Here is a 106,105-nt window from a genome sequence, read left to right as displayed (position 1 = left end):
CACGAAAATACAGTGTTTGAATAAAGCTGGTTTTGTATAAATGCATGAAAATACAGATCTCGAATTGGGTTGTATTTATACAAATCAATGTGAATGCATTCCATGTATTAAGCTGCTCAAGTATGAATCCAGGAAGATAAGTCCCTGTATTAATCTGTATCTATACACTAAATTAATACATGAATAATAGACTTCCTGTATCAACATTTATTCACAGGAAATACAACACTGATGCAGGTAAATACAGGAATGCATTTACTGTGAATGCAGGTCAATAAAGGTAAATACACGTGAAGACAGCCTGTATTCACACTGTATTTACATGAATAAAATGTTACATTTCCCTGTATTCTCATTGAATTTCTGATAATACAGGCTAATCTACTGATGAATACAATCTTTATTTTCGCAATTTCACGTAGTGTCAATGAAACATGCCTTCTGTCTGTTTTAGGAGGAGCGGAAAGATTGGCTGTTCGATGTTTGGCTACTGATGTATTTTATACACAATTTTAATATTTAAAGATATTTGTGCTTATCAATAGCGAAATTGACAGTTCAATAGATTTATCATATAGGGTTAGTCAGATAAATTTTAAATCAAATACATCATATTGTTGTTTCTCAACAAGTATGCTCCTACAATGTGTACCCCGTTCGATTTGTTTAAATTTAAATAGTCGACTAAACCAAGTTTCATTATAATGTGATGATTAATTCTTAAGAAGTGACTAGACGGTCAAAATAGCTCCTCCGTTTCAGCAGAGCCCTGAGTGCTCCCCTAATACACTATTTTAATAGAGGACGTGGTCAATCAAAGGTACACGTATACCAAGTTTCAAATCAATTGGAGTAATGAAAGTAGTGAGATTTTCAAGAAGAAGTCAGCAGAAGTCATTTCTTGATTAAAAATTACAAAAATATTTGCTAATAAGCAGCTTCTCGGCTGAGATAGCTCCGCTGTTAGCGATGCACATTTCAATTAGAGAATGTTCGCCAAAAATACATAATTGAAGATATCGTCACGAAAAGAACAAATCTAACAGAGGTCCACCCAAGGTATCTCCATAGAAATTATCAAAGCAATTGAAATGGTAGCTTTCCAGAAAAAGTCGAAAAAGAAAAATTTGCATTGGAAACACATGCACCAGTCAGTCAAAAAAATCTTTGTGCATATGTATGTCATTACAAAATGTTTTGGCGTGTGTGAGAAAAAACGATCAATGGACGAAACTCAAAACATTCACATCTCCAACAGCAATTTATTCCATGCTAAGTACAATGTTTTGAGAAAGGAACAAGAATGTTGCATTTGTACATTTCATCACAACCGGCTTTATGTTGCTGTTGGCATGCTATTGGCATGACAGTATTCAATGAAGCCAATGTGGCACAACATAATGATTGATTAAGCAAATAATTCTATAGCCCAGTAGGTACGCGCATTTGTCACTACACGTACAGAAAGTACCTATTATGTGACCTCGAAGTCGCACTTGGACAATGCTGGACGAGTATCTGTATGATGAATGAACAGGTGCCGCGGGCAAATTAGCGATTGACACAATCAGCTGTGTGACGGAATGGTATATAAAGACTGACACATAGAAGATATATTGTCTCAGGCTTTTAAGCATTTACCTGATGTACTGTTATTTGTTGTTTTGATAGGTTGTTGTTTTGTCAATTGGTGTCTTGGCTGTTGATCTCTGATTTGTTGATCTTTGTGAGGCTGACCCGCTGGCTATTAATGTTGTTTTTTTTTGTGTTTTTTTAGCAACAAACTGAGATTTTTCTATTTCAACTTGTTTTCAATCGTGGATGCTCATGTTCTCGCTTTTCAAGATATGTTGGCCAAACAGAAAGGTCTAATTTAGACATTATTAGACGAGAATAAAGAGTTGCCCAGACAAAAATGTCTAACTTAGTAGGCGATAATATCTAAGAAAACTACTACCATAATTGTTGCCCAAACGCTCAATATCTAACATAGACAGTATTCAAAGATATCGATAGTTGTCAAGACAAGAATGTCTAACTTAGACATTATTAGACGATAATAACAAAGAAAAACGAACTTCCCAAATAGTTGCCCAAACAGAAATGTCTAACTTAGTATTAGACAATAATATTTATAGTATCGATGATACCGGAGAAAACAAACTGCGCTAATAGTCGTCCTGAAAAAATGTTTAACTTAGACAGTATTAGACAATAATATCAAAGAAAAACGAACTTCCCAAATAGTTGCCCAAACAGAAATGTCTAACTTAGTATTAGACAATAATATCTATAGTATCGATGATACTGGAGAAAACAAACTGCGCTAATAGTCGTCCTGAAAAAAATGTTTACCTTAGACAGTATTAGACGATAATATCAAAGAAAAACGAACTTCCCAAATAGTTGCCCAAACAGAAATGTCTAACTTAGTATTAGACAATAATATCTATAGTATCGATGATACCGGAGAAAACAAACGGCGCTAATAGTCGTCCTGGAAAAAAATGTTTACCTTAGACAGTATTAGACGATAATATCCAAGAAAAACGAACTTCCCAAATAGTTGCCCAAACAGAAATGTCTAACCTAGTATTAGACAATAATATCTATAGTATCGATGATACCGGAGAAAACAAACTGCGCTAATAGTCGTCCTGAAATAAATGTTTACCTTAGACAGTATTAGACAATAATATCAAAGAAAAACGAACTTCCCAAATAGTTGCCCAAACAGAAATGTCTAACTTAGTATTAGACAATAATATCTATAGTATCGATGATACCGGAGAAAACAAACTGCGCTAATAGTCGTCCTGAAATAAATGTTTACCTTAGACAGTATTAGACAATAATATCAAAGAAAAACGAACTTCCCAAATAGTTGCCCAAACAGAAATGTCTAACTTAGTATTAGACAATAATATCTATAGTATCGATGATACCGGAGAAAACAAACTGCGCTAATAGTCGTCCTGAAAAAAATGTTTACCTTAGACAGTATTAGACAATAATATCAAAGAAAAACGAACTTCCCAAATAGTTGCCCAAACAGAAATGTCTAACTTAGTATTAGACAATAATATCTATAGTATCGATGATACCGGAGAAAACAAACTGCGCTAATAGTCACCCTGAAAGAAATGTTTACCTTAGACAGTATTAGACGATAATATAGGAGAAAAACAAAATTTCCAGAGATGTCTCACTTATAGCTAGGCAGTAAAAAAGGAATAGTTGCCCAGACAAGGATGTCTAACTATAAACAATTCACTCATTTCAGAGTCACACTTTTATACTGATTTTGTATTTAGTTTTATGAACTTTTGAAAGAACTTCTATAATAACAATAACGTTGTTGACTGCTAGTTCGAATTAACTTTTTCACCACTAAACTTTCTCGCTCGAATTATTCTGCACTTTTTTATATTCTTCAATATTTCTTGAAATGAACTTTATTTTAATTTGGAGCCAATTGACAAAATTTGAGTCAATTTTCAGTTTTTACTCACACAATTTGGCAATTTTTGTCCCAATCTTCTGTAAGTGCAGACTACAAATGGAACTATTTTGTGAATTTATAACAAAACCAGGGAACAGGTGTGAAACGATTAAGAACTTGGATGGAATGAAGAATTACATCTCTGAAGGTTGAGATTTATTAATCATTTCTATTGTTAAACCCAGTATGCTTATATATTGCTTAAGAAGGCAACACTTGCCTGCCGCCATTATATCGTTCAAACCCATAATACGCCTTAGGTGTGTTTTAATGTTGATAATTTCTAAATATTACAGACTTTATTGATGTGTTTGATTTGTTCCAATTCAATAAGTAAGTTGTGTGTTTATAGATCTTATTAATTATTCCGCCCCAGTTTGTACAGAAATCGATCAAAACATTTTATCCTTCTTTTCTAGCTGATATTCCATGATTAGTTTAGTACGCAGTCACTGCTTGGTTAACCTCCGTCTGCTTGGATGGCGTAATAATATTCTATTCCACTTTTTTTAACTTTAACAATAGTTTTTGTTCTGCTGTAGTCCGCACTCAACTCTGTGGGTTCATTTTCTTCTATTTGAGCAACGTTTGTGTTTCCATGACATTCTACGTGTCTCTGTAATTACCAGAAATTTACACTTGTAATTATGTTCAAAATGTTTCAGCAAGAGTTTATGCTGGAATAAGTGATTCATGAGTTTTTAATTTAATAGTTGTTCCATTGAAGTCCTATCTTGTGTTAGAATGTAGCCGACCGAGCTCAACTACAAGTATATATATATATATATAACACAAGTATTTCATTCTAAGAAGCTGATCATTAAAATTCTATTGCATTTATTTCCTGTTTTTCAACTCTTGTTTCACCATACAATATTAATAAAAAAAATACAATGGAATTGATATAAAATATATCAGATTCTCGTCTGTAATTAATTGCAGATAGATTGACTAATTAATTTTATTAACATTAAAACTTGTATTGACTTAATTATTCACACTATACACATACTTTGCACCAGTTATTGTAATCAGTAAACTTAATGCACACACCTGGAATGCCGCATTTCAACAAACATTAACACATAGAATAAGAGCACTAAGCACAGAGGTATCATGGGACAATAGCACTAAGCACATAGGTACCATGGGACAATATTGCTAAGCACAGGTGTACCATGACTTTCTTAGTATTTCATCATTTTCCTATTGTGTCTCAGCATATATACTAATGTCACCCAAAAGACTTCTAGCACCCCGTATTTCTTGTATCTTGTGTGTCTCATATTGCTTTCTGAAATAGTTCAGCAGCAGAGTTTATTTCGAGTCTCTTGTATCTGTATAAACCCATGTGTATGGCAAGTGTGCCTATATGCCTTGATTCTTTGTTCCGCTCAAGCCGAAGGTAACTTTTATTTACATCAGTATTTCACAACATTGTAACATTAATTTAGATGAACGATCAGATCTTCTATTGTTGTCATGAGATGTCTATCTCTTCCTATTGCTTCATTGACAGCTTTCATGTTAACACATACTCTGATGCCAGTCTAGTAATATTGGGTACTATTACTATGAGAGATCTGCCTTCTCTATTATGTCTAACTACTCTAATTGTTCACTGAGACTCACTGATGCTGATGAAATTTATTTTAAAAGCTCAGCACAATATGTTGCCAATGATTCCTTGATTGGAACACAATGAAAAATATATTAGAAACAATGAAAATAAAATATGTTAAGAGGTTAATTAATATAAAAGAATAAAGATGGCCATAAATAGTATTTATTTATATAAATACTCGGAGCCACAAGACCGAGCAAACATTGGAATTATGGAAATAGAAGAAAGACATAGATAATATATCAACAAATGTAAAATTAGACAAAAACAGTTATATCACTCCTAATAAAATTAAACTTTCTGAAACATGATGAGAAGCAAAATGGAGGGAAAATGTGAAAGACAAGTTTAGCTTAGTCAACTATAATAAGCTCTAGAAAAATATAAAGAACTGCCAACCAGATATAGAATTGTTAAGGGGTTTGGAATATGAAAAAGGGAAATGGGAAAATAATACTTCCGAGGACTGCACTTGCCCATGTTGTAAGGAAGAAGATGAAACCCTGGAACAATTTGTACCTAATTGCAAATGTGTTGCAGTGCAGATAGATAAGTTAAGAAGGATATTTTACTGAATAGGGGAAAACAATCTTTAGTATGCCTATTGCTAGAAGACACTACACTACCCTATAATGACATTTCAAAATGCCTTTATGTCTATCGGATTCGGTTGTAAGAGAATGTGCGGAAGGTCTAAATTTAGTATAAGCTATTCTAATCTTCTTGTCTAATAAATGCGAATATTTAATTTAAGTTTTTTCGCACCTCACTGACATCATCGTCAAATCACTCTTTATGTTTAGGTTTAATTCGGGATTATTAACTTTAAGAGAACTCTTTGCTACATTAATAATAATTGAATTGAAGTCTGATTTAACAACATGTAACAAATTAGAATTTTGATAATATTGAATTGTTGTCCCTATAGTCTTACTAGAAATTGCGTTAATATAATTATTGCGGCTGTAAAAGGGAAAGTAGGCTATGATCATCTACAATATTATGTTTAAGACATGCAGATAGAGACACAGATGTGGGACAATGATCAGATAAGTGATACAATGGCCAAACTTTGAAATATTGAACAGCACAACAAAGTTTCGAACTAATAATACTAATAATCTACCAAAACTGCTACCCCATATTGATGACTCGTAAATTTGCCCAAGGAGTCACCCGGAACTCTACCATTCAAAATCCTACAGTTACTGGCACAACAAAGTTTAACCAAGGCTTCACCATATTTGTTGATAAATGAATCAATATTAATATTGTTTCTGTAATAATGGTTATCAATATTAAAATCATTTGGTAATGGTAAATGGTCAATGTCATCATTAATATTGACAGTTTAGCGCTTCTAGCATTCATGTCACCCATTATCTCCCAAATCATTAAATTTGGCAATATCATTTTCTAAATGATGAAAAGTATCCAAACCTTAGTGAAAACTTGTATAAATCTTTTTTTCAAACCAAAAATTTCCTTGCTCATTTGAATCCATAAAAGATCTTTATGATTACCATGGATTTTACTGCCTCTAAGTTTACGTTTAACTCTAAACCAATCTACACTCGCTATCCAAACAAGATTCTTACAAATCCTACACAATCATAGTATTTAATAAAATTTAAAAATTAACTGGTCATTATAATGCTGCTGATTATAATGCATTTGTTGATATTTCAACTATCAGGGGTACCAATGAAAGTGTAGCTTTTTAAAGAAAATCACAGCTTTGACACCGTGCAGCATAGCTTGGTCAGGAAAAGCTAAGCTGCAGGAATGAAATCCGCTAGTTTTGACATCGAGAACTCAAGCTTTGAACATATTTTGATGTTGAGGGCGTGAACAACATGGCTGCCTCCAAAAGCAGTATTAGCGACGATGAGTATTTTACCCGTTTTTTCACCAAAATCACCAAGTTATGCTGTGTAATATGCCGCGATCAGTGAGGTTCAGGTTCAATTTCATTCCTAGAAAGTTTCAACCACCATTTTACGAAACTTGCAGAGAAATCAATTTTCGAAGCGAACAGGCTAGCAGGACGTCCCATTCTTATGGGTCATTCCAGTTTTTATCCACACCCCCCTACGGATGGATATTAAGGTTATGACACCCTATGGATTCAAATCCACCATTCAGGTGTCGGATTTTTGTTAACTCACACACCCCCTGGAAACTACTGATTTGACGTATACGGATTGGTATGTGGAAAAATTATACCCCTCGGATACACACAAAAACAGAACCCCTCGGGAAAAAAAGCAGTGTGACTTGCAACTGGCCTACTTGGGTCTTCTAATTATAAAAAAGAAATTGGTAAATTGGGATGGTATGTTGCGAAGAGCAGTGCAGTTAGGAGTCAATTATTTTTTTTTGGAGGGGGGTCTGCACAACTAGAGTGATGTCATAATATGTGCATAATAATGTGCACCTGATTTGCAAATCGGTCTGAAAATTGGTGTTGATTTTTTTTTATTGTGATATGTCTCTATTAATTGCAATGTAGAAGTACGTCCAACTGAATGGTCAGGTAATTTGCAGATTGATTCACAAATCATATGTATGAAGCAATATGGCGCTCAGTGTAAATGCAAAAATATACATCTAGAGTGCATATATACATGTAGTGTTATATAATAACATTTTTTTATTGCTCACAATTTGCTTTATACATAAAAGCAAGCAAGGTCTAATGACTATTGGTAAAACTTTAATACACGGGTTTACTGCTTTGGATTTAAAATCCAGGACAACATCTATGGGTTTTGCCTGAAAAATGGCCAAGTTATTTAAGTTAGGAAAACAACTTAAATCCCATGATGCAACAGTGAGTAACTTACCAACATTGGCCTGTGGAGTCTGGCTGCACATTAAAAGCGTAAACTAATGAAAAGAAATGTTATAACACAGCGAAACTTAGCGAAAAAATATTGTGATAACAGTAGAACCTGCCAGCAGTACAAAAGTTCATACTGTAAAGGGGGTAATTATTCACTGGGTTTTAATTTGGCTTATTTCGCTGACTGGAAAAATGCGCTAAATTAAAACACAGTGAATATGTAAAATTTAGCATAAAACACATTATCTAAATGATGAAACCGTGAATTTAAAACCCACTGAATATGCCTGAAATAGTAAATCAGTGAAATTTAAACCCAGTGAAAATTAGTCATTTTACAGTACTAGTAGTTTATTTACAATGTTGAATTGAGACTCCCTAAGTTGTTGAAAACTCAAACCAACTGGTTTCAGGCCTTATAATGTATGCTGTATAGTAAAACATATTTCTGAAAAGAGGAAATGATCAATTTTCAACAAAAGTTAAAACATAATACAACTTTAAAACCTAAATGTTCATATGATATGTCAAAAGTTTGATAATTATAATTGTGAACAGTCCTCAATACTTTTGCCCTGAAATATTGAACCATTTTGGTGTGACAAAAGACACAAGTTAACCAAATAATACATAATGTATGTATTTATGTATTGTCAACTTCAGCTAAGGGTAGGCGTGGGTAGACACACTATGGACGCATGTGTAGATGACAACTCTCTCGCTTCAAATGTCAGTGCATGAACTCTGGAGGTCATTGCCCATCGTCGCATGTAATTCAAACATGTGGTTATCAGTTGAAATGTACATGAATAATGTAATCGAAGTGCGCTGCCCAGAGTTTATTATATTATAGTAAAATTTAAACATTGCGCATGATATGGTATGTTTTTGTATGGTTTAAATTGCATATTCACTTCATTTTGAATAAAATAATTCACAATAGGAACATCCATGAAGTATTTAAAATATTTTCCCGACATTTGGTAGACACCTGACTACTATCTTTTTCAATGATTCAAATGCGCACATGTGTAAGTTTGCGAAATTATTACGAATGCAACATTATAGAGTCTGTAATATTGAGATACTCACAGACCCAATACCCTGGGTCAGTACCCTAACAATAGTAAAAATAACTTGAGTTTGTACAATTATTATGAAAGCAATTACAATGTTGAGCTGGTACAATATTGTAAACAAAATTGCGTAATTAGAAAAGCCAGTACAGAGTTGTGTACAAGTTGGGGATATCATAACAATTTGACTAGAACGACACACGAGGCAAGAACAAAAGGGGTTGCTAAAGTAACGTGCCAAACTTCGGTCAACATACACTTGATGTCAGCATCGCAGCACAGCAAGTTTTGCAAATAAGTACTTGAATTCAATTGCGCCCCAAAATGATGTCGCTGATCACTCAGTTGTCACGGCGTATGTTGTACCAAATTTTGACCTCGGCTTTTTTTTCTAAGTGCATGCGACCTCTCACCAATGTATTAAAATACTTTGAATTTATACTTTGCGTGATTATATTTGGTCTACGCGGAACATTAAACTAAACATTATCTGAGACCATGCATGATGTATATTCACAAAATCATATTTTATATTATATATGTACGTCTTTCATTCCAAGGCTCAGGCAAATAAAACAAATGTTCTTCTGCCAACTATTATAGACTAGTTTCCAAGCTTTTGACTAAGGCAAATTTATTTAATTTTCCATTGGAAATTTTTGTGATCCTTGTAATTTTCCAGTCATTCATGGTCTTGACAATAAATGTGAATTGCCGTACGAGCCTACCATACACGGCCGTGTATGTAAGGGTGCCTCTACAGGGTAGTTGCACATGCAAAAGGTAAGACGCAGTTTTGTATATATGCCACTTGCGCGTACGCCCAAATCAGACTTGTGCATGGCATTCTAATGATAACCTGCGTGCAAACCAGACTTACGCATGTGAATAAAATTGAATTAGAATAAAGGGAATGAACGCGAAGCTTTCTAATTATGCCAGCCAGTAAAATACAGAGATTTCAAATATTATAAATCAAAGAAAGCTTAGAAAGAACTCCCATGTGCTGAGAGTATTGGAGACACATTAAATATAATTCGAAATTACTTAGCTGAAAACTAATTATGCAAATCAGAAAATTAATATGACCAGATTTGAGTGTAAAACTAATGAGGTCTGCGCAATGTAACGGAAAATCTATGTCTCCAAGTTTAATTGAAATGTGATTAGAACCAAAAAATTATGAATTATTATGCTTATTAGGGAATTAATATGAACAGATTTTTACCCCAAACTAATTAGGTTTGTACATTGTCCTAGAGCATCTTTATACTAAGTTTCATTGAAATGGAATAATTAGTACCGTGAAAACTCCAAAATTTCGACCCCTCTAAAAATTCGATCGCCTATTTATTTGCCGGGTTTCGGTGTTTTATTTACCTCCAAATTTTCGATTCCACTAAAAATTGCCGACTCATTCTTATTCGAAAATTGCGACCAGTTTTAGTTTTCCCACAAACGAAAAAAAAAACGATGTGAGCGTTCAAACGGGACCTTCCTCGAAGGCATGAATCCGGGTTTCTGATAGACTGAGAGATTTTTATTTTATTGGTAACGAAAATATATTCTAAATAAACGAAGTTTGAAATAAAAACGAACACAAAAATCTCGGCATGCTGCGTTTCTGAATTGTTGATTATTACTGTACTCAGTAGTGATTATAATAATGTACACAAAATAAATTTGTTGAATGGTTATGAAATACAAATAAAAGTCAACTTAGTTTCATCGTAAGCGAATGATTCCGGTCTCGTATAAACGTTTGATGCTGTAGGATATCCGCCATGTTCTCTTAGGTCAAATAGGTCAAATCGCTAATTAACCAATCAAAAAGCTGGATGATGCCAACGTGTTCAAATTACCATAGCTTATTTAAATATGTTAATGTTATTGAACGCAATGCGGAAGAGATTGGTGTTGTAGTACGATGTTTTGGCTTGGATTTTGATGCGAAAACGGCATGATTTTTTTTAAATAAAAAAATTTGTTGTTTTTAAAAAATAAACTGGTCATCTGAAGAATAATTTAACATTGTTCACAGTGATAACAGCTCATTCTCGAAAGGAAGCTTACCCGCTCACGCTAGTCACGATAAAAATCATACACGTGTACTCTTGAATAGACAAACGTCAATGACTACGGTAAAACTTAGACTCTATTTTAGCCGGCAGGATTGATTGAAATGTCCGAAAAATGACGCCAAAATACACCTTAAAAGTCCCATTTTATTTTCTTAAATCCCATTTTATTTTTTAATCCAAGGGCGAATTTACGGCAGAATTTGGTCCCTCAAATAAGGGACACGTGAGCTTTGATTCTAACCGGATACATTGCACTGGGTCGGGGAGATAGTTTGCTAAACTTCCATGCATCTTTTGTCCAATGGGTACCTGTACTTCGAACATTCGCAAGTTTTTCTAGGTAGTGCGAGACAGCTTTGTCTTTTGACCTATTAGTTTTGTGCTGACCTCTTCTCCGCGTCTTGATGTTTTGTTTTGCTTGTCATAATACTCACCGATTGATGACTTTGTTTAGATTTTGAGTTACAACTCGGCCACGACCTTTGCTTTTACCGTGAAACATGAGGAAGTTTACGTCAATTGACGGACATTGCATTTTTTAAAAACTAATGAAGCACACTGTCTATCATCCCCATTTTTTCATTTGCTGATTTCTATTCTGAAAAATTCGACCGTCCGAAAATGCACCTTAATTTTGACTCTAAAAACACGTCACATATCTAACACCAATTATTTAAAACCGGTCGAAATTTTGGAGTTTTTACGGTACTTTAGATATCAGTGTGAAAGCTTAAAATTGGTTAATTATGCAAATTAGGTAATTAATATGTACAGATTTTAACCCACAATTATTCAGGTCTGTCTATTGTCCTACAGCATCCATGTACATTCATTGATATGTGATGTATAGTACCTGAGATATCAGTGTGAAAGTTGGTTAATTATGCAAATTAGGTGATTAATATGCACAAATATTTACCGGAAACTAATTGGGTCTGCATAATTCTAGATTCATTGAAATGTGATGATTAGTACTTTAGATATCAGTAGAAAAGCTGAAAATTAATTATGCAAATTAGGTAATTAATATGCACAATTATTTACCCTAAAACTAATCAGGTCTCTGCATAGTCCTAAAGGATCTATGTACCAAGTTTCATTGAAATGCGATGATTAGTACTTGAGATACCCGTGGAAAAGCTGAAAATTAACTAATTATGCAAATTAGGTGATTAATATGCACAAATATTTATCGAAAACAATCAATCTCTGCATAGTTCTTGAGTATGTAAGTACCAAGTTTCATTGAAATGTAATGCTAACTACTTATATCAAATGCTGAAAATTAATTAATTATGCAAATTAGGTAATTAATATGTACTGATATTACCATAAAAACTATCAGGTCTGTGCAGTGTCGTATGACATCTATGTACCAAGTTTCATTGAAATGTGATGATTAGTACTTGAGATATCAGTGGAAAAACCGAAAATTGACTAATCATTATGCAAATTAGGTAATTAGTGTCCACGGATTATTACCAAAAACTAATCAAAACCTAGCATTAGTTCAGAGCATCTATGTACCAAGTTTCATCAAAATCCAATGAGTGGTTGTTTAGATATCAGTGGAACAGTCATGGAACCACTAAAAAATAGCTAATTATCATGCAAATTAGGTAATTAATATGCACGGATTTTTACCAAAAATTAATCAAATCTGCGCATATGTTCAGAGCATCTATGTACCAAGTTTCATCAAAATCCAATGAGTGGTTCTTTAGATATCAGTGGAACAGTCATAGAACAGCTAAAAATTAGCTAATTATCATGCAAATTAGGTAATTAACGAGCATGGATTTTTACCAAAACCTAATCAAATCTGCGCATTGGCCCAGAGCATCTATGCACCAAGTTTCATCAAAAACCGATGTATGGTTCTTGAGATAGCAGTGGAACAGTCGGACACACATACACACACACACACATACACACATACACACATACACACATACACACATACACACACACATACAGACACACTAACTGCAAAGACTCCCATTTTGTGCTTCGCACATGGGAGTCAATAAAATGTATACAAGTGTTGTAATGTCCGATGTAATAGCCACATGTTGAGTTGAGTTTATTTTAATTTATAATGTGAACTATTCCAGTTCATGGATGCCAATGAAATTTGAGAACAACTGAAATGTACAAGTAAGTCAGACTCTTTTAAATGAATGTATCAAGTATACACATGAATTATTTGCCCCAACACATTGGTTTATTCTTTATTCTAAGTTGCGACTGATATGTTTGTGTGGACTTGATCGGCACAGTCGTAGAATAATAGATTTTCTTGGATTAAAACAGTTTGCGAGCAGGGGTACAGCCACGTATGACTGCATGCATTTTAAAAGGGCGTACACCTTCCCCCCAGGTCTCTTGGCTGACAGTTTTTTTTTTACAAACCTACCCCTTGGAAGCTTAAAAATTACGACCGCATGGATTCACATCATCTGTGGGGAGTGTGGATGATATGAAAAAAAAAAAATATCAAAAATATGACCCCCCCCCCCCCCCCTTGGAATTAAATCATCTGTAGGGGTGTGGATATAGAAAAAAAAATAGTCAAAAAATGACACCTCTCGGAATTGGACCATCCATACTTTTTGTAGAAATATGACCCCTCGGATTTAAACCATCCGTAGGGGGGGATTAAATCCGAGGGGTCATATTTCTACAAAAAGTATGGATGGTCCAATTCCGAGAGGTGTCATTTTTTGACTATTTTTTTTTCTATATCCACACCCCTACAGATGATTTAATTCCAAGGGGGGGGGGTCATATTTTTGATATTACAAACTACAGCTGATACACAAAACAAAACTACTGAAACACTTGCCAAAAGTTACAGCTAATAAACTTTAAAAATCAGCTGACCAAACGTAAAAAAAAATATTCTTTGAAATAGTTTATTTTCAATGGGATTAATTTTTGCTGAAAACAGAAATTATGGATATCACTTGGATTTAATTTTCACTTTTGTTGCTGTACATGCATGTGTAAAGAATAGGAAATAAGAATTTTCACTTGGATTTAGCGAAGGAAATTCAGGTGCCCTGTGATCTGTTACTTGCAGAAGTGTTTCCTTATGCTCCAATTCAATGGCAATTTTACAGTGTTTTACTTCTGCTTTGGTATTCAGCTCTGAAACATTTTTGGTTGTCCATTAAAAATTAGGAAACAAAGGCTTTCAGAACAACAATACCTGTATTTTGTTTGGTCCAAGGAGCAATGAAATGTTTTCTTTTAATCCATGATTGTTTTAGATGCATTTTTAATTGTGTTTTGCTTAGTAAAAAAGGAAATCACACCACATTGCAGTTTTTATTTATATATATATGCACACCAGTATTAAATGCTGTTATATACTTTTAGTAGATGGTAAAAAAAAGCTGGAATATGCTTGTTTTACTTTATTGTTGTTGCACACTTTTGTAATTGTTTTTTTAGTGCATCCTTTTTTGTAGCTTTAAACAAGGACAAGCTTTCAGAGTACTAGTCCCAGCAGGTCAATAATATGACAATGCATTACTTTACACAGACATGAAGAAGAAGACGACGACGACGGACAATCACTCATATGATAAGCTCCGCTCGACAAAGTCGACAGCGGAGCTAATAAAAAGCCGCAAATGAGAAACAAACTTCTTTATTTTCTTGGTGTGAGATATTGCAAGTTACCATCAATATCACTTGTGCTTGAAAAATTTACCTACTTTTATCAGGTTAAGTAGTCCTATAAAGTTCATTGTTATTTACAGTTTATGAACATCATGTGTATTTTAATTTTTTCCTGTTAAAATAATTCAGCATTTTAATTGCATTATTTTTCTGTACAGACATGCTGACATCAACAGTTGACTGAGAATTTGCACTTCACAAATTTGTTTTTGTACTCTTTCCCAGTCTCACAAGTCCACTGAGCCTTTCTTCATTGACTTTATGGAATCCTCTGACTCCAGTAACCCCCTTGCCTGGTTCATGTGACTCCCTGTAATATGTGTCAGGCCGTGCGTTGTCTATCTGGCTTGTCGAATGGGTGATCCTAGAAAATAAACATCAGAAAAAAAAAAAAAATTTATATGACTCAATTATTTGAATGTAGCTGTATACTTTAAAACATCCTTTCCACAAAGTATTGAAGCACATTTTGTACAAACTTTGAAATTCTAGTAGCTATCACAGTCAATCATGTAAGTAACATCATGGAGGTAAGATCTCTTTTTACCTCCATGGTAACATGAAACACACCCCTGTCCCTTTTCATAGTTTTAACACTGGAATAGAGGTCTTTCACGTGACGTCATTAACCCGGAAGTCGGCCATTTTGGAGGTCCTACAATTGTGTCGTCTGCGTCGTCTGTGTCGTCTGCGATCATAACAATAGTACGCGTAAATAGATTGATTATTTGCTAGTGTATCTGTTCATTTCCTTCAGTCATTTCCATTTCCTTCTTTCATTGCAAACATGTCTGGCTCTAAATTGAAACCTAAAAATGCTCTCTGTCTGTATCGTGAAACACTTTCTGGTGCAGAACAGCTACGTTATGAAGCAAAACTGTCTACTATTGGGGGCTGTGACCCTTACGTGGTTGATGCTACTAAATGGTCTGCAGACGTCGCCTTGTTACCGTCCGTGACATATCCAGATATTGTGAATTACCTGGTTTTCAATCCTAGCCCTTACACACTGGATGACTTAAAGTGTTACAAAGGTCTTGAAGCCTACAACCAATTTGTTTCCGGTTGGGTGAGAGAAATGAAAACATTTGTGTGCAATGAAAACATTGTAGTATCTGCTAAGGTGAGCACTAATATATGGCATTGTCAGTATTTTTAATAGTCCACTGTTTTCTCAGTCGTGGATGTCCTTTTGTTAAGAGATATATGTCTGTTGAAAATCTCGGTCTCAGTCTGGTGTGTTTTCTATTAACTATAAGGATACATTACAATTGTTGTACATCTTGTGCTTTGGGGCTTCAATTACCTCATATTTATTTTTTTACACAGGTCATGCATTCTCAGAGAATGAGTGAGAAGCCTCTACAGCCCTGGATGATAGCGAAACAAAATGGTAGTGTTCTGTGTGCTCATTGTAACTGCATGGCTGGTCTTGGGGAAACCTGCACCCATGTGGCTGCTGTTCTGTTTGCAGTGGAGGCTACTGTTAGGATTCGAGACTCCAAAACAGTGACTGATGAAAAGGCATATTGGCTTCTACCATCATCTTTGAAATCTGTGACATACAAGAAAATGAATGATATAGACTTTACATCAGCCAAAACAAAAAAGAAACAGTTGGACTTGGCATTACAGACGCAAACTCCCCTGGCTCCAAAAACACCACTGGCTACACTTAACAACATACCACAACCAACAGCTCAAGAACTACAGTCACTTTTCAATGAGTTTCATCTAACTGGGTCAAAGCCTTCACTGCTCTCGTTGGTTCAGCCATTTGCTGCTGGGTTTGTGCCACATTCCAATGATTCCATCACTGCAGATGAAAGTTACCCACCAGCTTTAACAACATTATATGATGTCAACTATAGCAACTTAAATTATAAAGAGTTACTGGAGAAGTGTTCAACAGTTCAAATAACAGTGACGGAACAACAAATAAAAAATGTTGAGTCACATACTAGAGAACAGGCTAAATCAAATAGATGGTTCCAGTTTAGAGCAGGCAGAGTAACTTCATCAACGTCCAAAATAGTATGCAGAACCAACCAAGACAGCCCTTCGATAAGCCTAATATCATCCATCTGCTATCCCATGCTTTCCAAGTTTTCAACTGAGGCCACTAGATGGGGATGTGAGCATGAAGACACTGCCTTGCGTGAATTTTTCGAAGTGATGTCTCAACACCATGAAAATGGGCATATAGAAAGAAGGGGACTTGTAATTTACCAAGACCAGCCATTTATTGCAGCTTCCCCAGATGGTGTTTTCATTTGTGACTGTTGCAGTACATCTTGTATAGAAATCAAATGCCCCTTCAATCTACGAAATGAAAATCTTGATGGCTGTGATTACCTGAAGAAGGAGAATGGCGTAGCAACACTTGTGAAAGATCACAGTTACTATTACCAAGTCCAGACTCAGTTGGGTGTATGTAATTTACAGCAGGGGTATTTTGTAGTTTGGACTAAGAATGACATGCACATTGAAAGCATAATGTTTGATGAAGAGCTTTGGGTAACAATCTGTGAACGTTCAAAACATATATTTTACACCGCAATAATGCCAGAACTTCTGGGAAAATTTTACACCAGCAATCACAAAGAAGTCAGCAATGATGGTGCAGCCTCTACGTCCAATAGCAATGATGATAATCTGTATTGTTATTGTAACCAAGAAGAACAAGGCAACATGGTTGCCTGTGACAACACAGAATGTGCTCTTGTCTGGTTTCATTTCAAATGTGTTGGAATTAGAAATATACCAAAGGGAAAATGGTTTTGTTCTGACTGTAGGAAACTACCAGAATACAGGAGGAAGAAAAGATTGTGTGATGCAGCCATATTGACATTATGAAACAGTACATCTCTCAATGTTATGTAGTCAATATTTATTTGCATTTTTTCACCCAGTATCATTCTTTTATATATCCAATATTTATTTACATTTCATTACAAAATATGATGCAGTCAATATTTAATTGCATTTTTTCACCCAGTATCATACTTTTATATATCCAATATTTATTTACATTTTATTACTAAATATGATGCAGTCAATATTTATTTACATTTTAGTGAGTGTGCCTCCAATGTTAAGCAATATTTCCAGTACAAGGCAGCCAATGTTTATTTTTATCCATTTTTTTTAATGTGTACAGTAGTTTCAATTCTGACATTTAGAAAAGAAATTATGACACTGATAATGCTACATGATATCAAGACAAAATATTTTATTTCATATTTACAAAAGCATGCTATTAAGTGGGTGTACATAAAAAGTGTAAGTACCTGTGAAATATGCCTGAATATTGTTCAATTAAAATCTACAACAGACTCAGAGAGGTTTGCTAATGAACAACATACGTGTGCTATTTTGTCTACCATTGTTGTACCCTGGTCATCTTTAGAAATAAATAAATTGATTGGAAGAGTACTACCCAGTATTGTATATTTCTGTCGCACCATTCCAATGACCCTTTCCACATGAATTCTTACATTAGCTATTTTTCTGGTTGTTTCAACATCAACTGCAGACAATTGGCTTTTTCCCCGGGTAAATGCAGGAATCTTGAGTTCTGCACAAACAGAACCAACACTCTCCTGGATATTAAAACCACGATCAGCCAGTATCAAATCTCCTGGTAATAAATTGTCAAGAATGCCACTATTTTCTGTAATGTGTTTGTCACTCACTCTACCACCCCAAGCTCTAGACAAAAATGACACAGTACCCTGTGGTGTAATGCCCAGCAAAAATTTGGCTGTATTGTGGTGTTTATAGGAAGACCATGTTTCAGCACGTGCTTTCAGATTTGATGGTCTTTCTATAAACACCTCAAAACAGTCAATAATTACTGCACATCTAGAACCACAATGCTGTTTAAACTGCATTGGCATAGTCATCTTCAAAGTCTCCCTATCTGGCCAAAAAACGAATGGTTTTGTGCGAATGTACATAACATTAATAACTGAAGTTATAATTCTTGACACTGAAGCAGGTGAAATGGAAAACTCATAGGCTAAAAATTGTACTGACAAATTCAATCGAAGTCTCATTAATGTTAACATAAACATTCTAAATTTGTCTAAAGACGTACGAGGAGGTAAGTGTTGTTCTATGAAATTGTACAATGAAATTAAAATGGCAAATGAAGAGATGCCAGTAAAAAATTTTACTTTTTCATTGTCTCCCTCTAAGTCTACCTGTGACATTTTATTTGTATATTTAGAAAGTTGTTCTTTCAATGATTGGTTTTCTGTTCTTAGAGCTTGGAGTTCATTCCCCATTGATTTTAACATAGAGGTAGTTAGGTCTGTTTGAGTGCCAAACTCAGTTGTACTTGTAGCGTTTTCCTTGTTTTCCAACGCCAACCCCTCTTCCACAATGACGATCTTTTCCTCTGCTTTTCTTTTCTGTCTATTGTGGAGCCTATTGTACCTGTTTACTGCCATTGTTTGCTTCAGAACATTCTCCCTGTGCCCGACATTGACTGTTGGCACCCAGTTTGGGTTACCTTTGTCATAGAGCCGGGCCTTTTCACCTGCGGGAGACACAATAAAATACACTTGATTATCATATTATCGATTTTCTCTACCACCTATTCCACTGGGTTTTATCAAATTTCAATGCCTGGTGATAAATAAAATTGAAATTGTAAACAGCGAGAAACCTACCACCAATAAAATGTGCCGAGCATATTCTGATGTTACCCATGTTTCGGTTTTCAAATTTCTGTCCGAGGCTAGCCAGCCATTCTCGTCGCCTTTCACTACTCAGATTTTCGCAATCTTCGCCTTGATTTACCACTACTGCTGGTAATCGATAAAATTGCAAATGTTTGTCCCGATCTTTTCGATTTGTACATCCAAAAACTACACATTTCAAAACCATTTTTGAGAAGACGATCGACCTTGTGTTACGCAATAACAACAATACGAATGAAGGCCTCCAAGATGGCGGCGCGTCTCATTGTCAAGGGAACAATGACGTCGGTGAAAGACCTCTATAGTAAAAAATAGTACAAATGTACTGAAATACATGCAAAGTTGGCATGGAATAAAAAAAAATCAGAGCATTAAGTAAACACAGAGCTTGACAGAATTTATCCACCAATCAACTTTAATCCGAACGAACTGTATATCAGATACATGAACAACGGCCATGTACAACATTACATGTACAAGAATGGGACGTCCTGCTAGCCTGTTCGCTTCGAAAATTGGAATTGAGATTTCTCTGCAAGTTTTGTAAAATGGTGGCTGAAACTTTCTAGAAATGAAATTGAACCTGAACCTCACTGATTGCGGCACATTACACAGCATAACTTGGTGATTTTGTTGAGAAAACGGGTAAAATACTTACCGTTGCTAACACTGCTTTTGGAGGCAGCCATGTTGTTTACGCCCTCAACATCAAAATATGTTCAAAGCTTGAGTTCTCGATGTCAAAACTATCGGATTTCATTCCTGCAGCTAAGCTTTTCCTGGCCAAGCTATGTTGCACGGTGTCAAAGCTGTGATTTTCATTAAAAAGCTACACTTTCATTGGTACCCCTGACATGGATAAACTAGAAAACTTTCGAAATTTCAAAATGTCTTGAACCCGAACGATATTTATTTTCCGTGTCTGTCCCCGCTCACAAGTATGTGTTGTCGCGTTTTCGTTGCTCATTGTCTCAGAATAGAACTAACAGGAAAAATGATACTAAAAGAAGTGACCGAGTCTGCCCTTTATGCAATAATTCTGAAATTGAAGATGAATACCATTCACTAATACTGAATTTGTCCATTTTTTGAGGTCATCAGGGAAAAATACATTCCGGGATACTATTTTACATTGCCTTCATAAAATAAGTTTGTGGAATTGATGAAGACGTGTAACAGTAAGATACTAAAATCCATGACAGCTTGTTTGTATCATTCTTTAAAACTAAGATATGACTTTACAGCATATTTTATTCATCTATTTATGCAATCTGTATTTTTGGGCCACAGGCCTTGAACTACAATAAAAATCATCGTAATTACACAATGCATATGTTGTGGTTGGGTCTGCTGCCTGTAGTTTGCATCATTCCAGCACCTTTTGTTGTAATTGTTACCTTGCAACATTCCTTGGCTTGGTGCATATTGATAGTCACTAAGAATGGTGTTATTTCTGTATTTTCCGTAAACCCATTGAATATGACGCCTAACTATTTCCAAGTATTTTTTATAATTTTAGGCTATTTCACACATCAGCACAACTATGAATGAACCACAGTTGTGGGTGAAATAATAATATATTCTTTATATAACCACCAATACGAATCATGAAACTGGTATCGAATTTAGACATTCTTTTAGAGTGAGCCCCAAGAGTCTTTGGAGTGTCGTTTGCAAGGGCTATATTGGGATTAAAATTCTTGATACAAACCACAGACAAAATGTAATGCAAACGGCTGTTTACTACTAGAGGATGGTAGTAATATGTCGATACTGGGCAGACATTGTTTACAATGGCCGTGTTATTTTAAATCTCCGAAACTCCCGACGGGTAATGACAGATATTGGCAACAGTATCGTCTAGTACCAGTGCATTTTACCAATGTCAGGGTGGTTTTCCAAATATTTCTATAAAACTTGTTTCTAAGAGTGATGAATCTTCGTATAAGACGATAGTATAAAATCGATATTCTGATAGATGCGATAAAAAAATGCGAATGCGGTCAAAAATCACAAGCATTATGACATCAGTGTTTGACGATGAGCCTTGCCAGAAATTCAATTACACATCGGTTTAAAATGCCTCCCATTCCAAGCGCACCAAGTCACTCTATTAAATAGTCAGAATAATGTCAAGCCTCTTTGGTCGTCAATTTTATCTAGATCTAAAACGTGAATGAGAATGTAAAACACCAACTAATACACAGTTCCGTTAATTATTCTTTATCATACTCCTCGTATTGCCCGGCCTCGTAACGCTATAGAAAGTGCGCCCTCATACCAGGGCAAAACTTTCCCGTACCACTCCCTGCACCGCGCGCCCAGCTTTCATAATACAAAGGGATTTCAGCTTAATTTTGGAGGGGCGACGCACCCCCAACATTATTTCCGGGGGGCGGCGAACGACCCCTCCCCTCATTGCCGCCGCCATTGTCAAATATGCTAAGTTCAACTTGCACTTTTGAAATCGGAATAAACTGAATGGTGATATACATTATCATTTATCAATGTTTTAAATATAACTGCTTGTATTTTAAATTTAAATTCTCGTATTTTAAATTTGAATGATCATATTTTAAATTTAACTGCTCATATTTTAACATCCGTTTCTTTTATTTTGAATTTAAACACTCATATTTTAAATGTAATTTATTTATTTATTCAAATATTGAGCCCTTCAAAAAGTAAATTGACACAATCACTAAAAACTGAACGGGTATATTCAATTTCTATTTTCACGATTAAAATAAGATCCTGGTTGGCTTATTTTTTTTAATTTAATTTTAATATATTTAATTTTTATTATTATTATTATTAATTTTATTTATAATTATTTATTTTAATATTTGTTTTCACAATAAATTTGCTGCACCGGTGGCTTTCACAAACAAAACAATTATTGCAGCAAAATAATTGTAACGTCAACAAATAATTAAATTAAATAATAATTCGGGGGTGATTTATTTTTACGTGATCATATTGCAAATACAAATATGGCAACGTTTGGAAGAGATTATTGGCGTGGCCGAAAATTACATATTCTAGTAACTCCCATTTGATTTACTGTTGGCTTTTGATATGCTAATTAGGTATCTGACCTGGACGTACTCTAAATCGACCGGAACAGATTACGCATTGTAAATATTTCCCAAGTAATATGATTTGCATCCTGCGTTGAAGGGTCATCGTAATATACCACTGATATACATGTACAAAGTTTCATCGCCACGTTCCCGATCGGCGCAAATCAACACACGTGGTGCGACGTGTGCACTTCCCTGTTTTGACAAAAACAACAACAACGTTGGACCTTATTTTAAAAGTCGTGACGCCCATTTAGAACCAGCCTGTACGAGACGTCGGTAAAGCTATGGAAAGTGACACTCTTGTTTTCTTCGTCAACGGAACGAAGGTACTGATTTTCATAAGTTCGTAAAACTATGCCTTCTAATAAACCAACTCGCAGTCGTGTTTGTGGGAATGATATGTCATTAGTAGCTTTAGTAGTGTAGCTTTTGCAAAACTAGGTCGCCATTGACCTAAACTAGGTCGCCATTGACCTAAACCAGGCCGCCATGGAGCGAAACCTGACCATGCTACCATCCCATAAAAAATAACAAAGAGTATTATCGAGCTACAGAAATGTAGCTACATATGTAGGCGTGTTCTATATGAACCTTCTATTCTATTATAAACTATGTTGTATATTCCCAGCTACATGATCAACACGATAGTTGGGTTTGCAAACCACTGACAGAGATAAAATTTACAAATCCAAAGGTCAGATTGGCTGGTGGGCTGTAAACAACAGTCTGCCAGAAACTACTCCTGTTGCATTAACTATGCATGTCCAATTACTCTCAAGTCTGCATGTTAATATGGCTGAGCAATTTCCACCAATCAGATAGCAAGATTTACTATGTAATAATAATAATAAACTTTATTGATATCGTATCCTTTATAGGATCTTGAGTTAAATTACAATAAAGTGTGGATGAAAAAAAAACCAAGAAAGACAATAAGATAAAATATCATAAAAATGATAACAGAAAAAAAAAAAAAAAAACCTTGCAGATATGCCTTGATATTAATATTGTTGTTTATTTGGATGAGAATGAAGGCTTTTTCATGTTATTTTCTCTAATTTTGAAACATTCGTAAATGTATTTAGCTAGTTTTATAATTGTTTTATTTTCATTGTTGTTCATCATAGCTATAATTTTTTCTTCATCTGTCGTGTTTGGAAGTGACATTTTTGACTTAGTGTTTAGTTGGTTTCTTTCATTTTCATATAATTTGCAGTTAAGCAGAAAATGTTTTTCATCTTCAATTTCGTCTAGGTCACACACAGGGCATTTCCTTTTGCATGCATCTATTTTATTGTAGCGACCCATTTCTATTTGTAGAACATGAGCACTAATTCTTAGTTTTGTTAGTGCTGATCTATGTTTAGAGTCTTTTATTACTGAAAGATACTCCTCATATGAGCAGTCATTTTTTAACATTCTGTATGTGCGCAATTTGTTTTTTTGGTTTTTTCCTTTGTTGTCATCCTGCATTTTTTCTTGACTGTTAATTTTGAATATTTTTCGGAGATTGTCCATAACCTTTTTTGTTATAGAGGCAGCATTATGCAGATGTTGGTTCTCCCACACATTGTTTTCATTTACATATTTTAGTATGCTTTTCACACCAGTTACCCAGTTAGATGTATTGTTTTTGTCAAGCTCCATTCCAAGTTGATATGCTTCATGAACTAGAGTATTTTCATTTTTATTTTTAATTTTTTGCCAATAATTTATTAAGTGCTTTATGCTCGTTAGAAGTAGGGGATACCTACCAAGTTCTAATAGACATGCTAAATTACTAGCTTTACAGTTAACTTGTAACACATATTTACAGAATTTGATGTGTAGCTTCTCCATAGGAAGCATATTATTATGAAGATCTTTGGATTGTAGTATGCAATCACTAGCCCATACTTCACTGCAATAGAGTAGGACTGGTTTGATTATGCTGTCAAATAGTTTCAGGTGTGTTTTTATTGGGATGTTATTTTCTGAGTATAATAGTTGTTTCATTTTGAATAGTGCTTTTGTTGCTCTGTGTTCAAGATCTTCCTGTGCTTTGCTGAGTTTACCTGAAGAATTTATTTTTAATCCTAAATAGGTATATGATGTTACGTTTTCCAATTCTTGTCCATTTATTTTAAATTTGTTTTTTGATAGCATTTTCCCAGATTTGTTGAAAATTATTATTTTTGATTTTGATGCATTGACATCCAGCTTCCACTGTTTGCAATATATTCCTACAGAATCAATGGCATTTTGGAGACCATGTTTTGATTCTGAAAGTAGTAATAAGTCATCTGCATACAGTAAACAAGATAGTTGGTTAGTTAAAAGAGTTGGTGGGTTATTTTGTGATGATTCAATGTGGTATTTGATGTCATTAACATATAGATTGAATAAAAGTTGGCTCAGGTTATCTCCCTGTCTAATCCCTCTGTTTACTGGGAAAGAGGGTGTAAGCCCTGTTTTTGTTTTGACACAACCAAGAGAGTTTTGATAGATTGATTCTATGATATTGTAGAATTTACCAGAGATGTTGTTTTTACGTAGTTTGTAAAGTAAGCCTTGGTGCCAGATTGAATCAAAAGCCTTTTTAAAGTCAATGAAACAAGCAAAGATTCGCTTTTTACTTTTTAAATATTTACTCAGTAACTGTTTAAGTACAAAGATATGATCAGCTGTTCTGAATTTTGGCATGAAGCCAATCTGTTCTTTCATTATAATGTTATTTTCATTGATATGTTTAGTAAGTCTATCTTTTAGTACAGAGGTGAAGAGTTTACTCAGACTATTTACAAGAGTAATTTCTCGATAATTTCCTGGGTCAGCTCGCTCCCCCTTTTTAAAGATTGGCGTGATAATACCCATATTCCAGGCACTAGGAAAGTGACCACTGTTGAGGATATGGTTAAACAGTTTTTGTAGAGGCTTTATCAGGACATTTCTACCAGTTTTAATCATTTCATTTGTTATGCTATCTTCACCGCGAGATTTTCTATTCTTTAAAGCACTGATTGCAGTTTGAATTTCTAATTGAGAGATATTTTGGTCCAGAATGGTAATAGGTGTAATTTTTAGGCTGTTAGCACAGTCACTCTACTAGGAGAGTGACTGTGCTGTCAGTTTCTATTTTTAGGTTGTAATCAAATGGGGTTTCATCTGTATTGAGTATCTTGAAATGTTCATACCACTTTTCAGCATTAATGTTATCACATAACTTATTTTCTTGTCCTCCCTTTAGTTCATTTATTAAATTCCAATATTCTACAGGACGCGAGTTACTCATTGTGTCTAGTTTAGTTAGTATATTATTCTTGTATTCTCGCCTCTTCTTTTTTACAAGCTGTTTATATTTTCGCTTCATATTATAGCATTCAGATCTGAGCTGTTTGTTGTACGGATTAGATGATAATTTAATTGACATTTTATGAACTTCTTTCTTGAGCTTAGTCAATTCACAAGTGTACCACTTAGGGTTATTTTTCTTATTCTTATGTTTTGGGTTTTTTGTCTTTACCTTATGTTTTGTTAAACTTTTACGGGCTGCAGCATGGTAAATATTCGAGAGAAGATCTGTGGCTTTATCGACTGCCTGTTGAGAGTTATCAAAATCAGTTAAATTAAAGTTATTGATTAAGTTACACATATCTTTGCAATGTAGTGCTTCACTAAAAAGAAATTTTCATTTCTCCTTCCAAATATATGTGCATGTTTGCTGTTTTAAAGTTTTTGGGGCACCTGTGTGCAACATATCAGTGGTAGAGATTTTTAGCAAGGCATTTGTTTGAATGTGGTAAGATATCTGGCAGTGATCTGACAAGGTTAAATTCAAAGGATGTACATAAAATAAAGAAATATTTTTAAATAAATTTCTACTAACTATTGTATAATCTACAATGCTACTACCCTGACTCTGGTAACATGTATATTTACCAGTAAGATCCTCTATGACAGTGTCTGTGGCATAGATCTAAAAGTTTATTACCATATTGGTTCTTAACGTGGATGTCTTGAGAGGCTCGTTTTTTGAAGGAATTGTCTGTATTTGTAGAAACGAATATTGAATTGTCAAAAATTGCCACATCTTTTTCACTTTTGGTACGTGCATTGAAGTCCCCCGTTAGAACTACTGAGCCAAATTTTGAATATTTACTAATATCTTTTTCCAACAGTTGAAAAAGGTCTGATTCTTTCCAATCAAAGATGCTGGAGTGTTGTGGACTTAAGTAAAGTGAGCAAAGGAAAATGCTTTCGTCAAGGTTGAAGAAATCTTTGTCTAAACGAGCCCAGATAAAATCTTCACTACTACTTGGTAATTGTTTTATGCCATTTGAATAGATTTTTTTGTAATAAAAGACAATTCCTCCAGAATTGGAGCGGGCCTTTTTATGTTTTTTACTCCTGAAAGAGTGGAAATATGAGTATTTGGGGATTGTTAAATTTGAGTCTCTATCTGTTTTAGTTTCTACTAGGCTGAAAAAATCTGAAGTACTAATTCTAGCTATAAAGCATGGGTCATTAATTTTTTTAACTAAACTACCATAAATGTTCCAAGTTGAAAATGTAAGACAAGTTTTCTTTGCCGAAGAAAAAGTCATGTTAAATAGCTAGATAGGGGAAGGGGGAAAAAAAGAAAAAAATTTGATATAAGTAATAAAGGAATAAAATTCAGTGCGTACTAATATACCTGGTTCTAGGTCAATGCTTTAGTTGATTGCTATGTTCATTGCTACCGGTATTAATTGTCAATAATGTTCATGATGCAGGTAAGCAGGGTCTCAATGTGTTTGTTCTTTGAGGTATTTCGTCTACTGTCTTTGGGTGCACGTGGTCAGTCTTGTAGCTTGTTGTGGTGTTGAGTTTTTGGTGTTTTCATTTGATTCTCTGAAGTGGTGATGATAGTGTGATTTCTTTGATTTTGTACAACTGCTATATATATATAGCGCTTCATGTTGCTAACAATAAAGCGAATGCCAGTGCTGTTTGGGTGAACGTTGTCTTCAAACATGAACGATTTGATTTTGTTTTTTTTCGTCTACAAAGATATACTCTCAGGACAACAGAGCTATTCTCTTCATCTTTATAAATTCTTATAAATTTCAGAATAAACGTTCTATTGGCCGATTAAAAAACAATGGAACGTTTCCAAATGACATTGTTGTGTACTATGCTTGTTGATTGGCTGGTTTCATTCAACTGCCAGTGAAATTTACATTAAGATTTAATGCTTTCCTAAAATTTATTAGACGCAACACTGTCTCCTGGGAGATCGGCAGTGAGGTCACTAAAATTACATAACAGGAACAAAATAAGGATAACAAAATGCGAACAAAAAGGTTCATGTCTGGATTCATAAAATCACAGATGAATAATTATTATTATTAAGTGGAATTTATCTTCCATTTCCCCTTTAACACATAATTCTCCAATCCAGTTTCCAGTTCGAGTTTTTGATTTTGCATGTTAATTGTTCCAATTTTTAGGGGGGGGGGCTGATTATTTGTAGTTCAAATCTGATTATTTGTAGTTCAAAATTTTGGTAACTTCTATTTTAATGTCAAATTCAACATTTCTGTAGATTCTTAATTTATTCATGCTGTATGAATTGTTTGGTGTTTTTATTGCAATTATTTCTTTTTTCAAGTACTACAGTGAATTTCATGAAGGCATGAATATTTTTATATAAAAATATTTAGGAAAGTTGTATAAATTTTGAAAGAGGATTGAAAACAACTTCGACAATCACAGAAAAGAGAGGGGCAAGAGGGGTAGCTGGTACAGTTTTACGGGAAATCAAAAGGGCTTTTTACAATTTACAAGCAAAAAAAAGACGTTTTTACAGTTTACAGTGAAAATTGAATTTTGTAGTGAATTGTGTCATCTAGTCGTTTTACAGTTTCGAAAATATAATTTCCCTGGATTATTCATTATGACTTATTTTATTTGAATGTAAATTCTTGTACGTACCGGGAAAAAGGACACATTCTTACAGTGTACGAAAAAAATATTTGATTGATTACGTTGTACGTCTAGCCTGTGATTACAGAATTACGGAATTTATTTTTTCAATTTACGTTGTACGAACAAAAAAATATTACAATTACGTTGAACGAAAATATTCCTTGCCCCCTCAAATAAGGTTTTGTCAATAAATTATAATATGCAGTTATAATATTCTTTTAGTTGGCTTTCAACCATCATATCAAATGAAAACATGTCTTGCTCCCCATAGACACCCATTATACACGTAGGTGTATTTTTGAACACTCTTTATAGAAAGAACTGACAATATACCCCATATATAAATATACTCTCATAGCTATGTACTCGATAGACTTTAAAAATACTGTATTTTTAAGGTTTATATGGTACTCTCATGCCCCAAAAGACACTCTCATGACCCTATAGACACTCTTATGCCCCTATACTTTCATGACCTCATAGACACTCTCTCATGACCCTATAAGTACTTTCATGACCCCATAGATAATTCCAGAGCACAGGTTTTGTTCTCTATGCAACATTTCATGTTTTACTCACATGTAAAAATAGTTTAAGCTTGTACTAAACTTAAAGTTAGCAATTGATGATGACAACATTTGCAAGGTATCAACTCTTGAGAAATTTAGGCACTAAAGATAGCTTCATGCATTGACAGTGCTTGGTGAAAGTCATTTATTTTATTTCTATTTATAGTTTAGTCTATTTTTTCGACCATTGATTCATCATATGTTTTTTTTTTCATTCATACTAAATTTTGTGTCACATAAAATATCTATCTATTCATCTACTCACATGCTGCCTATGGGTGTTGTCATAGACACTCATGACATCATAGACACTCATGACATCATAGACACTCATGACATCATAGACACATCAGCACTGTCATGTCTGATAGAAACTCTCATGACCTCCATTGTGTGTTCTCACAACCCCATGACCCCAAGAGATACAATCATGACCCCATAGATGGTATCATGACCCCATGGGCAATCGTGACCCCAAGAGATACAATCATGACCCCATAGATGGTATCATGACTCCATGGGCACTCATGACCCCCAAGAGGTACATTCATGACACTATAGATGGTATCATGACCCCCATGACTTTTGTGATACAAATAAGGTGAACAATGGCTTGTTAGCAACTTGCTACCCCAAAATTTCTTCCAGGAGTGCTTAAAAAATAATTTTTTTTTTAAATTTTACACAAAATTATTTCTCAGAACATTGAAACCCCTCCCATAATTTGCCACAGTGCTATTAGGAGAGTTATTTGCCATTGTTAAAAGGCAAGGCCTGATCTGTCAGTCTGTAGTCAAACATGCAAACCACAGGTCAGTCATTCAGGTTATCAATAAGTGCCAATATCCAAATTGAAATAAGATGCTATAAACATCTAGATGTGTGTGACAGAAAGTTTGTGGTAATCAATTATTCAGAGACAAATATAACATTAATAAATGCTTAAGATGAACAAATCATGATAGCAATGTTGAATAATTTGAAACTACAGCAACTTTATTTTTGTGGTTTTTAAAACGAGGCTCTTTAGCTTCTCATTTGCATACAGAAATACAGTTGATGACGTGTGTAGAGGAATATTCTGGGCAGCTTGCATTGCTGATGTATACAAGGCACATTTCTTGTTCGATTTTCTCGTCTTTGGCTAAATTGCCACTCATGCACTTGTTCGTCGAGGAAGAAGAATAGACCATAATGAACACATAATGTTTATTGCATAGGGTTGAGTTAAGATGCGGAATATGTCCTAGATAATAGATAAAAAAAGCCGACTGAAAAATGTATATCGTTAAAAGTAGGTTGAATGGCGCAGTGTTATAAAAGTATGTCTCAAGAGTATATTTTGGCATTTGGTTGTGCACTATAACTTCGGGTTAGAAATCCGGAAACAGTCGGCCGTTTCAGGATAGGTTTATGAAGCTACAGCATGAGTAATATCTCAAATTTACTTGGATACAAGTAATCATTTTAAACAACAAAATCAATAACTGTCCATATATCAGTGAAACAAAAATCTAAAATGGGAAACATGTGGGTGCATGGGCATTTCACAGGCACTTGCTTGTTTTATTGAGTTGAGTTATGCATGTATATATTATTAGTCTTTTACCTGTTCCATGACTGTTCCACTGATATCTAAAGAACCACTCATTAGATTTTGGGTAAAAATCTGTGCATATTAATTACCTAATTTGCATAATAGTCAATTTTTGTTTTTTCCACTGATATCTCAAGTACTGATCGTTACATTTCAATGAAACTTGGTACACAGATGCTCTAGGACGATGCACATACCTAATTAGCTTGGGGTAAAAATCTGTCATACTAATAATCTAATTTGCATAATTAGTAAATTATATCTCAAGTACTAATCACATTTCAATGAACCTTGGTACATGGATGGTCTAGCACAATGCACAGACCTTAGTAGTTATCCATTAAAATATGTGCATATTAATCTACTGATTTGCATAATTATTAGCAAAATTTATGCATTTTCACTTTTTTTTGTGTGTGAGTATTATTAAATAGATTTTAATGAAACATGGTACAATGATCAGTTTTTGGTCAATGTGGTATGACTGTAATATCTTAAGTACTGTTGCAAATAAGAAATAAGAACTTGCAATTAGTGCTATAATTTTATTTTCTGGCAAGATATATGACCAAAATATATAGTTTTATAAATTTTGATTTTTGGTGATACTATACCGGTAGTCTATTATTCAATTACTAACCATACACTATCAATTCATTCAGAAACAACTTACCTGATCACTCGACCAGTGATTTGCATAAATTATGCATGTAGCAATACATTGTGCATAACAATTCAATTTGTGACTAGATGAAAGATGACAGACTTGCAGCCATTTTGCTTTTTTGCCATATTACTTTATCTTAGGCATGAACATTTCCCCTAATGGAGACTGTGTCATTAACAATGACTTATATTCTATAGTAGAATTCTATTATTAACATTAAATGAGAAATAATTATACTAATTTCTGGACATTTGATTTAACAAATAATTGACTTATTTGTATTTAATTCTGTCTAATTATTTATTTGCAGGTCGTTGACAAGAATGTCGATCCTGAAATGACTTTGTTGACATATTTGAGAACTAAATGTATCCTTTGCTATTTTGTCACAAGTACCATGCAAAAACCCATTACATTACATGTACCATGTTTCCACCAGGCATTGTCCATTACAGACTGGTCGGGAAAACACATCACATTACATGTACCATGTTCCCACCAGGCATTGACCATTGCAGACTGGTCGGGAAAACACATCACATTACATGTACCATGTTCCCACCAGGCATTGACCATTGCAGACTGGTTGGTGAAAACCCTCCACATTACATGTACCATGTTCCCACCAGGCATTGTCCATTGCAGACTGGTTGGTAAAAACCCTCCACATTACATGTATCGTGTTCCCACCAGGCATTGTCCATTGCAGACTGGTTGGTAAAAACCCATCACATTACATGTACCATGTTCCCACCAGGCATTGTCCATTGCAGACTTGTTGCTAAAAACCCATCACACTACATGTACCATGTTCATACCAGGCATTGTACATTGCAGACTGGTTTGTAAAAAAAACTCCACATTACATGTACCATGTTCCCATCTGGCATTGTCTATTACAGACTGGTTGGTAATAACACATCAAATTACATGTACCATGTTCTCAACAGGCATTGTTCATTGCAGACTGGTTGGTAAAAAAACTCCACATTACATTACCGTGTTCCCATCAGGCATTGTCCATTGCAGACTGGTTGGTAAAAACACTCCACATTACATTACCGTGTTCCCATCAGGCATTGTCCATTGCAGACTGGTTGGTAAAACATTCCACATTACATGTACCATGTTCCCACCAGGCATTGTCCATTGCAGACTGGTTGGTAAAAAAACTTCCACATTACATGTACCATGTTCCCACCAGGCATTGCCCATTGCAGACTGGTTGGTAAAAAAACTTCCACATTACATGTACCATGTTCCCACCAGGCATTGCCCATTGCAGACTGGTTGGTAAAAAAACTTCCACATTACATGTACCATGTTCCCACCAGGCATTGCCCATTGCAGACTGGTTGGTAAAAAAACTTCCACATTACATGTACCATGTTCCCACCAGGCATTGCCCATTGCAGACTGGTTGGTAAAAAAAACTCCACATTACATGTACCATGTTCCCACTAGGCATTGCCCATTGCAGACTGGTTGGTAAAAACCCATCACATTACATGTACCATGTTCCCACCAGGCATGGCCCATTGCAGACTGGTTGGTAAAAAAAACTCCACATTACATGTACCATGTTCCCACCAGGCATTGCCCATTGCAGACTGGTTGGTAAAAAAAACTCCACATTACATGTACCATGTTCCCACCAGGCATTGACCATTGCAGACTGGTTGGTGAAAACCCTCCACATTACATGTACCGTGTTCCCACCAGGCATTGCCCATTGCAGACTGGTTGGTAAAAAAAAACTCCACATTACATGTACCATGTTCCCACCAGGCATTGTCCATTGCAGACTGGTTGGTAAAAACCCTCCACATTACATGTACCATGTTCCCACCAGGCATTGACCATTGCAGACTGGTTGGTGAAAACCCTCCACATTACATGTACCGTGTTCCCACCAAGCTTTGTCCATTGCAGACTGGTTGGTAAAAAAAAACTCCACATTACATTTGTTCTCACCAGGCATTGCCCATTGCAGACTGGTTGGTAAAAAACACTCCACATTACATTACCATGTTCTCACCAGGCATTGCCCATTGCAGACTGGTTGGTAAAAGAACTTCCACATTACATGTACCATGTTCCCACCAGCCATTGTGGATGGCTGTTTTTATGTGAACTTGTAACTCAAGTTTCATAAACACGTATTGTGTAGGAACTATGTTCAAACAGTGATTGACATTTTTGAAAATTGTGTACCAGACACCAGGCCACTAATTTCTAAATTTCTCCAACCCTGTCATAATGTTACAATTCCTGCATTAAAAATATGTGTTTCCATTCCAAGTACGCACCACAAAAACTCAACATTTTGCAGAAACACACAATGAATAATTTCCAATTTTAAATGGTTACGTTCAGAGGAAAACTTTACCCCAAAATATTATAACAAATTTAAAGAATACCATTAGAAATTTGTACAAGGCATGTAAGTTTTACTTTGCACAAGCCCAACTGAAAAATTACTTATCTCCGGCATACAGGCCGGCAATAATTTCAAACGCTAAATTAATAACATTTTATTATAGGTACATTGTTGTTGTTGTTTTCCTGATCAATGTACTTTCAGTGAACTTTACTGGAACAAAACTTGGATGTGCCGAAGGAGGATGTGGAGCTTGCACTGTTATGATATCTAAATACTCGCCTTCAGAGAACCAAATAAGGTGGGTAATTGTATAGGAGGTGTACGTGATGAACAAAGAATTGTTCTGGTTATCATAATTTCGAGGGCCAGGCTGCATCTGACACTTCTCTTTGTAGCATCATTGAAATATGGGCTACCACGTACATGCTTAAAAGCTCATATGACTATTGCCACCATATTGGATATCTGCATAAAATTTTCTTTGGAACAATTCACCTAATTTTTACCAAGTGCATTAACATTTGACAATCTGATTATGAATGGTCACATATTTGGGTTGGAAAAAACATTTTTTTTCAGTCTTTGCAAGCAACTGAAAAGTATCTATAGATATAGCGCGCTAACATTGGATAAGCTGATATTTGGTAAAATTTAAACTAAAAGTGGTTCATTAGTAAATTTGATTACAGCAACAAAAATGTACCATCTTTAGAACCCATGACTATATACTCATCTCAAACTATTCAATTGTGTACATGCAGTTTGCAATATGGCCTTTCCTTGGATCCCTGTGATGCTGAAACTAACAAATCATATTCTTTGTCACCAGCCATTATTCTGTGAATGCATGTTTATCACCAGTTTGTGCTGTGCATGGATTGGCTGTCACCACCGTTGAAGGCATTGGCAGTACGAAAACCAGACTGCATCCTGTGCAGGTATACCTTACCTACAACTTGTCACCAACTTGTCTTATAAACTGTACAGCAATATATATATACAGTATATTTAGGTACAATGCAGTGATAACATGTGGTATTTCAAAACATAGTATTAATATTTTTTTTGCAAGTAATAGCATTCATTATTACCTGTAGATTTTGCAGTCATTTCAATTTCATAAACGTTGTGTAGACAGAACTACTTTTTAAGACAATTTTAGACATACTGATTTTATTGCACCAAATTAATGAGGAGATTCAAGTGTCTTGTTTTTGTGAATAGGAACGAATAGCTAAAGCCCATGGATCTCAGTGTGGGTTCTGTACTCCTGGTATAGTAATGTCCATGTATACACTGTTAAGAAATAATCCCCAACCTTCCTATGATGAGATGATGGCTGCATTTGAAGGAAACTTGTGTCGTTGTACAGGATATCGACCTATTATACAAGGATACAAAACTTTTACTAAGGTAAATATTTATTGTCAGGACTATACATGTAGATTGCCATACCGGTCTCTGTTGGCAGTAAACTTCTCATTGAAATTATATTCCATTACACTTTTGAATGAGTTGACTTGACATTTTTTTTAATGTGTTTTTTTGTGTGTAAAACATCATACGACAAATACCCGGTAGTGACTAATAAACATATCACAAGAAATAATCTGAGAGCTATCAATGCTGCAATTTGCGATTTCAACATTTTTAATTATTACTACAAATAAAGACTGCCACACAAATGTTAATATAAAAAATTGTGAAAGATGAACTATTATTACTATTAACTATTGTGAAAATAGAGTTTGAATATGTGAATGAACTGTGAAATGAATGGGAATTTAATTTTGGAAGAAAGGATTAAAAGACCACATAATGGGATTTTATTTAGACTAAACTATTTTTCATTGATCTATACTGTAAAACTAGCATCAGTGAACTTTGCCAGCTGAAAACATTGCGATGCAATTGACAATCACCACTCCTTTTGCAATCATAGATACCTGACATTTCAGTGCATAAACATAGAATCCTTACTTTATTAAGAACAAATTAAACTAAAAAAATAATCCTTGAAATTACATGAATAATGGCAACGAGATGTTGCTTTCAATCATCAAGGAAAAAATCATGTACTCTGTGCTGGTGTATTTATGATTCCTTTTGTCAGCCAGCATACATTGGATACAATGTCACAAAGTCTGTTATATGGCCATGGTTGGTGGTCTCCAGTACTAAGGCCTTCTATGAATGCTGTATTTCAGGAGGTCAGGTTTTATCTCATTTTTTATCGAGCCTCTCGTCTACAGTTGAATAACCTGCCTTGATTTATATTACTAATAGCACAGTCCCTCTATCTCAAGTCTAGAAACGCTTGGCAGTCTATTGTCCCAGGGCTGGTTGTGGGTAAATAAACCGTTCACACCTTGGACAATTAGTTAGAAAGCTGAGCGCACACTATACTTGAGCACTGCAATCATAAACTGCAAACAGAACAAATTACTGTGATTTATCAAAATACGGACATCTGAGAGAAAAACTAACCACATCACCAAAAAGTAAATGTACATAAAATTATCTAATAATAATAGAAAGACTTGCCGGCTAAATAATTGTGTTGAGCTTCTAAGTCTATATAAAGTATCAAAATATATGGGCTTTTTCGGTTGTAAAAACTAGAATATGCAGGGAACAATGAATTGATCATTTCAATAGAATGCTCTGCTATCAAGTGACTATGCTTCTCGGAAAGCCATACGGGTAATTCACACCTAAGACAATAGCTGTTTCCAGACCTGGAATAGAGGGACTGTGCTAAATAGGCAAACCTCTTCAGTTCAGAGATATCACACCCCTGAAAGACCTGGTAACTTCTTGAAGACATCCAATTTTCCACTGTCTATAATATTGCTGATTTAGGTGGATTACCATTTGATCAATGCATTTTATTTTTTTAGCTCTATTGTCGATTTTGTCGAGCAGAGCTTTAATATCATATGAGTGATTGTCGGTCAGTGTTCATCGTAGTCTGTGTCAATGTTTTACTTTTTTACTTCTTCTTGAAAACTACAAGCCTGAATGCTTTGATACTTGATGTATATGTACCTTGCGTAGGCCTCTCTTAGATTTGTTCATTTCATGATGATATCTTCAATTCTCTAATTTTGATGAATATTTTTGTCATTTTTGGTAAAAAGTGATATATTCGACTTCTTGTTAAAAACCGCAAGTCTGATTGCTTTGATAATACATATATAGGTACTAGATGTGGACCTCTCTCAGATTTGTTCATTTCGTGATGATGTCTTTAATTCTCTAATTTTAGTGAATATTTTTGTTATTTTGGGTAAAAAAAATTAATTTTTCGACTTCTGGTTAAAAAGTTAAAACCGCAAGTCTGATTGCTTTGATATTACATATATAAGTACTACATGTGGACCTCTCTCAGATTTGTTCATTTTGTGATGATATCTTTAATTCTTTTATTTTGGTGAATATTTTTGTCATTTTTGGTAAAAAGTGATATTTTCAACTTCTTGTTGAAAACCGCAAGTCTGGTAGATTTGATATTACAAATATAGATACTACATGTGGACCTCTCTCAGATTTTTTCATTTCGTGATGATATCTTCAATTATCTAATTTTGATGAATATTTTTGGTGAAAAGTGATATTTTACGAATTCTTGTTGAAAACAGCATAATGTTCATTTTCTAATGATATCTTCAGTTCTTTAATTGTAATGTGCATTGGTAACAGCGGAGCTATCTCTGATGACAGGCTGGTGTTTTTCATTTGTGTCAAATGAGTCTTGCAAACAAGGCTGTTGTATCATCTCGGATCAAGTTTAAAACATCATGGGCTTGTTGTAATTTTTCTGATTTTATGTAAGGATTGTGTATGAGTTTTTTGTTTTGCATCGATCTTATCATCTATGATACTCCTTGTGAAGCTCATTAATATTCATGAATATTTAACAAGATGTTTAAGTGGAATTCTATGCAAAAATAAAATAAGTCTTAATAAGTATTTTACAGTAACTGTTTTTAGCAATAATAAAAGTTGCTGGTTGGTAGAATATCAGTGATAAAAATTGTGAAAATACAGTGGTGATACTGGTATGTAGGAGTATAATTTGATTGTAGACTCCAATTTGTTTTTCAATTTCCATAATTTTTTGTTGTTATTTTTGGCTCAATCCTGAGTTTCTGCAGTTTTGCATACTAATTACCCATTTTCAATGTAACTTAAATTGATATATAGCTTCTCTGGGGTAAGCTATATACATGATTTGTGTAGGGTTGAATTTAGTGCGTACTGATTACTCAATTCAATTAGCCAATTTATAGGTGTTCCACAGATATCTTCAGTAACACTCATCAAATTTACGTGGTCTTGGATAATCCACAACTGATTAGTTTAATGGATGAATATTATTTAATTAACTTAATTTGCATAAATTTTCTGTAATTAATTTTTATCATTTCATCCAGGGCTAATTTTAAAATGTGTTTATCTGGCAGACTATATAATCTCTGCTAGTATTTAATTTGAGCAAAAATAATTTTATTGGTAATCTACCAAGTTCTGCTTAAAACCACAAATTGGCATCATTTCATTGGCCCAAATTTCAGCACCATACATGAGTATAGGTGAAATTAACTGGTCAAAAAATGTAATACTCGATAGAAATGACACACAAGACGGGATTGTCATTTGAAGTGGAGAAAGTGAGTGTAACACAAGGTATTGCCATGTGTCACGACATAGTGACACCAAAAACCACTGAGTGTCATTATGAGGTGGTGACATCATTATGAGGTGGTGACATCATTATGAGGTGGTGACATCATTATGAGGTGGTGACATCATTATGAGGTGGTGACATCATTATGAGGTGGTGACATCATTATGAGGTGGTGACATCATTATGAGGTGGTGACATCATTATGAGGTGGTGACATCATTATGAGGTGGTGACATCAATATGAGGTGGTGACATCATTATGAGGTGGTGACATCATTATGAGGTGGTGACATCATTATGAGGTGGTGACATCATTATGAGGTGGTGACATCATTATGAGGTGGTGACATCATTATGAGGTGGTGACATCATTATGAGGTGGTGACATCATTTGACAGAAGACTAAAGATGTATTTGACTTTGGTCATTTTAAAGGGCGACACCAATTTCAAAATGCAGGGGGTGGTTTTGTGAACTGCAGAAGTTACATACAGCGAGGCATTCAGATAGTATGCTAAGATGTAGCAAATGGTTGAGCAAATGAATCTTTACCCTAATCTTCATCTCTGTGACTTCATCGAATTGAGGACAAAGACATTTACAATGACTTGTTGTCTTTCAGGAATATTGCTGTGGTGATGCTGGAGTTAATGGATGTTGTCAAAATCAAAATGCAACAACACAACAGGAGGAGGAGGAAATGGTATGTAAAAGTCATCAATATTTTATAACGCAAAATAATAAGTGTCATATTCTATTGAGTTTTCTCGCAACAAGCCCTTACTGACTGAGAACTGAGCCGTCTAGACTGAGCCTTGGGTCCTTATTAAATTAAAATAGTCCATATTTATCTATTTATTTATTTTCTATCAAACATGTGTTTGGTCATTTCATAGCTCATTTAATTTGTAGAAAAAAATGATACCGGTAATACACTTTTCAGATGTCATGACAAAGTTATTGGATATACTGAACAAAATTCCTTGTATTGAATGGGGTTGAGTTAATAATTTAATGCAGCTGGTCTGTTTCTTCTTTTTTATATGATAATTCCCATGTTATATTTAATTTTAATTTTAATAGTTTATTTATATATTTATTATATGTGTTTTTATATATGATAGGAATAGTCTTACTAAAATTAGAATCATTTCTCCATCTACTAAGTACAAATGATGGTTTCATTGTCAACAATCTGGGCAAATTTATTAGTTTTTATTTGGATGCAGTTCAAAAACAATGACTTTTGGATTGATCTTTGTATTTTCATCAGTGCGTTAGTCTTTACATTCGTCTGGACCTGTATCATTTCATGACATGAGTTATTAGCTTAATTTTAAATAACAATAAACTATATTTTTTAGTCCCCATTGAGACACAGTCCGAAAACGAGGACTTATGGATTGACCTCTGTGCGTGTGTATATCTTAGACATGCCTTGACGATCTGATTCAAGATGGCCGAATGGCAGCCATTTTTGTGGTGAAAAATCATCAAAATCAAGCATTTATGGATGGATTTTGTTTAAACTTGTTACATACATTAGACATTATGGGTTCCTGATGCATGTCATTTTATTTTTTAGATCGGATTAAAAATGGCTGACGCACTGTCATTTTATTTTAATGAATGGGCTCCTAGAGCCATATCTCTGACATGCTTTGACTGATTATATTCATTCTATACACATCATATTATAGAATATATAAATGTATTCAAAATGGCCGACCGTGGCCATTTTGTTTTAATTAATGCTGTTCCAAAGCAATATCTCTCAGTATGGACAAGTACTCATTTGACAATCAGATACAACATGTCAATCATGTTAATGTTAAAAAATCATAATCAAGCATCAGCTTCTGGATTCATATCTCTGACATGTTTATGTTCCAAGTATAAACAAAACTATCCTAAATTTGATAACTGATGGGGAATGTGCCATGCATGGCTTGTTTTGTTATTTATTTTATATGTTGCACATTTTAATGTTGTGCTTGTGTTGTGTTTTTAGTTGAACATAAATATCATATTCACTACATGATTTCATATCTAATAAAAATATGTTATATACTGTTAATTTATTGTTCAGTTGTCTTCCACTAAGCTGTATAATGCAAATGAGTTTGTACCATTTGATCCTACACAAGAGCCAATATTTCCACCAGAATTGAAGGTAAGTCAATATACTCTGTGACTTGTATGTTAGAGGATACTCTGCTTGAGTTTATGAATTTTAAAACTTGTTTTTAGTATATTTATTAGTTCATTCTGAGCTATTACTACTGCAAAAAATATTCAGTTGAAAATAATTAGTATTTTATTGTGAATACTATTGTGCTTATTGATATGTGTGTAAACCACATAATAGAACCACCCAACAGATTTAAATGTAATTTAATTTGGTGCATACAGAATGAGAAATAATTTTAGATATTTCCTATTTCTGTTTAATGTTTCCAATATTCTTACTTACAGATTGCATAAATTATAATTTTTCTTATAGTATAATCATAATTTTATTATTTATGTTATAATACTAAGAATCATGCAGATCAATATAGTAAGACCGTGCAGTTCTGTAGCGATAGATTGAAATGGATCAGACCAGTGTCAATTGATGAAATACTGGACTTAAAAGCTCAGTATCCAGACGCAAAGCTAATTAATGGTAACACAGAAGTAGGTAGGTAGTAGTTTACAAGATGTATGATGAGTTTCAATTCTTAATTTCTGTAAAACTCATTGATTTCACTGCTTGGAATGTTTGCCATTTGATAATTCTAAGACAAAATTTCACAAAGTTACTGACACACTATGTCATAGGATCCAAAGAAAATGTTCATTGCTACAAAATTTATCACTAATTCTTGAAAGTCAAGGTCATCTCAAGATCACATGTCACTTTGTCATATTGTCTAACTTTGTAATTTTCAATTCAATCACATGTCACGTACAGTAACCAAATAATGCAAAAATATATTGGCAAGGTCACTTAATTGTAATATAATTTTTAACATTGCTCTTGTTAATTTAGGTGTTGAAGTGAAATTTAAGAACCAACACTATCCAGTATTATTGACTCCATCACATATACCAGAACTGAAGAGAGTTGAAATAACTGATACTGGTGTGGTTTTTGGAGCATCTGTTTCACTCTCAGTGATAGATAAAGTACTCAAGAACCAAATAGAATCACTTCCAGGTTAGACTTTGATTAAATCATTTCTGTGTCCACTTATGATTGAATTACATTCAGATCAGGTCAGGTCAGTTATGATTAAATCACTTCCAGATGTATGTTATGATTGAATTACTTCCAGGTCAGGTCAGGTAAGGTAAGGTAAGGTCAGTTATGGATTGAATTGAATTGCTTCCAGGTCAGGTCAGTTGTGGATTGAATTACTTTCAGGTCAGTTATGGATTGAATTACTTCCAGGTCAGATCAGGTCAGGTCAGTTATGGATTGAATTACTTCAAGGTCAGGTCAGTTAAGATTGAACCACTTTTACCTCAGGTAAGGTCATTTCAGTTATGGATTCAATTACTTCCAGGTAAGGTCAGGTCAGGTCAGCTCAGGTCAAGTCAAGTCAGTTATGGAATGAATTACTTCCAGATCAGGTCAGTTATGATTGAATCACTTCTACATCAGGTCAGGTCAGGTCAGGTCAGGTCAGGTCAAATTACTTCTAGGTCAGGTCAGGTCAGTTGAAAATCAGTATTGTTTGATTCATCACATTTCTTCGGCCACCACTAAACTGTGATTTATTAATAAGTTTTCAAAGCTTAGCATTGTATAAAGGGGTAAGGTAACCTGTACCATAACTTACCCACTTTCTTTAACCCGGCTACGTAAAATCATTTTAACCCAAGTTAAAAATTGTTAAACCTAATTAAAACTTTATATATAGTTTAATTAAATTGCATTTTCACATAGGATTGCAATTTAGTTATCACATTGCAATGTTATATATCATTGCAGTTTAATTCAAAATCACAAATCAAGGTTTAGTGCTGTAGTGGTCACCTATTTCTTTGACATTTATAATTTATATTTTCAGTACCATGAGTTGAAAAATCATATTTTGTTACTTGTTATGAATTAAAAAATCTGTTGAATACTATTATTTTTTTTGGAAAAGTTCCAAAAACCAATATTTAGTAAAAAGGAAACCAAAATTAATGTTCTATGAATTAGTAATTGTGCAATGCTTTTGAAACTTTGAGTGGTATAGTGGTATGTTTTTGTGTCCAATTTACTAAGTCAAATGTCCACAAACAGCATTAATTTGTTATGTATACTACAGTCTGCCACGGAATTAAGTATCAGTACTAATTGTAGTCTATTATCATTAAATATGCTGTACTCTATTATCATTCTTGTTTCTATTTCAGAATATAAGACTGGTGTATTTTCTGCTATTGTGGAAATGTTACGTTGGTTTGCTGGTCCACAAGTTAGGAATGTGTCGGTAAGATCATCTTTGATTCATGTACTCATATACTATACAGAATATTAGGGTGATTATGCAGAGCTTATCATGATGGATCTCTGCATTTTGAACTTTTTCTCTATGGACTAAGATTAAATCTAATTATTTATAGTGATCGATTCTGCCCTGACATGCTCAATCATGTTGGAGGGGGCAGAGTAGCATCGCTATTTCACATCACATTGCTTCTGCTAAACTCCTCAATGGTTAAAACTAACATTACATTATGCAGTTAGTGATAATAACTTAAATTTTAATTTAATTATTGTGAATACATTTGATTTCTTCTAAAAATATTTGAGCCAGAATTCTTTCATTCCTACCCTGTCCATTTCATGGAATGAGTGACAGCAGTCAAAAATGTATATATGCCTACCATTTGCATTAATTATTACAAAATAAAATATATCATTCAAATTGGTTTTCACCAAAAAATACTTTTTAAGATAACTAATGTTAGATAGATGTTTGATAGTAAAATGGATCACTATTCATTATATGATAATTAGTGACGCATGTCATTATTCATTAGATGATAATTAGTGACACTGGTCGCTATTCATTAGATGATAATTAGTGACACAGGTCACTTCATTAGATGATATTTAGTGACACAGGTCACTATTCATTAGACGATAATTAGTGACACAGGTCACTATTCATTAGATGATAATTAGTGACACAGGTCACTATTCATTAGATGATAATTAGTGACACAGGTCACTATTCATTAGATGATAATTAGTGACACAGGTCACTATTCATTAGATGATAATTAGTGACACATGTCACTATTCATTAGATGATATTTAGTGACACAGGTCACTATTCATTAGATGATAATTAGTGACACAGGTCACTATTCATTAGATGATATTTAGTGACACAGGTCACTATTCATTAGATGATAATTAGTGACACATGTCACTATTCATTAGATGATATTTAGTGACACAGGTCACTATTCATTAGATGATATTTAGTGACACAGGTCACTATTCATTAGATGATAATTAGTGACACAGGTCACTATTCATTAGATGATAATTAGTGACACAGGTCACTATTCATTAGATGATAATTAGTGACACAGGTCATCATAATTTATAGTAGTGACACAAGTTAAAATTCATTAGATTATCTAATTATTACCGGTAACTTGCGTTATAATTGTAATAGTCTTTTCTTCTGATTTCAGGCAATCGGTGGTAACATAATTACAGCTAGTCCAATATCTGACTTGAACCCCTTATTAATGGCTGCCGGATGTAAACTGACTTTAATATCTAGAAGTAAGTGTTTTAATCGCAGATGTTAAGTGGTATTCAATACATTGATTAATTAAAATATTATTACAATTAATATTTCGTCATAATTTTCTTTCTGTCATAATGATATGTTTAGGTGGTACCAGAAATGTTGTTATGAATGACACATTTTTCACTGGGTACAGAAAAACTTTACTAGAAAAAGAAGAGATTTTACTGTTTGTTCACATTCCACATACAAGACAGGTAAGTGTTTGAAAGGTGAAGAATTCCTTGTAGTTGACGAGGGGAACTGTGATACTGTATTTTCAAATCAAAATTCAATTTTGCTGATCAAGACAAATTTTTAATGAATTTGGAAAGTGTTAAAAACGTAGATCTGCATGTTGATTGTACTTTGGATATATACACCTACACAATGGAAAGTCTGGATGAATGTGAATATAATGATAAACTATCATTTCAAATATGATGTTGTAGTTTATGCTGCTCAACTTGATATCTCTGTTGTGTTTTCCATGTGAATATGTGTTACAATTAAATCATAGAAGGCCAAGTAGAATGAAGTAAGTAATGATCTTTGTATGCTAAACTTTTACCTAAGGTAATCAAAACAATAAGCTGTTTGTTATCAATTATTTTTTTTCTATAGGATGAATATTTTTATGGTTACAAACAGTCGCCAAGACGTGAAGATGACATCGCCATAGTCAATGCCGGTATGAGGGTCATTTTTGAACCAGGCACACATATAGTTAGAGAGATTGCACTAAGTTTTGGCGGAATGGCTCCTACTACTGTCTTGGCAACTAAAACAATGAAAGCCTTGGTTGGCAGGTGAGAATCAGTTATTGTATGTGTTGTTAGAATGACTCAGTCCTGCAGTAACTGGAAACTCAGAAAATTCTAACAGCGCTGACTTTTGTTTTCGTGCTACAAACTTTCTCAACAAGTTCTAAAAAAGTCACGTACAATTGTCTATTTCTTTTCAATTTCCAGAAAATGGGAAGAAAATATGCTGGATGATATATGTGAATTGTTAAAGAAGGATTTACAGTTGTCGCCATCAGCCCCTGGTGGAATGATAGAATACCGAAAAACTCTCACCGCTAGTTTCTTCTTCAAATTTTACCTTACCGTGATGAATAAACTCCATGCAAAAGAGGTAATAACAGGGTACCCCCAGCAAAGAAAGGACTAATTTTCAATTACAGTATTTATACCAATATTGATCATGTGACCTATTGTTCTGATCATGTGACCTATTGTTCTAGCCATGTGTTTATTTCTGTTATGCCACACTTGAGTTGTATTCTCACTAGATGAAATAAGGCAATGTCACAACGCCTTTTATTTGAGAACGTTGTTAAAATGTGTGTGTGAACAGAATACGCCATTGTGGCGCCGGCACCATCGTAAAAGGGGTGGACCAGATCCTAAACGCTGTTGTCACACCGGCTCTTGCACAATGGAATGTACTGTGTGAACACAATACGACGGCCAAAAGCCCTCTATCGCCCACTTATTTATGCTTGACATTACACAAGAAGTCAAATTTTCTAGCCAATCTCTGTTATCCAACGTTCGTAACACTATTTCTTCTTACCAGTTATTTCTGCGTTGTTGCCTTCTTCTCGAGTGTAAAAACACATGGAAAAACAGAAACAAAGCAAATGCATTTACAGGAGGGGACGCCATTTTGTCGATTCATCTTTCTTTTGTTATTGACCTTTCTGTGATATGATTCGTTGATGGCGCAAAACACTGGTGTTTTTGCTAAGTGACAACGCGAGCAGACAATTCAACAGATTAGCTAATATTTGCACAACCAAAAAACACCTTCGTTTTTTAGACATGTGAGAACATGTGAGCTTTGATCTTTTGTAGATTTTTAATCAGCCACAGTTTTCATCATATACAGATTAGTAATCACCACGATTTGTTTCATTTGCATTTTAGTAATAACCATGATTTTTTCATTTGCATATTAGTAATAATCACATGTAGATTGGTAGTTTGCACATTTGTTAGTGTACGATCTTCAAACTTCCCCATGTTTCAAGGTTTGGAATGAATGCGAGTTGTTTCTCAACTAAGCTTGAACCTTGACTCTTATACTGGTACTGATACATTAGTCACAAATCATGTCTTGTATTCATGCTGTTTCAAGTGTAACAGTCTCACTTGCAGTCAGTTTTTCATTCAATTTAACTCCTTCTGACAGGTTATTGAAGCCTCAGTTCCCTCATCTTACAAGACTACCATATCACCTTTACAAAGAGATAACATCAAAAGTTCTCAGTTGTATCAGGTGAGTTTTTACAACACAATGTGTTAACGACAATTAATATACAATAATAGGGCTTTGGGAGAAGCAAGACCTTTCTTAAACAGTTTATGGAAGAATTTTGGTACATTAATATGTGTTCTAATTGGTAATAATTTGCTAGTGTTTGAATTATGTTAATGATAAGTGCTAAATTAGTTAAACTAATCAAATAAGACAATATCAAATTTTTGTTTGTGTATAGATAGATAGATAGGTCTCTCCAGCTTTCACATTCCTATGTATATCTTGTCATTCTCTCATCATCATTCATAATCCTGTTATTCCTCCTGTTCTCTTCTATTTCTTCTTCCATTATTCTGCCATCCATCTCTTGTCATCCCCCTTTCATGATTCTCCCGTACTCCTTTCAGATTTCTCGCATCCTTCTCACATACTCCTTCCAAACTTCTCCTGTGTGTCTTTCCTATCATTACCTTCCCTATTTTAGATTGATTTATTCAGAATTCATTTTAATTTGATTGTTGCTTTTGGAGTCGTCACCTGCGCATGCGTCAGATGGCCATAGCGTGTCATTGTTTACAAACAAGCCTCTACCCACCCTTTGCGTTTTTAGCGTGTGTTGTTATCGTCATTTGGCACTCAATTCCTGCGCAGGTGACGACACTCCTGCTTTAATACTGTACCAACACTAATTATGGGTTTACATGTTTACTGCTTATTGTTTACCATTATAGGAAGTTGCTGATGGTCAGCCTGCAGATGATGCAGTAGGTCGACCCTTAGTTCATCTTTCAGCTTTTAAACAAACAACTGGAGAAGCAATTTACTGTGATGACATCCCTCCCATAAATGGTATTTATTTTAACTCGTGTTCAATATCGTGATTTGTTAAAACACATAATTACCTTATTGTCGATCCAAATTCAGCTTTAAATGACCCTCAGACAATTTATTGACCTATGCTGAGCCTCAGTTAACTCTAACTATTAAAGTTAAAAATAAAATAATTAAAAGTTTATTATTATATGTTGCACGTATTGTAAACATATGCTACATTTGTTGTGGGTAGCAGACAATTTATCAAACATTTCCTAAAAAGTAATTTATTTGAATTTTACAGATATGTTTCCTAGTCTTGTCTTGTTATGCATACTAGTGTATTAAATAGACATTGAATATAGACAGTCAAAAGAAAAAATTATTTTATCAGCAATCATTAGAATTGTTGTGAATGCAAATTAAATTGCTGTTACATTAGTCATCTTTCTTCACATTAATGAACCCGGTATGCTGAATACAATTATTTTTTTTGACTCACGTGTGCGAAGCACAAAAGGGAGTCTTTGCAGTTACCCTGTCTGTATGTATGTATGTATGTATGTATGCATGTACATTTTGTATGTATGTATGTCACTTTTTTTGTTCCACCGTTATCTCAAGAACCACTAATCAAATTTTGGTGAAACTTGGTACATAGATGCTCCGGGATAATGCGCAGAGCTGATTAGGTTTTGGTAAAAATCTATGAATATTAATTACCTAATTTGCATGATAATTAGCTGATTTTTAGCTGTTCCAAGACTGTTCCACAGATATCTGAAGAACCACTCATTGGATTTTAATGAAACTTGGCACATGGATGCTCTGAACTAGTGCGCAGATTTGATTAGTTTTGGGTAAAAATCTATGAATATTAATTACCTAATTTGAATGATAATTAACTGATTTCAAGCTGTTCCATGACTGGTCCACTGATATTTGAAGAACCACTCATTGGATTTTGATGAAACTTGGCACATGGATGCTCTGAACTAATGCGCAGATTTGATTAGTTTTGGGTAAAAATCTGTTAATATTATTAATTACCTAATTTACATAATGATTAATCAATTTTTGGCTTTTCCACTGATATCTCAAGTACTAATCATAACATTTCAATAAAACTTGGTACATAGATGTCATATGACACTGCACAGACCTGATAGTTTTTAGGGTAATATCAGTACATATTAATTACCTAATTTGCATAATTAATTAAATTTCAGGTTTTGATATTTCGAGTAATAATGATCACGTTTCAATGAAACTTGGTACATAGTTACTTGAGGACTGTGCAGAGACCTAATTAGTTTTGGGAAAATATTTGTGCATATTAATCACCTTATTAGCATAATTAGTTAATTTTCAGCTTTTCACCTGATATTTCAAGTACTAATCATCACATTTCAATGAGACTTGCGACATAGATATTCTAGGACTATGCAGAGACCTGATTAATTTTGGGATAAATAATTGTGCCTATTAATTACCTAATTTGCATAATTAGTTAATTTTTTGCTGTTCTATGGCTGTTGCACTGATGTCTAAAAACCACTCATTGAATTTCAACGAAACTTTTCAAGAGTACCTGTCACATTTCAATGAACCTAGGACTATACACCATATTAGTTTTTGGTAAATATTTGTGCTTCTTAATCACCTAATTAACATAATTAATTAATACTGTATATCTCAAGTATTGATCATCACATTTGAATAAAACTTGGTACATAAATGGTCTAGGACAATAGACAGCCTGATTAATTTTGGGTTAAAATCTGTTCATATTAATTCTCTAATTAGCATAATAATTAATATTTTTTTGGTTCTAATCACATTTCAATGAAACTTGGTACATTGTGCAGACCTTATTAGTTTTACACTTAAATCTGTTCGTTACCTTATTTGCATAATTAATTTTCTGCATTTCCATCAACATCTCAAGTACAAGTAATTTTGAATTAATTTTTAATGTGTCTCCAATACTCTCAGCACACGGGAGTTCTTTCTAAGCTTTCTTTGATTTCTATATTTTATTAGTAACGTAAGTGTATTCTGAAAGATGATTGCGGTAGTGATTTGGTCATGCTGCATTTCACAATTGTTACTTAGTAGTGATTATAATAACGTACAAAAAATTAATTTGTTGAATTGTTATGAAATGCAAATAAATTCAACTTAGTTTCATTGTATGCGAATGATTCCGGTTGCATAATAAACGCTCAATGATGTATAATATCTGCCATGTTTTGACCTGGGACGGTGTTCTTCTACCTGATAGGCTGCTAATTAAGCAATCAAAACGATGAGTGATGCGAACGTGTTCAAATTACCATCAGCTCATTTAAATATGTTAATGTTATTGAACGCAACTTGGAAGAGACTTGCCGATGTTGTGGTCTGATCTTTTGGCTTGGCTTGGATTTTGATGGGAAAACGAAAGTTTGGTGTTTTCAAAAGATAAACCACAGTCTCTCTGTGGATAAACTGAGCATTTGAAGAATAATTTAACATTGTTTACAGTGATAACAGCTCAGTGTTGAAACAACACTTACCCATTCAAACGGATACTTATGTTTTGACCTTTGTGTGTCAATGTGTGCGCGCTTCCGGACCTGTATCCTAGACATGCCAATCACAATCAAACTTCACACATACATCATACATAATATTATACATATGCACATCAATTTGTTTCATGACCTAATTCAAGGTGGTCGAATGGTTGCCATTTTTGTGCTAAAAAATCATCAAAATCAAGGATTTCTGGCATTCCAGAACTGGATCTTGGGATTTATGGATGGATTTTGTTCAAACTAGGTACATACATTAGAGATTATGGGTTCCTGATGCACATCATTTTATTTTTCAGATCGGATGCAAAATGGCTGACTGGCAATTATTTTGTTTAAATGAATGCGCTGCTAGACAAGTACAAGACAAGTACTCGTTTGACGATCAGATATAAGATGTCAATCATTTTAATGTTAACAAATCATCATAATCAAGCATCATCTTCTTGATCCATACTTCTAACATGTTTATCTTCCAACTATATTACTATAAACAAAACTATACATGTATATCTTAAATTTGATAACTAATGGTAACTGTGCCATGCATGGCTTAATTAGTCCCCGTTCGGACGCAGTCCAAAAACGGGGACTTATGTTTTGACCTCCGTGCGTCTGTGCGTGCATCCGGACCTGTATCTTAGAAATGCCTGGACCAATCACAATCAAACTTCACACATACATCATACATGATATTATACATATGCACATCAATTTGTTTCACGATCTGATTCAAGATGGCCAAATGGCGGCCAATTTTGTTCTAAAAATCATCAAAATCAAGCATTTCGGCTGTTTACAGATAGATTTTGTTCAAACTTGGTATATACATGTACGTTGGACATTATAGGACCTTGATGCACATCAATTTGTTTTCAGATAAGATTCAAAATGGCTGACTGGCAGCCATTTTCTTTTAATAAATGTGGTTCTAGTGCCATATCTCTGACTTGCTGTGACTGATTATGTTCAAATTTCAAATATTTATTATACATCATGTCATAGATATACAGATGTATTGGTTTGATGATCCTATTAAAAACGGCCGAATGGTAGACATTTTTGTGCTAAAAATCATCAAAATCAAGCATTTCTTTGCTGTTTATGGATGGATTTTGTTCAAACTTGGTATATACATTTGACATTATAGAACCTTGATGCACATCATTTTGTTTTTCAGATAAGATTCAAAATGGCCGACTGGTGGCCATTTTGTTTTAATGAATGTGATTCTAGTGCCATATCTCTGACTTGCTATGACTGACTTTTTTAAAATTTCAAATATTCATATACATCATGTCATAGATATACAGATATATTGGTTTGACAATCCTATTAAAAATGGCCAAATGGTGGCCATTTTTGTGCTAAAAAAATCATCAAATGTCAAACATTTCTGGCATTTATGGATGGATTTTGTTCAAACTTGGTACATTTTGTATTAATGAATGGGCTTCTAGAGCCATATCTCTGACATGTTTTGACTGACTATGTTTAATTTTTAAATATTTATTTTACATGTATTCAAAATGGCTGATTTTGTTTTAAAAATGCTGTTCCAGAGCAATATCTCTCCATACTCGTTTGACGATCAGATACAAATGTCAATCATTTAAATGTTAAACAATTATCATAATCATATTCCTGACATGTTTATATTCCAGCTATATTACTATAAACAAAACTATATATCTTTAATTCAATAACAAACGGGAACTGTTCTATGCATGGCTTGTTGTTTTGTTATTTTTTATATCAAAAAATAATATTTTTTTACTGTTTAAAAGTGACAAATTTTAAAAGGCAGGTAATTGTAAATAGATTTATACATTTTTACTGGTTGTTATTTTTATTGATAATAGGTATTTATATAATTATATTTATTTTTATGCTGGTTATTATTTCTCTTTATACTATAGGTGAACTGTATTTAGCATTTGTGACAAGTACCAAAGCCCATGCTAAAATTAGGTATGAATTGTTAATAACTGATTTGCTGGGGGGAGGGGGGGGGGGGTTAAGGAGATTCAAAATTCTTTTTGTTTGGTCTTGCAGTGACATCACCATCTGTTTATCATCAACTACAGACATCCAACATACATGTTCCTACATGTTTTCATGTTCACACCTGTGTTCAGTATTTTTCACCATTGTTTTTTCCCCAACTGGTGTTTTCTATATTCTCATAGTACGAATGGAGACCAATATTGGATTAACAATGTCCTTTTTTGCTTTCAATGGTACCAATGGTTTTGTTACTACTAATCAAAAAATGTTTCAAGTAAATCAGGCTTTCGGAATAAACAACATACAATGTCTTGAAAATCTTTTACCAAGTACAATTATTACATATGTACAAACTGAAAAATCATTACAGAGATGAACAACCACATAATATTTTATCTTTGAAATTATTGCTCTGTATTCATATAGGATTCCAGCATTTGTGGCTGACTGAAACTCTAGCAGTTGGAAGACATTGTTTCCATCACAAATCCATGAAATTGAAATGAATGAATGAATGAATGAATGAATGAACATGCCTGCAATATCCATTCCACTAAAATTAAACCTATATACTGATTATTTTATCAACATGTGAAGGAAACTTTGCAAGTACATTCAATTTGAGGTTGTTCAAGGGTATTTCAACCAATTAAATAGGGCGGAAATTGTATCATAATATTTTTTTTCAAATGGGCTGTTTAATTATATATTCAGAAATAAGCTCTAGTGATTTTTATTCTGTACAAATTATTGTTTTAGAGAAAATTGTGTGACAAAAAAGTGGGCATTTTTTGGCACAATTTACATCCATATAAAGGCATTATTTCATGGAAAATATTCATGAAAATTGGATTCCCCTTCTTATAGCAACATACTATTTTTAGTATGGGTTGACTGGACCTGTTGTTGTCCCAAACCTTGCTATTCATAACACAGCTACCTAAAATATACAAAATACTTTTAGGGAATTTTTTGTCATTTTTAGTCAAAAATGATTCTTTCAACAACTGCTTGTCAGATTGCATTGAAATTTGGCATGAATGTTCTTGACATGGACTAGATTCTGACTTACTAATTTCATGAGACCATATACAAGGTTTTTTTTTTTTTGCTCATTCTTGCATATTTTTTACTTCTTCACATTGTGTTGGGTTCTGAACTACATTGTACCTATTTTTTTTAAAATGCTGAATTTCAGGTCAAGGTCATTAATTCAATGATTATATATTTGCTGCATATTTTTCCTGGCTGGCCATGATCTCTATTTCTTTAAACTAGTAATACTACAATGACCAGTTTCTTTTATGGTGTCAAACTTTATCAACATCACTCCACCCTACGTTTCCAACTCACAGTTAACAATTACAGGGGAGCTCTTTCAGCTGTAAGCTGCTTGTTTTACTCAAAATCACTGAATAATATTTTGACATATAACAAGATCTTTTTCCCATATGAACTAATGTTAAATGGTTCAAACATCGCTGTTTTTATGGTTTTTAGCCATTTGTTACACAAAAAGTTGCTCCTTAACTGTACGTTTTTATGCAAGTTTTGTCAGAAACAACATAAAATAAAACCATATTGTAAAAGTGTTTAAATCTGAATATCCATTTTAATGCTCTCAAATGACCTCATCTATTTCCCTATTTTAATCTATTTTAAATTTCTTGTTACTATTATTGGGATTTAATGTCTTTCCAACTTATGTAATTCAGATCAATAAAGAGTGATGAAGCTACATGTTTGGATGGAGTGCATGCATTTATTACATACAAGGATGTACCAGGCAGTAATAGTACTGGTGTAGCAGTTTATGATGAAGAAGTTTTTGCATCAGAAAAAGTGAGTTATCAATGTGTGTGTGTATGTATGTATGGGTGTGTATGTGTGTAGATAATGCTCATAGTTTTTGTGTCCATATTGCCCTCTAGTGTACACATTTTGATTTGTCATCCTTCTTTTTGATCTACTGGTAAAGGCTGCCTCAGTGACGAATAACACGCTCAATTAGGTCTCTGTAGTATGTATAAATGTAAACATTGAAGTATATGGGTAATGTGTATGTCCTCATTCAAGTGTACAAAGTCCTCGTTCAAACAAAGTCCGAAAACCGGGACTTATAATTCGGTCTCCGTCCGTCCGTGCGTCTGTACATCCGTGCGTCCGTCCGGACTCATATCTCAGAATCCCTTGGACCGATTCCATTCATTCTTTGCATGTGCCTAGTACTTTATGTGGGACATATGCACATCAGTGATTATACATGTTAGGATACATGTCCACGATTGGATCAAAGATGGTTGACTGGCAGGCATCTTGTTTTGGTTTATTTATGCGGTATCTTGGACGTGCTCTGTCAGTTTTCATTCAAATTTGGCACATACATGTACTTTATACATGTTATGATGCATGTCCATGACAATTTGTTTCAAAATCTGGTCAATGATGGCCGATTGACAGCCATCTGACTTTTTGGCCTTACTACTATATTTCCACAATTTATGTACCATTTTCATTTGTATTTGGCATATACATCATACATATCAGTGTATTTCATAATCAGATCAAAGATGGCCGAATAACGGCTGTTTTTATTTTTGGCCATATTTCTACTACACGGAACACATGTTTTGATGTAAATAAACAATCTGTATATGCCACTTGGAACTCAAGTTTCAAGGACACGCTCGTGACAACCCCTCCGCTTTAATATGACAAGCACAAAGAGAACTTTCAAAACTTTAACGAAGACTGTGTCATTTTCAATGACTTGTTATTTGAAGATTTATTTCTCTTTTTCTTATTTATTATGAAATGTCAAAATGGTTTTAATTCTTTTCACAAATTACATTGAAAGGATGATAGTTAGTGAGTTCCTAATAATGTTTCTTTAATTAGAGGTTGAGTCAAGTTAACAGACCATGTTCTTGGTTCATGGTGTGGTTGTTGAAGAGCATGCACATAATTTTGTATCAGTCGGCATTGTTCAGGTTGGTCCACACTGTCAGAGATAAAATCCAGGTTCTAGATTTCATGAAGAGAATCTGTGCAGTCCCTCAGGCTTTAAAAGGGCTGTGGTTGTCACGCCATGCATGTGCGTCATTTGTGTTGATAAACATTTGTTTAAATTCCCACAATCAAGTGCAGTCTTCTAATGAAAATTATGAGTTTTGACATGGGTGGGTGCAACATGCACTAATTACCGTCGGTGACTCCTTCAACACCTTCCAATCACCAAAGAAATTACCTAGTTAAAGCTTGGTAAAGTTTTAGTTTGTACTTGTTAGTTTGTGTGTCAGTCAAAGTCACCATCTTTGTTCATACAAGTCCCATATTTCACACGTGAGTGTTGCAACGACCACCACCCTTTAAGCATAGCAGAGTTCACTATGAAGGTACAGCAGGTAATGAAGATCTCTATAGAGGGCACTGCACTAGCACTGTCAACTGAGTACACTTTCGGTGAACTTACATGAATTGAATTTTCTGGGATAGGGCGCTATGTATAATTCATAAAAACAAAAGTATCATACAGATATACAACAGTAACTTCAGTGTTGGACGTTGGTGGCAGTATAGTCATTTATAATGGCAACATCAACCTGCCTGACTGGCATCACACCATCTGCCTGACTGGCATCGCACCTCCTGCCTGACTGGCATCGCACCACCTGCCTGACTGGCATCACACCATCTGCCTGACTGTCATCACACCACCTGCCTGACTGGCATCACACCAACTGCCTGACTGGCAGCACGCCACCTGCCTGACTGGCATCACATCACCTGCCTAACTGGCATTGCATCACCTGCCTGACTGGCATCGCACCACCTGCCTAACTGGCATCGCATCACCTGCCTGACTGGCATCGCACCACCTGCCTGTCTGGCATCGCATCACCTGCCTGACTGGCATCGCATCACATCACCTGCCTGACTGGCATCGCACCACCTGCCTAACTGGCATTGCATCACCTGCCTGACTGGCATCACATCACATCACCTGCCTGACTGGCATCGCACCACCTGCCTGACTGGCATCGCACCACCTGCCTGACTGGCATCGCACCACCTGCCTGCCTGGCATCGCACCACCTGCCTGCCTGGCATCGCACCACCTGCCTGCCTGCCTGGCATCGCACCACCTGCCTAACTGGCATCGCACCACCTGCCTAACTGGCATCACATCACCTGCCTAACTGGCATCACATCACCTGCCTGACTGGCATCGCATCACCTGCTTGACTGGCATCGCATCACATCACCTGCCTGACTCGCATCGCACCACCTGCCTGACTCGCATCGCATCACACCACCTGCCTGACTGGCATCACACCACATGCCTGCCTGGAATCACACCACATGCCTGCCTGGCATCGGACTACCTGCCTGCCTGGCATTGGACTACCTGCCTAACTGGCATCGGACTACCTGCCTAACTGGCATCACATCACCTGCCTGACTGGCATTGCTACACCTGCCTGACTGGCATCGCACTAACTGGCATCGCATCACTTGCCTGACTGGCATCGCATCACATCACCTGCCTGACTGGCATTGCACTACCTGCCTAACTGGCATTGCATCACCTGCCTGACTGGCATCGCATCACATCACCTGCCTGACTGGCATCGCATCACATCACCTGCCTGACTGGCATCGCATCACATCACCTGCCTGACTGCATCGCATCACATCACCTGCCTGACTGCATCGCATCACCTGCCTAACTGGCATCGCATCACCTGCCTAACTGGCATCGCATCACCTGCCTAACTGGCATCGCATCACCTGCCTAACTGGCATCGCTTCACCTGCCTGACTGGCATTACACCACCTGCCGAACTGGCATCACACCACCTGCCTAACTGGCATCGCATCACATCACCTGCTTGACTGGCATCGCACCACCTGCCGAACTGGCATCGCATCACCTGCCTGACTGACATCACACCAACTGCCTGACTGGCATCACACCACTTGCCTGACTGGCATCACACCACCTGCCTGACTGGCATCTCACCACCTGGCTGCCTGACTGGCATCTCACCACCTGGCTGCCTGACTGTCATCTCACCACCTGGCTGCCTGACTGTCATCTCACCACCTGGCTGCCTGACTGTCATCACACCACCTGCCTGACTGGCATCTCACCACCTGGCTGCCTGACTGGCATCTCACCACCTGGCTGCCTGACTGGCATCTCACCACCTGCCTGACTGACTGTCATCACACCACCTGCCTGACTGACATCACACCAACTGCCTGACTGGCATCGCACCACCTGCCTAACTGGCATCGCATCACCTGCCTGACTGGCATTGCACCACCTGCCTAACTGGCATCGCATCACTTGCCTGACTGGCATTGCACCACCTGCCTAACTGGCATCGCATCACCTGCCTGACTGGCATAACGTCACATTACCTGCCTGACTGGCATCACGTCACATTACCTGCCTGCCTGGCATCGCACCACCTGCCTGCCTGGCATCGCACCACCTGCCTGCCTGGCATCGCACCACCTGCCTGCCTGGCATCGCACCACCTGCCTGCCTGGCATCGCACCACCTGCCTAACTGGCATTGCATCACCTGCCTGACTGGCATCGCACTAACTGGCATCGCATCACCTGCCTGACTGGCATCGCACTAACTGGCATCGCATCACCTGCCTGACTGGCATTACACCACCTGCCGAACTGGCATTGCATCACCTGCCTAACTGGCATCGCATCACCCGCCTGACTGGCATCACACCACCTGCCAAACTGGCATCGCATCACATCACCTGCCTGACTGGCATCGCACTAACTGGCATCGCATCACCTGCCTGACTGGCATCGCACTAACTGGCATCACATCACCTGCCTGACTGGCATTACACCACCTGCCGAACTGGCATTGCATCACCTGCCTAACTGGCATCGCATCACCCGCCTGACTGGCATCACACCACCTGCCAAACTGGCATCGCATCACATCACCTGCCTGACTGGCATCGCACCACATCACCTGTCTGACTGGCATCGCACCACCTGCCTAACTGGCATCGCATCACCTGCCTGACTGGCATCGCATCACACACCACCTGCCTGACTGGCATCGCATCACATCTCCTGCCTCATAACATTTATCTTTATTTGCAGTATTTCTATTCAATTTTTGTATTGTACTTCAAATGAACACCAACCACAAAAATATCATATTGTAACCAAATTTTAAACTCTTAAACTTGAATCAGTTATATGAGGATGCAATGGAAATAAGGATTAAAAATGTTATTATTATTATTATTATTATTATCAGCACCAATTCAATCAGTTCATATATCCATTTGAAATATGCAAGATGTAACTGAAATACATGTGCACTGTGGGAAACTGGACATGATGTAAATATATAATAACTATTTAAATTCTAGGTAGTATGTGTGGGTCAAATAATTGGTGCTATAGTGGCTGATGATAAGGCTATTGCTCAGAGAGCTGCTAAACAAGTTATTGTGCATTATGATGAACTTGATCCTATTATCACAATTGAGGTAAGATATTTGAAATGTGATATTAATTCCACAATACATTGTCGTAGTGCTGTGTAAATTATTTGTTAAAAGTTTATAAAAAAGTCAATTTAAAATGATTTTGCTTAATGCATTTGCTCAGTTGAATATGTCATTTTTTGTAATACTTACATATGTATACTATATGTGGTTTGTTTAGAAGATGTGTGACTATGTGTCTGTGACGAACAGGGTTGTGTGCATTGCTGAAGTGTGTGTATGACAAACAGAGTGGTGAGCATTGCTGAACTGTGTGTCTCTGAGGAACAGAGGGTCATGTGCATTGCTGAACTGTGTGTATGCGGAATATGGTGGTGTGCATTGCTGAACTGTGTGTATGAGGAACATGGTGGTGTGCATTGCTGAACTGTGTGTATGAGGAACATGGTGGTGTGCATTGCTGAACTGTGTGTCTGAGGAACAGGGTGGTGTGCATTGCTGAACTGTGTGTCTAAGGAACAGGGTGGTATGCATTGCTGAACTGTGTGTATGAGGAACATGGGGTGTTGTGCATTGCTGAACTGTGTGTCTCTGAGGAACAGAGGATGTTGTGCATTGCTGAACTGTGTGTATGAGAAACAGGATGCTGTGCATTGCTCAACTGTGTGTCTGAGGAACAGAGGGTGGCGTGCATTGCTTAACTTTGTGTCTCTGAGTAACACAGTGATGTGCATTGCTGAACTTTTTATCTGTCACAAACAGGGTGGTGTGTATTGCTGAACTGTGTCTGAGGAACAGGGTGGTGTGCATTACTGAACTGTGTGTCTGAGGAATAGAATGGCATGCATTGCTTAACTTTGTGTCTCTGAGAAACAGAGGGTGATGTGCATTGCTAAACAGTGTGTCTGAGGAACAGGGTGGTTTGCATTGCTGAACTGTGTGTATGACAAACAGGGTGGTGTGCATTGCTGAACTGTGTGTCTGACAAACAGGGTGGTGTGCATTGCTGAACTGTATGTATGAAGAACAGAGGGTGGTGTGCATTGCTGAACTGTATGTATGAAGAACAGAGGTTGGTGTGCATTGCTGAACTGTGTGTCTGACAAACAGAGGGTGGTGTGCATTGCTGAACTGTGTGTATGACGAACATGGTGGTGTGCATTGCTGAACTGTGTGTATGACGAACATGGTGGTGTGCATTGCTGAACTGTGTGTCTGAGGAACAGGGTGGTTTGCATTGCTGAACTGTGTCTGAGGAACAGGGTGATGTGCATTCCTGAACTTTTTATCTGTGACAAACAAAGTGGTGTGCATTGCTGAACTGTGTGTATGAGGAACAGAGGGTGGTGTACATTGCTGAACTATGTGTCTGACAAACAGAGGGTGGTGTGCATTGCTGAACTGTGTGTATGACGAACATGGTGGTGTGCATTGCTGAACTGTGTGTATGACGAACATGGTGGTGTGCATTGCTGAACTGTGTCTCTGAGGAACAGGATGCTGTGCATTGCTGAACTGTGTGTATGATGAACATGGTGGTGTGCATTGCTGAACTGTGTGTCTGAGGAACAGGGTGGTGTGCATTGCTGAACTGTGTGTATGATGAACATGGTGGTGTGCATTGCCGAACTGTGTCTCTGAGGAACAGAGGATGGTGTGCATTGCTCAACTGTGTGTCTGAGGAACAGAGGGTGGTGTACATTTCTGAACTGTGTGTCTGACAAACAGAGGGTGGTGTACATTGCTGAACTGTGTATGAGGAACAGAGGGTGGTGTGTATTGCTGAACTGTGTGTATGAGGAATAGGGTGGTGTGCATTGCTGAACTGTGTGTCTGAGGAATAGGGTGGTGTGCATTGCTGAACTATGTGTCTGAGGAATAGGGTGGTGTGCATTGCTGAACTGTGTGTCTGAAGAACATGGTGGTGTGCATTGCTGAACTATGTGTCTGAGGAATAGGGTGGTGTGCATTGCTGAACTGTGTGTATGAGGAACAGAAGATGGTGTGCATTGCTGAACTGTGTGTCTGAGGAACAGGGTGGTTTGCATTGCTGAACTGTGTCTGAGGAATAGGATGATGTGCATTCCTGAACTTTTTATCTGTGACAAACAAAGTGGTGTGCATTGCTGAACTGTGTGTATGAGGAACAGAGGGTGGTATACATTGCTGAACTGTGTGTATGAGGAACAAGGTGGTGTGCATTGTTGAACTGTTTGTCTGAGGAACAAGGTGGTGTGCATTGCTGAACTGTGTGTATGAGGAACAGGGTGCTGTGCATTGCTGAACTGTGTGTATGAGGAACAGAGGGTGCTGTGCATTGCTGAACTGTTTGTCTGAGGATCAAGGTGGTGTGCATTACTGAACTGTGTGTGTCTGACGAACAGGGGATGGTGTGCATTGCTGAACTGTGTGTATGAGGAACAGAGGTGGTGTGCATTGCTGAACTGTGTGTATGACGAACGGAGGGTGGTGCGCATTGCTGAACTGTGTTTGACAAACAGGGTGGTGTGCATTGCTGAACTGTGTGTCTGAGGAACAAGGTGGTGTGCATTGCTGAAATGTGTGTGTCTGACGAACAGAGGATGGTGTGCATTACTGAACTGTGTGTATGAAGAACAGAGGGTGGTGTACATTGCTGAACTGTGTGTGTCTGACGAACAGAGGGTGGTGGGCATTACTGAACTGTGTGTATATAACAACCTTTATTGATATCGTATCCCTTCTGGGATCTAGATTAGAATACAATAAGGATATAAGGAACAATAAAATACATAAGTAATAATAATAATAAAAAAGAAATAAATAGTAATACTGTGAAAATATTATTATATAAATATTTTTTGGTGTTATTTTGAGGCAGCTGGTAAATTGCTTTTCATGAAATTCTCTCTTTTAGTGAAACAGTCGCTGATAAACTTGGCAATTGCTTGGACGGTTTCAGAATTTTTGTTATTGAGAAGTGCTTTCAGATTATCGGATAAGTTTACGTTTTCAAACAAAGCATCTCTTTCAAATTTGTACAGGTTACAATTGAAGAGAAAGTGTTCTTCATCTTCAATTTCATTGGAGTCACAGACAGGGCATGTTCTATTTGAGATATCTATGTTGTGATATCGCCCAACTTCAATCTGAAGTATGTGGGCACTTATCCTCAGTTTAGTTATTGATGATCTGTGGATGGGGTTTTTAATAATTTCAAGGTATTTTTCAAGTGCAAAATCAGTTTTCAGCTGTCTGTAGGTACGAAGTTTATTTTTGTGATTAGTGCCTTTATTGTCATTATGCATTGTTTCTGTGCAGTGTTTCTCAAACATATTTTTTAGTTTTTTTTGTAGCTAATGGGATAATACAGTTTTTTTCGCAAACATCACTAATTTCTAAAAGGTTCAGTAATTTTTTTATGCCTGTGGTCCAATTACTGACGTTTTCTTTGTCCAAATTGGTGCCAAGTTTGTAGGCCTCAGAGATCAGAGTGTTTTCATCCATATGTTTTATTTTCAGTGTGTATGACGAACAGAGGGTGGTGTACATTGCTGAAGTGTGTGTGTCTGAGGAACAGAGGGTGGTGTGCATTACTGAACTGTGTGTATGACGAACAGAGGGTGGTGTGCATTGCTGAACTGTGTGTCTGACAAACAGGATGGTGTGCATTGCTGAACCGTGTGTATGAGGAACAGAGATTGGTGTGCATTGCTGAACTGTGTGTGTCTGAGGAACAGAGGGTGGTGTGCATTACTGAACTGTGTGTATGAGGAACAGAGGGTGGTGTACATTGCTGAACTGTGTGTCTGACAAACAGGGTGGTGTGCATTGCTGAACTGTGTATGAGGAACAGAGGGTGGTGTGTATTGCTGAACTGTGTGTATGAGGAACAGAGGATGGTGTGCATTACTGAACTGTGTGTGTCTGACGAACAGGGGGTGGTGTGCATTGCTGAACTGTGTGTATGAGGAACAGAGGGTGGTGTGCATTGTTGAACTATGTGTATGAGGAACAGAGGGTGGTGTGCATTGTTGAACTGTGTGTATGAGGAACAAAGGGTGGTGTGTATTGCTGAACTGTGTGTCTGAGGAACAGAGGGTGGTGTGCATTGCTGAACTGTGTGTATGAGGAACAGAAGATGTTGTGCATTGCTGAACTGTGTGTCTGAGGAACAGAGGGTGGTGTGCATTGCTGAAGTGTGTGTCTGAGGAATAGGGTGGTGTGCATTGCTGAACTGTTTGTCTGAGAATCAAGGTGGTGTGCATTACTGAACTGTGTGTGTCTGACGAACAGGGGGTGGTGTGCATTGCTGAACTGTGTGTACGAGGAACAGAGGGTGGTGTGCATTGTTGAACTGTGTGTATGAGGAACAGAGGGTGGTGTGTATTGCTGAACTGTGTGTCTGAGGAACAGAGGGTGGTGTGCATTGCTGAACTATGTGTATGAGGAACAGAGGGTGGTGTGCATTGCTGAACTGTATGTACGAGGAACAGAAGATGATGTGCATTGCTGAACTGTGTGTCTGAAGAACAGAGGGTGGTGTGCATTGCTGAAGTGTGTGTCTGAGGAACATGGTGGTGTGCATTGCTGAACTGTGTGTATGAGGAACAGAGGGTGGTGTGCATTGTTGAACTGTGTGTGTCTGACGAACAGAGGGTGGTGTGCATTGCTGAATTGTGTCTAAGGAACAAGGTGGTGTGCATTGCTGAACTGTGTGTATGAGAAACAGGGTGCTGTGCATTGCTGATCTGTGTGTATGAGGAACAGAGGGTGCTGTGCATTGCTGAACTGTGTGTGTCTGACGAACAGGGGGTGGTGTGCATTGCTGAACTGTGTGTATGAGGAACAGAGGGTGGTGTGCATTGTTGAACTGTGTGTATGAGGAACAGAGGGTGGTGTGCATTGTTGAACTGTGTGTATGAGGAACAAAGGGTGGTGTGCATTGCTGAACTGTGTGTCTGAGGAACAGAGGGTGGTGTGCATTGCTGAACTGTGTGTATGAGGAACAGAGGGTGGTGTGCATTGCTGAACTGTGTGTATGAGGAACAGAAGATGGTGTGCATTGCTGAACTGTGTGTCTGAGGAACAGAGGGTGGTGTGCATTGCTGAAGTGTGTGTCTGAGGAATGGGGTGGTGTGCATTGCTGAACTGTGTGTCTGAGGAACATGGTGGTGTGCATTGCTGAACTATGTGTCTGAGGAATAGGGTGGTGTGCATTGCTGAACTGTGTGTATGAGGAACAGAAGATGGTGTGCATTGCTGAACCGTGTGTATGAGGAACAGAGATTGGTGTGCATTGCTGAACTGTGTGTGTCTGACGAACAGAGGGTGGTGTGCATTACTGAACTGTGTGTATGAGGAACAGAGGGTGGTGTACATTGCTGAACTGTGTGTCTGACAAACAGGGTGGTGTGCATTGCTGAACTGTGTATGAGGAACAGAGGGTGGTGTGTATTGCTGAACTGTGTGTATGAGGAACAGAGGATGGTGTGCATTACTGAACTGTGTGTGTCTGACGAACAGGGGGTGGTGTGCATTGCTGAACTGTGTGTATGAGGAACAGAGGGTGGTGTGCGTTGTTGAACTATGTGTATGAGGAACAGAGGGTGGTGTGCATTGTTGAACTGTGTGTATGAGGAACAAAGGGTGGTGTGTATTGCTGAACTGTGTGTCTGAGGAACAGAGGGTGGTGTGCATTGCTGAACTGTGTGTATGAGGAACAGAAGATGGTGTGCATTGCTGAACTGTGTGTCTGAGGAACAGAGGGTGGTGTGCATTGCTGAAGTGTGTGTCTGAGGAATAGGGTGGTGTGCATTGCTGAACTGTTTGTCTGAGAATCAAGGTGGTGTGCATTACTGAACTGTGTGTGTCTGACGAACAGGGGGTGGTGTGCATTGCTGAACTGTGTGTATGAGGAACAGAGGGTGGTGTGCATTGTTGAACTGTGTGTATGAGGAACAGAGGGTGGTGTGTATTGCTGAACTGTGTGTCTGAGGAACAGAGGGTGGTGTGCATTGCTGAACTATGTGTATGAGGAACAGAGGGTGGTGTGCATTGCTGAACTGTATGTACGAGGAACAGAAGATGGTGTGCATTGCTGAACTGTGTGTCTGAAGAACAGAGGGTGGTGTGCATTGCTGAAGTGTGTGTCTGAGGAACATGGTGGTGTGCATTGCTGAACTGTGTGTATGAGGAACAGAGGGTGGTGTGCATTGTTGAACTGTGTGTGTCTGACGAACAGAGGGTGGTGTGCATTGCTGAACTGTGTCTAAGGAACAAGGTGGTGTGCATTGCTGAACTGTGTGTATGAGAAACAGGGTGCTGTGCATTGCTGATCTGTGTGTATGAGGAACAGAGGGTGCTGTGCATTGCTGAACTGTGTGTGTCTGACGAACAGGGGGTGGTGTGCATTGCTGAACTGTGTGTATGAGGAACAGAGGGTGGTGTGCATTGTTGAACTGTGTGTATGAGGAACAGAGGGTGGTGTGCATTGTTGAACTGTGTGTATGAGGAACAAAGGGTGGTGTGCATTGCTGAACTGTGTGTCTGAGGAACAGAGGGTGGTGTGCATTGCTGAAATGTGTGTATGAGGAACAGAGGGTGGTGTGCATTGCTGAACTGTGTGTATGAGGAACAGAAGATGGTGTGCATTGCTGAACTGTGTGTCTGAGGAACAGAGGGTGGTGTGCATTGCTGAAGTGTGTGTCTGAGGAATGGGGTGGTGTGCATTGCTGAACTGTGTGTCTGAGGAATAGGGTGGTGTGCATTGCTGAACTGTGTGTATGAGGAACAGAAGATGGTGTGCATTGCTGAACTGTGTGTCTGAGGAACAGAGGGTGGTGTGCATTGCTGAAGTGTGTGTCTGAGGAATAGGGTGGTGTGCATTGCTGAACTGTTTGTCTGAGAATCAAGGTGGTGTGCATTACTGAACTGTGTGTGTCTGACGAACAGGGGGTGGTGTGCATTGCTGAACTGTGTGTACGAGGAACAGAGGGTGGTGTGCATTGTTGAACTGTGTGTATGAGGAACAGAGGGTGGTGTGTATTGCTGAACTGTGTGTCTGAGGAACAGAGGGTGGTGTGCATTGCTGAACTATGTGTATGAGGAACAGAGGGTGGTGTGCATTGCTGAACTGTATGTACGAGGAACAGAAGATGATGTGCATTGCTGAACTGTGTGTCTGAAGAACAGAGGGTGGTGTGCATTGCTGAAGTGTGTGTCTGAGGAACATGGTGGTGTGCATTGCTGAACTGTGTGTATGAGGAACAGAGGGTGGTGTGCATTGTTGAACTGTGTGTGTCTGACGAACAGAGGGTGGTGTGCATTGCTGAACTGTGTCTAAGGAACAAGGTGGTGTGCATTGCTGAACTGTGTGTATGAGAAACAGGGTGCTGTGCATTGCTGATCTGTGTGTATGAGGAACAGAGGGTGCTGTGCATTGCTGAACTGTGTGTGTCTGACGAACAGGGGGTGGTGTGCATTGCTGAACTGTGTGTATGAGGAACAGAGGGTGGTGTGCATTGTTGAACTGTGTGTATGAGGAACAGAGGGTGGTGTGCATTGTTGAACTGTGTGTATGAGGAACAAAGGGTGGTGTGCATTGCTGAACTGTGTGTCTGAGGAACAGAGGGTGGTGTGCATTGCTGAACTGTGTGTATGAGGAACAGAGGGTGGTGTGCATTGCTGAACTGTGTGTATGAGGAACAGAAGATGGTGTGCATTGCTGAACTGTGTGTCTGAGGAACAGAGGGTGGTGTGCATTGCTGAAGTGTGTGTCTGAGGAATGGGGTGGTGTGCATTGCTGAACTGTGTGTCTGAGGAACATGGTGGTGTGCATTGCTGAACTATGTGTCTGAGGAATAGGGTGGTGTGCATTGCTGAACTGTGTGTATGAGGAACAGAAGATGGTGTGCATTGCTGAACCGTGTGTATGAGGAACAGAGATTGGTGTGCATTGCTGAACTGTGTGTGTCTGACGAACAGAGGGTGGTGTGCATTACTGAACTGTGTGTATGAGGAACAGAGGGTGGTGTACATTGCTGAACTGTGTGTCTGACAAACAGGGTGGTGTGCATTGCTGAACTGTGTATGAGGAACAGAGGGTGGTGTGTATTGCTGAACTGTGTGTATGAGGAACAGAGGATGGTGTGCATTACTGAACTGTGTGTGTCTGACGAACAGGGGGTGGTGTGCATTGCTGAACTGTGTGTATGAGGAACAGAGGGTGGTGTGCGTTGTTGAACTATGTGTATGAGGAACAGAGGGTGGTGTGCATTGTTGAACTGTGTGTATGAGGAACAAAGGGTGGTGTGTATTGCTGAACTGTGTGTCTGAGGAACAGAGGGTGGTGTGCATTGCTGAACTGTGTGTATGAGGAACGGAAGATGGTGTGCATTGCTGAACTGTGTGTCTGAGGAACAGAGGGTGGTGTGCATTGCTGAAGTGTGTGTCTGAGGAATAGGGTGGTGTGCATTGCTGAACTGTTTGTCTGAGAATCAAGGTGGTGTGCATTACTGAACTGTGTGTGTCTGACGAACAGGGGGTGGTGTGCATTGCTGAACTGTGTGTATGAGGAACAGAGGGTGGTGTGCATTGTTGAACTGTGTGTATGAGGAACAGAGGGTGGTGTGTATTGCTGAACTGTGTGTCTGAGGAACAGAGGGTGGTGTGCATTGCTGAACTATGTGTATGAGGAACAGAGGGTGGTGTGCATTGCTGAACTGTATGTACGAGGAACAGAAGATGGTGTGCATTGCTGAACTGTGTGTCTGAAGAACAGAGGGTGGTGTGCATTGCTGAAGTGTGTGTCTGAGGAACATGGTGGTGTGCATTGCTGAACTGTGTGTATGAGGAACAGAGGGTGGTGTGCATTGTTGAACTGTGTGTGTCTGACGAACAGAGGGTGGTGTGCATTGCTGAACTGTGTCTAAGGAACAAGGTGGTGTGCATTGCTGAACTGTGTGTATGAGAAACAGGGTGCTGTGCATTGCTGATCTGTGTGTATGAGGAACAGAGGGTGCTGTGCATTGCTGAACTGTGTGTGTCTGACGAACAGGGGGTGGTGTGCATTGCTGAACTGTGTGTATGAGGAACAGAGGGTGGTGTGCATTGTTGAACTGTGTGTATGAGGAACAGAGGGTGGTGTGCATTGTTGAACTGTGTGTATGAGGAACAAAGGGTGGTGTGCATTGCTGAACAGTGTGTCTGAGGAACAGAGGGTGGTGTGCATTGCTGAAATGTGTGTATGAGGAACAGAGGGTGGTGTGCATTGCTGAACTGTGTGTATGAGGAACAGAAGATGGTGTGCATTGCTGAACTGTGTGTCTGAGGAACAGAGGGTGGTGTGCATTGCTGAAGTGTGTGTCTGAGGAATGGGGTGGTGTGCATTGCTGAACTGTGTGTCTGAGGAATAGGGTGGTGTGCATTGCTGAACTGTGTGTATGAGGAACAGAAGATGGTGTGCATTGCTGAACTGTGAGTCTGAGGAACAGAGGGTGGTGTGCATTGATGAACTGTGTGTATGAGGAACAGGGTGGTGTGCATTGCTGAACTGTGTGTCTGAGGAACAGAGGGTGGTGTGCATTGCTGAACTGTGTGTATGAGGAACAGAGGGTGGTGTGCATTGCTGAACTGTGTGTATGAGGAACTGAAGATGGTGTGCATTGCTGAACTGTGTGTCTGAGGAACAGAGGGTGGTGTGCATTGCTGAAGTGTGTGTCTGAGGAATAGGGTGGTGTGCATTGCTGAACTGTGTGTCTGACAAACAGAGGGTGGTGTGCATTGCTGAACTGTGTGTCTGAGGAACAGAGGGTGGTGTGCATTGCTGAAGTGTGTGTCTGACAAACAGAGGGTGGTGTGCATTGATGAACTGTGTGTATGAGGAACAGGGTTGTGTGCATTGATGAACTGTGTGTCTGGAAAACTGAGGGTGGTGTGCATTGATAAACTGTGTGTATGAGGAACAGAGGGTGGTGTGCATTGCTGAACTGTGTGTATGAGGAACAAGGTGGTGTGCATTGTTGAACTGTTTGTCTGACGAACAGAGGGTGGTGTGCATTGCTGAACTGTGTGTATGAGGAACAGAGGGTGGTGTGCATTGCTGAACTGTGTGTATGAGGAACAGGGTGCTGTGCATTGCTGAACTGTGTGTCTGAGGAACAGAGGGTGGTGTGCATTGCTGAACTGTGTGTATGAGGAACAGAGGGTGGTGTGCATTGCTGAACTGTGTGTATGAGGAACAGAAGATGGTGTGCATTGCTGAACTGTGTGTGTCTGAGGAACAGAGGGTGGTGTGCATTGCTGAAGTGTGTGTCTGAGGAATAGGGTGGTGTGCATTGCTGAACTGTGTGTCTGAGGAACATGGTGGTGTGCATTGCTGAACTATGTGTCTGAGGAATAGGGTGGTGTGCATTGCTGAACTGTGTGTATGAGGAACAGAAGATGGTGTGCATTGCTGAACTGTGTGTCTGAGGAACAGAGGGTGGTGTGCATTGATGAACTGTGTGTATGAGGAACAGGGTGGTGTGCATTGCTGAACTGTGTGTCTGAGGAACAGAGGGTGGTGTGCATTGCTGAACTGTGTGTATGAGGAACAGAGGGTGGTGTGCATTGCTGAACTGTGTGTATGAGGAACAGAAGATGGTGTGCATTGCTGAACTGTGTGTCTGAGGAACATGGTGGTGTGCATTGCTGAACTGTGTGTATGAGGAACATGGTGGTGTGCATTGCTGAACTGTGTGTATGAGGAACAGAAGATGGTGTGCATTGCTGAACTGTGTGTCTGAGGAACAGAGGGTGGTGTGCATTGCTGAAGTGTGTGTCTGACAAACAGAGGGTGGTGACTGGTGTGCATTGATGAACTGTGTGTATGAGGAACAGGGTGGTGTACATTGCTGAACTGTGTGTCTGACAAACAGGGTGGTGTGCATTGATGAACTGTGTGTATGAGGAACAGGGTGGTGTGCATTGCTGAACTGTGTGTATGAGGAACAGGGTGGTATGCATTGATGAACTGTGTGTATGAGGAACAGGGTGGTGTGCATTGCTGAACTGTGTGTCTGAGGAACAGAGGGTGGTGTGCATTGCTGAACTGTGTGTCTGAGGAACAGGGTGGTATGCATTGATGAACTGTGTGTATGAGGAACAGGGTGGTGTGCATTGATGAACTGTGTGTCTGGGAAACAGGGTGGTGTGCATTGCTGAACTGTGTGTATGAGGAACAGAGGGTGGTGTGCATTGTTGAACTGTGTGTGTCTGACGAACAGAGGGTGGTGTGCATTGCTGAACTGTGTCTAAGGAACAAGGTGGTGTGCATTGCTGAACTGTGTGTATGAGAAACAGGGTGCTGTGCATTGCTGATCTGTGTGTATGAGGAACAGAGGGTGCTGTGCATTGCTGAACTGTGTGTGTCTGACGAACAGGGGGTGGTGTGCATTGCTGAACTGTGTGTATGAGGAACAGAGGGTGGTGTGCATTGTTGAACTGTGTGTATGAGGAACAGAGGGTGGTGTGCATTGTTGAACTGTGTGTATGAGGAACAAAGGGTGGTGTGCATTGCTGAACTGTGTGTCTGAGGAACAGAGGGTGGTGTGCATTGCTGAAATGTGTGTATGAGGAACAGAGGGTGGTGTGCATTGCTGAACTGTGTGTATGAGGAACAGAAGATGGTGTGCATTGCTGAACTGTGTGTCTGAGGAACAGAGGGTGGTGTGCATTGCTGAAGTGTGTGTCTGAGGAATGGGGTGGTGTGCATTGCTGAACTGTGTGTCTGAGGAATAGGGTGGTGTGCATTGCTGAACTGTGTGTATGAGGAACAGAAGATGGTGTGCATTGCTGAACTGTGAGTCTGAGGAACAGAGGGTGGTGTGCATTGATGAACTGTGTGTATGAGGAACAGGGTGGTGTGCATTGCTGAACTGTGTGTCTGAGGAACAGAGGGTGGTGTGCATTGCTGAACTGTGTGTATGAGGAACAGAGGGTGGTGTGCATTGCTGAACTGTGTGTATGAGGAACTGAAGATGGTGTGCATTGCTGAACTGTGTGTCTGAGGAACAGAGGGTGGTGTGCATTGCTGAAGTGTGTGTCTGAGGAATAGGGTGGTGTGCATTGCTGAACTGTGTGTCTGACAAACAGAGGGTGGTGTGCATTGCTGAACTGTGTGTCTGAGGAACAGAGGGTGGTGTGCATTACTGAACTGTGTGTATGAGGAACAGGGTGGTATGCATTGCTGAACTGTGTGTATGAGGAACAAGGTGGTGTGCATTGCTGAACTGTGTGTCTGAGGAATAGGGTGGTGTGCATTGCTGAACTGTGTGTCTGAGGAACAGACGGTGGTGTACATTGCTGAACTGTGTGTATGAGGAACAGGGTGGTGTGCATTGATGAACTGTGTGTATGAAGAACAGAGGGTGATGTGCATTGCTGAACTGTGTGTATGAGGAACAAGGTGGTGTGCATTGTTGAACTGTTTGTCTGACGAACAGAGGGTGGTGTGCATTGCTGAACTGTGTGTCTGAGGAACATGGTGGTGTGCATTGCTGAACTGTGTGTATGAGGAACATGGTGGTGTGCATTGCTGAACTGTGTGTATGAGGAACAGAAGATGGTGTGCATTGCTGAACTGTGTGTCTGAGGAACAGAGGGTGGTGTGCATTGCTGAAGTGTGTGTCTGACAAACAGAGGGTGGTGACTGGTGTGCATTGATGAACTGTGTGTATGAGGAACAGGGTGGTGTACATTGCTGAACTGTGTGTATGAGGAACAGGGTGGTATGCATTGCTGAACTGTGTGTATGAGGAACAAGGTGGTGTGCATTGCTGAACTGTGTGTCTGAGGAATAGGGTGGTGTGCATTGCTGAACTGTGTGTATGAGGAACAGAGGGTGGTGTGCATTGCTGAACTGTGTGTATGAGGAACAGGGTGCTGTGCATTGCTGAACTGTGTGTCTGAGGAACAGAGGGTGGTGTGCATTGATGAACTGTGTGTATGAGGAATAGAGGGTGGTGTGCATTGCTGAACTGTGTGTATGAAGAACAAGGTGGTGTGCATTGTTGAACTGTTTGGCTGACGAACAGAGGGTGGTGTGCATTGCTGAACTGTGTGTATGAGGAACAGAGGGTGTTGTCCATTGCTGAACTGTGTGTATGAGGAACAGGGTGCTGTGCATTGCTGAACTGTGTGTCTGAGGAACAGAGGGTGGTGTGCATTGCTGAACTGTTTGTGACAAACAGAATGGTGTATCAAATGGCTGTGCCCATGCGTGTGTTCGGACTTGTATCTTAGACATGCCTGGACTGATTACATTCACATGCATCATACATAATATTAAACAAATGCACATCGATTTGTTTCACAATCTGATTCAAGATGGCCAAATGGTGGCCATTTTTGTTCTGAAAAATCATTAAAATCAAGCATTTCTGGCATTCCGGAACAAGATCTTGGCTGTTTACAGATGAATTTAATTCAAATTATGGGACCTTGATGTACGTCATTTTGTTTTTCAGATCGGATTCAAAATAACCGACTGGCAGCCATTTTGTTGTAATGAATGTGCTTCTAGTGCCATATGCTTTGACTGATTATGTTCAAATTTTATATATTCATTATACATCATGTAATAGATATACAGATGTATTGGTTTGATGATCAAATTCAATGGCCGAATAGTGGTCATTTTTGTGCTGAAAAGTCATCAACAATTTCTGGCACTCCGGAACCAAGGCCTCCGCCATTTATGGATGGATTTTGTTCAAACTTGGTACATACATACATGTATTATTGCTCTTTGATGCACATCATTTTGTTTCTCAGATTGGTTGCATACTCATGATTTTGTTTTAATGAATGCAGTTCTAGAGCTGTATCTTTGACATGCTTTGATTGATTATGTTAAAATTTTATATATTTATTGTACATCATATTATAGGTATACTGATATTTTGGTTTAATGATCCAATTCAATATGGCTGAATCGTGGCCATCAGATACAAGATAGCTGAATGTCAATCATTTTAATGTTAAAAAATTATCGTGATCAAGCATCAGCTTCTGGAATCATATCTCTGACATGTTTATGTTCCAACTATATTACTATAAACAAAACTATATATCTTAAATTTGATAACTAACCGGGACTGTGCCATGCATGGCTTATTGTACTTGTTATATCCTTGAATGATTTTGTGTGAATTTAGCCTTATTGACAGTGACTTATTTTAGTTTTCGTAATTATTTGAATCATTAAACTGTAAACTGTGTGTTCTATTTAAAGGATGCCATTTCTAAGGAATCCTATTTTAACGCCATACACACAATTGCAAGGGGTAATGTCCAAGAAGGCTTTGAGATGTCGGATCATGTTATTGATGGTGAAGTGAGACTGGGTGGACAAGAACATTTCTATCTTGAAGCCAATGCCGCAATTGCAATACCTAAAGGTGAAGATGGAGAAATGGAAATCATATCATCATCACAGAACCCTACATTAAATCAGGTTGGTAATTACTGTATGTTTTGTTTTTTTTATCAATTTTATAGAAATAACATATCAAAAGTTAAGGATATTGCTGGTCTGAGCATGTAACCGTGCTGAGCTTTGATTTTGCTCAATATAATAATCTGTCTACTTTGATTGAGCTGGTGTGAAAATATGAACATTTATGGATGAATTACAATAAAAATCATTTGATCTGCATGCACTGCCTTCCAACGGAATTATAACCCTCCATCTAAACATTCAAAATTTTATAGAATGTTACTCCCAGTTAACTGCTAGTCAAAACAAGTGGCCTGGCTGTACAGTCATGCAACATTCAGAGTAATCATCAGCATGACAACCCATATTTTTCACTTGACATCATTGCATTGGTAGTGACAGTAAACATTATATGTATTGCCATGAGTCAATTCTTTGCCAGCTCTTCTGTTTTACCACGGGGAGCTGTAATTTCACTCCAAATGGTCAGTTAAGATTTTGCAGCTTGTTTCAGAACGGGATGCAGTCCTCAAATATATCATGGAATTCTTGCATATTCCAACCATTTATCTTACCTGTCAATGTTGTCTTACCTGTCAATGTTGTCTTACCTGGCAATGTTGTCTCACCTGTTACTGTTTTCTCACCTGTCAATGTTGTCTCACCTGTCACTGTTGTCTCACCTGTCAATGTTGTCTCACCTGTCAATGTTGTCTCACCTGTCAATGTTGTCTCACCTGTCACTGTTGTCTCACCTGTCACTGTTGTCTCACGTTTCAATGTTGTCTCACCTGTCACTGTTGTCTCATCTGTCAATGTTGTCTCATCTGTCAATGTTGTCTCACCTGTCACTGTTGTCTCACCTGTCACTGTTGTCTCACCTGTCACTGTTGTCTCACTTGTCACTGTTGTATCACCTGTCAGTTGTCTCACCTGTCAATGTTGTGTCACCTGTCAATGTTGTCTCACCTGTCAATGTTGTCTCACCTGTCACTGTTGTCTCGCCTGTTACTATTGTATTACCTGTCAATGTTGTCTCACCTGTCAATGTTGTCTCACCTGTCACTGTTGTCTCACCTGTCACTGTTGCCTCACCTGTTACTGTTGTCTCACCTGTCAATGTTGTCTCACCTGGCAATGTTGTCTTACCTGGCAATGTTGTCTTACCTGGCAATGTTGTCTCACCTGTTACTGTTGTCTCACCTGTCAATGTTGTCTCACCTTTCACTGTTGTCTCACCTGTCAATGTTGTCTCACCTGTCAATGTTGTCTTAATTGTCACTGTTCTCTCACCTGTCACTGTTCTCTCACCTGTCACTGTTGTCTCACCTGTCACTCTGGTCTCACCTGTCACTGTTGTCTCACCTGTCACTGTTGTCTCACCTGTCAATGTTGTCTCACCTGTCAATGTTGTCTCACCTGTCACTGTTGTCTCGCCTGTTACTATTGTCTCACCTGTCAATGTTGTCTCACCTGTCAATGTTGTCTCACCTGTCAATGTTGTCTCACCTGTCACTGTTGTCTCACCTGTCACTGTTGTCTCACCTGTCAATGTTGTCTCACCTGGCAATGTTGTCTCACCTGGCAATGCTGTCTCACCTGCTATTGTTGTCTCACATGTCACTGTTGTCTCACCTGTCACTGTTGTCTCACCTGTCACTGTTGTCTCACCTGTCACTGTTGTCTCACCTGTCAATGTTGTCTCACCTGTCAATGTTGTCTCACCTGTCACTGTTGTCTTAATTGTCACTGTCCTCTCACCTGTCACTGTTCTCTCACCTGTCACTGTTGTCTCACCGTCACTGTTGTCTCACCTGTCACTGTTGTCTCACCTGTCAATGTTGTGTCACCTGTCAATGTTGTTTCACCTGTCACTGTTGTCTCGCCTGTTACTATTGTATTACCTGTCATTGTTGTCTGACCTGTCAATGTTGTCTCACCTGTCAATGTTGTCTCACCTGTCAATGTTGTCTCACCTGTCACTGCTGTCTCACCTGTCACTGTTGTCTCACCTGTCACTGTTGTCTCACCTGTCACTGTTGTCTCACCTGTCAATGTTGTCTCACCTGTCAATGTTGTCTCACCTGTCACTGTTGTCTCACCTGTCAATGTTGTCTCACCTGTCAATGTTGTCTCACCTGTCACTGTTGCCTCACCTGTCAATGTTGTCTCACCTGTCAATGTTGTCTCACCTGGCAATGTTGTCTCACCTGGCAATGTTGTCTCACCTGGCAATGTTGTCTCACCTGTCAATGTTGTCTCACCTGTCACTGTTGTCTCACCTGTCAATGTTGTCTCGCCTGTCAATGTTGTCTCGCCTGTCACTGTTGTCTCGCCTGTCACTGTTGTCTCGCCTGTCACTGTTGTCTTGCCTGTCAATGTTACCTGACACTCTGGTCTTGTCTTGTCTGGCACTCTGGTCTTGTCTGGCACTCTGGTCTTGTCTGGCACTCTGGTCTTGTCTGGCACTCTGGTCTTGTCTGGCACTCTGGTCTTGTCTGGCACTCTGGTCTTGTCTGGCACTCTGGTCTTGTCTGGCACTCTGGTCTTGTCTGGCACTCTTGTCTTGTCTGACACTCTGGTCTTGTCTGTTACTCTGGTCTTGTCTGGCACTCTGGTCTTGTCTGTCTCTCTGGTCTCACCTTTCACTCTGGTCTCACCTGTCACTCTGGTATTCTCTGTCACTCTGGTATTCCCTGTCACTCTGGTATTCCCTGTCACTCTGGTCTTACCTGTTGCTGTTGTCTTAGCCTCATCTGGAAATATGTCCCCTGCTTTGTATGTTGTGACTTAGATGGTTGAATACATGTATAATTAGTTTTTAGTAGTAAACCAGGCTGATTTTCCATGTAATAATTATACATGTGTATTATTCAGATAATTATTGCATCATACATATGCATACCATATTTACTCTATCTTATATGATTTGTCTTCAGAAACTAGCAGCTAAAGCCTTAGGTGTACCACAAAATCGGATTGTGGCTAAAGTGAAACGTTTGGGTGGTGGATTTGGTGGCAAAGAAACAAGGTGTTGTATGTATTCAACATGTCTGGCTGTAGCTGCACACAGGTAATACATAACATACATACCATTTATAGTTATAAATATATTTTTTATATTAATATTTATTGGAACTCAACAAAACATGTAATACAGACATACATACCATTTATAAAAATTATTATAAATATATATTTTATATTAATATGTATTGGAACTCAACAAAACATGTATGTTATTGACAAACCAGTAATTTGGTACTATCAGCAGTAACATACTTGTGATTGGTTTGAATGGCAATTGTGGCAGCTCATGAAAGAAATTGTATTCAAAACATGTATTTTGTTTTGTTAGGGTTGGGAAACCAGTGCGCTTTATGATGGACCGGGATGAAGATATGTGCATGAGTGGTTTTAGACATCCCTTTTTAGCAAGATATAAAGTTGGTTTTAACAACAATGGTAAAATTCAATCTATAGAAATTGATCTTTATAGCAATGCTGGATGTTCATTGGACTTGTCGGCTTCTGTAAGTTTATACAAATAATATTACATATCTTTTAATGAGTAATTAGTTCTAGTGTCGATTATGCATACGCATAACTATACTTGAGTCCTTACAAAGCATACACATAATTGCTACATAGATACAAAATGAGATGCTCACTTCCATGCGTGCAATTACCATGCAGACACTAATTTATATTCCTTTGCTCAATTTCATTACATTTGTCCTCATTAGTAAGAGACTTTCTGATAGTCTATGGCTACCAGTAATCTAAAAACTATCTGGTTAATATAGTTACATGTATATGTGGTATGTATAGACTTTACCGACTTACTGGTAAATTTTGGTATAGACTTATTGGTAGGTATAAATTTACTAGTATTTATACACATAAGCATGGACACTGCAAAAACAATAAAGTAATCCAAGATTTTTTTTTTTTTTTTACAGGTAATGGATCGTGCCTTGTATTCTGTTGATGGTTGTTATATGATACCAAATATCAGAACAACAGGTTACCCATGTAAAACAAACATTGCATCTAACACTGCTTTCCGTGGATTTGGCGGTCCTCAAGGAATGTTTGTTATGGAACACATAATTACTGACATTGCCTACAAATGTAATATTTCACAACATAGGGTAATTACAGTCTAATTTGTCCAAGTAACCATTTTCACTTAAACTGTTCTGCAACTTGAGTTATAAGACTATAACCAAACACTTACCTAATTTGTGTAATAATTGGTCAATTTGTTGGATTTGTGTGGCCATACTTCAAGAACTTTGATGAAGGAGGTAGTGGTAACAACAAGGGAATTCACCAAACATCCCTGTTCATAATAGAAAACCCTTAGATAATATAAAATTACAAATGGAGAAATACTATATGGTGGTGTGCATGTTCGTTGATTTATTTGATGACCGTTTTATGAATTTTGTCTTATGAGGTAACACAGACATTGTTTCCTTTCAGATACGAGAGATAAATATGTACAAGGAGGGAGACTTAACCCATTATAATCAGACTTTTATAACCAATAATTCTCTAGACCGGTGTTGGAAGGAATGTCTTCAGAAAAGTGATTATCAAAGACGCAAACGACAAGTGGACATGTACAATAGGTACAATGATTTAATATGATCAGTTGTTATTGTACTGCATCACAGTTCCTCTTTTCTAAGAATAATAATATTATGACAGAACTTGAGATGCGCGATATATTCAGTTGTACTTTTACGAGCTGGATACACTGCATCACTCGTGAAAATAACTTCCATACGCAACGAAAGCCACAGGAAGGGTGTAGGGTTCTGTTATTATTACATGTTCCATATTTGGAATTTAGGTCGGCGAACCCCATTGCCCATTAATATATTTCTAGATAGTGTTATTCCCTAGCAACGCGTGTCAGCGTAGAACACCTGTCACTGTTTGTTTGAAAATAAAATAATCAGACGTCTAATCTGAGTCACTGTCCGAATAAATAACTCGTGGACATTTAGATGGGACCACGACAGAACCAGAACTTGAACTGGATGACACACAGTTTGATACACAGTTTATTAGTCCCTGTTCGGACGAAGTCCGAAAACGGGGACTTATAATTCGGTCTCCATCCGTGCGTCTATCTGGAGTCATATCTCAGAATCCCTTGAACCGATTCCGTTCATTCTTTGCATGTGCCTAGTACTTTATGTGGGACATATGCACATGCAGTGGTTTAGCGATTCGATTCAAAATGGCTGACTGGCAGCCATCTTGTTTTTTGAAAATGTTGTATTTTGAACATGCTTTGTCAGTTTTCATTCAAACTTGGTACATAGATTATACATGTTAGGATACATGTTCATGACGATTTATTTCACAATTGGATCAAAGATGGCCGACTGGCAACCATCTTGTTTTTTGAAAACGTTGTATTTTGGACATGCTTTGTCAGTTTTTATTCAAATTTAGTACATAGATCATACATGTTAGGATACTTGTCCCCGACCATCCGTGAGTTCCTGAGTCTGTCCGTCCGTTCGTGTGTCCGTCCGTCTGTGCGTCAGTCTGTTCAGAATCGTATTTCAGAATCCTGTGGACCGATTCCATTCATTCTTTGCATGTGCCTAGTACCTTATGTGGGACATATGCACATGCAGTGGTTTAGCGATTCGATTCAAATTGGCCGACTGGCAGCCATCTTGTTTTTTTGAAAATGTTGTATTTTGGACATGCTTTGTCAGTTGTCATTCAAACTTGGTACATAGATTATACATGTTAGAATACATGTCCATGACTGGCAGGCATCTTGTGTTTTTTTTTTCATGCGGTATCTTGAACGTGCTCTGTCAGTTTTCATTCAAATTTGGCACATACATGTACTTTATACATGTTAGGATGCATGTCCATGACAATTTGTTTCAAAATCTGATCAAGGATGGTCGATTGACAGCCATCTGACTTTTTGGCCTTACTGCTATATTTCCACAATTTATGTACTAGTACACATACATCATACATATCAGTGTGTTTCATAATCAGATCAAAGATGGCCGAATAATGGCTGTTTTTATTTTTGGCCATATTACTACTACAAGAAACTCGTGTTTTGATGTAAATAAACAATCTGTTGTATACGCCACTTGGAACTCAAGTTTCAAGGACACGCTCGCGACAACCCCTCCGCTTTAATATGACGAGCACAAAGAGAACTTTCAAAAATTTAACGGGGACTGTGTCATTTTCAATGACTTGTGTTGAAGTTAAAAGTTTCTCCACAGAATTGTGCATTGGCAAACATGCCGTGCAACTGTGGTACTTCACTGGCAGCGTCGGCAGCGGTCGTTGCTGAGCTGCACGCTACAACTTTGTTTGTGATGTTGCTTGCTAGTCTTGGATTGACTGTCTTGGTTACCGGTTAAAATGTTGCTCTTTTGGCATTGGTAATCTTTATTTGGAACTGAGTAACGCTGCAACGTCACCAGCAGAAACCTCTTGGTATCTTGATGTTGATGGTTGCGGCTCCATAGTAATTGCTGATTTTACTGTGGGTGGATCTTCCGAGAGCCTTTCAAGGTTTATAAAACTCAGTTTCCAGGTGGTCAACATACATTAAGTTTTCCCAATCATAGTATTCCATCTGATGTACACCTAACATGCCAAAAATGTTGCTGAACGATTTGAACCGAAAAAAAATAGCAGACGAAAATTTGTTCACAAAATAAAAATAGTTCTGTTACCAATGGAAATACTATGTTCATTTGCATATCGACCATGAAAATATTGTATGGGTGATATGCAAATTAGTTTTAGTCAAAATGAGTGACTGCCGAAAAGCAGTGTTCTCACCAGGCTGCGCCATTTGCGCAAAATTTCAATTAAATCGGGCCACATTTGGCGCAGAAAAACAAAAAATGCATCCAAACGACTCTCCCATCGCATGGTTGTGTTATCAACATAGTAATTTATTCCCTAGAGGGGTCTCACAATTGAGCAATGTCTGGCAATATACGCAACCCATTTCAAGCTATGAGCAAGCCGAAGCGCCAGAGAACTTTATTGAATTTTGGAATTTGTCCGAACCCTGATTCGGTACATGATGCTCAAAGTATCAGCCATGGGCTGAAAACCCTGGCGATAGAATCAGTACCTTTAGAAAATGCTACTGTTCCAGCAGACACGCAATGCCGATGGTTTTGAGTCTGGTAGCGTAGCTGTGACTGTGGAGAGTGTCACTAATAAAAGCCAAGGAACATTGACGATTAACAACTCATCCATGGCTGAAATACAGGGATGATGAAGATTTGTACTGTAGATGGTGTGTATTTTCAAAAAATAATAATGCTATGACACGGGGAAGTAGTAATTTCAAAACTAATAGTAATGGAATAAACATATGTTAAACTAATGTGTGTGATGATTTTATGATTATTTATAAATGTTAACTCAATAACGGCTGCAATTTTACCTTGACCCAATTTTATTTACCCATTAATGGTTACACCATGGAAATTTTCATCCTTTGAAATGTAGGTGGACTGTTCTCTCAATCAATTTACTCCCGGCCCTATTTTATAATTTATGGCCCTGCTTTTTACAAATGATGGGCCTTTATGGCCCCCAAAAAACAGAATCTGGTGAGAACACTGTAAAAGTACCATTACTGTTCTTCAAAATTCATTTCACTCGGCAAGTATATTCATGTACACTAATAGAAAAATATCATACTTCTAAATATTGTTTATTTCAGCTATGTTTCGAAAAACTGTACGCCTGAAGGGTGGACTTTGTTTGCTTTCAGACCTCATTTGCATATGGGTGTGGAAATACTGATTTCGATTTCAGGGACGAATCAAAATGAACTGCTGTGCATATGTAGTATTATAGTTTATTCATCTTTAGAAATGCAAGTTTCTATCAGTAATATTAGCAATAATATTTTCTGAAATAATAATCACATAAATATGAAATGAATATTAAAGAAAATAACTTTACATGTTTTCGTTGCCATTAGTTTGCATCTGGTATATAATTTTGTCAATGTTTTTAATAATTTGTGATGGAAAGTTAAATCTGGAAAGTAGGTCTTTGTGTAAAATTTGATATTTAAAACATTTCACCAGAATTTTTATATAAAATACATGTACCTTTATATATATATAATGCAATTGTTAAACTTGATTGAAATATACTGTACATGTATTATCAGGTGTACATTAAAATGTTATAGATATTGTAACATTTGTAACCTTTTTTGCTGGATCAAATAATGAAACGGCATAAAGAAAAAAAATCATTTATTCACAAGGAAAGTTTTCAATATGTTTTTGTTTGATAGTGAAAATCGATGGAAGAAGCGTGGAATATCTATTATACCAACAAAGTATGGTATTTCTTTTACATTTAAAACTTTGAATCAGGTATTGTTTTATTATTTTCTTTTGAGTTGTACTTCTGCTTCAGATTTTTCTAGAAAACATTTTTAAGAGGGAGCACACCTTTGTTACCATTGGTAACACTCTATATTTGTTATAACTGATCATAATCTACTGACCGTTCCAGGATCTGTAAGAGAGTGCAAGCCTGGGATATGAGGGTGCTGCGCCACTGTTCCCCTGTTTGGTAGAACCCCTGCCAGCTAGTATATTATATAAGTGTTTAGATGTGCACAATAAATCAAAAACCTCCATATCAACCCACTTGAGAAATATGTTGTATCAATTAGGTTAAAAATAGACTAGTTTAGGCACCACTGTTTATGTACTGTTGTGTAGTTTTGTTTCTGTTTGAAAATTAACAAATAAAGATATTGTATTATCATTTACTTGCATTGAGGCACACATAAATTGTCCTGTCAACTATTTACTTAAGCCATTTTATGTATAACCTATTTTCAAAAATGTGATGCATCTACTAGACCTACTGTTAATGTGTTGTGTAGACACGTTTTTGTTTTGTAATTTATTCATCATGAAACAACTGTTGTTCACTAACCCATAGAAATACGTGGTACAGTGGTGCGCGTCTTAGCAACGTAGAACGTCTGTGACGTAGCTCCGCCCCCGAGGATAACCTATTTTCAAAAATGTTATGCATCTACTAGACTATGTCCTACCTGCGTTATGTAGACACGTTTTTGTTTTGTAATTTATTCATCATGAAACGCAATTGTGTATGTGTGTTTGAACATGGTTGTGCATGCCAGACATTCAAAAATTCACAGTAGTTGTCTCCCTGTTATTCTCTAGTGTCTCAGTTAAAAATAATTTAAATAATATACTGCATTTATAATTCTAATTCAGTTGCACAAGCTGATCACATTAATTACTAATTCAAAAAAGTAAACCGGGCTGGAATTAAACTTGATAAAACTTTAAATTCATTCCGCTTATCTAAGATTCATGTTATCATTTTAGTGACAATAATCTGTTGAACCTCCAAATACACATACTAGATTGTTCATAGCTGTTAGACAATGTTGCAACCTTAGAACAGATATTTATTTCATTCCTCAATAACATCATTGATATATTGCCAGTAACTACATGTATGTTTCTGAAAAGTCTATTTCAGTCCTTATGTTAAATACTCACACTAAACAAGTACATTGTATATAAAAAAAATATCTATCAAACTGATAGGGTTTGACAGTAGAGACACTATCCACATTAAGTTCAGTTTCATAAGAGCTGTCATAATAATAGTTGCTTGAATCTGCCATAGTTCATCGATAACACTACAAGTTTGGGAAGCAATACAGTGAAAACATAGATTATATAGCATTGACCAATCAGGGTTGTTTATAAACAACGTCACTGAAATAATGGACCCCCAGCAGTGGCTCTCCATAGGAAACGAGGCAAATGTCATCTGATTTCTGTGTCTTTTTAAATTGTTATGAAAAACAATAGGCTGGTAGGAAAGGTCAAATTTGTATTCAGACTTAATTAAAATCACATTAGGATCGTGAAATAAACCTAAAATACAAAGTTCTGTGCCCCTTTAAATTAAATAACACAAACTTGCATGTGACGAAATGTTAAGAATGATGAGGTTCACTTTTAGTAGCAGCTTATGGTGAAATGTTATTTGTGTTCTTGAGTTATCAATAGTAACTGATACCTACTGTGAACAAATTAATGTAGTCGTTTTTTTTAAAGTAAAAACATTTTTTTTTTATTAGACTGGTGCATTGGTTCAAGTTTATACTGACGGTTCAGTATTAATAGCACATGGAGGAACTGAAATGGGACAAGGGCTGCATACAAAAATGATACAAGTTGCCAGCAGAGCATTGAACATCCCAGTCAATAAAATATTTATCAGTGAAACTAGTACAAATACCGTACCGAACACTTCTCCTACAGCTGCCAGCTCAGGATCAGATCTTAATGGACAAGCAGTGAAGGTATGTCTAGCATTGATAATTTTTTTATATTTTCAATTTTAATTTACAAAGTAGCAACCCAAATGTAGATTTTCTAACCATGTTTGATTCTTAGATCTAAAGAAATCTTCAACTAATACAGTGTGTATTTATAGCAATCATGATAATATTACACATGATGAGCTGTTAAATATACAGATGCATGGATACAATATATAAATGAAACATTTATGTTCTCTTCCAACTAATGAATAATTATAAATTAAATTCTAATTACCCATGTGATATTTAACATGATTTTCATTTTTTGTTTTCAGATTGCATGTGATAAGATTTTACAAAGATTGAACTCATTTGTTCTTAGTAACCCCAAAGGATCATGGGAAGATTGGGTAAGAAACCGTCATTAATCATCATTGTACAAGATATGATTGGCTGAATTAGTTCAACTATTAATCCCATTTCTTATTTTGTTCACAGGTAACTGCTGCATATTTAGACCGAGTGAGTCTGTCTGCCACAGGTTTCTACAAGTATGTGCATAAATACTTCATTGCTTTATTAAAGCAGTTATATCTGTAGGGATGGAGGCAAATTGAGTTCATCATATTTTCACCTACTTGCTTGACTGTATCTTCTGAGTATATCTAGTAATTAATTTTTTTAATTGCGACCAATTCTAATTTGTACCACAGGTAATTAGAAGTTCTCCTTATTACTTTGTGTCTATTTTACTGTAGGGTTCCCGATATTGGTCATGATATGAACACCAATACTGGTCATCCATTTTCATACTTCACAGTTGGTGTAGGTTGCTCTGAAGTAGAGATAGATTGTTTAACTGGAGACCACCATGTAATTCGTACTGATATTGTTATGGATCTTGGGCAAAGTCTAAACCCAGCAATTGACATTGGTCAAGTAAGTTGATATCCATAGAATTATTTCTGAGTCTAGTCTTTGACATGGTTCAAATAAGATAGGGTTCATAAGTCAGATCAAGTGTCAATTTGTTAAATGACACCAGTAAGTAAGTTTTTAATTTTTACAAAGTTACCCATCTCAAACATATGGAGATTGTGCTGTGCCAGTGACCACATCGCAGTGATTTCTTTCATTGTGCTGTTACAGTGATCATATCGCAGTGATTTATTTTATTGTGCTGTGGAAGTGATCATATCGCAATGATTTCTTTCATTGTGCTGTGCCAGTGATTTCTTTAATTTGTAAAGTACAGATAGACACACACACAGACATGTGTGTATGTATGTCATTCACTGCATTCTTTTATTCCAAGTTCACACTACAGTAAGATATCAAAGATAAAATAAAACCTGTGTAAACAAAATATGTAAACACAATAATAAGTACATATGAAGTGTCAATAATTATACAATTACAGTAGTTATTGCAATAAATACAATAGGCTGTCTAGCTTCTACTGATGGAGACTACATGTACATTTTGACATCAGGGAGATGTATAAAAACAGAAAGTTCATGTTGCTGGCAAACATGATACAATATATATAAAAGTATATTCATCTAAGAAATATAACAGCAATAAATCTCAGAAATACATTATATAGAAATATACAAAATAGCTCACCCTGACTGGAACAACTCTAAATTGAGTGAAATACAATGCTCTCCTCAGCCTCAGGTCGCCATCCATTCACACATCTTGAGGTCAATAATTGTCAAATACATGCAATTGCACACATTTAAGTAAATTATCAAAAAAAATGTGTTTGACTGACAATAAACACATAAACAATGGGCGTGGAATATATCAAGAACACTAGCAATGATATCAAAAGAAGATGCAACACTTAATGTTAAATAGAAATACAATTCAGAAATGTCAATTTGTGCATAGATGATACATGTATGCATAAAGTTCAACACAAAATATAAAAACTTTTGAAATATTTTAAATAACAACTAAAGTAACCTCAGTTACAAAAAATAAACCTACCAGAAAAACATCAAATGGTTTTCTAGCTTTCATCGGCTAACAAAAATGATAAATCTAATCAAATTGCAGACAGCACAGCAAAAAGAAGTGTTTACAAAATGGTGTCTGTCATATCACAAGACCACAGCACAAGAAGTTTTCTCAAAATTACAAAATACATTGAAATAATACATTACATGTCATCTATAGAAATTAATGATAAAATTAAAGAATTTACAATGCATCACAAAGGTAGAAATATGTATATTTAAAAAAAATATATATGTGACTCAAGGGTGAACAGCGTCCTCATACACACCAGAAGGGTGAACAGCGCCCTCATACACACCAGAAGGGTGAACAGCGCCCTCATACACTCCAGAAGGGTAAACAGCACTCACAGTGATTTCTTTCATTGTGCTGTGCCAGTGATTTCTTTCATTTGATTTATTAGTTCCCAGTCGGACATAGTCCAAAAACGGGGACTTATGGATTGACCTCTGTCTGTGTGTCCGTGCGATCTAATTCAAGATGGTCGAATGGCAGCTATTTTTGTGCTGAAAAATCATCACAATCAAGTATATTTCTGGATGGATTTTTTTCAAACTTGGTACATACAGTGGACATTATGGGACCTTGATGCATGTCATTTTATTTTTCAGATCAGACTTAAAATGGCCGACTGGTGGCCATTTTGTTTTAATGAATGCAGTGCTAGTGCCATATCTCTGATATGCTTTGACTGATTATGTTCAAATTTTATATATTCATTATACATCATATGTTATAGAAATACAGATGTATTCAAAATGGCTGACTGTGGCCATTTTTTTTAATTAATGCTCTTCCAGAACAATATCTCTTAATATGGACAAGTACTCGTTTGACTATCAGATACCAGATGTCAATCATTTTTACGTTAAAAAATCATCACAATCAAGCATGAAAAAAAATAGCTTCTGGATCCATATCTCTGACATGTTTATGTTTCAACTATATTACTGTAAACAAAAACATGTACCTTAAGTTTGATAACTAATGGGAACTGTGCCATGCATGGCTTGTTAGTCCCCGTTCAGACAAAGCCTGAAAGAGGAGTACTAGTTTTACTTTCTTTCTCATTTTCAAGTTGCTGCAAGTTATCTCTCACATTTTTTCAGTCTCTGCGGCAGATGTCAATGAAACTTGGCAGGTTGATGAACAAGTCTGTGTTACATATGCACGTAATTTTTTTTCCAGATCTGAAAATCCTAAGTGGGTCTTTTTCAAGATTTTCATCCAAAATTACCTCTCTCTACTACACTGACAGAGCAACTGAGCATGCTCAGAATAATTGATTCTGTTAAATTCAGATTCATGATTTCTGATTCACAAGTTTTACCAAATGTATTCGATCAGAACCTCAGAATCAATTTCTCAGAACCCAATTTCAAAATAGCTTCCTTATCATCGGAAGTCATCTTTTAGGTTATTATTAATATGACCACACCCTATCCCCAAAATATGCAAATTAGCTATTTCCTTTGATCTCAGCAACCATTGAGCCGATATTGTTTATATTTGGTAGGATTGCACCTTGACACGTGTAGATGTGCTTCTGACAGTAATGGCCACGCCCTCCTACCATCACTGTGTTTATTTTATTCATATTTGGTATGATTACACCTTGGCACGAGTAGATGTGCTTTTGGCAATAATGACCACCCCTCCCAAAAATATGCAAATTAGATCAATGAAGTTTTTTGCTCTTATATCAGGAACCATTGGGCCAATTTTATTCATACTTGGTAGGATTACACCTTGACACGAGTAGATGTGCTTTTGGCAATAATGACCACACCCTCCCAAAAATATGCAAATTAAAACAATGCAGTTATTTGACCCAGGTCCTGGTAATATACTAATACCTTAATTAACAAAGAAATCATGTACATCAAGGTTCACTCAGGTTTATGAATGCATTTTCTTGAGCAAGTATACATGTATGACAAATAGTTTTGTTGCACTTAGTAGATTCTGAATATGGGTCAGTGGAAGTTTTTAGTTGTCAGTACAAAACTAGATTATGGGAAATCACTTGATGATGAGTTGTACCCACATGTTTGCAGATGTTTCTTGTACTAATTTATAATCAAATAACGGGGACTGTGACATTCATATCTTGTTACTATTCAGATTGAAGGAGCTTTCATGCAAGGATATGGCTTATTCACAATAGAAGATTTGCGTTGGTCTCCTAATGGTACCTTGTTAACTCGTGGTCCTGGAATGTATAAAATACCGTCATTTGGGGATGTACCAACTGTCTTCAATGTCTCTTTACTTGCCAACTGTCCTAATAAGCATGCCATCTATTCATCTAAGGTAAAATTACCCGCATAGTCACACATAAACCTGGTTATGCTTGTTTACATGGAAGTTCAGTGTTTTGGAGAACAGTCAATTAAGCATTTTCTCACCATGTTACACAATAAAAGCAACTGAAGTTTACCAAAACACAATGCAGGCATGTTGTCAATTCCCCTGGGTTGGAATTACTAATAACATTTTGTTGTGGATAGCATTACATAAATACATATTTTTAGTGTTCCGGCAGAGTCAGAAAACAGTTAAGACTGGTTACCTTTCTATTGCTTTTTGGGTCTATTGGTCCCCTCTGCAATTGTGTGGAAATGTTGTCTCTGCAGCCAGTAGCTTTGATTCGCTGATATAGCATGTTTCTAATTTGAATATGACAATTTTCTGAACAATGGATGACAGTTGTGTGTTCTCTGCACATGCTGCATCACCTGAGAGTTGCCATAGAGATGAAAATGTGACCAACCCATTCTCTTTCATCTGGTTATAATGACCAAAATTAAACTGTTTATGAAAATAATTATGAAGCCAGGGACTTATAGGTTCACCTGTGCATCCATTGGTCCATCTAGCTGCACCTATATCTCTGGACCAATCACATTCAAACTTTTAGAGCTTACAAAAAAATACCTTTTTTTCACACCTATTGGTAGCTAATATATAAAATATTTTATGGTCAGAACAACCTATCACTCAGTTATTATTGCCCTTGGGAACAATTCTGTCAATCATCTAGAGACACAAACCTCTTATAATGGAATACATGCACAATTATGAACATACAAACATTCAACACACCTATATTTCTAGACCAATCATATGAAAGAATTATCATCTTTTTTCATGATCAGAACAACCTACCACTCATTTGTGATTGCTCTTTGTGAACAGTTCTGTCAATAATGTAGAGACAAAAACCTCTTATGATGGAATACATGCACAATTATGAACCTACAAACATTCAACACACTCAGAATCAAAGTTGCTTCCACTGCAAATCACTGTTCAGATTATGAGCAGTCACACACCTCATTAAATGTAAGACTGTTGGCTTGCTCCAAACACAGACCTACAATGTCTAAATGAACATGTGCAAATCGAATCTCATGTCACAAACAATATGCAGAATAGTTGTGAATGAAAACTCAATCTAGTGGACATGTTTTTATTTTAGAATAGAATATCAATATTACTTGATGTGAAAGTCTAATATGGTTACTTTATATCTGTGTATAGGCAGTTGGTGAACCACCTCTATTTCTAGCGTCATCTGTCTTTTTTGGTATTAAATATGCTATAATGTCTGCCCGAGCCGATGCTGGTATCACCAACATATTCTGTATGGACAGCCCTGCCACTGCTGAACACATACGAATGGCATGTCAAGATCAGTTCACCTCTAAAGTAAGTAACTGTTAATTATGATTAAAATGGAAGTAGATATTGCGGTAATATCTTATTGAAACAAAGTTACACAAAGACAACATGAACACTACAAAGCCTCATTTTATTCTGTAAATGCATACTAGTTATTCAGACTGAAAGGTGTGTCATCCATATCTGAGACATGCCTCAATGTTCATATTGTGCTTCATTTGACATCACTTGCAGTTTATTCATCCTAAAGAATATGAGCAAACTTGTAATAGTTCTGTTTTGTTTGATTTCAGTTCCCACCAGCTGAGCCAGGAACCTATGTGCCATGGTTTATTAGAATGTAGCATTAATTGCCATGATGACTAAATAGTCAAGATGGATCAATTATATATTTCAGATCAAAAAGTAGAGCTTTTTGTTAAATATACTATGATAACCATCATGTTACAAAGTTTGTTTCATTTATAGCTCAAAATCAAAAGTTTTACGAAACTTGGAAATATTTCCAATTAAAAAATAAAAGGATGTGGCTTAATTTAATGAAATTTCGAAATGGAAATCTTTATATCTTGAGACTCAAATTATATATCTGGGTAATAATTGGTTTTAAAAAAAAAGTAAAATTATTCTTTACAACTTAGTTTGAAACAACATTATACTGGATTTTGCTGTAAATTCGCCCATTCGAAAAATCGCCCTGGGCGGTTCCATGGCTGGTGGGCCTTTATTTGGGGTTCAAATTTTCAAAAAATGATCATCAAATATTTTTAGGGGGCTTATATTTTAATTGAAAAATCCGCATACGCCGATTTTTTTAACGAGAGAAATTATTGCAAAAGCTTATCTAAAAATTTATACATTTTTTTCTTGCTGGATTGAAAAGTAGACCGCGCATCTTTCTCCAAAAAAAAATCACATTAACAAACCTCGTCTCTGCCTTCAGCCTTGACATTTTATTTTGGGGCAGACTTTATATCCCAGAAAAGTCTGTCTTTATCCTATACATAAATGATGATGATACTTTTACAAGATAAACAATAGAAGGGCTAATACATGCAGTAAAATGTAAAACTGGCAACTAACATGAGCATTTGGACAAATTATATTAATTCATTAATTGTATGTATAAAAAAACACTATAAAGTAAATGAACAATAAAATGTATTTAATCTAGGAACTAAATTGTCATTTGTAGAATTGTTTAATTATTCACACTGTACACACAGTTTGCACCAGTTATTGTGATCAGTAAACTTAATGCACACACCTGAAATGCCGCATTCAAACAAACATTAACACATAATATAAGAGCACCAAGCACAGGTGTATCATGGTGCAATAGCACTAACCACAGGTGTATCATGGTGCAATAGCACTAACCACAGGTGTATCATGGTGCAATAGCACTAACCACAGGTGTATCATGGTGCAATAGCACTAAGCACAGGTGTATCATGAGGCAATAGCACTAAGCACAGGTGTATCATGGGGCAATAGCACTAAGCACAGGTGTATCATGGGGCAATAGCACTAAGCACAGTTGTATCATGGGGCAATATCACTAAGCACGGGTGTATCATGGGGCAATAGCACTAAGCACATGTGTATCATGGGCAATAGCACTAAGCACAGGTGTATAATGGGACAATAGCACTAAGCACAGATGTATCATGGGACAATAACACTAAGCACAGGTGTATCATGGGACAATGACACTAAGCACAGGTGTATCATGAGGCAATAGCACTAAGCACAGTTGTATCATGGGGCAATAGCACTAAGCACAGGTGTATCATGGGGCAATAGCACTAAGCACAGGTGTATCATGGGGCAATATCACTAAGCACGGGTGTATCATGGGGCAATATCACTAAGCACAGATGTATCATGGGACAATAGCACTAAGCACAGGTGTATCATGGGGCAATAGCACTAAGCACAGGTGTATCATGGGACAATAGCACTAAGCACAGGTGTACCATGGGGCAATAACACTAAGCACAGGTATACTATGGGCCAATGGCACCATTCACAGGTGTACCATGGGGCAATAGCACTAAGCACAGGTGTGTCATGGGGCAATAGCACTAAGCACAGGTGTATCATGGGGCAATAGGACTAAGCACATGTGTATCATGAGCAATAGCACTAAGCACAGGTGTATACTGGGACAATAGCACTAAGCACAGGTGTATCATGGGGCAATAACACTAAGCACAGGTGTATCATGGGGCAATAGCACTAAGCACATTGTATCATGGGACAATAGCACTAAGCACAGGTGTATCATGGGACAATAGCACTAAGTACAGGTGTATCATGAGGCAATAGCACTAAGCAATAGCACTAAGCACAGGTGTATAATGGGACAATAGCACTAAGCACAGGTGTATCATGGGACAATAACACTAAGCACAGGTGTATCATGAGGCAATAGCACTAAGCACAGGTGTATCATTGTGCAATAGCACTAAGCACAGATGTATCATGGGCAATAGCACTAACCACAGGTGTATCATGGTGCAATAGCACTAACCACAGGTGTATCATGGTGCAATAGCACTAAGCACAGGTGTATCATGAGGCAATAGCACTAAGCACAGGTGTATCATGGGGCAATAGCACTAAGCACAGGTGTATCATGGGGCAATAGCACTAAGCACAGTTGTATCATGGGGCAATATCACTAAGCACGGGTGTATCATGGGGCAATAGCACTAAGCACATGTGTATCATGGGCAATAGCACTAAGCACAGGTGTATAATGGGACAATAGCACTAAGCACAGATGTATCATGGGACAATAACACTAAGCACAGGGTATCATGGGACAATGACACTAAGCACAGGTGTATCATGAGGCAATAGCACTAAGCACAGTTGTATCATGGGGCAATAGCACTAAGCACAGGTGTATCATGGGGCAATAGCACTAAGCACAGGTGTATCATGGGGCAATATCACTAAGCACGGGTGTATCATGGGGCAATATCACTAAGCACAGATGTATCATGGGACAATAGCACTAAGCACAGGTGTATCATGGGGCAATAGCACTAAGCACAGGTGTATCATGGGACAATAGCACTAAGCACAGGTGTACCATGGGGCAATAACACTAAGCACAGGTATACTATGGGCCAATGGCACTATTCACAGGTGTACCATGGGGCAATAGCACTAAGCACAGGTGTGTCATGGGGCAATAGCACTAAGCACAGGTGTATCATGGGGCAATAGGACTAAGCACATGTGTATCATGAGCAATAGCACTAAGCACAGGTGTATACTGGGACAATAGCACTAAGCACAGGTGTATCATGGGGCAATAACACTAAGCACAGGTGTATCATGGGGCAATAGCACTAAGCACATTGTATCATGGGACAATAGCACTAAGCACAGGTGTATCATGGGACAATAGCACTAAGTACAGGTGTATCATGAGGCAATAGCACTAAGCAATAGCACTAAGCACAGGTGTATAATGGGACAATAGCACTAAGCACAGGTGTATCATGGGACAATAACACTAAGCACAGGTGTATCATGAGGCAATAGCACTAAGCACAGGTGTATCATTGTGCAATAGCACTAAGCACAGATGTATCATGGGCAATAGCACTAAGCACAGGTGTATCATGGGGCAATATCACTAAGCATGGGTGTATCATGGTGCAATAGCACTAAGCACAGGTGTATCATGGGGCAATAGCACTAAGCACATGTGTATTATGGGGCAATAGCACTAAGCACAAGTGTATCATGGGCAATAGCACTAAGCACATATGTATCATGGGACAATATCACTAAGCACGGGTGTATCATGGGGCAATAGCACTAAGCACATGTGTATCATGGGCAATAGCACTAAGCACAGGTGTATAATGGGACAATAGCACTAAGCACAGATGTATCATGCGACAATAACACTAAGCACAGGTGTATCATGGGACAATGACACTAAGCACAGGTGTATCATGAGGCAATAGCACTAAGCACAGTTGTATCATGGGGCAATAGCACTAAGCACAGGTGTATCATGGGGCAATAGCACTAAGCACAGGTGTATCATGGGGCAATATCACTAAGCACGGGTGTATCATGGGGCAATATCACTAAGCACAGGTGTATCATGGGACAATAGCACTAAGCACAGGTGTATCATGGGGCAATAGCACTAAGCACAGGTGTATCATGGGACAATAGCACTAAGCACAGGTGTACCATGGGGCAATAACACTAAGCACAGGTATACTATGGGCCAATGGCACTATTCACAGGTGTACCATGGGGCAATAGCACTAAGCACAGGTGTGTCATGGGGCAATAGCACTAAGCACAGGTGTATCATGGGGCAATAGGACTAAGCACATGTGTATCATGAGCAATAGCACTAAGCACAGGTGTATACTGGGACAATAGCACTAAGCACAGGTGTATCATGGGGCAATAACACTAAGCACAGGTGTATCATGGGGCAATAGCACTAAGCACATTGTATCATGGGACAATAGCACTAAGCACAGGTGTATCATGGGACAATAGCACTAAGTACAGGTGTATCATGAGGCAATAGCACTAAGCAATAGCACTAAGCACAGGTGTATAATGGGACAATAGCACTAAGCACAGGTGTATCATGGGACAATAACACTAAGCACAGGTGTATCATGAGGCAATAGCACTAAGCACAGGTGTATCATTGTGCAATAGCACTAAGCACAGGTGTATCATGGGCAATAGCACTAAGCACAGGTGTATCATGGGACAATAGCCCTAAGCACAGGTGTACCATGGGGCAATAACACTAAGCACAGGTATACTATGGGCCAATGGCACTATTCACAGGTGTACCATGGGGCAATAGCACTAAGCACAGGTGTGTCATGGGGCAATAACACTAAGCACAGGTGTATCATGGGGCAATAGGACTAAGCACATGTGTATCATGAGCAATAGCACTAAGCACAGGTGTATACTGGGACAATAGCACTAAGCACAGGTGTATCATGGGGCAATAACACTAAGCACAGGTGTATCATGGGGCAATAGCACTAAGCACATTGTATCATGGGACAATAGCACTAAGCACAGGTGTATCATGGGACAATAGCACTAAGTACAGGTGTATCATGAGGCAATAGCACTAAGCAATAGCACTAAGCACAGGTGTATAATGGGACAATAGCACTAAGCACAGGTGTATCATGGGACAATAACACTAAGCACAGGTGTATCATGAGGCAATAGCACTAAGCACAGGTGTATCATTGTGCAATAGCACTAAGCACAGGTGTATCATGGGCAATAGCACTAAGCACAGGTGTATCATGGGGCAATATCACTAAGCATGGGTGTATCATGGTGCAATAGCACTAAGCACAGGTGTATCATGGGGCAATAGCACTAAGCACATGTGTATTATGGGGCAATAGCACTAAGCACAAGTGTATCATGGGCAATAGCACTAAGCACATATGTATCATGGGACAATAGCACTAAGCACAGGTGTATCATGGGGCAATAGCACTAAGCACAGGTGGATCATGGGACAATAGCACTAAGCACATGTGTATCATGGGACAATAGCACTAAGCACAGGTGTACCATGGGGCAATAACACTAAGCACAGGTATACTATGGGCCAATGGCACTATTCACAGGTGTACCATGTACCGGTCACTGGTAGCATAGTGGTTGTCGCATCAGATTCATGATTGTTAGACCCAAGTTCAAATCCTACCTTAGGCTGAACATCAAAAGGGTCAACCCCTACCCTGGGTGAGTGTGCCATAGACCCAATGGGAAGGCCAATTCCACTAGCCGAGATTTATTCACTAACGAATGCGACTTTGGGGGAACCTGACCGGATGCTCGGCGGTATAACTGAGTTCTACTGTCTTGTAGATACCATCAGGAGAAGGGAAGGCTAAAGAGTAAACCCTACAGAAATCCGGAGTGTAGACCCTAAGGCAATTGGATCGACTACTAGTCGCCCTTCTGACAACTCCTACAGCCAAACCTTGTTGACTGGGCAGCACTAGGTTTCCAAACACACATGCCCAGGCCTTCACCCTGGAGAGACCACGAAGACTGAGCTAGCGACTCATTGGGTGCAAATCCTTCGTCTCCCGAGATGAAAGGATGCCTACTACCATGGGGCAGTAGCACTAAGCACAGGTGTACCATGGGGCAATAGCACTAAGAACAGGTGTATGATGGGCCAATAGCACTATTCACAGGTGTGTCATGGTAACCTTGGTTTAGATCAATCCTGAAGATCAGCGATTAGGTCTTCTATTTGTTGCTATGGGATCTCTCTCTCTCACTTCCTATTGCTCACATGACAGCTCTCATACCAATGCATACGCTGATTCCAGGCTTTTGGGGGTACTGTTATTCTCTATTATGTCCAACTGCTCTAACCTGTTCACGTACACGTATTGCTGCTAATGTTGACTGATGTGGTGCTATGCAATGTTGCTTTCGTATCTCACATCTTGCAAATACCTTCAAATATGTTTTTTTACATTCCTCAAACTATTACTGCTATAGGTAAACAGTGATTTTACTAGTAGACCAAGCTGTGTTGCTGGGTAATAACCAAGTATATTGTCTACTGATCATTTTACAACTTATCGGAAGTATTGGAAGTGGTCTCTTAGATCCTTATAGCATAAACATTCTTTGACCATTGTATAAATTTCTGCGTTGATCAAGACATTTGTACCTGCATCAGAATCTATCATACATTTAACTGTTTGACCATATATGTCAAACTTGCTATCAGGCTGTTGATATGGAGGATACTGTCATGTGATATGACGAAAACAAATCTTCAATTCGAGTTTTGCAATCATTTACTCTGACATACTTAAGCGAAATGTCCTGTTTTATCGCATTTTCTGCATTTTTGATCTCTTGCTGGGCACTGACCTGTATGTCGATATTTTCCTCTGCACCTGAAACACGACTTGTGTGTTTTGTCAGGTTCCATGCGTTTTGATATAACTGTTGTGATTTTTATGTTTATTTCTTTGCCAGTGACTGGATTGCATTTACTTCTGTTTCTGTCCCAAACTGGTTTTCTATACCCTTGGCCTGACGCCCAAGAACTTCAAATGAACGACAAGAATCAGTGCCATTGATGCTAAAAAAGAGCTTTACAACATAACCTATTTGGCACACATGAAAATACTAATTTGGAAATTTTATTTATTCATTAACATCATGAAAACCGCCGGTCTTCTGAATAGCATGCCTAAAAACATTGACCTCGTATGTGTTATCTTGGAAGGACATTCAGGCATCTACAACCGCTTTGTATACAATTTCAAGTCCTTTTATACAATGAAACGTTAACACATATATGACCAAGGCTTTAAATTTACATTGAAAGCCAAGTATTTACTAGTATACAATGGAACGCATCGATGGCCACGATTATACTGGCAGTTGGTTTATCTTTTGGTCAACCTTTTGTTTTTGTGCAGATTGTATGTAATAAACCAGTCACACTGGTATTTATATGCAGAACGTTACTTCTACTGTAAGTGAATTTCTATAGATAACTGTACATAACCGGCATTATCTTGCCTACATAACTGTAATGTATTTTATAAACTGTTATAAATTAGTAAATTAGACTTCCTACCTTGGCTAAGAATGTGCAGCTTTAGTCGAGGTATAACGTCTGAAGTTGAAAGGGAGTTATTCCTCACTTATTAAAAGTGTTGCCCCCCCGGGGGGCAAATGGGTCTCGTTTTTTTTTTTTTTTTTTTTGGATTTTGGGTATAAGTATCGGACGGGTCTTATTTATGGTCAAAATAGGTATAAATATCGGTAATATTCTTCCGATTTGGTATACTTAGGGGACCGTAGTATATGAGCGAATATCTCCACCTTAGATCCCGGCCTCAGATCCATATATACATCAACATTTAAACGGAGATTTAACACGGAATAGAAGAGGGTGCACATTCCTCAGTGAAACTTATTTGGAATAACAGTGATGACAGAAATGGTACTTTGGTATAAATATAGGTATAGATTTTGCCACTATCCAGGTATGAAATGGTCAAACATTTGAGCACTCAGCATTAACCAGCTATGTATCAACCCCCCCCCCCGGGAACGACAGAGCTATTGCGATTGTTATTTATACAAAAATTCAATGTTCAATTATTTTTTTTTCAAGGCGCAATGTGTAATATATTTACAATATGGCGAACAAACGTGTATGTTTTATACTCAAGGTATACATAATTGATTCTGGATTTTGTTCGCACTACAACTTCCATCATTTTAATTGGCTGTGTTTATCATATTATCCAGCACGAGTTCTTGTTTTTTGTCGCGTTTTAAATTGGATTAGGAAATTGTATTATGGTCCATAGTTCTATTAGATCTACAAGGGATCAATATGTTTTATTAAAAAACATAAATCGATATGTTTCAATCGAAAAAAATGGTAAACATGCATGTTCGCGAACAATCGGGCGAATTCAACGACTATTGCTGAATATTTCATTTCGTTTTTCGTATCCCGTTTCAATCCATGAAAAATGTACACGAAACGTCTCCATTAAAACTTTGTTATATGGCTGATAAAAGTCTTTTAAAGCCTCCACAACTTGTTCATCAACTTTAGGACGTGTTTCTGCTTTCTTTGACAGTAAACACTGTTGTGTTGGGAACGTTAAACAGAACACTCCTTTTTGGTGGTCAAAGTAAAAATGATCTTCACTGAAATACGGTCGCAAACCTAAAAACATTTCAAGTTTCTTCATTTCAATAACCGGATCAGTTCTTAATACGCCTCCATCTATAATATGAATTTGATGCTTAGGAAAATATTGCAACCAACGTATAAAATGTTTGATGTATATTCCAGTATCTATCAGTTCGTTATAATAGTTTATTGCTATTCCTGTATGACTACGGTCAATGATGGATTCTTCAAACGTCGGTTTAATAAAATAATGCCAGTTTGAATAGGTAACGCGTAGGTCAACCTTCCCCCGTCTACTCAACAGTCTCATTCGACGTTCGTGCATATAATCAGACAGTGCTCTTCGTACAGGATCGCAGACGACAACGACAATCTTCAGGTTTTCTGTAAGCTCGTGGTACATTTTCTTGGGAATGTCAGCAGGGAATACAAAATATTTCGGAGTTTTCTCTACCGTTACCTGCGTCCTTGTGGTTATCGGCATCGATTTCCTGTACGCAGATGTATCATTTTTGTAACGAATATCGAAGAAATGTGTTTCTGAGGATGGCATGGCAATGTCTGGATGCGTATTCAAGAAAAAACTGGTTGCGGAGGTTCCGCATTTCTTCACACCAATGATAATAGCTTTTGGGAGGCGAAACATGCAATCTCTTGTTTTCAGTTGTTCTTTGCTTGCCAGTAAACGCGAAGCATGACTAGTTGTATGATTACTTGGAACATAGCACGAATTGTTGAATTTAATTTCCCAGTAAGCCTCAGGATTCTTCTGGTAATCAAGTAACTTGAATTTGTGTTCTACTTGAATGGCGATGTTAGTTCGATTACCTACCTCGGCGAATTGAGTCTTTGGTATGGATGGCTGTATCGATGTATGGTGTCTTCTAGACCACGAAGTAGTAACATACAAAGAACATATTGTCAGCAGAGTTACAACTGCTAACATTATTACATTACTGCGACGGACAAATACTCCTTTTCCATCCATGATACCTTATTAATGAATTTGAGGCGATTTAGATTAATTACGTAGTTGGGTATCTAATCATGTGTCACGTGGGGCAGGTTTATGAATATTTAATATTTAAATATTGAGTAAATACACATAACGTGCAATACTCATGTGAACGATAATTATAATGCGTGATACTCATGAGGACGATATTTATAATACACAATACTTTGAAGGGCGATATTAATAATGCGTGAAACTCATAATGACAAAATTTATAATGCACAATACGAACGATGGGGGATGATATTCATTAGTATCACGCCATAGCTTATACCCATGGAAAGTGGCCGTTAATTACCACATGTCGGTAAATAGGAAATGTCCTTTGTGACACAGCCATGATAATTGAGGAAATAAACCAGTGTAGGTCTAGTTATACGACTTCACGTTTGTTTCACTGCGTGTGATCGCCCAACACGAAGCTTTTTGACTATCGCACATGTACTAGTAGGAGGCAAATCACTATCGATAACAAGAATGGCATGGATCTTGTACATTTATATTAGACCTGTAACACATAGTATTGTTTGTCCTTGTGGAATGTCTTGTCATCACAACATGATACTTGGGTAGTAGATCGACAGATATTTTCCCGTAACACTTTGTATTTGGTGAATAATCGAGGTATACCTTCGGGGTTGAATCTACCATAGGTCAATATGAAACATTACATGTATTACACTTCATGCCCAATTCGCCGCGCTGTTCGGGGGAAAATGCGGTCTCATGAGAGTCCTATCAGGGGGAAATTCTTCTCCTCGGGGTTCTCCACACTTGCCAGCGGGGAATCTCGTCTCGTCTGTCTATCGCGTCCCCTTGAGGTACGGGATCGGGAAAGTCACTTATACTTTACAGTCAAATAAGACGCACACAACGAAATACGTTTCAACTCTCGTCTTAGTCGGTCTTTCGAGCACTCTATAAGACACGGCGCCCTGGGGAAAAATCCCCAAGACTATCGCAAGGCTGACCCAAGACTCGTTTAGACTGCGTCAAGGCTCGCCCCAGGACTGGACTACGACTGCGTCTATCGTGCTGTACTCGCCAAGACCAACTCAAACTCTCTTTATTCATTTTCAAAACACTAACCAATTACAAAACAGTAAAAAGACTCTAAGGCGTAACCTTCAATCATAAAGCCAATCACACTAAGCACTGAATACGTCATATCTTTTGATTAATCGTTCACTACATTAATAACCACGGATACCAACTGTCAGAAATCGTAGTCAGAATAGCGACGGTTATCTCGTAATTAGTTCCAAATCACTGAGCCAAGTTCCGTCCAAAACTTCAAATAGGCCTAAACGATGACAGACATAACACAGCAATTCGCTAATAATCAGCTAATTAAGTCGGTCAACAGATACGCGAAAACTAATTCATGACAGTCCTTAGAACTGTCCAATGATCGCAGATGAGATTATAAAGTGTCATTACTGTGCGTGCAACTTCGTTTCCGTCTGCCGAGAGACATCCAGACTCCAGGTAAGGAAAGGGAAATGCGTCCCTCCGGATTTGGTTCCACGCGACATGTGAAGAGATGACTGAAATGGGAGAAACCCCGGGGACAGTTGATACATAGCTGGGTGGGGAGGTGCCCCTGGGTGCTCAAAGGTGTGATAATTTTTATACCAGGATAGTGGCAAAATCTATACTCATAATTATTCCAAAGTACCATTTCTGTCATCACTGTTTATTCCAAACAGTTACCGTATTTGCTCTATTAGAAGAGCATCTCCAATACACATGTATAACAGTTGCATTGTATATTGATTTATTAAAATGTGTATTTTGACCATAGAGACACCTCTGTCACTTACATAAGAGCATATTATTAACACAATGTTCAGGTTATTTAGGTTGTTAAAATGAGAAAAACAGTTCGCTTTCCCTCTGATCTCCTTGGGGGTCCGCTATCAGAAACTGGGGTTGAACAACAGTGCACACAGTGCCATCCGGGTTGATGTATATATGGATCTGAGGCCGGGATTTGAGATTGAAATATTCGCTCATACACGGACCCATAAGTACACCAAATCGGAAAAATATTACCGATATTTATACCTATCTTGATCAGAAATAAGACCGATACTTATAATACCTAAAATCCTGAAAACGAGACCCATTTCAGGGGCACATCCCCATTAGGCAAGTTCTATGTATCGCCCCCACTCCGGGTTGGAATGTTAGCCGATAAACCGTCATGAAGACCATGATATTTGAAATAGATTATTTTAATGAATGTTTGTGATGACGAAAGCCCCCCAAAATAATAAAGCATAATAAACATATAATCAAATTAACTCAAAGACACTAGTGTCTTCGATAGGTCAAGAATATATCATCCTAAATGAATTGATTATTTTAAAACTGTGTGTAGAATAATCAGTATTGTGGCGCGAGTCCCCTGTGGCACATCACAGTATGAAACCCTGCCGGCACATTATGGTGTCACACCCCGGCCGTGTATTGTGTAACCTAGCTGTGGGTTCATAGCTCTTCTTGGGTCGCTCATTTGTCATTTCTAATACATTTCGTGTTATTTTTGATATTGAAATGTTATCGACGCAGAAGTAGTTATTACTAATTTTCATACCTGGATTAAAATGTTTTATTTGCTAAGTCTGCCCCATTCTCTACGCATCACACAATATACGTAACACGCAGATGTTACCACCAAGATGGCTCCCATCACCGACCATGTATTGTTGTGTAAATACGTGATGACGTAGTACGTTGGCAGTGTGTGACTTTATTAGACGAAATGTTACGATGTAGATGTCGACTAATGCTTCGATACCTGCTAACCATTATCACACTGACATTATTAATAACAATTCTTACATCAAGGAATGTTACCAATATAGGAAACAACCGGTGAGTGAATGTTTCAATCATACTATGACCGACAGTTAAAATTATAGTTCATGTCTGTTCTACCAATCAAGGATATGTTTAACTATTATTTTATATTTCCTTTCTAGTGGCTGGAACTCTGAGTTCGAAAAGGTTGCCAACTTCACGAGTACAGGCGCAGCCTATTTTGAACGACACTTTAATCACGGCCGTCGAATCCTACCTAATTTTTATACAAGTCGTGATTACCAAAACGACCGAAGATGGCCGCCCGATGATCACTATAGAAACGGTAGTATTGTGTATTTACATCACCACAAAGCCGCCGGCAGTACCGTTAGGACATGCATCAGTAACATGAAACCTTCAATATCGTTAAAAACTGTCTCTCATGAGTCGTACTCGCAGATATTCCAGTCTTTAAAATCAAATGATAGTTTTGTGTTTGACATGTATGTTGGGGGATATACATACGGAATTTGCGATTACATCTCAAATCGCCGCCCTTGCTCATACTTCACAGTTCTAAGACACCCCTTTGACCGCGTCATATCGGCATATGAGTATTGTAAACGTTATACACAAGACCACATATGCTGGGGTAAATCGGCGAAAACAATGTCTCTAAAAGATTGGGTGAATTTTCACAGCAGTTTTTTCTTCTATCAGTTGCTCTTCCAGTCTGAATTTTGTGAGAACAAAGGGTACTACGTAGCTCGTCAACTCTCAAACTCTGGTAGATTGTTGCCATGTTGGTACGTACAGCGGTTAATAATTGATAGCAAAACTAGTAATGACGTCAAAACCTTTTTATTAGATTATATACTAGATCATTTGGAACAAATGTTTGCTGTCATTGGTCTAGTGGAGCAGTTTGAAACTTCGCTGCGTTTATTAGAGGACGTATATGATTTACCGTTCGTCCGGTGTCACTCCATGAAGTTAAAAGACAGTTCTCTTGAAGACAAACGTAGCACTGTGTGGACGATGAAAAGACAACTTGAATCAGACCTAGAGATGACGAATATACTATATTATGACCTGGAAATATACAAAAGATCGCAAAAAATATTTGAAAAACAAAAGCGCGTATTTTATTTACGGGAAGTGGTGTAAGTTGTTTGGATTATTCCTAGCAAGCAATAGTCATTTTCGTTTACATTCACCTGTTATAGACATAACAACTCACGGGGTATTTACCGGTATATACATCTGGTGGCAAAAAGCAAATTTCTATCAAAGGTCAATGAAACTATAATACTAAAAGAACATTGTTTTGTATAATAAAGATACAAAACAGCAGTTAAGTAATAAAATAAAAGATAGTTATGCAGAATTTTGTGAAATTATATTTTTTATGTTTAATATTTTTATAGTTAGGACTTGATTATATAATCTTTTCAAACAGAATAATGTCAATAAAGTATTACTGTTATTGCAATATTTGGGTCGGCAGGTGCTGCTGTCACAGTTCACGACAATTATTTCATAAAATCTATCACTATGTCATGTTTCATTTACTTCCTCTGCAACAAGAGTTCTATGGTGTATATGAAATAATCATATACCATAGAAGTAGTATTGTATGGGGGTCAATCATATACCTGGGAAATCATAATGTCAGTCCCATTCTACATCAGACAGCTAAGAATGTGACGATGAAGCCTAGTTATAATCGTTTGTATAAATTATACGTGTTCATCTGTCGACGGAACCTCGTTAGCTTTGAGACGAGTAGTTCTGTACAGAGAAAGTACCTTATTATATTATGTTAGACGGCAGAAGACAGCAGTGTCATATATGTGTGCACTGTATCTATTGATTAACTAATCTAATAGCTCATGAATTAGCAAATGTACACTGCGGAGTATGGAATATTGAAATTTAATAGTGCTGTACTTTGACCGATAGAAGATCATCATTTGGATCAAATCGAAGAGTAAATCATCAAAATGCCCCAGTTTGTTATATGATAGTGAAGTCTCGAAAACTTACATCGTCAATAAATTAAGCCAAGAAAAGACACTAGTAACTGTTACAAATGATAATCTTAGTCATGAAAAATACATTACAAATGCGAATATTCTTTAGGGGTCTACATAATATTATACATATATATATATCACAATGCATCAAAAGGTGAACCTAACATGTGCTGTGTTCACACGATTAACAATGTGTTCACTGTACCTCAGTTAACATAGTCAACAAAACCCATAGTCCCATATACCAGTAACTCGAGTCGCAATGCCATGATGATGGGGAATTCACATTCAAATCTATAATTGTCTTATGCATTACTTTTACTGATATACAAGGTGATGATGATAGAATTATATTATCATGTGGTCCCAAGCATTTGTTTTTGTAGAGAAATATATGGCACCATCAATCTACTAAATACAAAATTAAATTGCGCACAGAGAACTGAAAACAGACTTCGGCTTTGAAAACTACTTATACGTAGTCAAAAACATCCATCATATGTCGTCAATGACAAAATTGAGGATTAGTGCTCACAGACTACAAATAGAGACTATGAGATATAACAACACAGGTATATCCAACAGAAAGTGTTTATTTTGTGGGAAGAACGCCATAGAGGATAAAGTACATTTTTTGTTAACATGTGATCTTTACACAGGAAAAAAACAAAACTTTATCAGCGATTATCACCCCGACATTTAGCAAAAAATAAAGAAAAACTAAAATATTTTGACAATGATAGCAGAGTCGCATCTATTCAACTCTTCAATCTGCCGTTACAGGTAATTGCAACCAGAATTAGGATAGAGCATTCGAGCCCGTGGACAGTCAGCGTTTCTGGTCAGCGTGCTCGCCATTAAAGAAGAGCGGACCACAGTCATAGGGACTGTGAGCCCCGGACCGACCGACCGACCGTTTTCTCCAACTTACTAGTATTTCACTAAACAGCGCCTTCTATTGACGAAGTTATAACACCTGCAAAAATTCTTCCAAGAATTCCACTTGGTGTACCCTTGGTCGAAATTTAACAATCGATATTTTTTTGCAATAATAGATAAAAGACGCTTATAACCCATATTTATTTGAGTTTTCCACCCATGGTAAAATTATATAATTATGTGAGTTTCTCCTCAATGAGTGACATACGCTGTCACTGTTTAAAGGGCGGTGGTCGTCGTGTCGCGTCCTGTTCGATATGGGACTCATAGCGACGTATACAACGCGTGTAAAATACATTGTTTATTTACATGAAATTCGAACACGCGCTGCGCGACGACCACCGCGCTTTAAGTGTATAAAGTGTTAGGTACACAGCTGCATTGCATACAGTCATAAGTGATTTTTTGTGTTATATGTACTCTTATTCACACTCAAGTATGCCACTATCAAGATATTATCGACTTGATTTGACCTTAATTGCCAATATTTCATTAGTTAATAGTGCTATTTTTTTTTTTTGTAAAATACACACATTGAACTTGCTGGTACGCATATTTTCATATCGATTCTTAAATGTAAAAACCAAGAGACAGTGATGCGCGTTTGGAAATACAGATGATACTTTTTTAAAGTACAGATAAATTACGAACGATCTTTTTTTGTTTATTGGCACTGAGGCTGGTGTCCATGGTCGTGACTGTGATTTACACGAGGTGCAGTCAATTGTGCTGCTCGTCGAAAAAACTGTTCCAATTGCACGAAGATTATTTGAGGCCATTTGAGGGCAGGAAAAACCTTTCCATTTTAGGGGGCAGGGGAAAGTTTGCAATTTCCAAGGACAGGCGAAATTATGTGCATAGTTATCGAACCTTCTATAACCCGCGGACAACCGGTAGGCAGCGCCTACAATGAAAAAAAGTTCGGCAGTCTGTGACATCAAGCTATGTGATATGCATTTTCGATTTGTCCTGTATCACGCCACACTGTGGAGATTCGCATGTTATGCATGTGATAAACTCTCCTTGCATGTGCCAATTTCCCACTTAGTGTTACTCCCATAGTGCACCATTTACGCCATTTCTACCATTAGTGTATCAATTACTACCCCACGATAATTCAAGTGTGCAATTTACTCTTACAATGTGCCATTTACCTTCTTACTTTGTCACTCCCTCAGTGTGTCATTCACTCCCTTGTTTCAATATTTCCCCCAGTTTTCCATATTTACCTATTAGTGTGTAATTAACTCCCTTAGTATGCCATTAATTCCAGTGTCATTTAATCACTTAGTGTTATTCACTCCCCTAGTTATCCATTCTCTTTCTTAGTGTTGTTTACTTCCTTAGTGTCATTTCCTCACTTAGTGTCATTAACATTCTCAGTGTTATTTCCTTCAGTGACATTTACTTCCTTAGCGTGCAATTTACTTACTCACTCTGCCATTTCCTCTCTTAGCATGCCAGTTGTCCCCTTAGTCACGGTTACTCTTTTAGTAACCGTGCCTTATGCTTAGTTCACATCAACGGCGCTTTGATGGAGCTTTGACGGCGCTTTAAAGCGGCGTGCAAAGCGGCACCAAAGCGTAACAAAGCTTGATTAAAGCGTCAGGGTCGTAATAGATCGTGGGAAA

At 37.6% G+C, this 106,105-nt stretch overlaps 3 protein-coding genes across 6 annotated transcripts; 2 read left to right on the top strand and 1 right to left on the bottom strand.

Moving 5' to 3' along the window:
- Positions 1–18,025: 18,025 nt before the first annotated feature.
- LOC144355286 (uncharacterized) lies at positions 18,026–20,231 on the bottom strand. Of its 3 annotated transcripts, none has more exons than XM_085491020.1 (3): positions 20,180–20,231; positions 19,492–19,820; positions 18,026–19,358 (listed from the first exon to the last, which is right to left on the bottom strand). In XM_085491020.1, exons 2-3 carry the CDS (start codon positions 19,706–19,708, stop codon positions 18,130–18,132), a joined length of 1,446 nt encoding a protein of 481 aa, XP_085347146.1. In that variant the 5' UTR covers positions 19,709–19,820; positions 20,180–20,231; the 3' UTR covers positions 18,026–18,129. The 3 variants fall into 3 exon arrangements, with proteins under 3 accessions (XP_085347146.1, XP_085347155.1, XP_085347151.1); XM_085491029.1 differs by having other exon boundaries at positions 19,492–19,626; positions 20,180–20,228; XM_085491025.1 differs by having other exon boundaries at positions 19,492–19,629; positions 20,180–20,225.
- Positions 20,232–22,670: 2,439 nt separating this feature from the next.
- On the top strand, positions 22,671–90,124 carry LOC100374711 (xanthine dehydrogenase/oxidase-like). Of its 2 annotated transcripts, XM_078010634.2 has the most exons (32): positions 22,671–22,933; positions 31,697–31,754; positions 33,971–34,067; positions 34,599–34,707; positions 34,994–35,182; positions 39,082–39,162; positions 40,549–40,632; positions 41,001–41,142; positions 41,494–41,661; positions 42,852–42,928; positions 44,148–44,241; positions 44,354–44,463; positions 44,870–45,054; positions 45,217–45,382; positions 46,442–46,528; positions 47,242–47,359; positions 51,819–51,870; positions 53,622–53,748; positions 58,329–58,448; positions 72,661–72,882; positions 75,804–75,937; positions 76,223–76,397; positions 76,827–77,018; positions 77,353–77,501; positions 81,203–81,284; positions 83,048–83,272; positions 83,569–83,643; positions 83,732–83,784; positions 83,992–84,172; positions 87,383–87,571; positions 88,802–88,969; positions 89,236–90,124. In XM_078010634.2, the coding sequence occupies exons 1-32, from the start codon at positions 22,892–22,894 to the stop codon at positions 89,284–89,286; spliced, it is 4,002 nt and encodes a 1,333-aa protein (XP_077866760.1). In that variant the 5' UTR covers positions 22,671–22,891; the 3' UTR covers positions 89,287–90,124. The 2 variants fall into 2 exon arrangements, with proteins under 2 accessions (XP_077866760.1, XP_085347141.1); XM_085491015.1 differs by lacking the exon at positions 87,383–87,571.
- Positions 90,125–101,466: 11,342 nt separating this feature from the next.
- LOC144355255 (uncharacterized) lies at positions 101,467–102,886 on the top strand. Its single transcript, XM_078010645.2, has 2 exons — positions 101,467–101,571; positions 101,679–102,886. Exons 1-2 carry the CDS (start codon positions 101,483–101,485, stop codon positions 102,664–102,666), a joined length of 1,077 nt encoding a protein of 358 aa, XP_077866771.2. The 5' UTR covers positions 101,467–101,482; the 3' UTR covers positions 102,667–102,886.
- Positions 102,887–106,105: the final 3,219 nt, after the last annotated feature.

This window comes from Saccoglossus kowalevskii, chromosome 2, assembly GCF_978046115.1.
Source record: "Saccoglossus kowalevskii chromosome 2, keSacKowa6.1, whole genome shotgun sequence".
NCBI classification, from domain to species: domain Eukaryota; kingdom Metazoa; phylum Hemichordata; class Enteropneusta; family Harrimaniidae; genus Saccoglossus; species Saccoglossus kowalevskii.
Note: the sequence above shows the minus strand (reverse complement) of the source record. Positions and strands in the feature narration are given on the sequence as shown.

What these genes read in the sequence shown, in the direction of transcription:
- LOC100374711 (XM_078010634.2), top strand. Translation starts at nt 22,892, where the DNA reads ATGGAAAGTGACACTCTTGTTTTCTTCGTCAACGGAACGAAG. An exon ending in AAAGCCCATGCTAAAATTAG is followed by an intron (nt 51,871 to 53,621) that starts GTATGAATTGTT and finishes TATGTAATTCAG; the next exon opens with ATCAATAAAGAGTGATGAAG. An exon ending in CATTTAAAACTTTGAATCAG is followed by an intron (nt 81,285 to 83,047) that starts GTATTGTTTTAT and finishes TTTTTTTATTAG; the next exon opens with ACTGGTGCATTGGTTCAAGT.
- LOC144355286 (XM_085491020.1), bottom strand. Translation starts at nt 19,708, where the DNA reads ATGGTTTTGAAATGTGTAGTTTTTGGATGTACAAATCGAAAAGATCGG. An exon ending in CTCGGCACATTTTATTGGTG is followed by an intron (nt 19,359 to 19,491) that starts GTAGGTTTCTCG and finishes TGTCTCCCGCAG; the next exon opens with GTGAAAAGGCCCGGCTCTAT.
- LOC144355255 (XM_078010645.2), top strand. Translation starts at nt 101,483, where the DNA reads ATGCTTCGATACCTGCTAACCATTATCACACTGACATTATTAATAACA. An exon ending in ACCAATATAGGAAACAACCG is followed by an intron (nt 101,572 to 101,678) that starts GTGAGTGAATGT and finishes TTTCCTTTCTAG; the next exon opens with TGGCTGGAACTCTGAGTTCG.